The sequence below is a fragment of the Neopsephotus bourkii genome, unplaced genomic scaffold (genome assembly GCF_033783945.1).
Source record: "Neopsephotus bourkii isolate Nb327-2 ecotype Australia unplaced genomic scaffold, CSIRO-AGI_Nbou_v1 NB_941, whole genome shotgun sequence".
Lineage (NCBI taxonomy): Eukaryota > Metazoa > Chordata > Aves > Psittaciformes > Psittacidae > Neopsephotus > Neopsephotus bourkii.
Genome location: NW_026901435.1, coordinates 2,406,776 through 2,527,974, shown reverse-complemented (window position 1 = coordinate 2,527,974; position 121,199 = coordinate 2,406,776). Strand labels below are relative to the sequence as shown.

At 38.3% G+C, this 121,199-nt stretch overlaps 1 protein-coding gene and 1 long non-coding RNA gene across 4 annotated transcripts; one reads left to right on the top strand and one right to left on the bottom strand.

Moving 5' to 3' along the window:
• Positions 1-10,294: 10,294 nt before the first annotated feature.
• PHIP (pleckstrin homology domain interacting protein) lies at positions 10,295-116,156 on the bottom strand. 3 transcript variants are annotated; one of them, XM_061358376.1, is made up of 40 exons: positions 115,861-116,156; positions 115,671-115,729; positions 115,461-115,490; positions 115,238-115,297; positions 104,591-104,741; positions 104,375-104,473; positions 96,438-96,598; positions 86,418-86,639; positions 85,728-85,828; positions 78,777-78,847; positions 77,909-78,009; positions 77,754-77,794; positions 77,269-77,367; positions 75,142-75,295; positions 74,044-74,178; positions 58,344-58,472; positions 53,268-53,493; positions 50,188-50,325; positions 48,919-49,102; positions 48,131-48,254; positions 39,845-39,988; positions 38,917-38,993; positions 37,961-38,192; positions 36,762-36,881; positions 33,720-33,827; positions 33,194-33,318; positions 32,898-32,980; positions 28,130-28,241; positions 27,794-27,855; positions 26,779-26,934; positions 24,855-24,975; positions 22,829-22,954; positions 20,573-20,645; positions 20,146-20,196; positions 19,698-19,847; positions 17,908-18,060; positions 16,422-16,585; positions 15,694-15,974; positions 15,187-15,348; positions 10,295-13,303 (listed from the first exon to the last, which is right to left on the bottom strand). In XM_061358376.1, the coding sequence occupies exons 1-40, from the start codon at positions 115,904-115,906 to the stop codon at positions 12,660-12,662; spliced, it is 5,475 nt and encodes a 1,824-aa protein (XP_061214360.1). In that variant the 5' UTR covers positions 115,907-116,156; the 3' UTR covers positions 10,295-12,659. The 3 variants fall into 3 exon arrangements, 1 of the variants encoding a protein (XP_061214360.1); XR_009726269.1 differs by lacking the exon at positions 10,295-13,303 and having other exon boundaries at positions 15,251-15,413; positions 15,511-15,974; XR_009726270.1 differs by lacking the exon at positions 10,295-13,303 and having other exon boundaries at positions 15,251-15,413; positions 15,511-15,974; positions 48,131-48,251.
• A 193-nt stretch (positions 116,157-116,349) lies between these two features.
• LOC133214925 (uncharacterized) lies at positions 116,350-118,443 on the top strand. The gene is made up of 2 exons (XR_009726268.1): positions 116,350-116,557; positions 117,206-118,443. It is a non-coding gene; the product is annotated as an uncharacterized LOC133214925 (long non-coding RNA).
• Positions 118,444-121,199: the final 2,756 nt, after the last annotated feature.

Sequence of the window (121,199 nt, the reverse complement as noted above, 5' to 3'; positions counted from 1 at the left end):
GCTTACTTTTCATTGTTTCTTCAGTAACACATCGATAGTTACACACTTTTCAAATGGAAAACTTCAGAAAGTACTTTTTCCTTTAGGCATATGCTAAAAGCAAAAACAGTCTCAGAAATAGTCTGAATAATAAAGAAACTACACCATGTGATGGTATAGAATGAAATAGGCCCTGCTGTCTGTTGTGGCAAAATCAACAATGTATAGTACAAATAGTGCTACCAATAGTTGCCCAGTATACAATGTTATTAGACACCTAACAAGTCATTATATTTCATCTTCATTAACAGGGCCTGTAGTGACAGGACAAGGGATAATAGTTTTAAACTAAAAGAGTATAGAGTCAGACTACATATAAGGAAGACATTGCTGCATGGAGACCTCATAGCAGCCTTCCAGTATCTGAAGGGGGCCTATAGGGATGCTGGGAAGGCACTCTTCATTAGGGACTGTAGTGATGGGACAAGGAGTAATGGGTTAAAACTGAAACAGGGGAAGTTTAGATTGGATATAAGGAGGAAATTCTTTCCTGGGAGGGTGGTGAGGCACTGGAATGGGTTGCCCAGGGAGGTTGTGAATGCTCCATCCCTGGCGGTGTTCAAGGCCAGGTTGGACAGAGCCTTGGGTGACATGGTTTAGTGTCATGGCATGGTTTAGTGTCATGGCAGGGGGGTTGGAACTATATGATCTTAAGGTCCTTTCAAACCCTAATTGTTCTATGATTCTATGATTTGTTATGATGAGGCTAGTGAAACAGTGGCACAGGTTGCCCAGAGAGGTGGTAGATGTCCCATTCCTGGAAACATTCAAAGCCAGGTTAGATGGGGCTCTGAGCAACCTGGAGTTGAAGATGCCCCTGCTCATTGCAGGGAGGTTGCACTAGATGACCTTTGAAGGTCTCTTTGAACCCAAACCATTCTATGATTTCATAGATGGGGAAAATCATGTACCATCTCCTACACCATGTCAGACAGGGCAGAGGTGGTAGCTTTTAAGCAGAGCACACTGTTGTCTGCACCACTTTGACACAGGCAGCTGTCTCAGGCACTGGTTTTGAGCCTGAGGCCCACGAAATATATTTGAAAAAAGCAAGCATAGTTTCAGGAAGCTTAGATGCAGCACCCTGGGGCAGGCAGTCAAACAAGGATAATCCATTTTTCTAGTGCATAAAGTGCTTTGAATTCCTGTGTCTTGGCTAGACAGGAAGCTAAGGAAAATAAGAATCAGGATTTGGCACTGCTGCTTTCCCTTTTCCATTGCTTGTGTTGCCACTTGTTCTTCCTTTCCCCTGCCGACTCAGGGTCTCCTCAGAGACCTTCTTGCTTTGGGGACTGTCTCAGTTTTAAGGTTGTACAAAGATAATGAGGGATTGGCAAAAATTACAACAGTGATTTCAAGAGAACGCATTTGTAGAAAATACGTTATGTGGCCATGCTTCTGATTTCATTTGCTGATGGATTTAAACCTGTGCAAGATGGCAGTTGTGCCCAGTTGAAAACTCAAATACTACCAGACTAGAAATACAAATTTAACCTAAGAAAAATTTGTTTTTAAAACATACCAACCAGGTTGTTACTCTACAGATAAAATACAGCAGAAATAGCTTCAGTTTGATAATTTTAACTATTATTCTTCAACCCAATTGAAATTTCATTATAGAGGTGTCCTCTGTTCAGCAGTAGCAGTCATTTTTTTCCTTCTTAGTAGCTGGTGCAGTGCTGCATTTTTCACTTTCAGCCTCGGAACAGCGTTGATAACACCGATGTTTTTAATTGCTTCTCGGTAATGTTTACTCTGACCAAGGACTTTGTGAGTCTCATGCTCTGCCAGGGAGGAGGGGAAGCCGGGAGGAAGCAGAGACAGGACACCTGACCCAAACTAACCAAAGAGGTATTCCACACCACAGCACATCATGCCCAGGATGTAAACTGGGGGCAGTTACCTGGAAGGGCTAGATCACTGCTTGGTCAGGCTGGGTGTCAGTCGGCGGGTGGTGAGCGGTTGTATTCTCTTCCCTTGTTATTTCCCTTATCATTATTATTATTATTGGTAGCAGCAGCGGTTTGTGTTATACCGTAGTTACTGGGCTGTTCTTATCTCAGCCCATGGGAGTTACATTCTTTTGATTCTCCCCATCCCTCTGGGAGCTGGGGGGAGGAAGGGAGGTAGTGAGCAAGTGAGCTGTGTGGCTGACTGGGCTTAAACCACAACAAGGGGGAACATAACAGCTTAAGTTTTCTGAGGGTGTTTAGGAATAGCTTATCACAAAGCTGTCACAAACCATGGCCACATCAGCACAAGAGAAGATGTGTGTTTACCCCCTACGTTGCCATGGCAGTAACAGAAGAACGAATTTAGGACCTCTTTTAGGAGCTCCACTTCCCTTACAGCCCAGTCAGCATCAAAAGGCAAAGCAACTTGGGATAATAGGAAGGAAGAAAAATAGGGACAGAAAAGCACACTTAGCATCTGGACTGCTGTGAATGCAGTTTCTAGCATTTAAATGGGCTAGCTAGATTTGAAGGTAACAACTGTTTGAGAGAGCAGTGATAGAGAGGTTGAGGAGGCACTTATGCTATTACTTGAACAGAGACAATTTCCTGCAAGATAGGAAAATATTCCTACCTAGTGATAGAAAGGTTGTCTGTGCAGTGGGAAAGACTCTCCATACATTCATGACATAAAAAATCTAAAGTTATCAGTGATCTGGTGTGGAAGCTCCAAAAAAAAAAAAGGAGCTTTTACAATCTTTTGCATGTCTCTGGATTTTGTTAGAGTTCTCTGCAGTCATCTTCCAGGCAGTAAGAGCATGACCATCAGGGAGAAGGAGAAAGGCTTCCACTGTAACTATGTTAAGACTATTCATATGCTTATATATGTTTTCATGTAAGGAACAGGCACATAATCAGTGGGGTGTCAAGTGATTGGAAAGCAATCTAAATCCAGACACTTTTTTGTGACTGATACATGAAGCGGTGCACAAACTAGGTTTTTTCTCTCTCTCATTTTTTTCTGTTCTTGGCAACAGTATGATTTCAAGTTAAGATTGCTAAAGTCAACCTTTTTATTGTCCTGAACTAAACAAGTACCTTTTCGAAAATTAGATAACATTTTCTTCCTGTAATGTTGTAAAGATCATTTGGGTTTTGTACATAGAGAGTAGAAAAACTGTGGAAAACAAAAGGGAGCTGCAGTGGTTAAATATGAAATGTCTCTCCTTTTCCCTGGAAATGATCTTTCCTACAAAGTCAAGGTGAGAACTCTGAACAGTACAGTCTGTATTAAATCTTCCCCAAAAGAAATAAATACTGGACATTTTTTGAGCCCAGGGTTTTCACTATCAGTACCTCCATGAAGGACTTTAAGTTCTGTACAGCTGAATTTCGTGCAAGTTCAACCAGATATGTTTTCATACAATAGCAGCAGCTATTTTGTAGTTACTTAACAGACTCCTCTCTCCCCCAGACTGGAGGCACACACAACACACCCACTGCAAGGAAAGGAAGGCATCAGTGGTCAGAACTGCTTTTGGCATGAGCAGAGTCAAACCGAGCTCGTTTTCAATGGAAGACCACAGAAGCGAGGCTGTAAGGGCCTTAAAGCAAGGGCAGCTTCAGTCTCTGCCAAAGCAGGCTGTGTCAGGGGCATAAGAAACAATTATAAAATCAGTTGTGCCCTATTGCCTATTGGCATTTTGGCTCCCGGAATCCCGGACTTGGATGGCACCAGCTGCAACACCCCTGTACTGCAATTTCTTCTAGGAAGTCAAATTAATTGAAGGAGCTTTAGTTCCTAAAGGTTTTGATTTATTAGAATACCACAGGGAGGGAATCAGAAAAGTTTTCCTGATGTGTAAGGGGAACCTCACACAGAATGCTCAGAAATGCTCAGTTGTTTCCAACTGTCCTTTTCCTCTATGCAGAAGCAAGAACTTCCAGATGTGCAAAAGAACCAAATTTCCCTTAATGAATAAGATACAGAGCTGTGAAACAGCAGTGATTACCAAGCTGTAGAAAACCAGGAAAACTGTTTTGTGTCCTGTAAAAATTCCAAACAGCCTCTTTCATGAAGACCGAGTTCTCCATAAACCCAACAGAATCAAATCGCATGCACAGAAGGAAACTGGAATTCTCAACCGGTCTGTGAAACCTGGGATAAGGAAACTGTTACTCAGCAAACTGCAGTTCTGCTAGGAGTCTTCCGCAGCAGTAACAACCTGCTGAAGAGAGAGGAGGTTTAACAGGGAGCCAAAGGCACCAAGACAAGTGCAAAAATAAGGTCCAAACCTCAAAGAAGTTTTATAAGACTGTAGGTTTTGTAGAAAGGCTAGAGATGATGCTACACAGCCTGAAGCATTTCCTTGGGACATTTCCAAGGCCAGAGGAAAATTACTACTTGATAAATCAGCATGCAAGAAAGAAACCCCTGTCCAGAAGATAATTTCAGATGATCTACCTTTCTTAACACAAAGCTTGTATGAATTTTTAATATATTTTCCTAAATAATTTAGTCTCATTTCCTTAATAACTTTCTCAGAAGAGTTTAATATTAACTCACATTTTACAACCAACCTCAAACCCTTTACAACTATGGGAGGTTTTTGACAGCTGAACCGCATTTCTTAGCAGGTCATGGAAGCTTACACCACCCTCCTTAGTTACAAGGAGAATTCAAATTGTGAACTAGGGTGCTCAAATGTGATAAAAAATAACCCCACTAGATTTCTCTATTGTAGAATTTATATAAAGTCTTTCTATAGTGTTAGTTGTATTCAAACTAGCTTTGCATTTTAAGTTACAGTCTTCATTATTCTGAATATCCTTGTTCAAAGTCAAATTCAGAGAGCTGAGACAAAGCACAAATTCACAGATAAGGCTTCTCTGGGCTTGGAATACCAACAAACATCTAGTTTGAACTTGGTATCTTCAGGAATATGGCTCTGAAGAAACTGGATGCTGAATGAATTGACTACCTGCCTCTGCTCTTGTCTCCTCTTTTTCACTGATGTGCATGCAAGCTAAAGTAAAATTAGGGATCAAGTTTAGGTGAAGCCTCCCCATTTCTGAGACGAGAAAGGGAAGCATGATGGAAATTTGTATGGCTGTTACCAGATCAGAACAGTATTCCCAAATTCTTTACCCTGTCCTCCCTTCAACGCACACACAGGTTTCAGACTATGAGAGGGGATTCATAACCCTCCCTACACTCCTCTAAAAGAGTTTGTTAAGCCTGTGGTGAAGGTGTCTAACACAATATTTCTCTGAGCTAGAAAAACAACCTGACATTTTGAGCCGTTTCCCATCCACATTAGCAAAAGCCCACAAGAACTGTATTTTGCGTGCAAACTTTCTGTACAGAACCTCAGTTAAAAGACAGTTAAATTCCAGTCACCTTCTACATTGCTTGCTGGTTTTAGTTCTCTGGCACTTGCTTTATTTTCATCATGTGCTTCAAGTAGAAACATCGATTAATTTTTAAGGCCATTACACTTTGCTCATTTGTCTTTGGGAAAATGACAAACCCACTCTTAATGAAGCTCACATTGATTGCTAGAGCAGGAAAGAGCACAGGTTTTGGTACAAGAACTTTTCACTTTGGAAACAAAATGGTCAAATTCAATGATCATACATAATTTCCTTCATTTAATGAGCATTATGATCCACCTAAACAGGAATAAATGGTATTAGCAATGAAGCATTAGTACTGGCACAGTCAGCGTCTGGCTGTCAGACACCAGCATTTCAGTTAATCCTAAACAAAGTCTTCATTCCCACCTAAAGTAAAATAACCGTTGGTAGGTTTCAAAAAGACACCTATCACACCACTGAGAACTGGGATACAACTGTATTTTAAGGATTCTGTACAAAGTTATGCAGAAAAAGATCTTTTCAAAACAATAAATATCAACTTCTTAAAACTCTCCACAGTAACAGAACAGTGGCTTGTTTTCAGAAGAGCATATCACTATTGTAATACTGTAATATTGAAGACACATATGCAATAGAGCTACTGCCTCCAGTACTGAATAGGAACATGGAGACATACTGCATTTTCAGTATTCGAAAATAATTTATCTCCAAGCAGAACATGCCAATTACTAATACTCAGATACTTGAGACAACGGAGATTTTTCCTCATATGCTAAAAAAAGAAGTCCTGCTTTTGCCAGACTCCATATTGGACATGTCTGGAAAGCTACAGGGAACTCAATTGGTTCTGACCATTTTCTGACTCTTGCTCAGCAGCACACATACCTGCATCTGTGGGGTAAGGGTTCTCCTATCACTTCCTTGCGATTTCAGGTAAGGTACATATGGAGGAAAAGATGATCTAATAAAGCAAGTAACATGAGATGAAACAATCCACATGGTGCAGTATTTGAAATACCAAGCATTTCTTTAGTCCTGTATCTGCTGAGCAGACACATGTAGATGTAAACAAAGAAACCCAACAGCATTGTGAAAACACACCCTATATTGACTTTTCTGTGCATTACCCATTCAGGGCAACTAGTCTGGACACCAGTACTCTTATGTGCAGGGAGGCAGGAGACCTCTCTGCTTAGTTTTTGCTGTTTTTAGGGTTGTTGGGAAGCAGAGATTTCCACTGGGCTTGGACAGAGCTCTGGTGCAAACAGCTGTCACCTGAACAGGAATGGCTTCTTGTAGGCAAAGGGTACCCTGCTGTACATGTGGAAGTGAGCTAAGAGGACTGGCATCATGGCATCTTCAGTGCGACACCAGTGCCTTTACAGTGCCTCTAGAACTGCAAGGTTTAGCAAAAAACCTACAAAACAGCAAACTTGGTTGTAGTTTTGCCTGCTCCCACATAGAACACTAGACCATACCACCATACACTGCTATACCATATTCTGTGAGGAATCCCAGGCCAATTTTAGGCTGTTTTGAAGAACACATAAGCAATTGTCCCTTAACAGTAAATTACTAGCTAGAAACACACACAATTGGGACAGCTTAGAAAAACATGTTTTCTATTTATTTAAAAATAAGTTTGTAGTTACTACATTGCAGTGACAGTAATTCTTACACATACATTCTAGTTTGTATAAAAGGATTCCAAGTATTATGCATCAAAACTAACATAGAAAGTGTCACATAACAGTAAAGAAATTTCCAATCCATATGTACAAAAAGAAAGGGCACTGTTTTATCCTGGTGAGATACTTCAGGTTATAACATGATAATCTAGACTTCTGGAAGGAGGGGAAAAAAAACCTTGATAAAGCTAAAGAATTATAGTTTTCAAAACTGTTACTCATTACATACAACAGATTTGTGTTTTACATAATTCTGTACAAAATAAGTGTAATTTTTAATCTGAAAATGTGTCAGTTTCAAAATTAACCTTTCTAGGTCATTTCCTTGAAGTCGAGCTCCATTCTATACATATTTAAACATTATGACAGAATTTAATTCATGCGAGATCATTATCCAGTTGTCCACCACACTTCTGCAGTTTTAGTATGGTCCAAAAATGTAACTTCTGTAGGGTCTCAATGTATCAGCAAATCAACACACGCAGTAGTAAGCTAAAAATAGTACATGTACATCATACAGGCATGTGTACATGATCAGTACCTGTATTTCCTTCTACTCCTAATTTGTATGACCTCATTCTTTGTTCTTTCAGGGTAGAAAGTCAGTACAGCACTACCTTCCCTCCCTAAAATGTACTCTTTGCATTATTTGAAGTGCATTTCCTGATGTATTTATCTGCATTAAAAAGAATCCAAATGACTATTTGTCTCACTACCTATCTCCTAAAAGCTAAATTTATTCACCTTTATCTTATTGCAGCATATAGGGTTTCTCTCTCGAGCGCCTCGAGGTTGTTATAACCTTGTGGGGGGGGGGGGGAGGGAGGGGGGGAACTAATTGCCATTTCCTGCTATTTAAGATGTCTTTTAATCTGGCGTGTTTCCTCCTCTAACACACTGTAAAAATGACACAGCAAATCCCCACATTGGAATTGTGCTAGCACAAGTGCAAGAGCACCTAGAGGTTAGCTCTAGTTTAAAAGCTACCTGTCATTTCTCCCAGACACAGTAGAAAGCATACTAGCTATATTCCTGATTCAAAACCAGGAAACTACGTAACCTGTCAGTACCAGATTGCTATTGGAAACACAGTGTCAAGCCCTGGCTGATTTTATGAAATTCAATACACCTTCCTCTGCATATGAACAAGCCTGTATACATAATAATTCACAGCAGAAAACTAACAGCCCTTCCATCAGTTGAATATCCAGATCCCCTTGGAAACCAATCTGCTACAAGAACTTCAGGGATAAGAGAAAATATATTATATAGCAATTTTACACAGTTAACTTGCCTTCATTAGGTAGTAAGCAGAAAATGAGCTTTCATTGTTTCTAGGTGAGGTTTTAAAGCCCTCTACCTTCTGGATCACAGCACTGTGGCTGAGGTGTATTTAAATTCCTGTTAAACAGTCAACTGCCCCAAAAAAGAAACCCCAACATAGAAAACAAGCAAAAAGAAAAAGCTTTGAAGAAGGGGGACTAGGACACACTGTAATTATTGTGGTATGGCGGTACCTTGATTGACCAGCAATATGCTAAAATCACCTCTGCAAGATTTGCATGCTTCAGATTAGATGTGAATGCTGATGAAAGTGAGCTTAAACAGCTGCAATCTCCAATCTACTCTAAGTATGGGGTGAAAGGGTCTCATCCAGTTAAGCCTACTGCTTTTATAGAACCAGTCAACCATTTAATATGTGCCTGAATCCAAATTACATGCTAAAGCATTTACCTGCAATCCTCGACACAACAAATATGAGCAAAAGACTGAACAATGTGGCGTCAAAATTGTAACAAGCCTGAAGTTACTGAATGGGCAGACTATTTTTTGTGTTGTATGTTGTCTTTTTTTTGGTCAGACAAAAGCCTCTGGCACAGAATCAGAACTGGTACAGCAGTACAGAAAGTTGTCTCTATGCTACATTTATTTTTTATAGATATTAATATATCCTACGTGCTGCATTAGGGTCCTTTATCAATTAATAGTTTTACAAATATTAAGCCATAGTAATATTTAACTCAACCAACTCAATCTTACAAGTCTATCAACAAACTGATCACATGTACAAACGGGACACTGTACAAATAAACATCTGTAATCTATACCACAGCAGGTTAATCACCGGAGGAAGACATTTTTCTGTAAAACTGAATGACCCATCAGTGCCAAGTGACAAAGAGCTCTAGTTCCATATTGACAGTAATGAACACTACAGTGATAAATTTAAGTTCAGTCCCCAGAGAACACACTAACAACCGAAACAAAATGGCTAAAGAGTTGTTAAGTATGCAGGCACAGGTACAATGATTTCTGTTAAACATTTAGAGCACACCAGCTTCACAGCAACAGAAGTTATTTCCTCATTGGTAGTTAGAGAACACACTGTTATTAAGATATCACTCAGCAATAAATACCAATTTTTAACACTTCCCAGTATAGAGTACAAATACCAGAACAGTATCCTCATACCCATGTCAAGTATAAATTAATTTAATGAATAAAACTGCGTTAATTGCTGCCAGGCCTGTAAGATCGTTTGCATGTGTATGACTATGAACCAATTTACAATGCAAATGTGAAACAAGCACATGAGATTCTGATACTCCATCTTCTGAGCCAGTTGTTAGGTACTTACTTAAAGATGGCATTATAAAACATGCATTTAACTATAATTCTTAAATTATGTCAGAACACTGACCAATAGTTCATTGCTCACATTAAAAAACTTAAGACTTTGTAATCAAAAGCTCTTTTTCTGTGTTGATACAGTATGTCACAACAACCTCAAGTAAGACATTTTTCCTAGACCAAAATGCAGTCTGGTGGTGTCTGAAGTCTCATAAATAAGTCTGCAACCTCATGAAATTAAATTATAAAAATACAACTTTTAAATAATCTGGTATTAATTCCTAATAAATTCTTAGTATTGCTGCCATAAAAAATGACCCTAATTATCCACAATTTATTTTAAAAGGAACAATGTTAATGTGTCCAATATGAGTTTAAAAATTACTGGCTAAAGTCACCGATACCACTGGGTGGGAAGCAGTACCCAGTCCTGCAAGTAATGCCTTCTATTATCATAGAATTATGATGTACACTTGTCTACCTACTGTTAAGGGAATGCATATTATTTCAGTCTCTGAAACTTACATACAAGATATTTCTGATACATAAATATACACATAAACATGCCATAACAAGCATTATTACAAATGGAGTAAATACAGAAGCTGAATTTTAGATATAATCTATTTGATATATTACAATGCAGATAACATCAGGAAATTACACATTTTCAAATGATTGCCTTCAGTGAGATTTGACAAAATTAACAAGTAGAGTCAGTCAGCTGTGAACTGTGAAGCTGTATTGCAACTGTACAACCATAGCTTGTTATCTTACCACACGTTTTGTGACTCCATTTTAAGTGGATCATAGAGAAATACTTGTCAGACAAAATAAATATCCCAACAAATGAAATGCAAACTAATCCTTGCTCCCCACAGTCAGACCCCGAACAATTCAAAGAGGATCTGGAAAACATTTTAGTCATTCCTTGTAGCTAAATGCATGGTGAACAATGTAAAACTAGGTACGGTGGATAATAATTTGCTGTCCACATTAGCTTGCGTCTATTCCTCTCAGTGTCAAATACCAGTGTTGTTTAAGCTTTTATTTATTTTTTTTGTATGTAATAGAAAATAAAAGAGTGAACAATCAGGCCCCAAATGAATACAGAATCTGTGCAAATTTAAGGTCTTAATTCTGTATGCCCTCCCTGCCAGCTATTGCAGATGATGTTCGTAAAAAGAATTATTTTTCAGCAAGGGTGTACAGAATTGAGGTTTCATTTCAGGTTTATTTTCTTCAACTAAGTTAGGGTCACACATACACACACAGACAAAAAAAACCCTTTCACACTACCCAAGCTTCCAAAGTGATGTATAACCAGGCAATTTTGGTTACATTTTTGTACCATACCGGATCTCAGAAAATATGACTGCTTCTGTATTTGTTTTTTTCCTTAAAACTGGACAATACTTTTTAAGTGATAGAAAATGGTATTAAAGTTTGTTTGCAAAGGTATAAAATAAGTAGATGTACCATAAACAAATAAATAACTGCTTTTCTTTTCCAGAGCAGTACATATAACAATACATTCCCCTAAGTCATATAGTTATCATTTACAATAGACAACTTAATTTTACTAAGGATGCAAGAAATAATAGAATACAAGGCACAATCATTAAATGGAATTTTTCTTTAGGGTGTATGTTGACTTATGTCAGCGTGATATACCATAAAAAGTGCAGAAAAACAATGTGCAATGAGACCACTGTATAAAACATGATTGCATAAAAAGTGATTTGGCCTTTTAACCTTAATAATTGAAAATAACCAATCTTCCCCTTAAAATTAAACTATAAAGTATGACATTTTAAAATTTATTTTCAGTTCTAGTGCTATCTAAAAAATCCTGAAAAAAATTTATACCTGGGTAATATTCTATATGTATGTGTTCATGTATATATTAATATATACACATACACTCTTCTTTGTAGGTCATTTTAGCCTCTTCAGCACGTCTAAAGTTGTAGAAACAACAATCAATCTGGATCAGAAAGTAAACATCTTCATTCCATACCTTTCCTGTAATTTCCTTGAATCCTTTAACCAATTACATGTTTTGTCTAAAACATCTCTGTCAAAGGACCCCACCAGTGCATTATTTTCTACCAAAAGTACCAAAAAGGATACATTTCAGAACAATGTTAACCACTTACTATTTAAAACACACAGCTTTTATCACTGCAAATGGTATGCTCTACTGACACCTGGAAAGAAAAAAAGGCTCTCCACTGCACTGATTTTCAGTCTTTGGCACAATAAACAGAAATTTAGTGATTGATACAAGAATCAAGGTCTGAAAAATTAGACATTAGTCAAACTTTTTCCAATGTGGATATATATATATATATTTGTGATTACATTTTTGCTATGTTTGGCAGAGCTTGGATAAACCCACAGCCTGTGCTAGGCTTCCTTTGCAGCTGAACATTCCATCCCAACTGAAATTAAGCATTTTTAGATTAGCAAAGTTTGATATTTTTGTATTTAGTATAAATGTAAGTGAATTTACTGCCACTTTTTGCCAAAACCTGCATTCTGAGGCAACTTGACTTTACAATCAAGGTGCACCTTGCTTGGTTAAAAATAGACTTCTGCTTTCAGTTTGCGGCATTACAAGTTCTACCACCTGTTTCTTTATTGGTGTAAGGATACTATGCACTACTTGAGCAGAGTCGCTCTCAACAATGTGCGTCAGCCAGAAATTGCTTTCATTATTCTCAACTGTGAACAAAATGACTGTTGAAATGCATAACCTATCTGGAGGGCAATAAATAGCAAAAGTTTAAAATATATATTTCTTTCAAAGACTGCTCTTTCAGTTCTTTTTTTTTTTTGCTAATTTTTTCTCCTCAAGCCAGAACACACTCTTCCAACCCATAATAGCAGCAGGGAAGCAGAAGTCTGTTCTGCCATTCCTTAACTGTACCTGCTTCATAGCATTCTGAAGTAAAACCCCTGGTAAAAATTACCAACCAATTAAATTAGCTTTTGCTTTTTCAGTCAACTTTCGGACTCTGCCTCTGCTAGACGTTCCAAAAGTTAAGGAGGTGTCCTCAAACAATAGCTGCCTTTGCTCTTCCTCAGAGTCATCTTCATTGTAAAAGGCTGTCCTCCTACCCTGGTTTCTAGTTCTCATGTGAGGTTCAGAATCTTTAAGCTCTTCAGATCCCTCCTCCATAGGCTCATCTATCTTTTTCCTCCTGCTTCTTGTCTGCATTTTAACATTCGCAGGAACTAGGAGGTCCGAGCCTGGCTGATGGGTCTTTATCTTCCTTTTTGGCTTTCTACCCCCACGGCCTTTTTTTTGTAACAAGTCTTCCTTCATATTATTTTCAGAGAGAGAATTGCATGCAGTAGAAGCAGAGGCTTCTTCTGGTACATCCTGTGTGGTCTGGATTGCATTCTGCTCCGCAGCCTTCTGCTGTTCAACAATTTGCAGCTTTTTTGGTTTTCTGCCTCTCTTCTTGTGCACCACCTCACATGTACTGTTATTAGTCTCCACTTTCGGCTTCCGTCCGGGACCTCTTTTAACTGGAGGTTTTGAAGGCTGTCCACTGTGTCCATTTACCTGGATGCTTCCTGATGCCAAAGCATTATTCTTGCAATCTACTGTAAACAAACGAGAGTACGTGTCATGGAACAGATGTGGATTTACATTCACTTGCAAGCTGCCTTAATAAAATTCTTACTAAAATATCTGAATGGATTCGCAGTGATTGACAATCTGCAAAAATCTAAGAAACCCAAAGTAGAGCTCAAATAGCTTCATTCCAGTATACAGCGAGGACTAACTTCTAGCTGGGTTTACCTCAAGGTAGCCTGAAGAAAGAAAACAAACCAAGCCCCTACCCTGAAAAAAAACCCAAAAAAACAAACAAATAAAAAACCTCAGAAAAAACCTGGGGGATGGGGAGGAGAGAAAAGGAAAAGGCTCAAGTGTTCTTGGCTGACACACCACCAGTGGACTAAAACTTGTATTTGGTACCTGCAACAACGGTAAGCTGCTCAAGAAGCATTGCTGTAAGGATCAAGAATGCTTCCCAGCAGGTCGTTTCTGGAGAATGCTACCTCTTTCAGCTTGAGGTAGGATCCTTCACGGTCAGTTCATTAGGCTAGGGTTATTTCAGCAATAAGCCAGGAAAAGGGTAGAAACACGGGAGACACATACACGCACACATACAAAAGTATGCAAATTGGACAGATTTCTCATGTTTACAGACACGTGGCAGAAGGTATTTGCTTGGAGACTTTCATGGGCTATGAGATTTTCTTAGGTGAGTGGTACCTAACTTCCTTGTGGGGCATGTCACATGACCTATTACAGGTGTTCCGATAGCACAACCCTTGCCTAAAACGAGGCCAGGAATAGATTCATAGCCAGCATGACAGCTCATCCAGTTCTTTGATGGAAACGTTCATGCACAGCTCCTGCTCTGTTCAAATGTCCTCCATCACACACTAAAAGCATAGGCCTCTACTGTCATATGGGTGGTTGTGCAGGAGAGACGGGATCATGTCAACAACGTTCAAGTACCTCTGACATAACCAAACATCCAATCTCATAATGGGTGCATAGTTAGTCACATAATATGCTGAGGCCTTTGTGAGAAAGCTTGCAAGGAATGGACAATTTATCAGACCACAAGCTGCTTTTTCAGAAGCACGTAAGAGTAAGAAAGAAAGGAAAATCCTCAGGGAGAGGAGGACCACAAGGATTAACCCGATTAATTAGGCAGGGCCCAATCTGCAGACCACTGTTTCTTCATCTTCAGAGAAAAGACGCTTAGTGGATCTAGCTGCTTCACAGAAGCTTCACAACAGTTCAAAGCTCCTTCATTAACAGGAGAGATTTTATGACTAAGAGATCTTACTTCAGTCTCCACAGATGCTTTGAGTTTTAAGGTACCCAGACTCAAAAAGACCAAGCATGTTCAGTTAGAAGACTACATAAAACTAGATTCAATCAATCCTGTGCTATAGGACTGATCCACTAAACAGAAGCAGTAAACACTATATAGCTCCATTTTGCTGTGGTAAAAAGTGAAAGAACAAAGTTGCAGCTGTGATAATCTGATTTTATGCTTGTGGTTGTGCAGCGTCATCAAACTCAGCGTTACTGACCCAAACATAAGCCATACAAATTTTACTAGGTAAAAGCCACAGGCTATGGAGTGTGACCCTGCAAAAATCTGCTTTGGAATCTGAGAACTCATAATATGACCCTTGTCATAACTGAAATGAAAGTGCAGATACAAAAATTGGCTAGACAACAGTTATCAAATCATGGAAATGGTGTTAAAGAGTAGTCAAAACTGTGCTGATTTATCAAGAAGGAACTAAGTGTGACTCAGTTGTTCTATCAGACTTCCCTATTCTGCTAAATCATAACGCATACTGATTTCTACACCCACAAATTGTCACAATTAAAGTGCACCACTACAGCCACTACATCAGTAACTAGAAGGGAGAAATGTTCCAAAGAAACTCCATACCTTGTTGATTAACAGTGGCAGATTTTACTTTGCGCTTGACTTGCTTCTCTTTCTCAGGATTTTCTCTTGTGGAGTTATTCCTAGTGTGATGACTGTAATCAGACTGAGAAGGGACTGACACACTATTCTGGTTCTTGGAATGTTTGGTTGAATTCTCCAGTACTAGAAGGACAAAAAGAAAAAAATAAATGTTCTAGTCAAGTAGTTTATATCACATTCATTCTGATCTGCCTCAAAAGGAACCCATGTTCTACTATAAACAAACCATTTTGAATAGTGATCTAGAGGTAAGAAAGCTTCCTGGATAAAACAACACAGAGTAACTTGCTGAGTTTTCCTCTGAAGAACCTCAAAGGCCCTGCATCTTGAAAACAGAACCAGTCTTAACTGAGACAAATACACTGGGTTTCCAAAAAGTAAGTTTTATATTTATAAACATTCACATTTTAAAAGACCCCATCAAAACCCAACAAGAAAACCCTGAAACAGTGAAAAGCCCCAACTTGCCTGACTTTCCTGACCCTGCAGTAATATTAGACTTTGTAATTAAAGGCTTTATTGTTAAAGGCTTTGCTCCTGAAGAAGTAGATGGTTGCTCTGTAACAGCGACTTCTGTTGTTCCCCTATTGCTTCTAGTCCGCACAAGGGATGAGGTTTCAGCTGCTTTTCCATTCATCTGAGGTGGAGCATGTCTCAGTGCTGTTGACCGCACAGGTGCAGAAGACGAAGAGGTGGCAGCAGTTTCTGCCTTCAGCTGAGGTTTTATTAATCTCCTCTTCCTTTCAGGGCTGCAAAAGGAGTAACAATTTGGATCCTGGATGACCACTTTCTTACTCCTACGTCTGAGACTGTGGGAGTAAACCAACCATCTCTGTATAAAGCATGTTCAAAATACGACATTTACTGTGGAAATTCATGTAGTCGTGAGCCTCCAAAGAGTGAATCTTTACAATAAATGCTACAGTTACATGACAAAGCACGATGCCATCACTACCCTAACAATGCTGTTTTACTGTACACGTTTAGCAGTTATTCAAATTTTAAGGACTTACACTAGGATAGCACTAAGTAAAGTTTTAAACTCTTCCACATCATAAGGACTTGCATGTCAAAGCTACCATTCTGCAATAGGGAACAGTAAAGGAACTATTAAGAAAAAAACAATCCACACTAAGTTCTGCTGTACTGTCAAACTGGCACAGCATTTCATGAATACTTTACAGGAATTAACGTACCTGGATGCAACACTACTGGAAACTGAGCTGCTTCTACTTCTTTTTTTCCTTCTTTTCTTTATTGTATTTCTTTTATGAAAGCGTAGGGCAGACTTATAATCCGATAAAATAGAACTTATGTGTTCTTCAAAGAAAGCAGACAGCCGCAAACTCATGCTGTAAATCTAAAAAAGAAAAGCCAATAAACAAGCAAGTTGTATACTTTTCCGAAGCATCACTGTACTTATTTACCACTGAGCAATAGCTACAAAAGTAAACTGACTGATATGGAAATGTTTAAAGGAAATGTACAGTCTGTCCAAACAAATTTACACTAATCCATGAGTAGGTTTAATTATTTTCATGTCTTTGACAAGTGTGTTACAACTGAAGATTACACAAAAGTTAAAATTAGAAAAGCCACCTTTTCAACTGTCCCATTCCATCTGCCTTTCCAGAAAGCATCCCTTTCTAGCTTCAGCGGAAACTACAAAGAATTTTACTGTATCATACCAAGGGTGAAGAATCTGATTTTCGTCTGTATTAAGTTGCATCCTTATATCCTGTATTTGAGCATCAGTCTATTCCTTTGAAACAGGTTCAAGGCATGTATTAGAATTATGTAGGTGCTGATTCTTAGGCAGCCCCGACAGCGAGTGGGAGTGTCTATTACTGACTGAAGAGAGATCAATCACTGATCAGTCCTTCTTGCTAGTCACCTACCTACAAAGGAAATTTGTCCCTAGATTTTAAGACAATGAAGTCCTGATGATTAATTTGCTATTCAGAACAGCCAAACATAAAAGCTGCTAATAATTCCAGTTTAAGTAATGCATGTTACCAGAAGAAAAGCTACACAGAAGCCTTGAACATGTGTACACATTTATAACTTTCACTGCTTACAGTTACTGTACCTACAAGTCAATTTTAGAGAAAAGCATTATTAACTCCACCATTGGCAGGGTATTTCAGTATTAGGAAGAATGTAAACAGCTTTGTTTCCCAGAATTTCTAAGTATTTCATTACAATCTCATCACTGCATACTGATGAACAGCACAGAATTTCGTTATCCCTGCCATTCTCAATACCTGTGTGTTTCAGTCTGGGGCAACCTCCAGAGCAAGGGAGTTTGTGGTTCCATGTGTGTTTTCAAAACCTAGTTTCTTCACAAAAACACCACTTAAATTCCACTATTGTACCTACGCTCATGTTTCTACAGATCTGTCTTTCAATGTGGCTCTCCCTTAGCATCCCCTTTCAAGTATTTATTTTTGAACCATACTTGCAGAGCATCAGAACTTCAGGCATTTAAATAGCACACATTTCTCTAAAACCCAAAACTATACTACTTTCTCAGAAATATTCTCGTTTGAAGGTCAGAAATAATGAAGCTTGTTTTTAAAGTAATATCTCTGTTAACAGTGTCTCTCTTTGGGGGGGGGGGTGTCCAGTAGTTTTCAGATATAAGTATTGTTTCAAACAACAAAAAGAAAGAAAAAGACTTACCCTTGATCTTTTACTTGGTGTATAGGCCTTGGAATTGCTGAAAATAAGTCTCACATCTTTACATAACTCTGTTGGTGACTCATAGTTGCCAGCTTCCAGTGTTTCTCTAACAGTAGAAAAATCCATAGGAGTGTCGATAATATCTCTGTAATCCTGTTAAGAAATAGCAAAGCCATGTATTACAAGCTTTTCATACCCACCACGAGTCTTAATGGAACATTTTCATTAGGATGCATTTGACAAACCTGTTCAAAGCAAATGTCTTCTTTAAACAGATATGGAGGGCAGTTTGCTCCTTCCACTCATACACAATGAAACTCCTCAACAGGATCGAGGACAGAAGTTAACTGATATAAGACTTAATTAATTTTAAAAAAGGATTTACTGAAATACAGAGCTCAAAATTTGCATCCTAAGGGCTGTATGACTGACACACACTCATGAAGATAACTGTGATATAAAAGTGTGACTACAAGCTTTCTGGATGGCTTAACAGCTCAGACTTGGTACTAAGCCTAACATTGTTTTTACAAATTAACTTTAAAATATAAGTCTGGCTATACGAACCTCATCAGAGTTGTAGTACATCCCTACTGAAAACCAGAGCAGTTTCCCAAATGGAGACCTGACAATTTAGGGAAGTAGTATTAGAATAATGAAAACTCCACAGGCTTAAATAGGACTGTGTTCAAGCCAATGACATAACCTTTCCTAGGCTATGGGAGAAACAGAAGAATATCTGTGTGAAAAAAAAGCTTAAATACCAAAACGAAGTAAAAAAGTTAATCCACGAGAGCAAAGAGAACTTGTGTGAGTGCCTCTGAACGTTAAGCAGGTGTGTGACATCAGGAGCAGGGTGTTTCATACTTAAGCCTAAATAAGGTGCTCTCTTCTCTCAGACCACTTAAAGATCTCAAAACACAAAGGACCACTTGTAGTTAGGCCATGGAATAAAGCTTAGTTACTTAAAAAATGACTGTTCCCACTGACCGCAGAAGTGTCAAGACAGACATATCAGTGACGTCTGAAAGAGAAGCATTTCTTTTCTCTAATCGGGAAGATTATAATTTCCCCCATGTTAATCACTTTAGAGTGGTATTTTAAACAAAACCTTCAGATATGCTAGAAGGAAAGCATGCAAACCCTTTGACTTTGTTACCTAAACTAGACTAAAAGGCTAAACCAAATCCAAGGCAACAAGACTTTAATGTTAAAATATTCTGAAGTTACAAACTAGCTCATGGCTATCTGAATCCAGTGCAATCACCCAAGCAGAAAGCAAAACTGGGGAAAGTCATCATTACTACAGTTAATGGCTCACTACAGTTCTTCAGTGGGTACTTTTTCTGAATCAAGCCCAGATGACTGATATGAAAATTAGTTTTTGTACTTCTGGAAACAAAAAATGACTCATGACAACAATGCTCACACACAACAACCAAACACATGTACTTCACATATGACCATTTTTCGCTCAGAAAAGGGAAGACGTCTTAATTGTAAAAGCTGTAACTTACTTAACACGGGCATCCCTGAATACAAACCAGTTTGCAACTAAAGTACAGGAGAGTTTTCTGTAGAAACAGTACAGCAGAAATTTCAATTTCTTTTGCAATGACTTTAAAAACACACTAAACATTAATACAAGGCAACAACCAAGCACTGAAAAAAACTTCTGTCAACAGAGGTGCCTGAAGTTACGAGTTGGAAACATGGTCACAGTTTAAAGAATAGGAACCAACCACCTAACAACTGGATTATAACTAGCCTTCCTGTTCCAAAATACTCACTGGATATTCAAGGAGATCCACTGGTTGTCGAAACGGTTCAGAATCTTCACACTGAAAAATGAGATTCAGCAGCTCCTGGCATTGCTTCTTCCATGACTGAATATCATATGACTGAGCTCTATTACGTAGCCGCCGCTTTGGCTGATGATCCTGAAATGACAATGTTGTCTGGTATATATTAAATAAACTAGCTGTTCTTACACAATCTAATGGAAAAGATACCCTGCAGGATATAAATTCTAACTGATGAATTCATGACATGCAGCAGCACAGACAAAAATGCTTTTGCATTGAACAGATCACTAGAACAACACATCACTTTTAAGTTCAAAGCTTTCCAAAAGCTGACATTAGATGATAATAAAAACACTTTCAGTTTTGCATTCCTTTGTTTAACCAATGCTTGTCTAATTATTTGTAGCACTGTAAATCATGAAATAAGATTTACCTTTCTTTTTCTAGTGGAAGTTCCTGGCACATTTGTATCTTTCTCTTCTTCCTTTGAGCAAGATAATGAGTCGCATAAAAAGGTTAAAAAAATATAAGCATGTATGAGTAGGTGAATTCTTTTATACTTCATTTATAATTTGATTTTTTATAGTTCTATCCCTGTCCCTCTGGGAAGCATTTCATGTGACTGCCAGTTTTGAGAACCTCTCAAAATTCTCCAGCAAGCTGCTAAAGCATTAAAGGAGAGGAGCCTGAATTTTTACCCAGTTTCCCACCTGACAAACAAGAAACATTTAATTGACAGAGAAGTACACCCCACTCCCTGACAGCGACTGAAATTGGTACTTTTGTACCCAGCAGGACAGAGACAGCAGTCCTGTTTCTCCAGTTAATCAATGCCAACATCTTAAGACACAACCACTTACCTCCTCAGAGTCAGACAATACTTTCTTCTTCATTGCATTGTATAATGGAATTATGTCATAGCAACTCTGGTCTCTGTGTAAAAAGAAATACATGCTAACATTTATTTTCTATCTACACCTACGGGATCAACTATATTATGCCTATGATAAGAAAAATGTTTACAAAGCCATTCCCAAATGAAACGATAGTGTTTAGTGATGTATGAATACTAAGAGGACTGCAGTAATGAGAAAAGCTTGTCTTCAGCTCAAAAAGCTGTAAAATATTTCTGTACTCTGTAAAATACAGACCATTTAACAGTGTCAATGTTTTAAAATTGAAAGCCGTAATCTTTTACCATGAATGCATTAGCATTAGAAACATCTAACACTATACCACATAAAGGGCTCTGGGGCCCATCTAGCCTTCTAAGAAACAGTACAGAGGATTTAGTGTACGAAAGTGCAATTCAATACATTAGTACCCATAATGCAAGACAGCTGAAATGTAATTTTTATTTGTGTAAGGACTAACACTGTTATTGTATAAACCTGCATAATTAAATCAGCAAAACAAACACTGATTTTCAATTCTTGTATAATGCAGCAAAAGAAAGCCCAAAGGTGTTCTACTATGTAGCCATACAAACCACCGGAAAACCAGGAGTAAATACTCAGCAACTCTACCCTGGAATTGCAATCCATAATACAGGCTACTGTATTTAACTATAATTATCACTAGAAGAGCCTGGGGAGAAGGTGAGAAAAAGATCAAGCAACACCCCCTTCCCTATTTTCTGCTTTTTAAAAGACTTGGGTAATCCAAGGTCTAAGCCTTGGATTCTCAGAGGCATCTAGATAATTCACTCTCATTAGAACCAAGGGATTTGCCTTCCATGGTGGTCTAGGTCTTCTGCTCCAAACTAAAAATACAATTCTGGGCTTTATGCGCATTGTTAGTTCATTTACATGGGTATACTAATAAACACAAGCTATAGGCCATTATTATCATAGAATCATAGAATAGTTTGGGTTGGAAAGGATCTTAAGATTATCAAGTTCCAACCCCCCTGCCATGGGCAGGGACACCTCGCTCTAAACCATATTACCCAAGGCCTCATCCAGCCTGGCCTTGAACACTGCCAGGGATGAAGCATTCACAACCTCCCTGGACAACTTATTCCAGTGCCTCACCACCCTAACAGGAAAGAATTTCCTCCTTATATCCAATCTAATTATTAAGGAAGAATATCCAGATGTTCCACTAATTTAGCTTAGCCAATCAAAAAACACACTTGACAAACCTTGAGCTGCTTAATTAGTCACAAGGAAACCCCCATGTAGGCCGAAAATGTTAAAGAACAAACACAGTAGTAGAGAAGCCCTTTAGAAACACGTGTGTTTCTAATGGTGCATTTCACTGAAACTTGTCAGTTAAGTATTTTTTATTCTCCAGCCAATATCAGAAATCATAAGCACTGAAGATACAAAAAAGTTTGTGTACAGAGTCAAAGTCCTACATTTCCAAATATATAATGCAATTCTAATGCTTCAAGAGCACACAAAATAAAAAATAACAGGATTCAATTTAACACGGAGAAACTAAGTTACTAAAAATACCGTGATTTTTGTCACACTAACGAAGTATCTTCTTGTTTTTACAAGGCAGGAACAGGAGCATTCACAGTGTACAAGCAAATACAAGCAGTGGACACACTCAGTAAGCTCTTCTTACAAACTTCAGGCCCACTGATGTATCAAGTGACTGAGAAATCTGAAATATTTCCCATTCAGTTTTTCTACAGACAATAATAAAACATTTGACAGACAACTACTATCTGTCGACCTCAAAGCTTCCAATTTTTATTTTGCATAACACATTTTCAATCACACTAGAAATTGTAAAGACTTCAGAATTAAATGCCCACGATTACATTAACATAGGAGTTCTAATTTTGAGTTTGAATACTGCCTAACTTACCTCTAAATGTATCTATCACTCCAGGAAGTTAGTCAGACCCATTTTTATCATTTAGCAGAAAGTCTCTTCAAATAAAATGCCACGTCAATCTATGCCAATCAATGTATTACAAAACTTTATGTTGTTTTGCAAACGTAGGCATTCTTTGTCAAGATGAGCTTTATTCTTTTCTGCCCCAACAGCAGACAACAGGCTTATTCAAGCTGCAGTACTATTTCACTTTAAAATTCAGATCTGAAAAGGCTGAATACCTTGGGAAGAGATAGGAACAACAACAGAGCTACTAAGCAACTCACTTTATGAAGTGCAGCAGAAGATCTGTGACAAATTTGGCAGATTTGACAATAGGACTTCCAGGTTCATTAAATGTGCGAGTATTATGTTCTATGTACCGGACTTCCCACATTAATGAAGAAAGGCGCCTGTATATGAGGAGGGAAAAGGGGAGAGGAATTAAAAAAACATGCTTCCAGCAATATATATGAAACAGGAGAAAAAGCCTTACATCCTTCTTCCAATGTATTATCACATTCACCTTTTTGTTTTACACTAGATCAGAAAACATGCACGCTCTGAGATGTTGCCCTATGTGACCAGCAGAAGGCACCTTCCTCAGGTTTCCTGTTCTCATGTTATGTCCTGCAGTAATCTATACAAATGGCTTTGAGAATATACAGCTGACATTCCTTGGGATAATTCAGCTGTGATGCTTCAGCTTTCATACATAACCCAGCCCCTATCACCTCATAAGTCACAGCTGAGGATTACCAAAATAGTAATAAAGAATTTATTAAAAGTATATATTTTTCTGACAGAAAGACAATGGTAAGAGTTTCCTCCCATAGCTCCGATTTAATGATGTAACTATATGATAGCCACATTATGAAAAATGATGCACAAAAGCAAAAATAACTGAAAAAATAGACCCAAATCTAGAAAAAAACCCAAACAAATTAAACATTTGTGATTAAAAAAAAAAATTATATTATTTCAAATTAAAACTCTTACAGCATAGAAGTTACAAATACTAGTATGAAAGTAGAAGGTTATATGTAAAACCTGATGAAAAGCATAAGCACTTAAATGCAATTTAATAATGTTTATGGGTCCAGCATTTAATGCTATGTGATGCCAGTAGTGACTAAGAAAGTTTGTAACTATTCTGTTTGGTTTTGCATTTTTCAAAACCATACACACATGCCAAGACTCCTAGTTCAGAGAAGAGAAAGTGTGTTTTAAGGTAAGCCTCATGAAAAGCTACCAAAGTCACAAGTGATCTGAACAATCCCGCCTTCAGAAGGTGAAGAAAAAAATGTTACTGGAAAGCACAACAAAAGGTGTTGCTTATTACCTAACCAGGCTTTGGCAATAATAGAAACTAACAACAGAGGCTTAACTGAAGAAGGTATGCTGACTGCCAAAAATATCTTACTCTTTTGACAAGAGAAACAAAATACAGCAAAAAAAAAAATCCTCTCCACCTCCAATTGCAAAGTAGTACATTACAGAAGTGAAAGCTCAATTACCTTATAAACATGGAACAATAAATTTGCATTACTGAATTACAACATATTAAAAAAGAGGTGGCTTTTTTTCCTGAAAATTAAAAAGTGATTTTAATTTAGAATTCAATCTGCAGTTAGGATTCAAAATATTATGAATTAGCTTTGAAATTTGGCCCAAACCAAAACACTATCCATGGTTTACTCAAAACAAGTATTAGAAGGACACTGATCTTCAACCCAGAAATATCCCAAGAATGAAAAGAAAGTAATTTAATGGAGCACTCTTCTTCATAGATAATACTTACTGCAAAATAATACAGCACTTTCAATCCCTGGTTAGGAAAACATCAAAACTGTGTCAAAAAGTTAACTTCTGTTGCTGTCTAGCAACTGAGAATTTCAAATCTAGTAATTTGAGAAGCTATTTTCTGTGTAGCTTCTTAAGTGACATTACAAGATTATTTTTTTTAAGCACATTAGGACAAACACACTTGACATGTTTCTAAGATTTTGCTTATTAAAAAACAGGGTTTTGTTTTTTAAATTATAAAGTGGAAACTTAATCCTTCTGACTAAGTTTGAATCTTATTTGCATAAGCAGGAATCTGAATGTCACGTAACACTGAAATACATTTTGGAGAAGAGATGTACAATCCTTTTTAAAGTTTTATAAAAGGAAATCTTACCAAGGATAGAAGATGAGAGAAACAGAAAGCACACACCTGTACCTATCTCTTACTTGGGTATTATAAGACAAAGATCTACCAAAAATATGGTTGGCAGTGTTTCACAGCAGGAACCAAGACTTGGATCTAACCTGTAAAATCTGCTTTCCAGTCTTTGTTTAATGGTACTGAGGTCGGTGGGATATGCCACAACAGTGCAATACATTGGGTAAGCTTGGAGATCCACAGGTGCCACAAATGCAGAAGCAATATCTAGACAGAATGAAAAATAAATAAAAATAAGATATATTCCACAAACGTCCCTTGGCAGCTTCAAGATTCACATCCTCCCACAACATATGCCATTTCTTAATGTCTGAAACACTCTTTCCTTAGTACGTTTATAAAATAGCAACAATAACTACACTCTGAAAATTTGTGACATTCTCCATATAAAAGTGCTTGCTGGTATGTATGCTCTAAGTAGAACCACTGCAGTCACTACCCATTCAGTTGTGCATGAAGCACCAATGCTCCTCAGAGACAATGCAAATGCATGTAAGACACAAACATTTGAAAAGTAGATTTAAATGTATAAATTATATATATATGAAAAGATACAGCTCAGTATTGTTATTTACAGTATAGGGAGATTTCATTTGGTTTGATATTGCCACTCTCCCACCTTCAAAGCAAGCAATGCATTGAATTCTTACCATAAAGTTACAGTACTATTTCAATCTCATTAAGACTGAAAACTACACTCAAAGTAAAACAGAAACACATCTGTCCCTACCTAACAGCAAAGACTTCTAAAACTAATCCATCATAATGCTAGCAGACTGCTGAGCAATTTAAGTCTATGCACCTATACAAACTTGGGTTATTTTATTCTTCCTGTGTTTAGGAGCATCATGGGTGCTTACACACATGCTAACATTTTATACCTCAAGGGAAAATACAATATAAAACCATAAAAAACCTTTAGCGTCTCTCAGGAAAGTCTTTAAGAACAGAAAGTACCTTGCTGCTAAACAGACTGTTCTTCTTCTGAAAGCTGTTTACTCACTCTGAAGAATGTTCTAGCAACTGCTACTTTGTACCGATACATACCACATATGCTACAGTTAAACCCCAAACTAAGCAGCATGCCGTGCAGGGTAATGCAAAACACATAACCATTACTCTTAGACAACAGAGTGAGAACAACTAGAATTTCATTTCCTCACAAGTTTTTTTTTTAATGTAATTCTGTAATTTGGATTACTACACTGTATGGCTATTAACTTCCTTCAAGTACTTAAAAGATCTGTTAAAAAAACAATTATCTGTGACAACTTATACATTTAATTAATGACCGTTGCTAGCCTGGTCATAAACCCAAGACTGCTGACTTAACACAGTTTTCTCATCAGAAAACATACAGAAGACTAATGATTTAGCCCCTATTTCACTGGTGGATCTCAAACCTCTGGCACCTACTTTTGATCATGTAAATGTTGCAGTGATGTGTTAAATGTTTTGTTACCTTTTCAGATGCAGCCTGTAAAGACGAATTGCAACTGTAACGACTAACTTAAAAGCCATTTGCTAGTCAGTTGCATAGAATTAATCAATTACTTTTTCCTCAATATTTTACATAACTATGAGGGAGAAAACAGGAGTTAGAAAAGCCTACTGAAAGGACAATCTACACATTCTCGCTTTAAGCATAAAAGAGTCCCCTGACCGCATCTGCTCGTAATATAGTTAATATTCTGTTCATCATTAAGTTTGCCATTTTAACCCCAAGAAGATTCTGCTAGCCAAAGTAAAAAAAATCTAGGACTTGTTTTTCTCCTGTAAAACCAAAACCCCTAGCCTATTTCAACAGAATAGTTACCTTTGAAAAAAGGAGAAAGTTTAGGTTTTATACCCACTACATGAAAAAATATGTGCAATGCTAAAGTTTTGTTCCAGTTAATCTAGAAGTAAAAGGTGTATTTTATCACATTCATTTTCGTAATTTCAGAGGTACACGTGAGCCTAGTCCAAAAACATAACACAAAAGCATCTCCCATATTATTCAGCCTTTACCTAAAGTCATGAGTTGGTTGATCCCTGCAATAACTCTGTCACACTCCTCATCTCGGGTCCTGGAACCCCATTCTCCATCCAGAGGTTTGTAGAGCAGTGTTCTACGTTCATCATCTGTTAAAGGAACACTAGTTCCCAGTTCTTCTGGAAATACAGCTGGAACGTAGTAAAATGAAAATGAAATAAAATACAAATCTTTGTATCTTGCACAATACATATACCTGCAATTCAAAGATATATAACATCATTTTACTAACCAATGCAAACACATACTACCCAATTTGCTCAAAGACATTTTGGACGCAACTAGTATCCTTTCTGTATATTGCTGTATAACTTAAAAAGAATTATTCATGGTTACTTCTATGCTTACTTATATGAGTGCCAGTATTATCAAACATTTCCTAGAAAACACAAGGAAATAATGTGATTGTACTTTGTTTTTTAACCATCTTTTTATGAAATTTAAAAAAACCCCAAAAAACTAAGTGAGGAAGGAAGAAACACAATATTCTTCCCTGGGAGCAGTGCCCGAGCTCTGCTGTCCACTCTGCAGCACACCTATTTGCCACACGTGCTGGGCCAAATAGGGAGCAAGTCCTCCTGTTAATCAAACTATCACAGAGGCATATGCTGAATCTTCAACACACTGAACATCTGCAGTCATGCTGACAGGTCTCAGAAAAGATGACACAGGGCACCAGTATATCTTTAATCCTCCCTAGCTATACAAAACTGTACCTTTAACTGTATGTCATCTATCACAATTTTTTAACATCTCTATTTCCAACATACACTTTGTCAAAGGATAGCTGTATTTTTCTTTTGCAGTTCATTTATCTTAACCCACTTTCAGTTTAATAATTCCTTTAAGGATGTTCTTGAAACACAACTGGTTTGTGGGCTTTTCCCCTACTCCCCAAGAGAAACAGCATTATTTAAGTAAAATCATACAACATTTTTTTCCTTCTTTAAACACACTCTTTAAGCAATTATGTTATTAATGCACCATTACCATTAGTTGGTATCAGCTCCATGTCCCAAGGGCTCATCTTCTCAGTATCACCATTGTCCCAGCTTAAAAACCAAACAAAACAAACCCCACATTTAAATTATCTACTAATACTGCTTCAACAGTGTAATTATTTAATGTTTGTAAAATAACTATATATATACCACAGACAATGTTAATTATTTAATGTTTGCAGCATAACTATATATACACCACAGAGTATTATAATAAACTGGTACAGTGAGATGCATGACTGAATTTAATGCAAGCAAGTCGTTCAGTCAATCCTTCAAATGAAATAACTAATTAAAATAAAAGATTGATAATAAATTTACTAACCAGACATTGTAGCACTGAAATAAGCTATCAGGATAATCAGGCTGAAGAGGTTCCTGGCTGTCAATTGTTCCAAACCACCACGCATCATCTATCACTGACCTGAAACGATCACCTAGGTGAGAACACAAAACAATTTAATCAATACAAGGAACCTTACACCTCCAAGTAAAAGCAGTTTTTAGATGCCTTTGGCTTGATGTTGAATACAGAAATCCTTCTCAACATTTGCAACATCAACAGGCAAAACATAAGTCACGTTCAGTTAAAATAAAAATTAAAAATTAAATTATTTCTGAAGGCTGCTTTTAAACAAAAATTAAAGTTAATATGGCATTAAAAATTATTAAAAAAAGGGCTATCTACATGGTCTTCATATATGCATTTTTTTTTTCTTTCATATAAATGTAAGACATTTCAATGCTGTAACTTTAAGACTCAAATCTACTTGTCTTAAAACACTACATGTTATCTTAAAGTAACTGAGTACTGCGATGCTTTTGTAGAGGGAATATTTTGAACATTGCTGAGCTCCCTCTCAGTTTCTGAAGTGCTTTTCCAGGTACCCAAATGCAATCCAGAGGTTCATTCTCTTTACTATGCAGGCAATATGACTGATAAAGAATAAAATTTATTAAAGCTTTTCCAAAAGGTTAGCAAAGTAATTTATTGTGATCGAAATGGTTTCACTACTGTAAAGCATTTGCCTAGCTGAGAAAAAAGGTCACAAGTGTTATTAAAAAAATTACACGAGAATCCATGTATTACTCAGCATCAAAAAGCCCATCATTTTCTGTAACGCATATCAGAGAATTTAGAAACATTTTTTAGTGGTGTATTCAGTTCGCTCAATACAAGAACAAATGTAATTTGAAGCGCACGATTCTAAAAACTGCAGTTTTGTGTTTTCACGGCATGGAACATACACACTCTTTCTCAACTGCTGCAGTATTTGTTCTATTCCAACACATCCACGCTCTGCCCAAATGCTTGCTGCAATTGTCTGAATCAGTAAGAAGAAAATATATTCTCAAATTGTTCTTTACTGCATTTTTTTTCATTTAATGGATTGCAAGTAATTCTGTGAGAATTACAAAGCTTCCGTTAATAGTCCTAATTGTGATTGATTGTAAGAGAATACCAGAAATATCTGAAATGGCAAGATCAAAAATATAAGAGGTGATGCTTTATTATAAAGGAATAAATTTTTCTAAAGAGCTCTTAAAGCACAGTCTCCTAACATGTCATTCCCTAGCAATCAGTTTTACAACAAAATGTGTGTAGGTACAACTGCAAGTGTCCTCACGGGGCTAAACATTAAGCAGATGAAAACCACTTAAAGGAGTGTATCCTTGCAGCAGTTCTGATTTTTCAAGAGCCATAGCATTCCTGTGGACAGAACGCTAAACCTGAAAACAATTTGTTTGAAAAAAACCCAGAGAACAATCTCCTGAATCATATTTTTTCCAGTGTCCTTTGTGCTGCTTCATCTATGTGGACAGCACATCAAAAATTCTTACTGGAAGGATTTAGCACAGTTTCCCAGGACTTTTTAATCACCAGATGTCAGCTTGATAAAAATATAAACTGTAGGTTGAACTTAAAGTGGCTGCTATGTAAGAGACACATGCACACTTGTCTAAGACATATAGCTAAAGCTGCACAAATCCTGCCAGAATGTAGCTTTTAACCATGTATTAATCTTGTAGTTAAGCTATAATAAAACAAAGATGTGCAATAAATACAATCTGAGTAGAAATAAGAACCTGTCATTTCTCAAACTTTGTTCTTTCTGAAAGGATGAATATATTAATATACATTTAATATTAAAAAACTCCATAAATACAAATATTCTTCCCTAAACAAAAAAAACCCAAAGCAACCAAAACAAAACAAAAAATATCACCCCCCCCCCCCCCAACCCAAATGATAAAAAAAACCCACCAAAAAACCTAGCAAAACCCCCCACCAAAGCACCCAGGATTGTTATTTGTTAAAGGATCAATGCTTTAATGACTTAAAGTTGAGGCAGAAAATTTAATATCCATCAACTCTCCAAATAGTAGCTATAAAAATATTGATTTGTAGGCTAAGTGCCAGAAATCTCAGAGGAGTAAGGAAGATAGTAACAGTAGTCCTGAGAAGACAAACCAGCAACTGCATGACATGAAAAAAATACCAGTTTGTTGATGAAAAGTGAAAGTTCAGAAGACTTGACCATGTCAGATAAATCTTGGAGATTTCAGATTCACGTGGTTGAAAAGTCAGGAACAGATTCATGTACAGTTCTAAGGCATTTCTCCTTATCTATGACCTACTCTCAAGGAACATTTTTATGCTGTGTTCCACACTGCAACAAAACAGTGCATGATTTGTCCCAGATACATAAGTATACATTAGTAAAATATCTGAGGTGTCAACAAAGAGAGCAGGGTAGCAATCTGGAAGGCCTGTGGAAGAGCTGTAGCAGTTTTAACTGCAGGGTCTTTGCTGCCTCTGCTTTAGCATTTCATATAGCCTCAAAGAAGGAAGCTATTTTATTGCTAGTTCTACCACCCAAAAGAAGAACTGAAGAATGAACTCTAATGCACACTTGTCAGAGTTATAAGCTGGTATTAGACACCACTGGCCTTAAACTCATATTTATTTACGCTGAAGTCTTTATAAAAGGTTCTGGCACTTTTGATACTTTTTGTGCAGCTCTGATTCTTTCTACAATGCAAGTTTCTCAAAATACAGTTGCCAGCCCAGGAAGGAGATGCTACCTGTGCTTGTTCTCTTCAGAGCAGCAAGAGCAACATTTCAAAGTCCCTAAAACTCCTGGATTTCTATAATGACAACTGACAGATGACATCTGGCTAGGCCATCCACATACAGGGTATAGCAGCCATTATTCTACCACTGCTTCGATCTTGTGGGAAAATATGTATGGCATGTCAGAGCAAGACAAGACCACAGATCCATAACCGTCAGGAAAGAGCAAAGCTTGGTGACATGTCAGTAGATGTTGACCAATCTTGTCTCTTAAAAAAATCTTTAAACCAAAATGATCTTTAAAGAAGAAATCAAGGTATACATTTCCTACTGCATCAGAGGCTGAGGGTCTTTGCCAAAACCCCTACAGAATCAAAGATAAGCTGTCTTTCCAGACAACAAAGCATACAGTATGAGATGATATGGAACTTATTAATATGGTCATATGTAATTTACACATCTACTGCTAAAGCACACATCCTAAGTAAGCATATCATGATGTGTAATCAAAGGACAGAAGATCAATTCATCTTTCCTGGCAAAGTCAGGTAAGAAATGATAAAAAAGTTTTTAATATCCATCTGTGCCACTTCTTCAGGTTACTTAGTTATGATGAACTTGAGAGGACAGCACTTTGAAAACTGCAAATACAGACTAAGGAGGCAGTGTATTTACAGAGATGTTGTATGTTGGATCAGTCATTTCTACACAGGCAGTCAGATACACCATCATGTTCTTGCATTAAAATCCACCATTCTCCTATATGATGCTTTGCCTGCAGTGGCAAGAAATGCTGGCAAGTCAGCTTTGTAAATATTAGCCACAGCTCCCGAATTAAAGAACCACAGGAACTGAGCTGGTACAGAAATCATTGCTACTTTACAGATGATGTGTTTTTAACATTAAGATCTGCTTAATAAACAAAACAAAACTCAAACCAACCAAACAAAAAAACCACCAAAACAAAACACAACAAAACCAACCCAACCAAAAAGGAAGGCTATCAATATTTCACTTTTAGAAACATGTCACTTCACAGAATATACAGAGATACTGGGAAAGACATTAACGCTGTCTGTAATTCTGTAAATATGATATCATATACAAATTCTCTCTTAGGGGAACAGTTTCATCCTGAACTCTGAAAAACCAGTAATACTTGCTTAATCTTTTAAGTTTCAGAGACAATCTAAGGCTGTTTTTATGAATGAGAACATATGTATTTCCTGACCTCCTGAACCCCCCCCCCGCCACCCTCAGATGTTCATATCATCATAATGCAACTTTCTCTCCCCCTAGGTTAGGTTTCACTGTTTAAAGGTATTCTTTATTATCATATGAAAAAGATGACTAGGAATTAGATGCGACTGAAGGACAAGCCTGCCACTGACTTCCTCCAGTATACAATACTTGGAAATAATTAATCACGGGCAAAGTAAAACGAATAAAAAAACGTTCCCATTCACACCGCAGTGAAGTATAATCATACACATTTCAATAAAGCTAAAGCATATGGGGTTTAGAACAGAATTCAAACAAATACTGAGATGGGAAAGGCATTCTCTTTGTACAGTCTAGAAGTCACGCATTTCCTATTTCCAGTAGAAACTCCAGAAATAGAACGCCCCCCCCCCTTCTAGTTAGCAATGCAGTTGTAAGAGGGCCTCAAATCAGAACAGAGACAAGCAATATATACGCTACAGTAAATTATCAGTTACCAATAAATACATTTCTAAAAAGTATTCTTCATTTCTCTCTGAAAACACACAACTGAGATTTTCTTTGCACCTTCTTTTACATATTACCTTCTGTATTTTGTTTGCTTGCTTCAGGCATCAGTCAAGGGCAAAACAGGACTCCACATCCAAACATACAGAGCCTATTCTCCAACTTCAGCAGAGCATTAGGATTTATTTTCTGTAAGCTACTTCTTAGTAAGTTATCATGAAAATAGGTAGACACTTAGAAAAACAAGGAAACAAAGCCACACCAAAAAAATCCTCACCACACAACTCACCTATATTCCATCGCCTGTGTTTTGCATCGTCAAACTGCTGCCTCAAAACTAGGAAATCTATGACATCTGGCATATCATGATACCTAATTAAAACAGAACACATAACTATTAAGCAATAAAACAGCAAAAGCATAATGTAAAGCACTTAGGAAAACAAACAAACAAACAGTTTCAATTCAATACTTCAAAAGCAAAAGTTCAAGTCACAACATTAATGTTACCTTTTAACTTTCAACCTCAGCCCCTTGTCCCCAAGATGAAATCCCCCAATTTGAATATAATATTGTTTTCCTTACTTCATGGTGAACGATCCTCCAGTTAGTTTACCCGTATCAGGGTCAAGAAAAGCCAGTTTAAGACAGCAGAGAGTAGGCAATCCCACTTCATACTTAATCCCAACTATTTTCATCAGCTCTTGCTCCTGGAATAAACAAACTGTTATGTACCACCACTGAAGTTAAGATAACTGTAGTAACTTTCTAAAACATGAAAATATGGGTATACTGAAAAGATCAGACTTCTGCCAGAACATGCCAAAATCAAGTGTCTGAGATTCAGTCTTTTGAAACAAGCTGTTATTTCCACAGTGTAACTTGTCTGAAAAACATTTTGCTATGAAGTGTAACCACCTCACCTGCTCAAGCAGAGGCAAAAGGAAGTACAGTTTAAGGTTTGATTTCATTTCAATATTTATTAGACTAACTTTTCTCCCTTAATACTTTAAAAGCACATTAGAAACATCCATATTAAGGATTAGTTTCAGTTAAGTTTCCAGATTTTCAAAAACATTAAAATACAAACAAAATAGAAAATAAGTCATACCCGTAATTCCATTTTATGCCATGGCTGCTTCTTGGGATTAATATTATATATTTTGTTCTTTTTTGCCATTATAACATATGCTTCATGACCTTGTCGGAAATAGTAGACCTATAAGTGAAATGTGACAGTTATCTATCAAAGACTTTGAGGAGCTGAAATGCTAGCATATCACTTCCATACAATGTGTGTACTTTCTATTTTGTTACCACTTTTTTTCCACCTGGTTTTCCTGAAAAAGTCATAGGTTCTCAAAAAAACAACAACAAAAAAAAAAGGCAGTGGGCAATTAAAGCAGGTATCGTAGAAACATTTATAGAAATATATGTTCTATAACCATATTTCCTATGAGCAAAATATCCTAAATTACACAAGACAAAACCAAAAATCAGTAATGGAACCATCTATTTATTACTGCACTACAGAACAATTCAAGCAACATCAATTCCACTAATCCACTCGTTTATTCATCACTGTTGGACAGCCCTAAGATGACAATCAAGCATTACTAAATTCACTGTCTGGCTAATCATATCCTTTTAGAATGAGAAATATATTTTAAGAGGAAAATTCTGCTGTTTCTTATTGTTCTTGTTAAGATTCTGGTATTTGCTTCACTGAACAAACAGCCCAACAAAGACATGAACGAACAGAATATTTGAATTTGCACATTTTAAATTGAATAAGCACATTTCAAATGCTTATTAATTTTTTTTAAATCCTCCCACTACAAATTTCCACGGTTCAGACATCCAGAGTCTATTAGTTTTACTTTGACACTGCTGTACATGGTATCATGTGGAAGAATGTTTCTGTTATAAACCATCACTGTAATGAAGTAGTATGCTGAAAACCTTAAGCATATATTCAAGAAACGCAAAACACAGGTTTTCCAAACTAATTAGAACAAAGATCTGACTAAACAGCTGTATTCCAGCTATGATGCATTCCAAATGCAATAATCTTCTGTTTACAGAAGTGAAAAACTTTTATTTTATAAATGGCTCTAAGCATTGCGTCTTCTGTCAAAGGAACAAATTCAGAAAATATCTGCAGAAAAAAGAACTTATGTTTTTTCCAGGAAATCATACTTTTAATCTTGATAAATTCCTGCTTCTGCACACTTGCTCTAGTACCCAGACAAAACTACTATTTATTGTGCTAATAGCAGAATACCCCAATGAGTAAGCATTGTAGCTCCATAATCGAGACAGGGGAATTGCAGTCACATCTCTCTGGTTCTTTCTCCTCACCCTCAAAACACATGACATAAGGTCTGTAAATTGGAGTATTTAGAAAGGGAAAAGGGATGATATGTGCTATTCTTATGCGCTGAGAACTAAATATAGCACTACTGGTTTCTCTTACTTGTTTGTACAGCTGTAAGAGAATGAATCTGAAATCTCTCTCCTCCCAAATCTTATAAAACACACCAACCATCCACCAAAATGTTCTAAGGCCACAGGAGACCTCTTCTCATCACCATCTCTAATTAAACTGATCTTCTATTCGTATGGATCTCAGAAGTAACTTACTAGATTAATAGCTTCTTTTCACATTTTATGCAAATCTGGGGAGTGCAAGCATCAGAGATGGAATTTTAGACAGAGCAGCTTGATTACAAACGTATGCTCTATTAGCGAAACTATTTCTACTTTCTAGGCACAGGACATGAAATTTCCTGTTCACCAATATAAAGCCTTTTCCAGCAAAAGGATGCAGCCTACTTAGATATTCCTAGTACATACGCTATTCAGCAGGTGCCAAACTAAACACACCAGTTTAGCTTACTAAATCAATATGATGTTAAAGTCTCCTGAGTAATATGATACAGATAAATCCTTGGCTGCCTCAATTTGTCCAGATGGTATCAGGCACCAAATATATTTATTTGGACTTGAACTTTTGAACAGCATAGTCTCCAAAACATGCTTGCTGGAGAGTATAAATCCATAAGCATTTTCTCCAGTTGCAATTCTCAACTTGAAGTGGTCCTTCCCTCCCTCATGAGCAACAGTGACGTAACTTTTGCATAGCTATGCTGTGAACTGCATCAGTGAAGTGAGCCAGTAAAAACAAAATAGCTTGCACATTCAACCTCTGGTCAGGTTCAGTATCTGAGGTGGTGCCTACAAACAGCTCTGGCTCAGGACCAAAGTTAATCAACTTTGCCAACACGTCAATTATTTCTCCAACTTCATTCTGAAGGTGTGAGCTCTACAAGCACTCTGTTTAGTACCTCCCAGAAGAGCCAAAAGACTACACATTACAGCATAAGGCAGCTATTTCCTCTTATTTTAACCTGAGGAGATTTTAGGAAAAATGCAGACTCTGGTTTTCAAGATTGCCTTCTATCTGATACTACTTATTCATACAATTCACTGTAATGTTCACATTTTCCAAACTAGAAACTAGTGGGTGTCCTTTTGCTACTGGGCTCTGTTCACAAGCTATTTACAGTCCAGTTCCTATAAAATACATGTATACATAACTTCCCTTATGATTTTCAGGGGATAAGAGACCAGCAGAAGCTTCTCAATATCAGAAACACAAGGGAAAACGACAGTATCAGTTTTTCTTCAGAATAAATAAATTTACAAACAAACAAAACAAAACACACACCCCACCCTCCTCTCAGAGGCTTAATTCCTGGGTTTTATTTCAAGTCCCAAACCGAAGTTTAATTAAACTTCAATTTGTATTTGATCTTTTACCTGTTATTCAGCATATAAGATACGCTATCACTAATAACTAGTTCCACTACATAAAGCACCTCACACAGCTTGCATGCATGTCGTAAGGGAACACAGCGAACGTAGTGCAAGAAGGAATGTTACCACAGTAGTATGGAATAAAAGTAAGCTAAAGCAACACTGGGAAAGACTAAAGGGACTGAAAAAATGTTTAGCCAGATAAAACAATATTTTGAAGAAAATCCCAAATATTCTGATAATAAATCTCTGGGGAAAAATGCAAAGATGAGAACAGAAGAAGGCAAAAATAAGCTGAAAGAAGCAAGAACATAGAGGACAAAAAATACAATACCTCATCCCCCATCTGTGGCACAAATGGGCACCGACGAGGAACAGTGTCTGTAATCCATGCTGAAGGCAGCCATTCTTCCAGTGTCAAACCATTTTCTGCCAGAACTCCTACAGCCAACCTCTGAAGAAAATACACACAGAAGATGAATATGAATTAAATAACATTTGAGGAAGCCCTGTATTTTGGGAAGTGTCTTATTAAAATCAACTGTCTTGGTCCATAAGACAAATACAGGTGCCAATTAAGGAGCCCCACGAAAGGAGGAGGGAGAGATTAACAAACAAACAGAGGTAAAGCATGTGGAAATGACCAAGATTGGGTATCTCCATGTTACTTAATGGTATATTTTATTATAATGTGCTGTGGGACTGCAGTTTCAAATTCTATGTGCTCATACCATGCATTTGTAAGTAACAAAGCTCACTGCAGTTGCTGGTCCTAAGCGTATACTGCACGTCTATATCTGATATGCCAGATAAAACAGGGTTTTATACAACCATTCAAGCAAGGTTGCTTTGAAATTAACAGAATCTTGTCCATGTACAGGAGGAAACCTTGGCCAGTTGTACAGAAATCTACACCATATAGCCACTGACAGAAGACTCTACCTGCAGACTGCAAACAAGATACTCCAAGGGTAACATATTCAAATGCAACAAAAGTAACTCAAAATTTCCATGTTTACTGATCTAAACTGGAATGACATGAATATATTTGAAAGCAAACAAAATACAAAACAGACAAACAGCAGAACTCTGATCAAGTGAAATTCCCCCCTGATAGAAGTATAGCAGCAAGCATAAAGCAAACATCATATATCATGGAACTGATAGAAAAACACGACATGATTGTGCAGACTAAGTGCAATTAAGCAGGAAGACAATCAGTACAGCTGGAAAAACACAAGCATATGTTATACTAATACTCAATATATCCATAGAAAGAAGTTTCTGGTCTGTGAAAAGACGGTATTAAGAACATTAAAACTGTTCCTTAAGCGAAGCGCCTCATACTTAGGAAGCGTATCATTACAACAATCTATCATTTGACTTACAAGAGTCAGTAATTATCATTTCTCACAAGTCACGATGTGTTTTCAAATTAGACAATATTAAGTAGCACATGTAACTGAATCATAGAACAAATTCTTTCTAAGACATCAAGAGTGAGCATCTTGCAATATAAAAAGATCATCTAACCTTTTGTTTTCTCTCTTTGGGTTTCCTCTTCTTTGGTGATGTTGACGGTCCATCTTTCTCCTCAATTCCTTTTTTCCTTTCCTTTTTAATTTGCTTCTTTTGTTTTTCAGGTCCTTCTTCATCTTCTGAACTACTTTCCGCTTTCTTTGTTTTAATTTTAGGGATTTTCTTTGGTGGTTGCAAATTGATTCCTGCATCTGCCGTCCAGTCAGAATAATCACTTGAGTAGTCACTATGTATCATACACCAAAATAAAAAAGAAATTAAGAAATGGAACTTAAAATGCAATTCAGAGTGCATTGGATTATAGGATATAACCCAACAGAAGATCATACTCAACATTCTAAGTAACTACAATATTTTAACAGTTACAACCAGTGCCTAAACTCCTATATTCTATCTACAATTTACATGTTAGTAAACTAAAAGCCTTGAGATCATTCAATCTTCCAAGAAACAGCTTCTAGCACCATAAGAAATAAACTGCTGTTCACTAGGTCAATTCAAGAATGATACATGTGAAAATCAGGACTTCTCAGGACTTCTGATTTTGAATAGTTTCAACAAAAGTTAGCAAAAAAAACAAACACAATTCAATCTGCTAAAGAAACCAAGGATGGTGTGAAGCTTCCTCAAGCTTTGCTCTCTAACTTCAAACCAAGGGTCAGCGAGGCATTCACACAGCACAGACTGACAGTCACAGGAAAAGGCTACAACATGCTTGAAGCATGCATGCTACCATCCTGCAAAACCAAATGGAAGCAATTCTTCTCACAAACAAGGATGAAACCTTTCCTAAAATTTAGTTAGTAATATAGCTAAAAATTAAACCTTGAAAGTTTTAAGTTCTTCTGCATCTTTTCTTCTAAATGTGCACAATTTTCATTATTACTCATTAACTGCTTACAGAGAAGATTATTTAAAATATATCAGCTGGACTTTATAGTGTCACTTACCTAGAGCTGCCATCACTGTGCCATGCTCTTTCATCATCTTCTGATGTTCCACCACTGGCAACAACTACTTCCCCTTCCTAACATTGCGGTGGCAAAGGGGAGGCAGAGAAAAAGAAAGCATTTTCTTTACACCTCAAAAAACTTTTAACACATGACAATATGACTAAAACTCTCTAGGCTTTATATGTGTTATAAATATTTAGCAGTACAAAAGCTTCATACAGGTAGAAAAGCATTTTAGTTTGCAAATAGTTATTTTACTTTAATGGATGTAATGAAATGAAAGAAAGAAAACAGTATCTATGCCTGGACAGATGCACAAGTGTAGGGCAAGATTTTTTTAACATATAGCCAGTGGAGTTCTGAGTGATTCTCAATTAAAGAGGCTAGCTTGCCTTTCTGAAAATCAGTTCTGGTCCTTTTAATGCAATTATTTCCACATCTTTTCAATTCATATCAAACAAAAACTCGATATGAACTTTATATACTCTTACTACTCCTTTCTCTATTAGAGCTACAGAAGCACAGAATGGTTGAGGCTGGAAGGGAAGATGTGTGGAGGTTGTATTATCCAACCTCACTGCTCAAGCAGGGCCACCTAGAGTTGGTGACCATACATGCTAGGCCATACGGGCAATACTGATTAGGCTTACAAATAGAGGGAAGACATAGCATTGCACACGTACACTTCCTAAAATGCCCTTACAAATAAGCATTTATCCCTTTCTGACAATTATTTTTAAGTAATATTAAATATACAACAACATGTAAAAACCTAATTATTTATAATTTTTAAAGAGGTAAAAGAAAACGCACAGTGGAAAACTCAACATGAGTTTCCACTAGAAACAATATTTAATTAGCTGGGGCAGGAGCTTAACAAGTAGAAATGGAATACGTAAGATTGCCTCATGAATAAGGATCTTACATCCGAGGAACTGTGTCCATTTTCTAACTCTTCTGCAGGCCTTGCAGTTTCTTCTACTGCGTATCTCGTACGGTAGTTGTGCTGATTAGCTTGCTGCTGTTTTTTTGAGTCGCTCATGTCTAGTAAATGATCATGAGAATGGTTCTGTGAAAACACAAATGTCAGAATACGTAATTTTTGTGTACACATTTTATTATTACATAGTATTTTAATAATAGGATTCCAGGAAGCAACTTTTGCAGGAGCAAGAAGATACAAGCTTCAACATCACAAAATGCAAACCAGGCCACGAGTCCAAAACTGAAGAGCTGCTGAAGAAAGCATTCCGTGTCCACAGCTGAATATAAGCAACAAGCAGTTCAGTACATTCTGGAAACAAAGAAAATTTCTTCACAGGAATAATAACAAGTTTTCACCTTTAATTACCAGAACTATTCATTCTTAAAAACTACTTATCAGTTAACTACTGAGGAAAGGGGACTCTTACAGAGAACTCCCAAGTGTGTTATTTGGCAGCTGAGTGGTCAGATCTGTCAGAAGAAGCACCCATATGGCAATACATCCCTTGCCATACAGTGATGACTGTTAGCAAGTAAAGGCCTTTAAATGGTATGATGATGCATGGAACAGTTCAAACAAATGAGTCAGTTGGAAAGAATCTAAATTCTTATGAATATTAGGAGAATGAAATAAGGCTGTAATTAAGAAACATTCCACATTCCAGCATTAAGAGATTTTGTTCATCCTGTAGAATATATATAATGCAAACACTTGCTCTCCCCACAAAGTGATTTATCTTGTCTTAGTCCCCAAGCCCTGGCAAAACCCCAGACAAACGAACAAAAAAACCCAAGAACCGACCCCCGACCCCCCCCCCCCCCCCCAAGAGCTACAATCTCAGTTTCAGGAGTTTTGTGCTCATTTTTTGGCATGAATATTCAAATTTAAGCCTAGCTCACACTCAACTGAATAGTTTTTGGACCCATTTCTAAAGGCCACAAAAGGTGGTATCACTTCCCCAGTGCTTTCTTCCATAAAGGAAACCTCAGAGATCTATTAGATGGTGATATGGTTGAAAACACAGTCACAGAGATGAAGAAAGCAGAACTGGAGCAAACCACAGAAAGATGCTAATATTAGCAGAGCCTTCTAGCAGGGCAGACTACTTGTACCTGTGCCTCCTGGTTTTCCTTTTGTCGGGAAGAGAGTATCTGTCCTGTCATGTATAAGAGTTGATTCATGAGGTTAAATTTTCTCATTGAGGAAAAAAACCCAACGCAACTGTTTTTTGGTGAAAACTGTACAATTGCATTACAGTTTCCACCAAAGCACATCAGACCAACACAAACTGCTCTGTGCTCTACTCAGTGAGCACTGTGCTTCGTTTTTCTGTCCAGTGAATTCAAGTTGGGTAACCTAGCACTGACAGCACAGCTACCAGAGACACTTTTAATGAGACTGCTCAGCAATCAGCGTTTTATCATTACCCAAAGTTTTGAGACCTAGGCCATTCCTTCTGGAGTCAAACTGGCAGCACTACCAGATCTCCCCAAGCTGCTCTGACTTGACCCAGAACAGCTCCAGAGGAACCCTAAGACTAGTGGCTGAGCCCATCATACAAGGGCTGAGCCCTTCTGTCCTTCACTCCTTGTCAAGCTTTCAAGATTCACTGCTGAAGCAGAGAGCTTACAAGAGCCAGTGTTACAGCAACTTGCTTCTGTCACTGAATTGCAACTTTTTTTATAAAGCCTGTCTGCCTTTTAGTATCATGAAACACAGTATGAAAAAGCACAGACAACAGAATGGAATCACAGAAACTCAAATAAATTAGTCAAGTATCCTTTACAATAATGAGGATGTATTTTACAGAAACTATATCACAGCCTAACAAAAATAATGTCTTCTTTCTAGAAACTAAAGTCCTAAAAATTTACATCCCCATTTCTATTCAGAGGTGAGATTTCTCAAATGGATGTTATAAATATAGCTTTTCCCTACTTATACTGAAACTATGGAACCTTGAGAAACTGAAGCGTTTTGCATTACTCTGGCTTTGGAAAGAGTTGTTCTTTTCTGGCAATTCAAAGCCTGAGGAAAAAGAATACCCCCTCACCCAAACTATTCCTTCCTGGAAGCAAGTAACACGACTGTATAAAATACTGGGCCAGAGTGATGCCAAAGGGTAACAAAATTGCTCTGGAAAGATTCAACAGCAAAACAAGAATGGGTAATAATAATAACAATAAACCCAAAATGAAAACCAAAAAACCCACAAACCCAAAACATCCAAACACACAAGTAGTTATCCATAAGCAACAGAATGACAGAATAATTGAAGTTGAAAGGGACCTCTGGATATCACCTTGTCCAACCCCACTGCTCAAGCAGGAACCTTAAAAGGTCTGCCATGTCTTGCTAAAAGAAATAAAATGTATTTAACATGACTCCTATTCCACACAGCTTTGCCAAACTGATGAAAAGCTGCAGACCAGGCAGACCTTTATTTGAGGGATGGGTGGATTCAGGTGTGAAGGTCTGACTAACAACAAAGTACTACAATCTTTTTCTGAGAAAATGGAACCTATCACCAACAGGTTCAACAATGACTGAAGAAACAGCTGATAGTCTCTACCTCCTGCCCCCCAAATATATATCCTAAATAGAGTCAGAAATTAGACTCTCAACTCTAACGCGAGGCTTGGAAACAAAGCCAAGATAACCTATGATCTGAGGTTCAATCAGCACTTTCTGTTCCTACACTTCGATGAACAGTCATATACGCCAAGTACTTTGTATCATATCCAAGGCTTCCAGTCAGTATCAGAGCACATCTACAGGTAAGCCAGATGTTACAGCTATTGTCAGAACAGCTTTTCTGCAAAATACAAATGATGACATTTCCTGTGTTTGAGCAGGACAGATACAAACATGTCATCTGGACACTGCTGAGCATCTTTGTAACACTATTTGTGAAATACACACTGGAAACTCAGCAGTGTTCTGACAACTAAAACGACCGCACTCTACTGTCCTTAAGACTGTGACTCCACCAGGAAGCACAGCTTTGCTGTGCCCTCGTACAGGGCTGCAGCTATTTTAGATAGCTTTGGCTGTAGCACTTTCATACTGTTTCTTCACCAGCAGTATCTATTCTTTATCTAAAAATAGGTCCTCCTTAAGAAACAGGAATTAGCCTCTACTAGAAAGTTTAACAGGGGCAGGGCACAAGCATATGTCAAGTATCAGAACCCTAACATTAAACAGATGCTTGCAGCCTCTTTGAGACAAAGAAAGGAAACTTCGGCTTTTTCGTCTGCATATGATTTTCACAACATTGCATTTGAAATGATATGCTGAAAGTCATTGTAGCCTACACAACTGTGTTCATTCTTGACTAGATATGCTATTTAAATTCTTCAATCCAACTTTTCTCTATGAACTTAAATATCCTCACCGAATTTAAGTTCTTATTTTTCTGGAGGGATACGTTTGCATTACCAAAGTCATTAGCACATACCTTTGCCCAAGTTTAACATTCTTTGATGACCATGAGCTGTGCCCAGACGATAAACAGAACAAATCCCCCAAGCTATTACAGGTAAAACAGTTTTTATTTCACAGAATGGTTGATGATGAAGGGACCTCTGGAGGTCACTGTTTCCAATCCCCCTGCTCAAGAAGGGCCACCTAAAGCCAGCTGCCCAGGATCACGTCCAGACAACTTCTGAGCATCTCCAAGGTCGGAGACTCTACAGCCTCTCTGAGCAGCCTGTGTCAGTGCTCAGTCACCCTTACAGTGAAGGGCTTCCTTATGTTCAGGCAAAACTGCTTTTTTTAGTAGATTGTGCCCCCTGCCTTTCATCCTGTCACTTTCTGACTAAAGAGCACCCTTCCATATTCTCAAATCTGGATCACTGCTTGCAATTACTTTGTTTTCACTCTTAACCACATCACGTATGTGTAAGACTTTAGTGAGAACTATTCCAAAGGCAGTGAAGATAATGGGCACTAAGCAGTAAGTGCTTAGTCTCTCAGGTTCTACATTATTTTGCTCTTAACATCTTGCAGATTTACCTGGTAGTAGTGTTTAAATAACATATAAATGGAGAAATTACTACTTTTGAGGAACACAACTAAACAAAATAATGCACACATTTCTCATCACTGGTTTCTGTTAGCTTACAATAGTCATTGCACCTGTCACAGAGGCCTATACTTGTGTCCATCCATAAAAAACTCAAATTTTAATTCCTTCAAATTTCTGCTTATAATTTCTGATTACCTTTAAGCTGATATATTTCATTTTTCTCATTTTTTACTAGAACACACACCACATCAACCCACTACTGTATAAAAATTTCACACTCTTCCAGTGTTTATTAAAATGCTCTGTAATCCCAGTAGATTGATAAGCTAATTACTTGGACTGGGAACATTTACCTAAACATGTTACTTCCCTCACTTCCCATCTTCGGCATGGTCTTGAAAAAAATAATCTGAAGTACAGTTCCACTCTGAAAATTAGGAGATTCCAATGTCACATTCTATCCTCTGTTCCTCTTTTAATAATAAAAACCAAAGAAAACCCTATTCCTTACCAACAACTTTGAAAGTCAAGCAGAGTTCTTTATTTAACATGCAGATCAGTGATACTAAACATTATTCAGGTCAAAACACCCAAGCTTTTAGGTTCTCTCACACAAGTCCATTAGTCCCTCAAACAATGACATACAACCGCTCCTCTATATGACCTGTGCCAAAGAAATGTGGGGTTTCTAACTTTAAAAATGAGAATGCTTACGTGACTTCCATCTAAGTTGGAGATATTGTTAAAGAAGAAAGACTAAGCTGTGATTCTGTGCTACTTTTAACACACCCTTATAATGACCCTGGACTAAAAAAAAAAAAAAAAAAAAAAAAAAAAGAGGTAATAGTACTTGGAATCTCCTCAAAAAGTAATTACAGTTGCTCTGTGTTCTCCTCTACTGACCTATGCTTTTAGCTTGTAATCCAAAATGCTAACATTTGTTCCTGCCCTCCTTTTCATTTTACTTCCATATTTTTCGCTCTTTTCAGTTAAGGGGAACAAAAGAAAATACATTTTTCTCACTACATGAACAGAACTGATAAATTTCACAAAAGCTGATATAAAAAAAGAGTATTTCCTACTGGTACAAATACAAATGAAGTTGCATATGAGAACAATGTTCTAATACAAGCTCTGTTTACTCTGTTCTCAGACCAGCTGACAGTACCGTAGAATGACAGACCTCCTAGAATTTTTGATGCTGTAATTTTTAAGTCTATGCATTACTAGGTGACAATGGTTTCCCCTATATTTCATGTAAGGTCTTGCCATCTCCTCTAGATCATAAATTCTCTCATTAAAGCCTTAAAAATTCATTATGCAATACAAAAGGATTGTAGTCTCACAACACCACTGTAATACAAATGACAAGGTATCAGTATCAAAACCTGCTGCACACGCTCAAGGAAAACGAAGATCTACACAATACTTTCCAGTTCTATCTTCAACTTAACACAGCTTGTATTTAAACCCAGACAGTTACTGTAAAGAACAGCAGCAGAAGAGCTCCTATAATTTACTAACTTCTATTTAAAAACCCTTAAAAATATCACGTAACAGCTTCTTGAGTGCAGTCAGTCTTGCTTCCCTTTCCAGTTTATTTGATATTATGGACACTGCAGAAGGTGACAATTCCAATTCACCATGCCTATTGTTCACTCCTGGGCAGAAGCGTTGATCATGCTAGCCATAAGCAACAACGCAAATAACTAAAATCTGAGTTTAATTTGGAGACTCAAATCACTTATGATCAAGCACCCTTTTCTTCTTGCAAATTTGCTTATTTAAAGCCCATTTGATATCTACTCATTTCTGAATCCCTCTGAGATTTATCTCAAGGGATTTTAATTACTGTACTTCTCAACCACCCAAGTTCTCCAAGGAGAGACACATTTCATGAAGAATAAACTACAAGGAATGTCAGGTTTTTTTGTCACGAGATGCAGTATCTTATAGGGCTTAAGAAGGATTTATTTAAATGTTCTGAAAGTGTTACTGAATTCAACAGTAATTTCTAAAAAAATTTACTGACATTCTCAGTTACAGAGACCATGACTATCTGTTTTTTGCTCTGTCTCCTCAGGACAAAGGTGGGAACTGACTAAAGAATTTACCAAGTTCTCTCCCTCGTATTCTGGGCATCACAATCCAGATCAGAGACCCTTCAAGAACTGAGATACATGAAGGACATAAGCTTCTCTGAGTAAGTATAGGAAGCTGAAGAAAGATTTTCCCATCCTAGCTGTAGTTCTGAAGGATTTTAAGGGCATAAATATCCACAATAAAATGTGGGGTTCAAAAGGATCCAGTGCTACCTTTAAAGTTTGGAGACTAAAAAATGTCTCCTCTGAGAACAGATTTCCAAAAGCATCCATATTAAGTTTCTTTGTTTCAAAGCTGCAAGAGAAATAATTGCTGAAACCAAAATGCTGGCCCAACTAGCCTACTCTGCTATGTTTGTGTTCTAGTGATATTTTAGGAAAACTGTAATCCAATGAGAAATTTAAGGGTAAATTGGTAGGAGTTCACATAACCAGGAAGGATCTCCTAACTAGGTTGTAGCTGCAGTAAAAAACAAACAAAACAAAAAGTGCAATTGTTTAATTAAAATGAAAGAAAGTCTATAATTCAGCACCAAAATATATCCCCTCAAGACAAGAAACAGCTTTGTTAAAATCTGAATTTGAGGCCTGCATTCCATTATTCCCAAGAGGAAAACAGGAGTTACCGAGATTTCTGGTGCCTTGGTATTTCATTAATAAGCCCTGCCATGTCAACCTTCAGAACCATAAGTGGCACAGCTTCTTCCCTCTATGTACAAAACCTGGACATAACACTGAAAAAAAAAAAACAAATGGTTGCTTGCTTTACCTCAGGCAAACACTACGTTCTGCCTGTGGCACTGAAATTAGTATGTCAGTACCACTTCTTAAGACAGCAATGCACACAGCTTTGATACACAAAAGAAACTGGAGAAAACCTGAAAAATATCAGGGGACTTTTGAGGGGAAGCATTAATCTCACTTCTTTCCAAAGCTTTACATCGGCTGAGTATAAAAACAGAAGCAAAACTGAAAACTCAAATTTAGTATCAAGCAGAAACTTGCCCATCTCAAATTTACACTTTCAACTACATACAAGTTTAATTCATCATTATTAAAAAACACAGAAGCATTGCTGGATATCTGAAATCTACTTATTTCCAGACAGCTTTCAATCTCAGTCCCTTCCTCCCCCAGACTGTGAGTAATAATTAGCACACACATTAACAATGGTACTTTGATAAAGTTAAGAGCTGCACAACCTTCTATATACTTGTTATTAATATTTATTCCACCTTGAACCCCGTAAGCCATCTTTACTTTTCACCGAACAATGTACAGGCATTCCCTAAGACCTGTATTTTACTAAGCTTTTGAGTAAAGTTGAAACAGTCTCATCTAGAATAAACACCCTACAAAATCCAAAACATGGGTTCTCCTTTACAGTTGTTTGAAATTTACTTCATAGATTACAAAATATAATTGTTTAGCTAGAAAAAGCACAAATAAGCATGTGAGATACACAGATAAAACTAATCTCTAACAAAAAAGTAAAATAATTTTTGTAAATGTAGAACATACATCCTTCACATTTTCTTACCTGCATAAATGTACCAGATTTTTTTGCAAGTTATGACTTTCATTTTTAATACAAGCCATTCCCTTCTATTTCATCTATCCCATTTTCCTCTTTTCTGAAAAATGTAGTCCAGCTCTAGCAAAAGCCACAACTTATAAACATCCCATCCAAAACTACCATATGGTTATTAGGAACCATAAGAGAAAATACCCAGTTCTGTATTTGGAGGCACATTTAAATATGTTAAAGTTAAGAATTGTGACTTCGAGTTTTAAACAAACCTTTCTGCAGAACAGTATGTCAAACAGTAGACAAAAGTAGCAGGGTATATTGATTAATAGTGACACACTCCCTACATCAAATCATGACCCAAACACCACATTCACATGGCTTCTCAGGGGGTTCTAAAAGCAATCCCCATTGTTTATCCAGAATATAGTGAAATACCAATAGAAATGTTTCTGTACAAATTCCTGTACCCCTGGTTTTTAAAACTGAGAAGTGTAAATTTCTGTAGCTTAAGTCGTTAAGTTATATTTTATGCTTCTTACTGCAATAATTTAAACGTGACTATTTACCTTAGAGAATGTGGGTATCTTATTCTCTCTTTGAATGTGACTTGTTATGTGTTTCCTTTTCTCTTCTGATCGATACACTCTTACTTCTTCTTCTCCCTTTGCTGTTCTCCATTCTTCCTGCCTACTGAAAAAAAAAATAAATTGAGATGTTAACTATAAAGCAAGTTAGTACTACAACCGAGACGATCTATTCCAAATCAAGGAACAGATGTTCAGCATTTACAACACTCTTTGAATACTAGTTCTTTTCTTTACAGTCAGAATATGACTTCAAAATTACACTTTCTGAACAAAGTAAGATTTCAATCTTACTTCAAAAAGCTAAAGCAGCTTATGTTTGGCTAGACAGGTTTTTTGACTTACTAAGCGTTCATCACAAGAGTTAATTAGTGAATTAACTAAAGTTCCAGTTTGGAAATCAAAATTCACCTCAGGCACCTAATGGTTCAGGTCAGTGTCCCAGCCATAAAATGTCATATAATGTCAGGTACAAATCGAGTAAAAATATACTGTAATTTTATGCTACAAGTCAGAATACACTGAGGCAGCTAGATCCAAATAACTCTGTCATTTGTTAAATGATTGTGATTTTTATTCACAATTAATATACAATTCCAAGATGTTTCAAGTGTTATGCAAGCAACTGATTTGAAACTAAACCCAATGTCGTAAGAAATACAAGACCACACAACAGATAAATACCACATAAATAGTTCTGTGACAATGTGAATTCCAAAACTGTTAAGTTCACCAAGCTAGTATTCACTGCATACTTGGCCTATGCTTACCTGGCCACACCAGAAGACAGTTCAGGCACTACAACCCTTCGACTCCAAGCCACAAGGTCTCTCTCAGTGGCTATTTCACTTCTTGGTGCATTGCTATGCATCTGACGCACACCTTCAATTTGTCCACTACGCCTTAATCCTATATTTGGTGGTGAATGTACTTCTGAGGTAGAACTTACAGATCCTAAAAAGTCAAAAAAATGATAGTTGTACTTGATCTGAAACTCTGAGGGAAGCATTTAAAAAGCAAACTCAAAGGGGAAAAAACAAAACAATCCAAAACAAGAAAAGCCCCAAAAACTTTTACTTATCTCTTCCTTCAAAAGAAACTAAATATGAGCTGAATATAACTATTTCATCAGTCTCTACAGTCATCAAACCACACATGTAAACAGCTACTGCGCTGTAGTATAGTATACTTAAAAAATTCACATAAAAAAGGAACAGCTGTTATCAACAACTGGAAGTGAAGTAAATGTTTCACTGGTTTGCTTTTCTTTAAAAATGTGAAGCTATTGCTACTGCACTCTAGATCCATGTTATAAAAAGGTGAGTTATCTCACTGAATCAGTGTCTTCTACACCTTCGAAAAAGAAGCCACAACTCTGAATTACTAAGAATTCAAGCTGTAAAATTTACAGACAAGGCAAAATGATCAAAAGGGTTAATACAAACAAACTCAACAACAAAAAAAAAAAACAAACCAAACCCACAAATGCTTGCCAAAACCTTCAAAACACCTACACTGTAGCAGAACTTCAGCATTTCTCTACACCTTTCCACACAGAAGCTACTCTTGCTTACTCAAGGTGGATTGCCAACCATGATGTTTTAAGTGTTGAAAACTACTACACAATCTAGTGCAAGACACTGAAGCGTGGAACAGCTGTACTGAAAAACAAGCAACTCCTTCCTCTTTTCTCTCTCCTGTTTTCTTACTTGAGACAATTCAGGTTTTAAGCAAGTAGATGGCCAATTGCAGATTAAACAGTAGGATAGTTACTTCTAAGGGAATGCAGTTGGTGCAAGTTCCCTGAGTAAGCATACACAATAACATTAAAGATAAATTTGTAATTGTAAAAACTCTGAGATTTTGCAAAAAGGTTAAAAAAAAAACAAACCAAAAAACACCAAAACAAAACAGGGAAGCTGCATCTTTTCCATGGCTCCAAACCTCCCGATAGTTCCAGAAAATTCGTAAATCATGCACCATAATGTAATTTATGTTTTCCAGCTCTCAGCCACAACACCCATCTCCCAGTAATCTACCTCTGTTTATCCGACTCGTACTACTGGTTCCTGCTTCCCCAGAGCGCCTCTGGTCCTGCTCTTGCTGAAGTCTTTGAATCATGCTATCCAACGGACTAACTTCTTGATTTGCTTGTTGACTAAGAACTTGATTCAATCCTGTGAAGTAAAACATACAAGAAAACAACATGCAAATGTTGAAGAACCGAATGCGTATACACATGTAAATATGGGCTAATGCATATTTTTGTAACAGACAGTTTTTAAACAGTACAACCTTTTTCTTAATATACCGAGAAAATCATATTTTCTAAAGGAGGGTCAGGATGATCACATGCCACTCCTAATAAATGCCTAAATTTCATCAAGAGTAAACAAGTCACAGAAGTTGAATACAACTGTTGTTTCTCAGTTAACATAAATTGTTCTAATTCATGCTTTATAATGCATTTTGGGTAGGCTAACCACTTCAGTATAAGCTTCAATAAAATAACTACTTCAAGAACTAACTGAATTAGAGAAGAATTATCTACACTGCAGAACACCAAACAGTAAAAATGTTGGACTGAGCTCCATATGGGCATAACGACGACACAGACTAAGTAATGCTAATGATCTTTGGTATATAAAACAGCCATGAAACCTCCTTTTGGGTAGGGCTCGAGTAAACGACAAGAAATAGTTCTCACGGAAGTGATTACGAGGTGATAATACTGTATCTGTGCAGCAAGCAAAATAAACAGCATCTAAGCATAAAACACACAAAACTTCTTTTCATACAATGGTCACAAAAAAATCAGAGTTATGGAGAAATAGGCAAGGGCTACAGTACTCATTCAAAAAGGAGGTCAGATACCTCCACACAGAATAGTCAGATAGTGGATTGGTGGGAAGCTCTGGACAAGAGAAGTAGAACTTGCAAAATTTTGTCCTGAAGAATGGCAATGTCCAAAGAAACAAGCTACAGAAATTATTTTCCCAGTATAATTCTGAAGTGATATCATACTATCAACTGCACTTTGCAAGATCAAAGACAAGATACTGCAGTAATTGTGCTACGAAATGAAGAACTTTGATTATGTGGTTAGACAGAAGCAGCTCTCTCTTAACAGATGATGGTATGCAGAAAGAACATAAATATTTAAGACAGTGCTTTCAGGGTTTCAAGGTTACTGTAGTTGAAGTCAACTTCCCTAAAGCAGCAGAAGCTTGGAATCATGGAATGAGCTCTGGTATAACCACAGCTGGATGTTTTCTGACTCATGTAGTGAGACAGATTTATTTGGCGATCTCATAATCCAACATACTGCCTGCTGAAAACAATGGGAAAAACAACTAGCAACCCAAGAATGTTCTTGAATAAGGAACAGCTACCTAAACAAAATGAATGCTTCTTTATGCATATAGCTTGCAGGACTTTGACTTCACAAGTTACAGCAAATTTTTTGAGGTTTTTTAAAGAAATAATGAGCACACTGGTATATATTTGATTTTTGAAAATATCTGGTTTAAAGGAGCTTCACGTATATCTAAGCAGTAAATCAAGCATCACTACCTAAATTCCCCCTGGTCTTATAAGCCCCTACAGAAAACTTGACACGAAACAAATGATCAGTGCTCCGAGGGAGATCTGTCAAATCCCACAATAAGGTTTCAGAAAGAAACCGAGCTTCCTTAGTGGAAGGTAACATGAAATACATGCACACACTTTAGCTCTGCTAAGAGTGCATATATTGTTGCTAAACTGTGAAGAGGCATACAAATGTCTTCTGTCTCTCCATCATCTGTCTGGTTTTGTGTCAGCTTAGTTGATAGCTTGCTGCTATTAAACAAATGGTATGGATACCATCTTGATATAGGCATTCATGTGTCATATGCAGCCACACCATTAGATTTAATGTTGCTGCGTCTGCATGCAGAGTCTGACTTGTTTCAAGATATTATATTGAAGAACATGCCCAGAACATTTTAAAATTTGGAGAATTTCAGGACATTGTGGATTAATGCTCTAACTGCAACAACAAAGTTTAAATCACATCCTTCCTTGGAAAGTGAATTTAGCTTCAAAACCGCCAGCTAAAAAGTTAAATAAAACACAGCATACATTCAGCCACAAGGGACTTTTTCCTTCTTACAGTTGCTTCTCTGGTAACATTTCTTCCTATAATTTTGGAGGAAATATGGAAATGCTCCTTAAAGATTATTACTCAAGTATTCAGTGGCTTATAATTCTCAGATCTACAAATGAGGATAAAGACATCTTTTGTTAACAACACTGTCAGTTAACTTTCCCAGAATGTGTGACACAACACAGGATTAAATGTGGTGTACATATAAGCCACTATTTGCAGACACAGTCAGTTTTCCCTGTATTTTCAAGAATATCCAAATACTTCGCAATGCTTATCTTGAAAACATTTAAATCTACTTTCACCAGTCACTGCTCATTCACGCTAATACCAAACTAGTGACACGTAACAAGTAGGCATCATTTTTACAGCCCCACCCATGTGGGCCACATTTGGCTGTTTCCAAACAGCCACCCACTGGCTCAGAATAGGCACGTTCCTCCCACGTTGTGTGTGTGGAGAATACAACTTTTCAGGAACTTCCTAGATTCTGTACCCTTATCAAGTCTTCAGAGTTCTCTAACCAAACCATCAAAGCTTAAGTTGAATGACTGCCTTCATCTGAAGGGGAAGGGGATTTTGCATGTTTAAGATGTCCTCTCATTTTTCTCCCCTTGTATGTGTTACCTACTCCAACTGATCTGTGGCAGAACAGTCTATTTCCCAGCTTTTCAAAAGCAGGGAAACTTACCCCAAAGAGATCAACTGAAAGCTCACTCAGCATCATACACCATTCCAATAATGAAATGAGCTCCAAGCTAACTGGCACTGTAACATCGACTAGCACTGACTTGATCAATGACAATACTGTAATTGTCACAAGCAATCAGTGCCATGGACACTGTAATTCTTCAACAATACATGAACTACTATGCCCAGAAATTAATAAAAAGGATGAAGTGAAAGGGAAAGTGTAGGACACCTAGAGGTAACTACATAGGCTACTGTGTAGTGAAGTGAAAGTTTCCATACCTGAAGATGTCACTCCCATCTGAGGAATAAGCTGTTCCTCCCTGCAGTTCTCACGACCAGGAACTAGTCTTTGATACCTTGCAGGATGAGGGTTGCCATCCACATCAACCAAAAATGGGGGAGGCATAAGGTGTGGAGCCTGCTGTGTCTGTTCATCCAGGACAAAGTTGTTGGCATCACGGATAAGGGGCCGATAATCACTATGAAAGAACATCTGATCTGCTATCTGTAAACAAAGTCATTTTGTAATTTTTTTAAAGAACCTATTAAAAAAGTCATACAGAAGATAACTGCCAAAAATATTTTTAACAATGTTACTCATGGTCACTTGCAAAACCAAGGTTATAAAATGATCTGTTTATCTTAGTTAAAGTGCAAAATTTAATGACTCCATGATTATTTTTTTTCCCCAGTACTCCTTGTCTATATTATAGTGCAAGGAGAATAATCCACATGTTTGAGGGTGGGGAGCATTCAAAGAACAGGGGAATGGGGCAACATTTAACTGCTGGAAGACACTTGACTGACCACAGCATGGACATATTAGTTTACAAATTTTCTTCTACACTCTGAATATATATTCTGCTAAAGAACTGTGTCACAGACTTAGGAGCTATGGTGTAGAAGAGGAGGAATAGGAAAATATTATCACATCATATCACTGCCAAATACTTTAACCAGCAGCCAAACATACATCCTGTTTTAATGCTAGATACGTGAAATAGTTCCAGTAGATAAAACAAAGCTGATCTAAATTTGAATTCTTCAGACTCAAAGCCTTCTTTATTTCAGTCCACCTGTTCATGATTTATTCTAGATGACTTTCCACAGACACTCAAGACTGAGGAACTCTATTGTCCAAAGAGCATGTAAAAAAGGCTTACATTCCATCCCCTGCTGGCACATCATCTCAATACAGTGCAGTCAGAAAGATACTGAACAGCAAGGAGAAAAGACAAGACAAGCTGACACACATCCCAACACTACCTACTGGCAAGCAAACCCCTTGGCAGCTAATACACTCAGTTTAACTATGAACAAGTAAAAATAAAATCATAATATCACCATCCACACAAATTAGACTGTGCAGTATAAAAATGATTCAATAATTGACTTAAGGCATGGAGATCTCCAGAAAGTCTTGCCTTACGTGAGGTATTTGAACATATACAGAGGAATGCCTAAGCTGTCATAGAACATACTCTGATTTCTGAAAAGAATACTCCACAATGAACAATCCATAACATAGTTTTCTGTTACTTGCTAAGTAGAAATCAGTAAGGCAGAGGTTACACCATCTGTGCAGAGATCTGGTCTCTCAATGACAAAGGTCTCCCATTCTTGATGTGAGACAACCAGGAATGAAAGACAACCATAAACTTATGTCAATTACAACACCAGCAAATGCCTACATGCATCCACAGGAAATGGGCAAGAAGAATTTAAAAAAATTATAGGAATTGCAGAATATGGATCCCATAGAAATTCAAAAAAGTAGTAACTGGAAGAAACTGGAAAGATGCATGGCAAAATGCAACAGCAGAGAACTTACTTCATGGATTCCAAAAGTTATCCTTACAAAGCAAGGATATGAACAACGTAAGTATGGACAAGGTGACATCTCACTGCAGTTAAGAAGTCCTGACTGGATGAAATCTTGCTGCCAGATTCTCTGTAACTTAACAGAGGCCGAACATACAAACAGACTGTGAGTCCTAATGTGCTGTGATTTGGCTGTACAGTGTTGTTCGCATCTCAGGCTTTATAAGAAAAGGGAACATCTGAAATTTCTTCCTTAGATTCAGTGACCTCTACCGGAATAGACTCTGATGCAAGATCATGAGGACTTCTTTGCAATCACCCTTCTTTGGACTCTGCAATGCAATGAGATGTGGTAAATAACGATTTTCTACTCCAAAAGATAATGGCATTTCATGAAGAACCCAGGTGCAGGCCAACTCTTAGATAGAATACTGGAATGTCCCTCCTGGAAACCCAGGGCAACAACTGCCCTCAGGCTACTCTAAGTCCAGAGAAAAATCAGACATTTCTGTGAATCTTAAATGGCTATGTTCAACAGACAACCAGTTGACAGTATCAGATGATAATTTTCAGGGCCGACCTCTATGATGGACCCATGAAGAGTATCAGAAGTCTGGAGCACCACAGTGCTCAAGGCCAGGTTGGAAGAGGCTTTGAGCAACCTGGTTTAATGGAAGGCGTCCCTGCCCATAGCAGGGGGGTTGGCTCTAGGGACCTAGAACTTTAAGGTCCTTTCTACCCAAAAATATTCTGTGATTCTATGTTACCCACAATCATACATATTTCTTGATACACTATTAAGAGATCATAACAATAAGAAGATGCTACACCGTTAGCACATATGAGTCATATGACTTCACAAACCTACTCTGTTTCAGAGCAAAAGCTTACCACAAGATCCGAGTTCTACAAAAGAGACTCTCCTCCAGTAACTGCACTACACATTCACAATGCTCTGTTCTTCCCAATTGGAAGACCTATGCAAATGCAGAGACTTTCCCCATTACTATGTCAATCCACCACACAGGTCTTCCGACAAAGAATTGTGGTTTGGGCAGTCTAAAGGAAAAAAAGCCATAGAAAGCTCAGAGACCTAGTCCAATCTAAGATTTGAAATCAACACCTTATGGTTTAGAATCATTAGGCATTCCTGGACAAGTTTTCACCCAAGCGAGAACTTCTGAAGTGCACATGCCCTGTTGACAGGGAGCTCATCTCATCTCTGATGATCTTCGCACACCCAGAAATTCAGCTGATATTGGCTCAAGGTTCCTTTAATTGGGTCAAATAACAAAGGAGCCCCGAACAAGCAGCAAACGTATATTTTCTTTCCATCACTGAAAATTACTCCACTAAACCACATTATCATCAGGAGAACACCCCATCACCTTCATTGTGGCCAAGATCACATGCAGGACAAAAAACCAAAACGAGAACAGCAGTTCCAGTGAACTAGAAAACATGGGTGCTATCTGAACATCACAAGAAAAAATAAACACATGGAAAAACAAGAGCTTGCTCTCTCAGGAGAGATAACATTATCTTAGCTATAATTACTGTCCTGAGTATAACTGCACAAATGCACAGGTTACCCCACTCCTTTCTTCTGCAAAACTCATTACCTAAGATGGATGGAAAACACTTTAAAAAAGTCTGCAGGTCTGATCAAGAACATCTGATCTCCAGCACCTACCTATCTGTAGTTATATTTCTGCATAAATCAAGTCAAACAAAAATTAAAAGAGGAGAGGGACCCAGACAAGAAGGAGACCAGAAACTTCCAAGCTGAGTTTTCTGAGAGTCAAAGACTAAGATTAAAGAAGTAACAAATATAAGTCCTGTTTGCTTCCATTTCTTCTATGGTCAAGCATGACAAGATATCACCAGCAAAATAACAGCTGGAGAAAATAATTTTAGGTCACCCAATAGGTGAAAAAATTTAAACCATCTTTTTTTCAGAGGCTGCAGCAAAAGCACCAAGAGAACAAAGGTCTGCAGAATTCAAGAAATGAAAAGCAACTCTTTTCATTCTTCAAACAGATCTAATCCCTCACAAGATAAGTTCTTAAATGGAAGTCTAAAGGCAACTCCAGCAAATACAAAAAGGCTCTCAGTTCCAATTTCGTGTCCAACATATCTGAGAATCAGAGGACTATATGCTTCCAAAATGACTGGACAGAAAAAACATATCTGGAATGACCCGTGGATATGGTGAGAAAAATGTTTCTATTACAAGAAGCTCTGAAGTTTGGAACTCTTAAAAGAAAAAGACTTTGAAAATGATTTGATAATCCTAGTTTTCCTTGCTGTGGTGTCTCTCTGCTCATTTGCTTTCTTTGGAATGGAAAGGGAAATGCGTAACTAGCAATAGGTGAAGAACAGCCATAGCAGCCAAGTACCAAATGCTCTGAATCATAGTTGAGAGCCAAGGAGAAAAAAAAAAATCCCCAATATGCAAACGCTGCTGTAACTAGCATCAAATTGAGAGCTGGAAGACTACAGAAAGAATTGCAGTGGCTTACAAGACAAAGATTAAAATTCCTTTTGCTATTCCTCCTTCAGGCCTTTCTGTGCTACTCTTTGCCAAAAAGCCTTCAAGGCCAGCATACATCCAAAGATCCAAAGCTAGAAGCGAGATCCAGAAGCCAGCACTTCACAACCAACCTTCAAGTACCAGCTACCAGAAGCAGAGATGAAAATCCTGGAGCAGACATGCTTGTTTAAGTCTTGGAAAGAGGGAGAAGAGATCCACCTCAGCTCTTCCCTGTATGGTAAAAGAACAACTAGGACTGTGTGGGCACTCCAGATTAGGTAACCTGTATGGGTTTGATGGGGCATGTGCATCCGCAGAGGAAAAAAACCACCACACATCTTTACAGTCATGAGGGTCTGTGGCAAGACATCCACACTTAGAATACTCAATGTAGGCATTAGAATAAAGACGTAGTATTTTAATCGCACAGTAATGGTGAAACGTTACAGTGTAAGCACCAAGGCATCCACGACACAACTTCATTAGCAGACATATGCCACACAGCATATTTACTGTAAAAAACTGTATCGCAGGCTATGCAATATTTAAATACATATAGCGGGAATTAATTCTATTACCTGTCCCCCTTTCTCACCCTCCCCCCCCCCACCCACTCCTATTTTTGTCTTAGCTAAGAACCAAAAAAGATATTTAAAGCAAAATGTTTAACCATTATCAACTTCACTTCAGTTCATTCACATGATCCATGTGGATCTATTAGCAGACACTTGTAGCCTCGTCATTTAAGAGAGTCAACAGAAAGTGACTGGTTTGTTTTCTTTTTAACTTTTAACTTCCCACATAAACAGTAGCTTCATAGCATGTTTCCATAGTTTAAAAACCAAAGACAGTGAAAGAAAGCTCAGGGTCAACAACAGGAATCTGAAACATGAGCAATTAATGGCTCAAACTTATGTTACAATACAATGAAGCTCTGAAGGAAAGTTTGCACGAATGCATTCAACACAGACAAACATTTTGATTTTCATCTTGCACTGTACCTTGTCGTACTTGCTACTGGAACCAAAGCCAAAAATCAGAAGGTGACCATGAGAATCAGTACATGCAAAATGCTGTCCATCAGGAGAGCACTTGCAGTCAAAGACTGCACCATGTCCTTGTCCTTCAATCTGAAATACATCAACATACAAAATAATTAAGTTACCAGAAATAAATCTTTTTCAATTATGATTCTCAAAACTGTGGTGCTGATGTTGAAATTTATTATAAAATCCGTAAGACAGTATACTGCTAGATGGAAGTTACTTTAAAACATAGTTTGCTTTTTAGCTATTCACTTTTCAGTGAATTTTGTAATAATGCTCATGAAAGATGCCAAATTGATAGTAGTAGAAACTGACAGACTTTATCCACAAAGCAGGCACAGTATAGGAAGTGAAAATAAAAGCTTCCCCTTGAATGTCCTGCTAATGAGCCTAACCAGAGATCTGGGTCCAGTTCAGGGCTTAGTCACTACACCCTTTCAATCCTCTGCCTTCTTGCTAAGCTAGCCCAGTAGCATTGGCTGCTGTGGTGTTTCACAACACCTGCCTGCCAGGAACACACGGACATAGACAACCCACATTACACAACTTATCAACTGCCTGCTTCTGTAATTCCTACTCCTAATTTATTGGAGTGGGTGAGGTGTAGATTTGTGTAAAAACTCCACTTTTTAAAGGAGAACTGCAAAGATTTTAAAAAAGGAATTTTTACCTGATACTCATTTTCTGTTTTCCAGTTCCATTAAGCCAGAACAAATGGGTTTTTGTTTTTCCCTGCAACCTGTCAATCAAGCAGAGGTGACCAATCACCACTCTGAATTTTCATGTCTTCAGCACCTCTTCAGAAAGCCCCTTTCTATTCTCCCCAGCAAAGCACTTTCGCATTTTCTTTAAAGAGACACCAAACAAAATTCTTTCCCTAACTATGGCAGGCATTGCCAGAAAACACAGCCTGCAGGCAGTAACACTATGCACTTCTGTAGCACCTCTCACAGGCCATCAGTTTTACTTTAAAAAGTTAAGGAACCAAGCCTCCAAAAACCTGTGTAGTAGGTAATGTTCTCACTGTCTTACAGGCTGAGAGAAAGGCAAGAAGTCTACATCTTTTGCCCAGGGTCCTACAACACACCCACACCCCTGTACACCCCCCCACCCCAGTGGTAGAGGCTGCTGCACCTATTGCCAGTGCTTGCAGGTAGGTGATGATAAAGGTCTTTCTTACTCTAAGTACTTTCCATAAAAGTCAAATCAGTTTCTGGATTAGCAAAAGAGGACCATAAACCAGTGCTAGTTTTATGTTCTATTCTGACCATTATTCCAGAAGAAATGAAGTATCCTATAGAAAGAGATGAAAAATAAAAACAGAGGTTCAAGTGAGTGACACTAACATCACAATAGCTAGGAATGAAGAATTAATTTATACTAAGCAAATCCAACAACCAAGGCAAAGCTACAACTTTGTGCTGCTTTTTCTACATAGAAAGCTCACAGCGTTCAAGGGAGACAGTCTGGGGAAGCAGGTGGAAAGGGGAAAGAATAAGCTTTGCAGATGTACAGTAAAAACCTGGAAAAGGAGTACTTTGAAACAGATTTCTGTTCCCTTTCCCTTCCTCCAACAAAGGAAACATCAAATAATCAAGCTTCTTAACATTCAAGCCCTTCATAAATAGAATTCCAAGGCTCTGTTAAAGCCTAAGATTTTAAGACCTTTTGTCTTACAAGGAAAACAAGGCATGTTGTATGAACTATTTGCTAATCACAGTGAGGGGGAAAAAAGTCAGAAACAGAAGGAAAAATCAGATTATTAAAATGATGGGATTTTTAATCCTTCACAGTAAAAAATGGTTTGGATGGAACAGTTTCAAGAAATCCCTGGAATGTAGAATGTTAGTTGGAAGACATTCCCTTCTTACACAAAAGAAAAGAATAGTAAGCTATTATTCTGGTGTCCTCAACATAAAAAGGACATGGATCTGTTGGAACAAGTCCAGAGGAGGGCCACGAGAATCATCAGGGGACTGGAGCACCTCCCATATGAAGATGGGCTGAGAAAGTTGGGATTGTTCAGCCTGGAGAAGAGAAGGCTGCGTGGAGACCTCATATCAGCCTTCCAGTATCTGAAGAGGGCATACAGGGGTGCTGGGGAAGAACTCTTCATTAGGGACTGCAGTGGTAGGACAAGGGGTAATGGGTTAAAACTTAAACAGGGGAAGTTTAGATTGGATATAAGGAGGAAAATCTTTCCTGTTAGGGTGGTGAGGCACTGGAATGGGTTGCCCAGGGAGGCTGTGAATGCTACACCCCTGGCAGTGTTCAAGGCCATGTCGGACGAGGCCTTGGGTGATATGGTTTAGAGCGAGGTGTCCCTGCCCACGGCAGGGGGGTTGGAACTTGATGATCTTAAGATCCTTTCCAACCCTAACTATTCTATGATTCTATGATTAAGTGACTAGCGCAGTGCAAATAGTTTTACCCTACATGTGGCCAGAATCTGGTTTAAAAAGTCCTTTTGGAAAGGAAACCAGTAAGACCTTTTAGTACAGCCCCTCAAGTCTGATGTACTATTACTAGGAAATAAAGATTCTTAATATTATAAGAAGAAAAACTACTGCTGAAGATAAGCTTCAAAGATATAATTACTATCACAAATTAAAGAGCAAAGCCTGCCAGAGTGTGCTACCCAATAAAATTTTTAAACGGAAGTATTTTTAGATTAATAAATCACACGTTGCAATGGAATTTCTCCAACAATAAAGCTAACAGGGAGGAGTTGGTTATTTGGAATAGAAACTAAATGTTAAGTTGCATAAGGGGGAGCTGTACTAAATCACTGAGTTGTAACTTCAGCAAACTAGATAAAGGACTTGAGCAAGAAGGAAACTTCCTTCCCCTCTCCAGATCTTTTAAATCAAAGATGCAAGAACTGTAAGAAGACTGTATTCCACAGAAGGTTGACTGTGTATTCTGTCTAGAACCTTCACCTGAATAAAAGGATGGTGAAGGGAAGAGAGCACTTATAAGAAAAGAAAAAGCACTGGTCAATGAAGAGCTGTCCCAACATACGGCTGTGAAGAGTGGACATCTTAAGACACTGCTGGCAGCAAAGCAAGTAGCAAGGATTCTTCACCTATGAACAGGGAAGGACCAGTGATGCTATACAATGAGGACTAATTTAAGATTACTTTTAGTCTCAACCCCAAGAATTAAGCTATTTGCCTATATTTTCACTAGCAAGGAAGCAGGTGGACACTGATACATCACGAAGGGAGGAAAGCTGATGAAATCAGAGAATGAAAAAGGGAAGCTACTCTTTCCCTCTAAGTTTTGAAGTGAACTTATTGCTCTCCCCAAGCCAAACTCTGAAACTAGTACAAGAAGTAACATGTCTTAGATCCATAAAAATAATTTCTTAAAAAAATAAAAATAAAAATAATTTATTATGTGAACACAAGTAGTACCACTTACAGAAAGACAGAAATAAATAATAAGCCTTTATGACCTGTCATCAATAGATAGTATGAAAGACTTTAAACCTAGTTTTTAAGAAAAGTAAAAGACATGGGAGTAAAACAAAATAAATAATCAAGATTAGAGAGTACTAGATAAACATAGCAGACTTTCTTCAGTAAAGTAATTGATTTTTTTTTTTGTACCAAGAAAATATAATTCATTCAACCTAGGCAGATTTCACAGACATGATATGGCACTGATAACTTAGTTTAAATGGAAGAGATTGTAATTATTAAGAGAAATGCAGAGCAGGCAAACTTGCCAAGGAAAAGATGACAGTAACTGGTTTTGGAAAAGACATACAGAACTAAAGGAGGCTAAACTGATCCGTGAAGTTCCTCAAGCCAGGCCTTTCTGTAGTGACTACAGAAAAAAAATAAGAGCCCAATGATGAAATGAACATTAGGAAACCATCCACTGAGAGCAGATTTAGGACAGAGCACAAACGATATTGACTAAAGCAATTAAAAGCCAACACGACAAAATGCAATAGGTCATGAACCTAATAAGATCATTAGAAATAACTTACTAACACACTGCCAGAAAAAATGAAGGAACACAGTATACATACAGCAATACTATGCATTTCTACCACACTTGCCAACAGAGGCAGCATTGCTTAGAAAATCAGTGAACTAAGCCTCTACTAGCCTTAGGTAGATAATGTTCTCTCCTGTCCTTCACACCAACAGACTGAGGCAATTAGTTGGAAACACAGGGAGATAGGTCACCATGTATTCACTGCAATGCATCACATGCAATGCAACGTCAACAAGAAATCTATAATCCTAAACTATACCAGAAGTATATCCAGAAGAGAAAGCACATACATGCTAGGCAGACAATGTTAAGAACAGTCTTCCAAAGTGATACATAATCTTTACTTCTGATGTTCGAAGCAGGTAAATTCTAAGCAGAACAGCTACAGAGAAATGCTTCCATTTGTCATGCTAATGGAAAACTGAAGAGCTCAGCTTCTTCACATGGACACAGAAAGAGGACTATTTTGTGTGCCTATACAGAAAGACCTTTAGCAGAAAGAGAACTACTGAAATGCACAGGAAGAAACAGAAATCAGTTACAAGTAAAATTCAACTTGAAACCTGGTATTTCTATGCTAACAATCACAATGATAGCACGCTAGACCAACTTTCTAGAACTATCAAAACCCTCCAAATCTGTTATTAAAACATGTAACTTCATTCATAAGTGATGAAACTATATCACAGCTGCTCGAGTCAACCCAGTCTCCAAGTATTTTGAAGCTGCTTTGAACAATCTCAGATCACAGCATGCTTCCATGATAAGCCAAAGATATGTACAGCCGTTCTGCAAAGTTAGAAGAGGCTGATGCAGCTCTGGAGGACTCAAAAACACAATTTTTAAGTTTAAAAAAAAAAAAAAAAAAAAAAGAAAACCCAAGAAAAAAACAGGGTTTCTACACTGCTTCCACAACAGGAGCAAAGCATCAAAAGTAGGAAGATGTCAGGAATTAATTAGGAGTAAAATGTTTACTAATAGTATTTCTCTATTCCTACCACACAAGTCAGTTATCCATTCAGGAACACTGTATTTGTTTTGAAAGATAAATGTATCACAAAAAGATCTGACAGATCACCCACCCTATGGATGCCTGAAGTTACAGAAAGGCTATAAAAAAAGTATTTATGACTTTTACATTTTTAAGAGAAATTTACTCTTAGTAAACATCCTGCAAGGTCAGTACTGGCTTCTGCTTGGACTACTAGAGCCTCATGCTGGCTCTGCTCTTCAGGACCTGCTTTTATGTACCATTCAAAGGTGGAACCTCTTGAGAGTTTTCAAGAACATTTCAGTAGGACTATACACTGACTGATTAATAAATAATGCATCTATAACTTTATTCTAGTCAAAACCTCATCTAAAAATACAATCCCATATAATTCTAGCAAAAATAGCAATCTCTTCAGACTTTATGAAGGCCACAGCATAAGAAATATGTTTCTTATTAACATTTCTAATTAACATCTCCGTGTTCATTAGAGATTATTATGCATTATCCATACAAGCAAGAGGTATGCCTTTTAGACATTAGTCTAAAAATATCACCTCATGTGAGAAAAAAATCCATGCACAGAGCATTCTGCTGAGCTGTCCTAGTTGGAATCTGATCTTAGATGTTGACAGGGACTCCAGTTGTTTGGTATGTCACATAATCACAGAACAGTTGAGGATGGAAGCGACTACCAGAGGTCATCTAATCCAGCTTCTCTACTCAAGCAGGGTCACCTAGAGCATGTTGCTCAAGACTGTGCCCAGACAGCTCTTGAATATTTCTAGGGAAGGAGACTCCACAACCTCTCTGGGCAACCTATTCCAGTGCTCAGTCACCCTCACAGTAAAGAATTCTTCCTCATGTTATGGTAGAACTTTCTGTGGTTTAGTCTATACCTGTTGCATCTCATCCTATCACCTGGCACCACAGAGAAGAGTATGACCTAATCCTTTTGACACCCTTCCTTCAAACACTAGCTAGATTCCCTGTGATCCTTCCTTCTCTAGGCTGAACAGGCCTAGTTCCCCAGTCTTTCCTCCAGACCTATAATGATTCTAGTAGCCCTTTGGTGGAGTTCCCCCAGGAGTTCCATATCTTTTTCATACTGGGAAGCCTAGAACTGGACACAGGACTCCAGGTGACGCCTCACCAGGGTTAAACAGAGAGGAAGGATTACCTCCTACAACCTGCTGGCAACGCTCTTTCTGATGCAGCCCATTTAGCCTACAACTAGTCAAGTTGCCAACAAATACCTAGGTAGGCCATGCAGGTTTACTGATTAATGAAAAAGAAAGAATGTTGTGACATGATAATGCTTTTAGGGCTTCAGAGTTTATCAGCTTGCACTGACAGTAGAAGTAGCTTCAGAAACTAAAGAACAACACTGCACAGATCAGTGAAAGATCAGACCTCAGAAAATAGGTCAGGAAAAAAAATTAAGACAGATGAGGAGGCATAGCATAGGAATTGCCTGGAACGAAGTGTCCACTCAAAGCTACAGGACAACCAACCAGCTCTCTGAAGGAGGAGGAGCACACAGAAAAATCCTATTGCAACTTAGTAGCCTCTGCTTGATTGACAATTTGCAGGAAGAAACCCTTGACTCAAATCAGTTGTTGCCGTAATACCGACAGTAAATTCTGAGCAAAACAGGGATTAAGCTATACTAAGACATTTTAACAGTCATTAACAGGAGATGTGTGTGTCCAAATTCACAAAAAGTAGGTTATTGTTGCCATTATTAAACATATTACTACTATCACCTCCATGGGGGTTCCCAATTTTTTTCACTCATTTATATAAAAACCTAAGGTATGGGAATAGGGCAGAGAGACTGGACAGGGAAACCACCAACACATCTCTGCATCCAGATGGTGTTACTCTCCAACCGTAGTGCAGACTCTCCATTAGCTTCAAGAAGGTTCAAAATTACACCCTCGACAATTTCCTCTGTAGAAATCAGGAAAATTCCACAGGCTGCTTGAACCTGACTTTTTAATGGTCAAGTTTTGTATATGACAATTTCAGCCACTGCTTATGCCAGTAGCTTCAAATAAACCTATAATATACACAAAGCTAAGCGTTTCTATTAAATTTTTCAAAAGATAAATTGTCAGAAAGTTGGGGAGAATGTGTAAGCTTGTAAAAGGACTGTGCAATGCAATTGCCATAAATCCTATAGAAGTAATTAAGGACCCATTTGGAAAAGAAACACATGGAGCCAGGAACAGTACCAGACAACTTTACATTAACTAGATAGCCAGCTAGCTACAGACTTGGGGCCAAAAACTTGGACATAAGCTTCAGCAATCTTCTTCTGATTTCTTAATGTCTATGCAGCCAGAACTTTTCAGCCTTAACATCAATGTGGGGTTGGTTTGTTTGTGGTGCGTTTCATTTCGTATAAAACATTTATCTGCATTTGCGCAGAATAACTGCTATGAAAAGGCATACATTAACTGTTGCAACTTCACACAGAGAATGTAAAGCAAAACTAGTATGATTGCATCCACTTGCTTCAAGCTTTCTCACTGGATGTGTGACAGCGCAGTTTCAATTTCAAAGAGCTTAATGTTATTGCTTTATCATAATACACATCACTACATTTCCCAATTTTCTGCTAGCATTTCTAAGAAGCATATGTGTTTCATCAAGACACCATTTGAAACAGCAGCAGTATTTCAGAGCTATACAAGTTTAATCATCCTGTGACCAGAAAAGGCTGACCTTACACGGTAGGATAGTATCTGCTTGCTGATTCTATTAATCCATTTGTTTTCAAAACAATCAAATGAAATAAACGAATTTCAGAGATCACCTTCAAAACAAGCACATCAAAGCCACTTTTTGTTTCCTCACAGCCCAAGGGTTCTCAACAAGCAACCTGATTAAGAAAGCCAAGGACCGAAGAGAGTCACTTTTTTTTTTTCTGTACTATAGCTCAGTCCTGAGAGCTTGAGTCTAAACTTTAAGACAGATCAGGAAACAAAGGACCTAAAAATTCATTTGTATTTGATCATATGAAAGCATTATACGCTTCACTGCATAAAAAGTTAGAATGTAGTCTAATGAAACCTACTGCAGCAAAGTAAATAGTTTTATGAGTAGTCCTGCAGCATCACGAGCTCCTTCCTACACACATTTTCTTTTGCCTAACTTTTCTAGTGCTAACTATTAGAAATATGGTCATGTTGTAATCTTTTAAATGTGGAAAGCAGATGCTGGAGCCTTGTCTTCTAAATTACAGAGTAAAAGATCTCTTAGTGAAACAAAACATTTGTTCTTCACAACTTCTACCTCAGGAATACCCAGACATAACCCCCACAGCGCTTAAAAAATTTCTATTGAGCTTTACTTACATTGCTTCACTTCATGACGGATGTATAGAAGAAAATTTAAAATTAACTGATAATGAACTTTAAAGTAACAATATATAGTCCTTTCTCCAAAAAGTTAAGTAATGCTGAGAAAGGTATTATGCATTTGCTTGAAAACTACATAAACAAGCTGTGGTATTTTTTCTTTTTTCAGGTATTTTCCCTTTAATTTGTGGTAACAAAAATCCCACCAAAACAAACACAAACCACCCCCCTCCACTGAAAATTCAAAAGCCAGTAACATTAAGTTGGTCAGGCTAAGTAGCTCATCTTAAAACTTCCTTAGAAATCCTGACCAGCTTTCTGAAGTACAGCTGTAAGATGTCCTTCAATCTCTGAACTCCAAAACCAGAAAGTTTTGTGCTCGTTTTTCTTTTAGCTGTCACAAATTTTCTTTAGAAGAAAAAAGGAGAACAAAAAAGGAAATACAACTTTTTCTACAGTTAAATCCAGACTTTATCCTAAAATCTCAAGTAATTTGCTTCTATGCTGGAAATTTTACATGAAGTTGGTCAAAAATCACGTATTACTAAACTTTTGTTAAAATAGCAACTGCAAAACATTAACTTGTTGGAAAATTTACACTTTTCAGTTCAGCTGCTTACACTGTACCTGTTTTAATATATGGGTTTTAATACAGATGGAAGAAACCATGCTCATCACACTACCCAAATCTTTAAATAAGCTATTTAACATAATGTGAAATAAACAAAGTGTGCCTTTACTTGTTTAAAATGCGTTCACATTTAAGGTTTATATTTCATAATCTGTTGCTAATTATTAAGAATACGGGAAACAACACATGCAAGTCTTGAGCTTCCTAGTTATGGGTATCTTGCCCATTTACATAAAATTTAAGTCATGCATTCTATATGGAAGTGTGGGACTATTCATCATGAACTTCCACCAGAAAAGTGCCCAGAATGGAAGCAAACAGCCAGGATTCTGGTACAGAGATCTAGACAAAAATATGCCCCAGTTAAAAAGAAAAAAATCCTGGTTTTTTTCTAGGACACCTGAAGACCTGTAAGAAGGCTCATTGTACCTTACAGCAACTACAGCTATCAAAGACATCATGCTCTTCTAGATCTTAATGAAAAAACATGTTTTAACCTGATCAGAGATTTTCAGAAACAGCCAAGAAATGCAAGTATACCCTGTATCTTCTCCAATACTAATACAACAGGAAGGTCAGCCTCCCCATCTGGCCTTGCAACTTTAAAGTTTCCTTGTCTGTCCCCCTACTTTTTCCTGATGGTTCCCATAAAAGTGGGACAGAGAGTGTAAGAACAACAAACGCTAATTCAAGCAGTTAAGTTACACTGCCTTAAGAAATTATCCACTATTCTTGAAGTACCAGTCTGGTTTCCTGGGCAAACAACATTTAGCGACACAGAGAAGAACAGTGGTGTTTCTGGGAAAGATTAAAGCTCTTCTTTCGTAAATGTAACAGAGTTTGTTGTCATTTCAAAGGAAGCTGAAGGTGGGTAAGGGGAGAACAGGTTCTGTGAGGAACTTCTATTTATTTTCTCCTCCTCAAAAGAACCTGAAGGTTGCTTCAAATCACCACTTCACAAATCTTGAGCTGTAATGCATTTCTGAAATATACGCATGATATTTCTATATGCTCTGATGAAATGTGCTTTAGGCATTTAGAAAATGACTCATCATCAAATTCACAACAGCTGGAGATACACAGTGTGACCTTTTAAGGGTCAAAGGCTAAGGTGGCTTATCCTTCCAGCAAGTCAGGTAACATCGCAAAGGTAGGAGGATTTTGAAGCATTCAGATCTGTGAATTTGACACAAGATCGTAAAAGCATTCTTTTTGTATGGGTATTTCAATGCATTCTTCAGAATACGATGAAAGGACTACGGCCACTTTTGCACTGAGTTCAAAGTGGGTTCCAGAACTATCACCCACTTAGAGCATGTTGCAAAGAACACTGTAATACTTGCCAGTGCTCAGAAAGACTGTCTTAGTGCTAAGGTAACGTAACATAAATGAACTCTTCACAGCCACTAGAAGCACACTAAGATTACAGGTAAGCACAAGTCTGACCTTAACCTAAGGCACACAGGCTCCCCTGAGGTACGTGAATCATGTCAGACACGAGACCTCCTGCTACTGGCTACAGCAAAGCCCAACTTTTCATAGAAGCATCTCCCAAGAAGCATCAATCCAGTAAAACAGAAGAGCAACACCCAGCCATGAAATATGTTTTGTTGCTTGGTTTTTGTTTGGTTTGTGTTTGGTTGGTTTTTTGGGGGGCTGAGGTGGGTTGGGTTGGTTTTGGGTTTTTTAATTTGTTGGCCAGGAAAATCTTTTTTTTAATTTAAAGGCATCCGTATTCCTACTAAATTTCTACTTAATGAAAGGATTTCTGAAAACACCATAAGGCTTGCCCTTATCAACTAATACAAAAGCTTCCTGGTGCAGTAATTGCAATGCCTACTTACAAAATCTGCTAAGTCAGGTATCAGATTCAGTCAAAGCAATTACACCCAAAGACAGTACAAAAAAATCCAATATTCTTCAGTGACAAAGACTGTAAAAAAGCCTGTTCTCACCTTGTCTTTCATTCTTTGCTACTGTAGTAGTTTTCATACTTCCAATGGCACACTTCTAAAGTAACTGCAGTCACCATATGTCCCTGCAACTGTTCATAAACTGTTCATAAAGCTATGCTGTAAACTGAATTATTAAAAAAAGAACCAAAAAGAAAAGAGCTACAGGCCTGTACATACCCTAACATTTTTCAGACTACTCTTTTCAATATCCTTCTACAAGGCACCCCACTCACATGACAACTATCAGCTTTACCACAGGAGAAACCTGCACTCACAGGCTGCAGACAGACAGCCTTTCGCAAGCATCCTCAATCAGCAAAGCTCATCCCCCAAGGGGTACCGCATAAAGGAAAGCATGCTTAAAGAAAACATTCTGAGTCCAAAAAATAAAAATCAAGGGCAGCACTAACACTACAGATGTATTTGAAGTCAGACCTGAGGAACTCCAGTACTTAATATCCAAATTGCAACACCAACAAAAACCCAATCACCAAACCAGTGCATCCACCTGACATTACTAGGTACCTTTTTTTTGTTTGATCTGGAAGCCCCTTGAGTACCTGTAGTTTTCTTTCCCCCCCTTGTACATTCTCAGAATTGAGAAACTTCTGCTTAAAGCCTACAGGAGCTACAAGCCTTAGGCTAAGCTGCAGCACACACTATACAAGTGCCAACCCCAGCATTCCTAACAAACCAATAGTGTTGGGTCTATTAAGTAACTTTGTGAGAACACCAGAAAGAAAACAGATGCTATGACATAAGAGAGCACTAACCCTTCGAGTTCAAAAGCTTGCCTGAAGCTTGAAGCCAAAGGCCATTTCTATCACTTTCCAATTTACCTCAAACATGATTTCCATACATGATTTCCAAAACAAGCCTAGCAGAAGTGTCTAAACCCACAGGCTACACATTCACTCCCCTCCACAGTGGCACAACTTCAAGAGAAAGTTGGGAAAAAGTCCTGTCTAGAACATCTATAGCTGAAATACCCTCTTCAGTAAGTGACAGATACTGAATTGAACACCTTCCCATCGAGGACAGAATTGAATCTAGGACTTCTATTTCCCAGCTCAGTAGCTTAACATGAGTTAAAGCAATCCCAAAAGATGAGTGCCACCTGCTCCTGCACACTCCTTTCAGGAGAGCAGGGACCTCCCTCAGTTACTGGAAAGATGCCTTACCACACAAGGGATCCATATGCCTCACGGAAGCTTTCAGTAAGAAACTGCATTTCAAATCTATCTCTATATAGATTATCACACAATGGCTTTCACTAGATAAACCACCACTCAGTGTATATTTTTTTTCCTGGAATGGGGACACCTACATCTCATATCCTGCTCAGTAAACTAAAGATTTGGTAGGATATTGCATTCCACTTTGGAGACTAAGGACCTTGGTCCCCAGTACTTAGGTACCACAACAGTCAGTCCCTTCAGTGAATCTAGGCCCTGGGTAATTTGTCACAATTTAAATATTTACAAGGTCTTGTGCTATCATTGTGTAGCAAACCCACTATTTTTGTGAAATATTTAAGCTCTGAAACAACTGGCTGCAGCAACCACTTCAGATTTTCATTATCCTGTTTCTTAAGAAGTCTGCTAAATGCTTATCTGTACCTGGGAAATACAGCATGTGAAACTGCCCTAATATTACAGCACCAAAGCCATGACTGCACTGATTCCTTGGGAAAATGAATGACAAAAAATACACTGACAACAAATTTTTCATTAGCAGCTGCAGTCAGTCAGGGCTGGCACGGATATTATACAGGGCACAAACCAGAAAGTACCTGTATTTGCCCATGCAATTTAAAACCATCTGAGGACTTACTTTCTGCATCTCAAAATCTCCTAGAAAGCTTTAACCCTCACACTCTTGATATTTCTGTGGCAAATTTCATTCTCTGGGATAAAGGATATACTCCCTGAGTCTAGCTGACTAAAGTCACTGAATTAAGCCAGTTCTGAATGCTCACAAAGTCCAGCACAGATTTATATAACACAGACCTAGATCAAATGAAGACTATAGGTGAAAACACAGAATATATAAAATATAGACATACTTACTGAGAGTAAACCCATGTATGTAGACAGTCACTTATGGGACTGAGTTTACTAGTAGCCATAAAGACTGACAAGTATATATCTGACAAATAGACTGAAGATTCTTCAAATAAACTGTGACTGTGCTAACTGATATAATAGCAAATCTTAAGCATAAAAACATGGGAGAAAATGATCTGTAGGACCACCAGAGTTTCATCGTGACACCTCTCTGTAACCATCAAAGCACAAATAAACTTGATTCCCCCAGTTAAGTTAAATACAAAACAAAAGTATATTTGGTTACTATGGCTTTACAATTTCACATTCCCTTACTGGATGAAAGACATTAAGTTTCAAATTAATTGATGCTGCTTGTGCTTTTTCTTTTTTTTTTTTTTTTTTTTTTTTTTTGCTGATGATGAAGGATTTTTGGGGTGGGTGGCACAAACAGAACTTAAAATTATCCAACTCAACTTTTGGGATTTGCCACAAAGCTTTAGATGTACCAAGCAGCCCATCTAGGATGGGAATACCTGACTGGATTAACATTAAGGTAACAGTCATCTTTCAACCAACACCCCACGGTCTGAATTTTTTTTTTAAGGAGCTCTTGTTATGACAAGGTCACCCAGTGGCAGTTCCAGTACCACAGACACTGTCTTATCAGGCATGACAATACAAAGTTCTTGAACTCTGTATCAGGATTCTTGTGTCATTCAACTCTCAGGTTTGATTCCTCCAGATTATTCCCTGTCTGATCCAAAAGAACTCAATCTGTAAAAACTTCCCATTCCCTAAATATGAATACTGTTTCTCAGAAGTATGAGATGACATACTGAGGAAGTCAATGAAGGTAACTGTGGTTATCAGGATAATTTAATATTGGCTAATCTGATGATGTTCCCACCTGATATGCCAGTAAGGAAACTGGGAGAAGACTGGCAGCAATGTATGTGTTCATGCACTTCCTTAGTAAAACAGAACACTTAACATTTGCAGCTCTACAAAGGTGACTATGCAATCTAGAAGCATTTCCCCCCTCCCAGCCATCTAAGAAAACCTCTAATTTCCACCTATGTCTTTTGAAGGCTGCTGAAATATTCAGAGACTGTAAAGAGATGCCTCTCTTGCATACCTGGCCCATAAGACTTATTTATTGGTTTGAGACAAACTGATTGCCAGATTTACAATTCTCACCTCACCCAGTAGGCAGATTTTCCCACATTCACTTCTAGCATGAAGCACAGATCGCTAGCTGTTGAGATCTTCTGACTGTCTACATATTTCTCTGATTCCAAAGATCTTAAAATGTATGTGATCTCTACCATTTTTAGGTGTTTGTGTTGCACTGCAGCCTTGAGATAATTATTTCACTCTTTCATGGGTTTGCCTTCTGTATAGCCATCTATAATTTAAATTCTGATAGCTCTTAAATAGGCTTGTCTTATAAAGAATAGATGAGCTCAGCCTCTTCTGACCTTAAATTCCATGAAAACTATCACATACATTTTGACTAGTACTAGAAAGGCAACCTAACCATGCAATGAGAACATACACCTCAACTGGTAACAGTGAATAGCAACGAGTAATGAAGACCTGTACTCATAGCTCCAAGACAATTGTCTCAGATCCTTCATAAGTCCAATTACAGAAATCAATGTAGAGGGAACACTACTGAACCTAGGTCAGTACTGAAGGAGTCTAGGCTCCTCTCTCCTCCATTAAACTTGGCAGAATTTCTTCAGAGACTTTCTGAACTGTACTGTACACTGTGAATCTCAGAATCTTTCTTTAGGCTCAGAATGACCTTCCTAGCTTGACTTCGTTTCTAAATGCTCCTTTCTTTGGCAAGTACATCTATGGCAGGTCTCTTCTTCAGATGACTTTCTTTGTGCTGGTCTCCAAGACTGCTATTCCACTATGGCTGAAGGCTGGATGAAGCCCATTTGCCTACTCTCAGCATTCTCAATGTTTCCTCATATTCTACAAAGACTTTTGTCACCTTCTCCAGGAGACAGCCTGAATTGCACAACACATCACTACCTTTCTGAGAAATAAAGGCATGTACAAAGACCCACTTAATATCAAGAAGCAGATGGAAATACCTGTTGTATCCATCTTCCAGAAGAATTAGTTTAGTGCAGAACAGACCAAATTTGAAACCTCCATGTGGAGAAGCTCTACACAGAAAGGCTGACAGCATTCTGTCCAATGGGCCCAGGCAGCACACAACAACATTGTACAAGATCAGGTGACTCCTGAAGAGCTTTAGCCAGATTAAGAATTAGTAATGCAAAAATAAACCAAGTTCCACCTTGGTTCCCCAGGCAGGAGACAGAGCACTGAGAAGCAGGGTCTCTGTCACCTTGTCTGTCTCCTACGCATGATCTCTGACAATGTAAGCTAGTATCTCAACATTACGTGAATGAAGCATATAGAAAGGTGACACTATGAAAAACAGAAAAAAAACAACTTTTTATGTTTTACAGATTTAATCTTTGCCCCATTAAACTGAATAGGAATCTATCTGGACTTCACTGGATGCAGGATCTTGCCCTGTACGCAAATGCATGCTTCAAGATGGCCTACGTAACATACTAAAAGCAAAAAGTTTAGGAAGGTTGATTTGGTGTATCTGCATAAAGCACAACAATTACCATATTGAAGTAAGACCGGACTTTGACCCCTCTTGCCAAATCCCAAACAATGACATTTCCATCATGTCCAGCAGAGAAGAGAACTCTTGGATCAAATGGATGAGGTTCAAGTACAAACACTTCATCTTCATGTCCCTAAAATTAAAAGATACAGCAAGATGAACAAGAGGATTGTCTTAAATACTTACCTAGGAATTCAATATAACAGCACTAGTAAAAGCAATATTAACCTAAAACAGTGCCCAGCAAATAAGTACTTTAAACATACTTTTTTTTTCCCCACTGCTATATTATACTCTTTTCTTTCCAGTTCCAATTTTACCTTCCTAAGAAGTATGTCAAGTATATCACCTTAACAAGTATGTCCTAATACTTTTGGTAGGATTTTAAAAGATTAGAGTCCATAACATTTGGTATTTTTGGTCTTAATGCTCTGCCTATTTCAAACTGTATAGCACAGTAGCAGTTAGAAATTTAATTTAGAACCATAAAGAATCAAATAGATACATAACTAAAAGCTAGAGAACAATATCTCCAAAATTAATACTGAATTTTAAAGCTTTCTATGAAATATTTCCATCTCTGGCTGAGCATCTAGTTACTTATTTTCTCAGTTACAAAAAAAGTATCAGACATAGATAAAAATGATGTTTGATTTAGTCTAGCTATAAGACTATTTTTTATACTCATTAAACAATTAAGTTGCAGAAATGACTTTGCTGAAACAGGGTAAATTTACCCATTAAAGGTATTTCAAAACATTTGTCAAATTAAATAAGGATAAAAAGAAACAACTGTTTCATTCTCTCCTTCAAGATCACACATTAGGGAGAAAAAGTCCAAAATTAGTTTCAGACATCTTGAACAGCAATGGTTATTTGAAACTTTAAAGCTTTATTTTCTAATAAGCAGCTGACAGACATCACTATTACCCTTCAGTTATCCAGAAACATTTGCTAAGGCAGTTTTCATACAGAAAAACAACCCCAAAACACCAGAAAAACCCAAACAAGCAAACAACAATAAAAACCACGTAAGGAGTAATTTTGATAATGCATTTTGCATTCAGGATTAAAACATCAAGATGGAACACCTTACCATGAGAATATGAATGAGTTGGCCAGTGAAAGAATTCCAAACTTTCAGAGTCATGTTATTTACTGCAGTTATAACAGAGTTGTCATGGCGGTCCCATGCTACCATGGTCACTTTCAGCTTTGTGATTTTATCTTCAACTCCTTGTAAACTTTGCCTAAAACAAAAGAGCAAAAAATTTTGAAGCAATCCTAGTTTGCCAAAACATTTTTATGTTCCTAACATGTGAAATACTTCTCTATTTTTCTTTATTATAAAGAGAAGCACTACTTCTTCAAGAAACCGAAGAAAAAAAGATGTTTTCTATCATGTAGCACATGCAAACACAAAACAATTCTAGCTTAAAAAATGACCAGAGTCCTCTTAGTATCTTAAAGAATATGTTGATCTGTTTTTCCAGAAAGTGCCCTCTGATACTTATGACCTAAGCCAATCCAATTTGACAGCTACAGTATTTGTTGTGACATGTGAAGAGTAAAAATTCAAACTACTCAACCAGTGAACAGTAATTTGTCCTGAGGATTATTTGTAACAAGTAGTTACAACTGTGGAGAGAACTATTCCTATATCTTTAAATGAGTTAAATTCTCAGCCTATATTTAGGTACTATACCACTACCCTTACATCACTTTACTATCAATAATAATGGTGCTTTACCTTGCATGTATTTTATTTTTATCCCTATGAAACCCCAACACTAGCCATCTGTAATACAATCTACCAGAATACTCCAAAATTCCATTTTTGTCACTGTGGTTTTAAGATGATTCAACACTGAATCCTCTAGTACATTAATTTCTGGGAAAACATCAACCAAATGCAACAACAGCATGTTACCACCAAGTAGGCAGACAACATACAGAATCTTCCATATAGTAAGCACTCCATTACACAGAAGTATATATTGAACAACTCAGTAACAGAAAATGCAGTTATAGCCAGATTCTCTTCTGGAGCCGTTGCAAAACCCAGGAGGCTTTACAAGCTGAATTCACTCTTTCCTTTCAGTGCAGTAATTTCATTTTCCTTGACAAAATTGTGCTTGTGCAGAAAACATCAAATTTGGAACTGCACTTAGCCTCTAGTGGAAAGGACAGAACAGCATTCAGTTAAAGGTGCTTTACTGAAATAAGCAGTTCAGTTCCTCAAAGAAGTTCACAGCATTTGTGACCATGATGAAGAATTCATTCCTATTTTTTACCAGGATTAGGTAAAACTAAGAATTCTTACATGCTGCACTTTAAGAAAGAGCAACTCAGTCTGTTCTCAGAGTACCAGTGTTTTATACGCTCCTGTCCAACAGTTTTATATCCTTGTTTTGTTGCATCTGCCCGTAACTGACGATACTCTAAGCTGTAATTTCATTAGACATTTTAATCAGATTTAGCCTTCACTTCCATCCCTCTCTCTCGGCCTCTCAGACATCCTTCCACAGGATTATACCTGAAGTAATTTTTTTTCCTTATTAAATATCATCCTTCAAATCACACAGAATTATTAGTAAGGGGAAAAAGGTTTACCCCTTAAAACTTTCTAATGTATTTTAGTTGGAAAAATCTCCTCCATGCCAAAATAAAACGGTGTAAGCCACAAGCCCTACTAAGTTATTCGCCATCTTCAAGGCCTCTTCTGTTGCTTGTTCCAGTGTACAGAAGTTTCCCATACCTACAAAGTCTTGTAAATTCTCAGCCTGTTTTAACAAATGAAAACCTGTGATTTATCTGCTCTGTCACATGGTACAAAAGAACCCAATACCGTTCTTCCAGGCATGCAGATTCCACGGTATGTTTAAGTATTACTAAAATGCAAGCAGTCTCAACAGATCCGAGCTGGTTTTCTCACTTCAGGAATAAATACCTATGTAAAAAGCCATATAAATTTGACCTTTAATGTGTTTTGAGTATCTTTTATTCTTTTAGTCTAACCAAAATACTAGTGGAGCTATTATGAGGACAAGCTACTTTCACAGCTGAATATATAGTCAAATATTTGTTTTCATTGGACTTCAAGAGCTAGACAAGCATATTGTGCATTTAAACAGTAATACTGTGAGAAGGCATTTCCCCCTTCTTCCCCATATCAATGGCCTTTAAGTATCTACCTGATAGCAGAACATTTTACATCACTTACCCTGCTGGGCGAGTAGCCATATCTAATAAAATGCTTTTCCATTCCTTTCGCTTAAATTGCCAGATTCGTGCTGTTCCATCACGGCTTCCACTCACAAATCTAACAAAAGAAGAAAAAACTTACTTGGACATCAAAGGCAGATCTGTATAGAAAAGACACTTGAAAACTGAAGTCCCAAAATTTAGAACTTGGAAAGGAAGCTGTAAGTAAGTCCAAACAGCGTCAGAATACTGTACTACTGGTGCAAAGTGAAAACCACCTCCTATACCAGTAAAAAAATTGAAGATCTGCAAAAGTGAAATCCTGAGCCCGCTGTATTATTAAAATAGAACAGCAAGAATCCAGTAGATACAGATTATTTAACTGGATGAACCTTAAAGCAAAAACCAGGTTTTTTTTTTTTAAACAGCTACTTCCAGCTGAAACTGATATTTACAAATGTCCACCAGGTCAAAAAACTAGCTCTGAATAAACAAATTCCTTACCTGCTACTACTATTAGAAAACTGAATGCTGTCAACTTTGTCCTATACAAAAAAAGAGTAGAAAAAGAAAAAAGTCAACTATGAATACAAAATATCCAAATTTATCCAAAGTATTACTTTAATCAAATACATATGTAATTTTTTAAAAGTATTTACAGTATGAAACTCCAACTCTGATATCTTCTCTGGCTGACCTGATCCAAAGAAATAAACCCTTATGATGTGATCTGTACTTCCAGTGGCCAGAAACATTCCACCTGAGAAAAACAAATAAGACTTAAGCAAAAAGGGCCATCTAATGTTATTAGAATATCTTCATACAGCTGTAACATTAAATACTTAAATGTATTCCCTTTATAGCTGTATCTCATTTCACCTATGTAACTAATCTTTAAATAAAAACAAGATTTAGAAACTCTGAAGTTTAATTGGAGTTAAATTACCTCACATATGCTCTCAGATAAATACAAATCTGTAGATGTACATGAAAGATCAGCTAACAACAGTAATTTGTTTGCAACTAAGGCCTTAGAAGCTTAAATCTTAACAAAAACTGAATAAAATTTGAGCTTTAGCAAACTTCCTGAAAACAAGTTTGTCATTCTGATACTTTATCCAATTATTTAGGTTGTATTCTTCAATTGCCAACTCTGGAATCTCCTTGTCCCCGTAAATTCCACCTCAGATAAGGCTGAATCTCAGGATCACTCTGACAAAAAGGTATACATCATGTTTTAAAAGACTGGCAGTCACAAGAGACTTACTTTCAACATTACTTATTAAACTGTTTTCAAGAATTTCCATATTACCAAGCATTAATGCATAGATTCTGAATTTCTATTTTAAGTTTTTGGGGTTTTAATAGCTATTTTAACTCAACTGCATCTTATTAACAAGAAATATGATACAGTAAATGTATTATACTTTTATCATTATACTTTCCAAATGACTTGTTATATCAATATACGGGAGAAAAAGAAAAACAAACAGAAAAACCCATAAACAAAAAACAGAAGTCTTTTACCAGCACTAAAAGAGGAACAGATCATTTGGACCCCAGGACGAGGGCGCTCTGTAAACTTCGTTGGCCTTGGACTAGAAATAAGGAAATAAGTTAAACAATTTCCTAATAGTGCTTCAAAAAATAAGTCAGTATCTTAGAAATAAAGCACAGAAGGATAAAATTAAATATGAAGGAACAGATGGCTGCCCATCTATAAACAATTTTGTGTGACTATGCTTCATGATCTGATCTTTAGGAAACTAAGACATCCAGATGGACTAAGTAATCCATGTATCAAGGACAGTTGTCTCACAACTTAAATACCATTCCCCTCTCCACTCCTGCTATACAACACACTCTTCCTAAGTCACCAGCAAAGCAGAACGGAAGGCATTAGAGCCAGTTAGTTGCCCATGATGTTCAGTTTTAAACCACTAGGTGCACTGGAACTCAGGTTTTCTCCTGCAGCACATGACTGCTTTCACAAGAGACAAGCAGGGCTTGCCAATCTTTACAGATGAATACAAGAGAAATTTAAATAAATAAATATTTGAATAAATAAAATATGCTATTAGAATATACCAGTTTATTCAGAGGACATGTACTCTTTGTGGGCTAGCTCCAAATAGTGCCCAAAGAATGGCAGGACAGTGGTTAGAAGTTTGTAAGGATTTTTACTTTATGGCCTGTGTTTTCTTTTAGACACTTCAGAACCTGATGTGCAAACAGAACTAAAGCTTCAATAGATTTAGCACTTTAAGAGTGTATAAAACCAAAACAAATCAGATCTGGCTCTTCAATCATTACTTCAATTCTGCTCATGCACTGCAGCAACCTCAGAACAGTAGGTGGTCCTGCACAGTATACCATCTGCAATCTTCACTCAAAGAACAAACTTACTAGGGAACAGCAGCATTACACCCACAACTGTCATCACTAAAGATCTGTTTCAACATAAAAAGAATGCATATTCATATCTTATCCAAAATTTTATCTTTCAAAAGCAAAATGGTCTATATAATTTATTTCAGCTGAAGGCAGATGTATAAGAGACCTTTCTCCACTAACCATCTATTGCTATCTCAAAGAAAGTAGTAAGCATTAAACTTCAGTGGTGCCTGTGTATAAAACGAAGTAATAAACACAATGAACATCAGTTAAATCTTTCTCAAAACTGTCCATTCAGTATAGGCTGTTTTCTGTGAACTTTTCTCCAGGAGTTTTAAGTTAATTCCCTGCAGACTTATGACAAGGAAACTTCTCAACAAGATACACAAAACAAGACAAAAGTCTTTTCTACAGCAGTTGAAACCCTTCTTAACTGAGATACTAACAAAAGAACTATCAGACGATTCAATATGCAGCTTACTTAATTTGGAGCAAGTGTAAATACATAAATAGACTGCTGTTTTCTTCCACTGTGGTTTGTGAACTCTGCCTTTGGAGTTAGGACAGCTGTAAAATAGAGCAAGTATGCACTTACGTTCTAGTTTGAATAACCAAGTTAAATTCTCCAACCTATTCCTCTCTAATGTGTGCTACTGTAGGCATTAGGAAACAAAAGATCATGTCATTCTTTTACGACAGAGCAGACTGTGGTCTTTGCAACATAAGCCAGGCAATCAGTATTTTTGGGAAGCAAGGTAAGGGGATAAAAGCGTAATTTTTTTGCAACATGCAGAAACCAAGCTAATTGTCTTGCTTTAAAACATTCTCAATCCAACTATTAAGTGGCTGGAAGGCACCAGGATACCTTCACAAACACTTGATAGACAGGTCCAGAAAAGCCCTGGTCAGACATTTTCCTCTTGGAGAGGAAAAGCTCAACATGAATCCAGAAATGAGACGCTGCAGTTCAAAAATAACCTGCACTTAGAGCAGCAGACAAAGAAGCCATTTGGTCTATAGGCCTCAAGTAAGGGACACTATCAGCCATATAAATGCCTCAAAATTAGGAATAGTTACCTAATTCAGCTCTACAGACTAACCTCAACCTGGACATGTAGTAGCTCAAGCAAGACTTCCCAGGAAACACCTGTGTGATATAACCTCTCCAAAAGAAGTCTTTGCTCACAAGCTAACAACCAAGGTTCAACATGTCAGAATTCCGATGTATGACCAGCCCCTTTAACATCAAATGCCTTCTGATTAAGAAAGGCAGATGGGAAGTATAACATCACACTGATGACAACTAAATCAACATCTTGTCCAAAACAGGAACATCAAAATCATCAGCACGTTTTCCCTATCCATTTTTTTTCATCTTTTTAAAATTATGGGGGAAAAACCCCAGTACAGTAAGCTCCTCTACCCAAATTTGTGAGACTGTTCTGCTGCCTTGGTCCTAGGGTCTGCCAGTAACAGACTGATAATGGAAACATGATCCAAACAGGTGGCAGCAGAAAACTCACCATCTTTCTGAGAGAAGACACATGTGCAAATATTTTGCACTGCAATTAATTTAACTTTGATGCACTGATCAATTGTAATAATCCTCCCTAAATTTGAGGCAGATTATTCTTCATTTTCTGTCTCCTTACTGTAAACTGACACAGAATCCAGCTCTTGTGTTTCCTATCACCATCCAGAATAACAACAGGAGACTAAATACAGGAAAAATCTTGGTTGCCTAATTTTTTAATTGTTTTCCCATCTTGTTTGGACCACATTCCTTGACTTCCTTACCTGCAGTAACAACTAACCTTACCATTCCTCTATATGGAAACCAGAATCTACCTGGAATGTTACTCCTTTTAGACATACACGGTAACTGCTTGGTCAGAAATCTCTTCACTGAAAGAAGAGAAGCACACTGGAAGATCTATAGTACTGAAGAACATGCATCCACACTAGTCACAGAAGCACGTGAACAAGGCTGATCCTTCTCCTTTGAACAACATGAGAATTCTGTGGTTAGCCATGCCAGTGATTCATCATACAGCACCAAATCTACTGTAATGTGTCCTTTTGCAATTTAACAAAACAGAGCTCTGTCACCAAGCATCTCCTGTCTGGGCCATATGTGTGACCTAGATACTGAACATGCCTCAATTAACGACATTATCATAAAAATTGGGAAACCAACATAGGAAGTCTCTAATTTCAGAGATACTATTAATACTGCAGCAGAGCTGCCGGCAAAGCTGAATACAAGGATTTTTGAGAACTGAGAATGAAGCAAAATAAACATTTGCAGAGATTAAAAAAAAATCACCACCAACAAAACAACAAACTAAAATAAAACCAAACAGAAAACAGAACTGGCAGAACTGGGATAGGGCACTAGACACTAGGAGGCTTAAAAGATGTCAAAGTCCATTTTAATGGCAAATACTACAGTTTTCAAGGTAGTGAGTTTTCCAGTTTTTCATGATCTGTTGAGACAAATGATTGCTCCATCATATCTTGATCTTGCAAGTGCGGAATAAAGAACAAAAATTTCACGTTTCCTCATCTCCTGACGAAAAGGGAAAGAGTCCCTTCAAAGGGAGTTCTTCCCAGGAGGGAGTAAGTCCAATTTTCATTTAAAGTTGATAGAGTTGATCCAGTAGACTTAACCATAAAGCTGGTTTCCACTGAAACAGTTTTCAGTGTAGTTAAGAACAAAACTGGTAGCTTTTAATTCAAGAGCACTCAGAAGACAGTAGTGTATGCAAACGCTGCCTCTCCCATATTTCATGGGAAAAGTTCAGCAAAGTACTGCTGGCACTGCCAAAAATCTTGAAACTACAATCAACCACATGATCATCATGAGGCTGCGCAACAGCTCATAACCTTAATTTACTGCCAGATGATTCAAGTAGTGCTGAGTATAAAAAACAGGGGTGGAGTATAGGTAGATACAGAGTTTTTTTCTTTTAAACAGATGAAATTTCAAGACTTCACCACCAGTCCCCATTTAAAGTACTGGATGATTCAGTAACACTTTCATCACTGATAACAATTGTATTCTTGATGGACAGGCTGTAGTGACGCTCAGGAAGAACATGAAATCAAGTTCTGACTTAAGGCATGTGATAGCACCCTTCTTCACCTGTACAACTCAGATCTTTTGGTCTTGCTTGAAAGCTCCCATTTCCTAAGCTTCCTTGGGTGGGAGTGGTACTGCAACCATGAGACATGGCTGCAGGCTCAGAGCCTGAATAATTGTTGGAAGAGATCTTATTTTCTCTGCCAGCTTTCTTCTGTTTTAGAGATACTTAACAGAAACAAGTTTGGTTTTTTTTCTGTATAGATAAAAGGAAGAACAAACTTCCCACCCCACCAGTTTATTTTCTCCTCCAGATAGCCTACATGTCATGTTTTCTAAAAAAAATTACCTCACAATAGGCCTTTTGAAGAAAAGTAACTGGAACTCTATTTTTCTTGACACTCTTATATTGCTAGCACTTGTTTTCCCCCATTATTGAATGGATTGCATGTTGCTGCAGTTCTAGAAGCAGATCCAAATCTAAAGGTGTAAGGAAGTGCAATCACTTCACTGAAGACTGTTATGACACTGACCATCCACTGCAGCTTACTTGTGGAAAATTACACTGGACTCTTAGTTTCCAGGTATCACTTATTTTGGTTTACTGGAATATGCGTGGCAACCACAGCTAGAAAAGTTTATAGTTTAGCTGTAAGTAAAGCTGTAAGTGAAACTTCCCATAACAAATTCTCCTGAACTAGTATACTGTTCAGTTCAGGAAAAGATACATGAAGACTTTGCTGTGTGTCCATCTATTTTGATATTGTATGTGACAATCTGCTTTTCCCAGTCCAAAAGGACGTATCTGTTTCTTATTTAGACTTTACCATATTTTTATCAAGTCTTAATCATATAACCATAAATTCTTCTAGTCTTATGTTGGAACAAAAAGTGTTGGATCAAAAAGTGTCAATTACTTCAAATACTTAACAGGTTTACCAAGTCCAAACAAAGATTCAAGACCAGCATCCTGCCTCCAAAGTAGCCAAAACTGAAAGTGTTAAGAGCAGAAAAAGCACAGAGTGATGCCTTTTAAACCTTCCTATAATGCTTAATATTCTGTGGCAAGGAGTTTCATAACTGTCTGCTTTGTAAAGAACCATCTCCTTACAATTTGGAATTGGCTACCCTCACTTGATATCCTCTAGTACAGTAAGGGCCAAAAAGCAGTTATATGCCCTCCTCAAGACACCCATGACTCTTCATGTTTCATCTTCATGCATTCATCTTTTTTCCACCCTGAAGAAACAGAGCTTAAAGGGTTCCTCTGTCTTCTCAAACGCAATGTACAAAATATTTCCAGAACAGAAGGTAGAGATGACACAAATTCCAGTCTCAAAACTTTATCTGCATTCTGTGGTTAATCACTGCCATGACTTTGTTTTCCAGACCACTTCCTTGCTGAACTGCACTTCCTTCAGCTGCACCAGACAGCTGAACTAATCTCTATGCCACTGCCTGATCACATCTGCTGTGACTACTCAGAAGTGAAAGCATTACTAAAAAATCCTTTATTCCTTTAATATTTTCTGAGTTCATCTGACTGTAAATTTTTATTCTCCATTTTATTCTCCATATCACCATGGAAAGGAATGAGTTGAGAATCCCCTACCATAACTGACGTCAGCTTTCTCACTCCGTAAGTTTTACCTCAAGTTAAACCCCATGCGACCCCATGATTCATCCAAAAATTCATGATTTCTAAACATTCAACTCCCAGCTCATATATTATAACCCACTTAACTCTCATGGACTCCGCTATTCTCCAATGACAGTATTTGTTTCAAAATTCAATTCCATAGACTCAAACTTTACTTAGGAAAAGGAGAAAAAATAAAGAAAGAATGTGAGAGAAACGTGGGCTCGAAGGTTTACAAATCAGGCAGATTAAGATTTCATCTTGTCAACAAGAGCTCAGACTTAAGAGACATTAAGAAAAATAACGTGGTGGCAACTCCTTCACACATTAAAAATAAGCATGTAAGCCATCTCCTCCTCTCAGTAAGAAAGAGTCTTAATTTGATTACAGCATGCACCAGTCAACAGAGGATTAACAGCCTGAGAAGCAGCTTCATCTACAGTATCAAGAGAGCCAAAATGCCCAGAGAATGACAAAATAGTTCAGGGCCAGACAACTAGAGAAGTATCTGAACAAACATATCTACAAGCCCTACATAAACCTGTTGCACTTCAGGAGAGTAATTCTAACAGCAATTATCAAACTACAAGAAAATGGGACCTACCTGCCAGGAGAAAACATCTGTAAGAACATATCCCATCCCCAAAGCTAAATCACTAATGATTACAAAAACAACTGTTTCTAATTTTAAGCTACAGGTATTTTGTGATAAAGGAAAAGAAGGAGAAAAAGCATGTGAAAGCCAATTAACAAGTTAATTTAAAACAAACTGTCTCTATTTGAGAGTCCTGACAACATCAAAAATGTTTTATGCTTTGAAAGCAGAAACTTCAGGCTCAGCTTCAGCCACCAAAACACAGCTGCCCAAGAATTCTGCCTCCTGCCATGCTACTGTAAAGAGCAACTAAGAAAAGGTAATACAGATAAGGAAAGAACAAACATCAAAAATACCCATTCCTACTAGGACATTACAGTCTCCTAAAATCCCTGGATTTTCAACTCTAAATTGCAATCATTTTATCAACGTAATTTTAATTTCATTTGGGCTTGAGGTCAGAACAGAACCAAAAAGTGCCAACTTTGACATTACAAAAAACCCCACAATACCTCATTAGACTTTTTTACAAAAGTGACAGAGATACAGCAAAAGAGTAAAAACAATACACATGCTTCACTCCACAAAATGTTGTATGATCAATTTAGTCCTTAAAACACAAGCAAGCAATAGCTACATCACACAGTGAACCAGCCAGTGACAAGTTTTGGTTTAGTCAATTTTTTATCTCAAACATTTGTACATTATTCTTAACTACAAAAAAAAAACAACAAACCCAAGAAAGCAACTAATAAAACAGCAACTAACTTTATTTTAAGGGTGCCAGCATCCCACAGCCAGAAGCATATTGTTCCATCTGCCCCAGTTGAAGACAAGTATCGCTTTGAGCCACTGCACAGTGGAGAGAACTGGCGGAAGAAATAAAAAGAAAAGGTCTCCTGTTAATCTGTTCCAGATGTTCTAAGAAGTTCCTCAAGTCATTGACTTCTGACACAAAACTGTACTTTGGGAAAGTAAATTATAACTCACACCAAAATAACATGCTGCTGCTCAGAGCTAATCTCTTCCTTCAGAATAACCCTTCTGGGTTACTTGCCAAAGCACTCTGGATTCTCCCTCCCCACAACCCATGTTGCGCAACAGTACGAAACTCTAAACAGAAACAAACCAAAGTATTCAGCAGTGACTGCAGTTCTTACTCAATGTACCTGCACTATGAATCACAGCCTACAAAGGAGCTATACTTCAAAACAGAACTGCCCACATGTGCCATTCAACTTTTTTTGAACAAGAATTATGCGAGGTATTTTTCAAGGGTCACGCATTTTGACAATAGTCACGTGTTATTTCACAATGTGTACCATGAAAATTCCTTCTCACTTCATGGCTCTGTTGCCAGCCATGCATTTTTATTACAAAGAACATTCTTGGGTGGTTCCTTTTGCAGTCAAATGATTCATTTTCTTGCTCAGGTGAATTTGCGAAGCAAAAACCTACCTGCAATGATGTTATAGATGCACTGTGGCCCTGCAGAACTGCTAAGGGTGCACAAGTTCGAAGGCACCAAACTCTGATCATTTTATCACAGCTTCCAGCAGCTATCATGGTGTTTTCATAGTTGACTGCCATATCAGATATTTCAGCTGCATGCCCTCTTAGGGTAGCCAACAATCTTCCATCATCTGTTGCCCAGATTTTTACAAGGCAATCATCTGATCCCTAGAAGGCAGAAATCATTTCAACCACACCATTAGTGATTTTGATGACACAGTTAACACAATTAACCAAAAAACAGAACTAGTGGCATACAGAGATAAACATTCCCCCCCCCGCCCAGCTTTCAACAATTTTCACATTGCATTCAAAACACAACATGAGATTACATTTTCAATAGTATATGCAAAGCATAAAGCATTTATAATACAGATCATAAATCCTGCAGCAAGTTGGATTTATGCTCTTCAGCAAGACACTTTTTGCAAAACTCCAGCCCAAATTGAAGAAGCTGTTGCAATACACTGAAATAAAAATTTACATTAAATGTGAAAGTGAATTACGAATTGGTGTAGCGTCTGCCTGTTAGCATTATACCCACTTACGTACCTTATCTTCCTAGCTTGATCTTCATGCCCTACCAGCATTAGTAGTATGCTTACCAAGTAACAGTGAGGTAAAGAGCCTGTTTTAACAGCTAAGCCATTATTAAGATGGAGTACCATAAATCAAAGTTGTCGTTCACATCAACGAACATCAAAATGACCACTTTTTGTCAACAAACTTTACAGGCTTCACTACCTATTCATATTTAACTCCTATACTGCTGATCTTCCCACATCATTGTAACATCTGCTTGGCTGCATACAACAAAGTCATGGCCCTAGCAAGAATTTCAGAACTCGGCCTTTCATTTTTTATTGCATCTGAAAGTGTTTTCACAGCTCACTCGACACAATGGCATTTGAACACTGCAAAGAGACACTGACAGGAGAATTGCTGTAAACGTTTCACTCATTTGCTTAGGTTCAGAAGCAATACAAAGCCAGGAGTTGGGTTTTAACATGCGGACCACTGATCTGCTACTGGACACAAACATGTGCCACAGCAAGCTACAATGTGACACCATTGTATTATTTCACCTGGGTTTTCCTCTTTTATCTGTGTACATAAATTCTATAGGATTTATTCTTTATGGACGTCAGAAGGCAAGGCAATAGTATCATCCACCTTTTATAAAAAAAGGTATCCAAAGTACAACAGCCACATTTTTAAAAGACTGGCAAGCATTCAGTAAATGCAAGCATCTAACAACCAGAAGTCTCATATTTAGAGGCTATTTTCAACATTACAGCTTTTACAAACAGGCAAATTATAGATATTTTCCTTATTTAGTACACTCTTAGACTACATTCATGCAGCTACAGAAATTCCACACTGCCATAGCCCAATTTTGCTACTGTTCTGGGCAGCCCAATTCCAGAACACCAATACCCAGCTTGGCAGGGTCTCACTGATGCAGCTACTACATGTGGAGTAGAGGCAAACACTCCAAGGCAATGCTCTCAGGAAGGAACCCAGGTACATCCTGAAGCTACTGGAATGCAGAAAAGAATTTAGAAAGCTTTCTTCTTCCCTTTTCTAAATAAATACTGACTAGCCTGTTTACATTAATGCTGATGAACAGGCAATTTACTTTCCCTTATTTCTTTAACTTTGTATTACTACTATATTTCAGAAAAGTCAGTTCTCCACCTGAAAAAGCAGCTAAATTTTACTCCTTAGTTCAGATTCAAAACTACGATTTGGGAGAAGAAGAATACCATGCATGCAGTTACTTAACAATTATATACCCAATTCTCATTTGTAGCAACACCCTGCAAACCAGGCAACTTCCTCAGGCTTACATTTTGTTCAGTGAACAAGAAGTTGTTTCTGGCTCACAGGCAATTATCCACAGCAGTTTCTCTCTTCCTTATTTATATCAATTTGGACAAAACACACACACCTCTCAACACAAGGAGATACAGCTACAGCCCCAGTTTGTGAAACAGTTGAAAGCAAGCTGATTGTATTTAGGTACACTGAGAGCACACATTTTTCTACAGTTCATAAATACAGGTTACTCTCTACAGGTCTTCAGTATTAGCAAAAAGGCTACTTTGGAGCACTGGTGACATTTTAACCCCACAGAATATCTTGCAGGGGGGCTCCAGACACATGAAATCAAGGTAGTTTAAAGGTATAGCCTACACTATTTCTACTTATGCATAAAACTTCCACACTGAAATTGTGGTAAACATCTGCCTTATTTAACTGCTAGACTGCTGCAGTGACAGCCCAGGGAAAATAACCAGACTCTGCAGATTGGAACAGCAACGGACAGACAGAACCACTGAAGTTTAGGCTGAGAAAGTTGGGGCTAGGCTGAGAAAGTTGGGGCTGTTCAGCCTGGAGAAGGCTGCGTGGAGACCTCATAGCAGCCTTCCAGTATCTGAAGGGGGCCTATAGGGATGCTGGGGAGGCACTCTTCATTAGGGACTGTAGTGACAGGACAAGGGGTAATGGGTTAAAACTTAAACAGGGGAAGTTTAGATTGGATATAAGGAAGAAATTCTTTCCTGTTAGGGTGGTGAGGCACTGGAATGGGTTGCCCAGGGAGGTTGTGAATGCTCCATCCCTGGCAGTGTTCAAGGCCAGGTTGGAGGAGGCCTTGGGTGATACGGTTTAGTGCGAGGTGTCCCTGCCCATGGCAGGGGGGTCGGAACTTGATGATCTTAAGGTCCTTTCCAACCCTAACTATTCTATGATTCTATATTTTAAGCGGAAACCGACCTCTGGAGAACATCTAGCCCAACCCCCTGCTCAAGTACAGCCAGCTAAGCAGGTCACATAGGACCATGTATCAATCATTTCAATTCTGTTACCTTCTGCACACTTACTGAGGATACCCTCTGTCCCATCACCCAGGTCCTTAAAGAATGTGTTAAAACATACTGGCCATACTACCAAACCCTGTGGTACACCCCTGGTGACTGGCCTCCAACTGGACTTTATACTGTTAACCACAACCCTTCAAACCTGGCAGTTCAGGCTATTTTCAATCTCACTGTACTCCCCTAGCCTGTACTTCATCAGTTTGTCAGTAATGATGCTACGGGAGACAGCGCTGACAGCTTTGCTAGTCAGGAAAAACTAGCCATCCACTACTATCCCTCATCCAACTTAAGTCATTTAATTGTGTAAGGCTATCAAGTTGGACAGGAATAATTTCCTCTTCATAGATCTATGCTGATCACCTTCTTGTTTCGTTTGGTAGCGGCTTTCAGGAGGATTTGCTCCATCAGCTTCCTAGGTGATTGACATGAAGGATTTTTAATTTCCTAGAATAACTTGCCCTTCCTGAAGGCAAGAGGGACAGTTGCTCTATTCCATTCCTCACGAATCTGTTATCATCATGGCCTTTCAAGGACAATCAAGAATGGCCTCACAGTGTCACTGGCCAGTTCCCTCAGCTCTCCTAGACCCATCTCTGTTAATGCAGTTATACAATCCAAGGAAAAAGAAAGTAATCTATAGGCAAAACTGCACAATAACCAGTGAACCCCTCTGTTTTACACCAAAAGTCCTAAACTTCAAGCATGCTAGAGCACCCTACTAACAAGCACCATTTTGGACAGTGCCACAACTGTTTTCTGAGCATTAATCTTCAATTTTTCTATTATCCTTCAGCATTATCATTAGAAAATAAGTAAATAAATATAAGGATCAGAGCAGCCTAGAAGCAAGTACAATACAAATTCTGTGTTTTTTCTTAATTTCATCTAAACTAGGACTCTGATAGTCATATTAATCACAACTCAGCAACCCAAGTATATATTAATTCAATTACTTGGTGTGAACCTCAAAAGTCCTTCTGAGATATCAGAACTTCTTCAAATTGTACCCTCACAAACTGTAACAAGTGCTTGCAGTCTCTGCTCTTTGCCCCACCATGTCAGACTGCACGAATATGAAAACAAAGTGCTCAGTACTCTAGCTTGTTCTCTTTCTCTCTCAAAATCTTAAGCCCTTGAAAAAAACATTTCCTTCTAGATCATTGACCTTGTTTTGATTCAGACCCACCGAACTAAGATTCAGTAAATGAACCTACTGTGCACCTTATTCTACCTTTATTGCTACTTCCCTTCAGAAACAGGTCTTAATAGGTAGAACTTAGGACCTCCAAAAAGATGCTCACCTATACATGACTTCTACAAGAAAAAAGGAAGATTCAAGGACATTCTGAACTGCCAGTTGTTGAACTGCATTTAAACGTAGTTGTTAATCTTACTCCTATAGAATACCTTGAAAGAAACACACAATGTTATTTGTTAAAAAAAAAACAAAAAAACAAACCAAAACCAAACAGAACTGATTAGCTCAACCACAGAATGTTTTTGACAACCATATATACACAGGCTAATTTCACTTGTAGCTTGATTTATTCACTTGTAAGTTGCTAAGAAGCTAAAGAGAAGGAAAAAGGTTGGTAAACAAGCTCAGTAATGCACTCTTTCACATGAATTCTAATGAACAAGTTAACACAGGTTTACAACGGAACTAGCAAACTTGCTGTTTAGAGCTTTATAAGCAGTTTAGAGGAAAAATGGGGCCCTTTATCTCTAAACTCTGTTTATAAAGCTCTAAGCAGATTCAGTTTTAATCCCTTTGCTTCCTTAAAAACAAACACAAGAGCACTCTATAAAGCTGTCAGATTTGGATTTTTTTACCCATGCTCACAAAGTTCCTGCAACTCTTCCTATATTCTAGATTCCAATTTGCATTTCTGCATCTAAAGCTTCAGAAAGTTTGAAACTCTTCATAATTATCTGAATAACAGTATCAGCTCATTCTGTTCTACTGTTATCATGATGTTAGACTTAACAACATGAAAAAGCTTGTGCATTCTTCTCAAAACTGCAGTCAGCACCAGAACACCCCAAGAAGCAGAGAAGACAACAAGGGTGTGCATGCACATGTGTATGCGTAAAACTGATGCTGACAAATAACAGCTTCACTGCTCAGAAGAGAGACGTGAAAGCAGAAGGGAATGCAGAACCCCAAGCTTCCAAAACACTATAAAAGGTGAAAATAATTCACATGTGGATTTACCTCCTTCTCAAAGCAGTACACGCATGAGAACAGAACCAAGCCATTAACATTAACTGCATCATAGTCCAGAAACCTCAAACCACTGGTCCTGTTTTTCTTGGGGCTGCACAAATTAATTAAAAAATACGCCACTGACAGAACTATGCATATTACATCAAACACGCTTCTGCAATTCTCACATTGTACAGATCAATATTATGAATAAGCTGCTGACTTTACAGCAAAATTACAGCCTGCAGACATTTTACCAGATGAACAGATTGTTCAAAGCACAGGAAAAAAAGAAATAAAAGAGAGAGAAGTCAACCGATAATCAAAACCCCGCATTATGAGAGCCCTAAAATGCTGCCTGCAAAGCGTAACTGATGGGCAGCAACCTGCACATAGACAACCTGAATATGTAAAAGGGTCAGCAAGAAAAGCAAAGCTAGTTCTGGGACACAATGTCACCTGGAGGGTCCTCAGAGCTCTACTTAATAACAGCAAACCAAGGAAAGAACATCAGCATAAAACAAGCCTGCTCCCTACCAGCTGACTATAGTATAGCTATAGAGGAATGTGTGTATGTCTCCACGGCAGAGGAAAATAAAATTACTGTTAGCAAGTCTTAACAAGAAAAAAAGAAAGGGGAAAAAAAAGGGAAGAAGAAAAAAAAACATGACCTCAAATAAAGCTGTAAATTCTGTAGCATCTTGGCAAGATTCAATATTATAATCCCATAAATTTATTTGAACTCTATCTGAATTGAATGGGACAATTCGCTACTAGCAAAGGCACTGGCTTACACCACAGCTCAGGTTTCCAAGGTTATATCTGCAACTGCTATGAATTATGTGCCTATTAAAAAGCATTTGTCAAAAGTGAATCCTAGAACAAGTTCAGCACCAAGAGAACTAATGACAGCATTGCTAAGGTATGGAGTAAAACTGGTTCACTTTCCTACTACTACACACACTTGTGGGCTGAAATGAAACTGCCAAGAAACATCCGAATTAATCTTGGATTGGAAATCTTACACAGGCTATTACACAATGCTGTTTATTATTCCTTAGAAAGAATAACCTCAAAGGAGACAGGATGATAAAGGTGGGGAAAATGGAGACAGCCGTCTTTCTCTGCAGTCAGAAAGTTAAGTAGCTCAGGAACCAGAAAGACAATGCTTGTTTCTATTACGCTGCATGAGTTCTGCAAGTCATGCTTTTCAAGATAGACAGAATACAAAGTCTCATGTATCATTTTCTTCACTGATGGCTGATAGGTCTTTTACCCGAGTCTTTGCAAGTAAAGATACCTTAATTATAGTTAATTAAAAAAAACCCTAAATTACCATAGTTTGTGTATTATGAATATTTTTGTATATTAAAAAAAAAAAAGAAAAAAGAAAACAATTTAAAAACCAGTGTGTAAAAGGTTGATCTTCAGAAACACCTAGTGAAAACCATACAAGAATATAAACAGAAACAATCATTGCATGAGTTTGTGGTGGGCTGACCCTGGTTGGACACCAGGTACCCACCAAAGCCACTCTGTCATCGCCTTCCTCACCTGGACAAGGGGGAGAAAATGTAACAAAAGGCTCATGGGTGAAGGTAAGGACAGGGAGAGATTGTTCACCAAATCATAAGAATGCTTCCCCCACAACCTTTCCCTTCTTCCTGGGCTTGACTTTACTCCTGATCTTCTCTACCTTCCCCCCAGCAGCACAGAGGCATGGGGAACTAGGGTTGTGGTCAGTTCACCGCACGTTGTCTCTGCTACTCCTTCCTTCTCAGGAGGAAGAACAGAGTGGGGGTCACCCCATGGGAGACAGTCCTCCACAGACTTCTCCAATGTGAGTGCTTCCCACAGGTGGCAGTTCTTCATTAACTCATCCAGCATGGGTCTCCCATGGGATCACAGTCCTGCCAGCAAACCTACTCCAGCGTGGGCTCCTCCCTCCACACTGACACAGGTCCTGCCTGTAGTCTGCTCCAGTGTGGGCTTCCCACAGTGTCACAGCTTCCTTTGGGCATCTCCCTGCCCTGGTGTGGGGTCCTCCATGAGCTGCAGATGGATACCTGCTTCACCATAAACCTCCATGGGCTGCAGGGGATAGCCTGCCTCACCATGGTCTGCACCATGGTCTGCAGGGGAATCTCCGCTCTGGTGCCTGTAGCACCTCCTCCCTTCCTTCTGCACTGACTTTGGGGTCTGCAGAGCTGATTCTCTTACATATTCTCATTCCTACCTTTCAACTGCTGTTGACCAGGTTTGCCATCCCCTTTATTCAATATGTTACCCCAGAGGCACTACCACCATCCCTGTTGGCTCAGCCTTGACTAGCAGCAGGTCAGTCCTGGAACCAGCTGGCACTTGCTCCATCAGATACAGAAGAGGCTTATAGCAACTTCTCATGCCACCCTTGTACCCCTACCTTTTCTCCCTGACATAAAAACCCAATACAGACCTAATAGCTAGTAGAACTGCATAATGCCCTGTTTTCATCGCCTTTAGGCAAACTAAGAGCATTATCTTCCTAGCAAGCATCTCCCAGAAGAGTATGACTCAGAAGTGTGCTGAGATCACTTCATTTTCCTTTTAATTTGAAGCAGAACATAAAAAGAACTTGAATTTAGAGGCTTTCAATCCTCAGAGGCCAGGAGGAAAAGGAAACAGTTATGATGCATCTTCTAGAACCAATTATAAATCTAAACCAACCTCTCCTCTAGCTCATGTCACACTGAATCCTGGGGTTTAGAGTAAAAAAGCAGAGTAAGAACGATTCCCTGTTGATGCACGCAAATCTACATTCCGGCAACAGACGTGTCTGGAATGAAGTTTGGCGTACTTTTTATTATCAATTCCTGTTTCTCCTTATTGCACTAGAGACTTTAGTAATGGTAGTGGTCTAGACTGAAAAGAACTGGCACCATTTCATTACACAGATGCAATTACGAGAAGACAGTGCGTGACTGTTTATCCACTGACTACATCACGTCAGCTACAACAACTTGGATTTTACTGGAAAATGGAATCCAACCCACTGGTCTTCCATTTGCCAACAACCACTTAAACATCTACACAAAAAACCCTGGACCTATCTCAGAACACAAACGTAAGAAGTTCTGAGGCTCTCCAAAATGAATATTCACCAGCCACTACTGATTTCTATGGACACTTTGTTTAAGCACTAGATTTAAGTCATGATGATTTAAACTGGGATTTTTTTCAAGCAATCATACCAGGACACCAGTATATCTGTCAGCAAATGACTGATAGCAAAGCTATGGGATTACAGCAGAAGCAGTACTGCTCCCCCCATTTTATTTCAGGTTCCTCTACTTTTCTTTTGGAAAGAAATTGTTCTTACAGTCAGGAGAATTCTCTCATCTTAATCACTTTTAAATAAGACTGCAGAAAACAAGGAAATGTGCAACAAGGAATGATCACTGCAGATGCACACCAGAGGAAGTATAGTACACCTCTGGAAGAAGAAAGATTTAGGGAAGTTTTAGAAAAATTAAGAATTGAAGACCTTAACAAGGAATTTTATGCACTTCAATAAAAAATTCTGTTTGTGCTTCTTAGATTAAAAGTGAACAGGGTAAGCACAGCCAACTTACACACGTCAAATCTCTAATCCATTCTGCCATGTCACATATACAATAAAGCTAGAACACAGAGCCCTTTTCTGATAGCTTAACCACACAAACTACAGGACGCAAGAATTTAATGCCTGTGACTGTTGAGCTTAGCAATGAAAGCTGAAGAAATATGAAGTTTCTGCGATGCCTGAAGTAAAAAGCGAACAAACAGATCTGTTCAAAACACTGCAAGTGTCCTGTTTCTGCAACCCCACATGCCTGCATGAAACAAAGCCAAATGTGTGTGGGCAAAAGGGCCAATTATATTAACGACTGCCTTGACAGAATATAAGAGGTTAAGAGTGCAGTAGACTAAGCAGAACTGAACTGTACTTCCACCTGCATTGCTGGTGTTATCTGCCATGAGGCTAGAAAGGACAGTCAAACTCCTGGATGCACAAAGGTATCAATTACATCCAGGGTTTGTGGGAACATAATAAAGGCAGCCAAAGTGTCCCAGACTGGCACAAGATGTGTGTGTGCATGAGATCTTTGGTTCTACTAAATTAACTGCTTACCACAAAACCCAACTCACACTGACACATATCTGTTTTTATAATTCCCATTCCTTGGGAAACTTGTAATTTCACAATTTCAGTACTGATTTTAGACATCCTTCCAATATTTACTTTAACAACAACAAAAAGCATATAGTTAAAACTGTTAAAACATTGGTACAAAATAAAAAAGTTCCTGGGATCTCATTGAGACAATTCCTTATGAACCAACATTTGTCAGAACACACCACATGAATTTTCAGCTTTCTAGTTTCCTTCAACAAGCTGTATCAAACTTAAGTGCACAACCAAACTGTTAATATTCATGCTTTTAAATATAAGAAAAGTTACAGGAAAAAGTCAAAACAACCTTTAATTACACATTGGTTGTCCTCCCTAACTTCCTATCAAATTCTGCAGTGGTGGTCCATCCTTTTGCTTATGTTTTTGCTACAGAAAACAAGTCTCAAGAAAGAATCTACTTAGCATAATTCCTTTCTACTGAAAAAAAAAAGAGTTTGCTTATCTGCGTAGTTCAGTCAGAAATCATCTAGCCTTAAGACGTGTGATAAAACTGTTTTAACATGCAAACCAGCATGGTTATTAAAAAGCATATATGACAGCAATAGTAGTAAAGCATATATCTCCTCTTTATATACATTATCAATATATTTAAGTTTTGGAAACAATCAGGTGATGCTATCTGTACTTAAAAAAAAAAATTAATCTGCACAAGATTTTGTACTTACAGTAAATATTCGCCTGCCAGTCCGATCAAAAGTTACACAGTATACAGAGGATAAGTGTCCTAAAATTCGTTTGTGCATCTTCATATGTTGATAGACTGCAGTTGGAACGAGGCGTTCAAGTCTGTATTTTCCATTTAGTTTTCTTGAAAAGAGGGTATCCACTACCAAATGAGGGAAGAAAAAAGAAGAGACAGCATTTACAAAGGATTCATAAGCTGAAATACATCTCCAGGATAGAAAGCTTGTTTCAACGCTGGACCACTTGCCCCATGAACAGGTCACTATAGTAATTCTCTCATTTTGCCCTAGTTAAGGGAAAAATATACACAAAAGTAGCCTATGACACAGACTGTCAAAAAAGTATCAAAATGCAAGACAGAGCATAAAGATGCAATACATCTTTTAACTGTCAATGCTCAAACTTTCTACCTAGAGTGAGAAATTCAGGCGAACTGAGACAGCTTCCACAGTGGAGTTAAGTAAATTTAAGAGCTTCCACACAGCTACTAACTGAATACGTCTAAACATTCAAATCTTCTCCAAGACAACCTGATTTTTGATTTCTAAGCAATCAAATATTTATCTACCACTTACAAGTCAATAATTATTACTGCTACCCACTATAGCTAAACAAAACAAAAAAAACCACCAAACAAATTTACATACAAAGCTGTAAGACCTTAACAGAACACTCTGATTTTGTTTAACAGAACCTTATTCAAAGAGCGTGGGATTTACTGTTAAAGTTAAGCAGGTTCAGGAGCAGGAATCTACTTCATTTGAACAAAACAGAAATCTTCCATCAAGAGCTTCAGTAAAGAAAATAAAGCTCGGTGTTACTAATTTTAAACTGCTACTCATCCAGTGACAAAGCAACAGAGTATAATGCTTATATGCATGGATACACACATAGACATTAGTCTAATAGCTCCCAGTATCATCACCAGAGCACAGAATGGCAATGGCGATACATTTTATACTCCACAGAATGGTGATAAAGCAGGCGATACAACATTCCTCCCTAGCATCAACTGCAGAACAGCTACACACCTCTTGCATCGCTTGGTTTTAGCCCAGACCAACCAGACACTGGCTCATGAGTCAGCACAGGTCAAACTACATTAAATATGCAAACTGGATTGTAGCTACTCTATAAGGAGCAAAAGCACTTAGTGGTATGGACAACTGCCAAGCCCGTTGGCCCCAGGCCATAAGAACAGCCCTGAAACATTTTGGTTAACTGCCTGTGCAGTCCAAGGATTCAAGGAAGTTTTCACAGTTCAAGATGCTTTGTGAAGGAGCAGGATCATTAGCTGTGGAGAGGAGGCATTTTTAGTCAATGTGCCACTACTGCCTTAAGGTTCTACTATATCCTCTTCACCTTCCCTGTTCGCAAGAAAAAGATGCAGTTGCATTTGCTTTATGTCAAAGTTCTTCCTTGCCAAGAGTCTACTTTGGAACAGCAGCAAACCAGGATTAGTTCAGGCACAAGATAAATCTAGTTTTGGTTTCTGACAAATCATCCTATGGTTAAAAACAAAACCAAAACCGCCCACACCAACAAAAAATAACATGCACCCCCAGAAGAACAACCAAACAAAAAAAAGCAAACACACACGTACACATGCACGTACAAAGAGAATAAGGAAGGTGTTTGTCACAGTAATAAAACAAACTTACACAATAACCTACTCAGAAGCTACATTCTGCTTGTTTTTAATGTCAGATGGAGATGGCTGTTGGAAATCAGCTTCTACCAATGCCTTCAAATGAAAGCATAGCTTACAAAAAAGGAGACAAGCTGAACTAAAAGTTTAATTTGAAGAGATGTTCTGTCAATAAATCAAAACTGTAAGCAGACTCTTTAGGATAAAAGAACCAATGACTTCATCACACCCTCCCATTTAGGTATTTATGGCCATTGACAGCACTACCCCCATGTTTTCTCTTCTCTAGGCTAAACAATTCCAGCTCTCGTCTTCTCCTTGTTATGACAGATTCCTCAAGTCCTTCATCATCTGCCTAGTCCGTTTCTAGATTATCCACAGTCTGTCCATAACTTTCTTGTTCTGAGGAGCTGAACCCAACACTCTAGGTATGATCTTGCCTGAGCTGAGCAGAGAGAAAGGAACACCCTTAACCTAATGGCAATGCACTGCATCCAACAGCCCAGGATGCTGCTTCATTTGCATGTGGCAAGGGCATGTTGCAGACTCAACGTCTCACATGTTCAGTACCATGACAGCCAGCTTGTTTTCTGCAAAGCTGCTTTTCAGCCTGTTGGCCCCCAGTGTCTGCTGATTAATGAGGTTATTACTCCCATGACTTTTGCACTTCCCTTTGTGGAACTTCATTAGATTCCTTTTGACTCATTTCTCCAGCCTGCTGAGGTCCCCTGAATGGCAGCACAGACCATTTGATCCATCAATCACTCCTATTTTTGCATCGTCTGCAAAACATGGTGTTTCACCATCTAAGTTATTAATGAATATGTTGAACAATACTGGCTCTATCAGTATCAACCCCCAGAGTACACCATGAGCGACAGGCCCTCACGCCAGTCACTAGAATTCATTCTGCTGATCACAACCCTTGGAGTCCAGCATTTCTACCTTATCTTATCAGCTGGTCAGTGAGAATGTTATGGGAGCCTATTTAGACAGTCTTGCTGAGGCCATAAACAACATTCACTGCTGTTCCCTTATCTTCCAAAGTACTCATCTTGTTCAAAAGGCTACCAGGCTAGTCAGGCACCACTTCTGCACAGATCAATGTCAACTACTCAGCCACGTTCCTGATCTTAGTATTCTGGCTTCCAGAGTATTTTTCTTCATCACTTGCCCCAGGACTGAGGCACGAAGGACTCTCCTTTAGTTCTGCAGTCTCAATCTTGCCATACTTCAAGACAGGAGTGACATTTGTGCTCATTCAGTCCTCAGGAAGCTCCCCTCACCACCATGAACATTTCAACAATAATCAAGAGTAAAAGAAAAAAAGAAAACGGGGTGGGGTGAGAAACAAGCCTCTGTGCTTAAACAGTAAAGCTAAGAATTTAAATTCCCTTTTTATAAGGGCCACTTAGGACCCTAAACTGTGAATGGACAGGGGGCTCTGCAAACAACTTCATAAAATGGAACTTAGGTTTTTATAATCTCACTTTGACTGTTACCACTGCTGCCAACAACCTCCATCTGAAACCCACACATCTCAAACAGTCAAGATGACTTTCTTTGTTTGGTTTCCCTCAGAACAATCTATCTAAAACTCAAACATAAAGCTGCTGAAGGTAAAGTGGTGGCAGTTTTCAGAGAGACTTACAAAACAGTATAGATTTTCTCACACTCAAAAGGTATGCCACAGGCACCAACTGAATACCTTCAAAGTTTTAGAAAGTCTCTAACTCACTCCCTACCCACAACAGAACAAGCAGATCAGAAAAAAACAGTGATCTCTAGAAGGAAAATAAATCTGGGGGTCTGAAAGATATGGCAGTATTAGTTGTGCTGATTCCCCCCCCCCTTGGCTTTCTTATCTCAATTTTATCAAAGTGACTGATTCCATCAGCTTATCTACATGATCTTATCCCAGGTGTGAAATATGCCTTAAAGTTGAGAGACAGTAATCTGCTTTATCCACTAGTTAGTGATAAAGCAAATTTAATTTGTACCAAGTGTAAGTTACATTAAAAAAAAGTATACACAAAAATCATTGTAACTTTTCTTTCATTTTCTTCCTTTCTGGAGTTGTATTTAACTAATGAAAGTCCTATTCTGAGGAACAGAATCCACCTGCATTCCCCTTCCAGTCACACAAAAACAGAACCAAATTCAGAAGAAACCTGGAAGGACACCTAAAGAATATACTTCACTTACAACTCCTAACCATATTGAATCAAGTTTCCTTAATTTGAGAGCCTAGACAAGCCTCTAATGAATACCAATGCATTCAGAGCTGTTAATAACATATATATGTGTGTGTGTATATATATATGTGTGTGTGTGTGTATATATATGTAAGGAGACACCTGGATTCCTTTCACTCTCCAGGCTAGTAAGACTAACTGGATCAAACACTCAATTTTGGGTTGTTGGTGCTCCCCCCCCCGCTTCTGTAAAGATGTCCAAGGTTAAAAAAAACAGCTTAAATTGACTTCTACCTTCCTGCTGTTTTTCTCTTCAACTTCTAAACTGTATGCAGTACTCTAAGGTCTCCTGGCTTATACATCGTCAACCAATGAAAGTGGGCAAGCCACCAATCTGATGAAGCCAGAACCTCTCTCTGGGCATTTCACGGAAGTATACTGACTTTTCACTGGAGCATTTATGAAAATAAAAAAGTTCTCTACACATCTAAAACTTTATATATACAGTATTAATTCACCCAATAGAAGTAACTGCCAACCTTTCTAATTCATACAGGCAGAATCTGAGGTGTTTCAAAAGGCGTAAGGTAAAAACAAATGAAAGTTATACGATCAAAACCATTTCCAAACTGTTCCCTGACTTCAATGCAACCTCCTTTGCTTTCACGATATATTTTTTCAACTCATATTTTACTCAAAGTGTAAATTCCGTAAGACTTCTATAGCTCATTCATTCTTGCACAAAAACCAAAAGTAATTTAGTATAATTTACTTTAGACTTGAATAAATGCATAAGAAAATGTCACTTTTACATAGATCCTTTAACACAAGATGGTCTTTTAGGTTTTTTTTATTTAATTAACAGAGTAATAAAGTTACACGAAGTACTCTTAGGTTAGCTTTTAGGCTTGAAGTATTTACTATATTTCTAGAAACAGAGATCTGCACCACTTCCAGAACCTCTCATTCTCTCTACAGCCAAAACAGCAGAATCATTTAAGAAGAAACTGAGAAAAGTACAAAATGTCTCAGAACTTTTCTTGAGGTGGGCTATTCAGAAAGACCATGATATACTATTTTTGATGGTCAGGAACAACATTCTTCAATGTCTGGGGTGAACAGCCAGTCTCATGCAAGTCTTCACACTTGAGTGGCCAGCTTCCCCAAGAGCTTTAAGCTGGAAACTCTTTAAGCTTTGTGCTTTGGTTCTGTGCTTTCTCAGCAGTTCCTGAAAAATACTGAGTTAGTTTTTCCTTTCTGCATCAAAGATGATTTTTTTCATTAAAAAAAAAAAAAAATCACCAAAATTTAGCATATGACATAGCTCTTTTTTTCTTAATTCAGCAATTTTTTAGATTATGTTGCACAAGTAATAGCAACTGGACAAAGATTATTCCACATTGAAGCTTTGTTTCTCTTCATTATGCTCTACAGATATTGTGTAGTTTCCTGGAGAATAACATATTTGTATTTTAATTGCATATAAACCAGCTACAAGGTCGCTGGCACAACATACACAAGAATTTAATTCTACAGACTATCCTAATAGCATCATAATTGCACGGATTCATCACACTAGCAAACAAACAAGTATTTCAGTATGTTTGCTGAAATCAAATCAAGTTTTCCTGCCCAAGACAAAGACTTCAGTATGTTTTCTATTCCTCAACCACTAGCAGGTTCACCACCTGAAACACATACAGCCTGAAGAATAATAGGTTTCTTTTTGTTGTTGTTGTTGGACAGACATGTAAAATACAGGCTTCCATGGGGAAAACAGGAGAAGTGTCACTGCAGTTCATGATTTCATTGAGAGGATCAGACTAGGATAGGATACATCAAAAACAAATGCTTTAACACAGAGTTCTGAACCAGACATCCAAAAAATTAGAATGTACTTCACAGCTGAAAACATTCAGTTACCAGCACTTATCTCCATGTTTGGAAAAGGAAATAACTGGTCATGAAAAAAGTGGTATGCTGAAATAACTGTAATTTTGCAAATATTCAATGTTTTGCAGAAGGTTCAATAACAGTAACATTTATTTAGAAAGCCTTAGCTGTTCTTCCTCAAAGAGAGTCTGGACATTCTTCTTCTTAACATTTAATTCTATTACCACAGCGGCTCTACAACCTTTTTTGAACTCCAGCTGCCATGGATTTCATACACTGATCTTTTTCCCTTTAAAAACTATATACCATGGAGCAAGCTACAGTACAATGCTAAACACTCCTCCTCTTCCATTCTGATTTCTCCAAAATATTTTAAAATGTTGGAGTAAAACATAAGCATAGGAGGCATGCTGGAGGCATAGGGTAAGGCAACCACTACAGAAATCTCAACTATTAGAAAGCGCAGGCCTCCAGGCACCTTGCAGAAATAGCCACTAATCTAGCTCAAGATTTTCCAAGTTTGCAATTGGTCAGCTTACAATTCAGGTCAATGTACAACCACTCAAAAGGGGAATTCTTCTATTTAGTAACAAGCATTTTCTCCCCCACACCTAGAGCATGACACAGAAACTCTCTACATAAACACCAAAACAGCAGCTCTGAACAAAACCACACTGGATGGATGCAGGTGCTATATGAGCATGTAAGTGAACTGCCTCTGACCAATACACATACTAGCTGGTAAGATTCTGAAACCTCAGCTCTCAACACCCAGCAAAACCATCTTTTCTTCCTATATTCCCAGCATCTGCAGAAATACCACTGAAAGCATCCAACTTGTGCTTTAGAATGAAAGAGCTCCTAAGACAACCAATTACTTTTGACACCTGACCAAGTCAAAGCTTCTCAGCTGTTATCATGTTTTTGAACTAATTCTCTGGGTAAATTGTAATGGTTGCATTTTGAGATTTGAGTTCATTAAAAATAACATAAACAGCAAAAATTAAGCTCAGTCATATAGTTTATGTATTTATATATATGCCCCAATTAATGGAAAACTTACAGGCTACCAACAGCCTCTGAAAGGAGTTCAGAGATTGAAAAAATGTAATGGCAAGTTACCACTTTAAATATGCTTCTACTCCAAAAAGCACTTAGCTATATATCTGTACACTGTTACTCATAGTTTTCCAATATATACTCAGCCTTCTCTTTCTTTCCAAGACTGAAATCTTTGTCTTTGTAGCACCTGCACCTGATCAGGAACCAGTCAATTAGATAGCTTTTGCCCACTGTCATCCACACTGCACATCTATCTGTAACTACTGGTTTGGTATAAATCACTACTGCTTTTGTATAATCCACACTGGTAATACGGTCTTAGTCATTCCCCCTTCCCTGGACATTAGCAGAAAAAGATGAAAAGACAAAAGTAGTTTTGCACATTTTCCTATTCATGACAAAATTGAAAGGATGACAATTTCCTAAAATATCACAACTCAATTCTTCTAGCAACTGAAAAAAAACCCTAACCCATGTATCTTTCTGTTAAGAGGTTGAAAACTAAAACATGTTTTAGTGACCATGTGAAAGCTTAAAAATAGTTAAGAAAGAAACAAAACAAAACAAAACACATCTGACCCCCAGCTTCTCAGTTTTTCAGCTGTGCAGCCAGCACATGCATGCTCCATGATACATGAAACTAAACCACAGCTACAAAATTACTGAATGGACCAAAGAGTAGAAAGAATAACTTCTACAAGACACAGCTTTCCAAAGAAAAGCATCACCAGTCTACATTACTCATTCTCCCCAACAACGGGTGCAAAACACACTCTCCTGGTTTTAAGTCGTTATATATTAATTATTTATCTACTGACAGCTTTCCTACATCTTTAAGAAAAAGTTTTATTTGCATGCATTCACTGCTGAAATGTATTTTATTCCACTTCATACTTCAAAGACAAAATTAGCTTCAGAGCAGAACTAGTGTATTAACTTACAATACCTATTTTTTTCCCCACATACAAACTGGCAAATATGACAACACATCTTAACAAAAAGGATACTAAATGTAAGGTATATAACACAAACAAGGTCAAATACACATAGCACTACTACTTAGCAATAATCAATCAACCTGGAGTTAGGTAATGGCAATGCCAGAATAAAAGTGACTTACCTATACTAGGTGGACTGCCATAATTTACAGGTGACTCTGGAGGCCTCCCACAATGTAGTGCAGCAAGAGCAGATCCCTTCCATACAACATGTTTGCAACCTGTTTTTAAAAAAAAAAATTACACAAACAAAATATAGGCGAGCACTTTTTCATGCAAAAACTCAGAAGAGGCACGAAATATCAAGAACTCGCAAAATTCTCGTAAATTTTTCATACTTTTGTTTGTACGAAGCAAAGACTGTCTGCCAGCTCCTAATAATGTCTGCACTCCAGGGACACTCTGGGGAATTTCTTGCTCTAGAAGAGGTCCAAGTCGATGGCATATTTGAAGCAAGTGGTCAGGTGCCAAGTGTCTGTAATATTTCACCTATTTATGAAAGAGCAAACAAAACAGCTGCTAAAGAACCCAGTATTTGTTAAGAATTACTGATTTTTTTCCAGATTGTTACACAAATTCACACACACACACAAAAATAATAAATCACAGTATATTAAGGATAAAAACAAATAATGACCTTTAAGTGCATTAATTCATTCCAGCTGGTCCTAATTACTTCTATTCAACACATGCCACTTTGCACAGAGAACTTTTGGTATTTTCTACTTTTTGACTTTAATGCACAGTTGGTCATAGACTAATAAGCACCTTTATAATCACAGTACAACAAATGTAAAGCATATACATTCAATATTATATTTAATATAGTGATCTGGTCAATTATACTCTAAGATAAAGATGAGACAAAGACTGTAAGGACAGCAACACCATTTTATGGTTCTATTTACAGAATTCTTGGAAGATCCACAAGGAAGATCCACAAATAACACTGCTTTGTAGAAGAAAATTCAAAAACATCTTCCTTCAACCTACCGAAGTTACAAGATTTTGTTGAAGCTTCACAACTGGATTTTAATTTTTTCATCTTGAAAATGTTGGCTAAGGAATTTAATTTTAAAATTGGTATGCATGATCCTCTATTAGGCCACAAACATGACCAGTTTGGCAACTGCTCATTGTTTTCAACTGCACAGTATCAAAACAAGCTCTTCTTATCAGCAAAAGAGTTTCTCTTATACCAGTGTTGAATGAGTATTAATGACTGACCAGAAAAAAACAGTTCATTCTTTTGAACTACTATAATACTAGAGCAGAAGACCATCTTACATAGGAAGGGGAAAAAGCCTCAAATGCATCAACAGTACAATCCTATTATAAAGCTCTTGGTTAAGAAACAGCATTTTTGAAATGGATAAGCTATTGTCAGCTTAGACAATAACAAAGCAAATTTAAAATAATAAAATTAGCAGGGAGGGTAGGAACTCAGTTTTCTTCAGTTCTTGTACAGGGTCTAGTGTGTAGCAGTTTTATCCTTCACACAGCCTGAAATACATCTTCACAGCTTTACTTTGCAGAAACAAGGGAAAAAAAAAAAAAAGGCACTGCAGTAAAAGCTTGTGATGTTTTGTTACTCTGCAACTAGAGAAGGCCTTGACTGACATTTTAGGCAGAATGATGTTTCTATATTACACCTAATTAACAGGAATTCACCTCATTCTCAACAAATGTGCTCCTATCTTGCTGACACGCTACAATCGCTTCATGTACTCCAGCAGTTTGTTAACATAAAGAGTGCTGATGTCTGAAAACGAGACTCTGGAAAAGCCTTGCTTACACCAGTAATTACCACCACCACCACCAACACAACCTTCTAGTGAAGGAAGTTCCTCTTCTGCTCCTGCCATGGTTCAACCCAGCTGGCAGCTCAGCCCCACACAGCTGCTTGTTCTCTCCCCCTCAAGTGTGGTGGGGGAGAAAAATCGTAAGGGTAAAAGAAAGAAAACCGGTGGGTTGAGATAAAGACAGTTTAACAGGTAAAGGAAAAGATGCAGGACAAGCAAAGCAAAGCAAAACAAGGAACTCATTCACTACTTCCCATCAGCAGGCAAATGTTTAGCTGCTTCCAGAAAGCAGGGCTTCCCTTCTGTGAATTATGTTACATTTGTAGAAGGCCTTGCAAGCTGCTGGAATTTGACTTCCTAAAGGTTAGCCTGCATGAATCTTGTAAGTCATTTAAAAAAAAGAGAAAGCCTCTTATTACAAAAAAAAATAATAATTTTTTAAATCAAGTTACAGTAGATTGTACAGATCAACTGTTCAAAATGCCTAAATTCAACATCATTAGAAGGGTGGCAAAAAATTATCTACTCATTTCAGAACTTGCTATTCCAATTCATTTTTATCAGTAAAATGTAAAGAGAACCTGAAGTTTTTTCCTAGTTACATGAGGAATCAGTCAAAACACATGCTTGAGAGCCCTAAAATATTATAACAGCTGTGACAAAACTATGTACCTTTCTGCCACCAACAGCCCTGATTAATTTCCTTCACTCTTCTCCTCCTCTACTACCAAAAAGAGCACAAAAACTTAAATACTGCCCTTTGTAGAATTCTACCTGAAAACAGGCTTCACATCTGCAGAACCTGAACTTGTCTCTCCAAGATTAACAATCATTGAATTACTTTTTGTTTCACCACAAGTATTAGAACTACATATGCAATTCGATTTGTCACTGTATCCTGCTCAAAAACCTTCCATTTTACAGATCCTCACAAATACACAAAATCTAAAGTAAGTTAAGCAAATTGGCTTAGACGCATTCCAAAACTACGGCTAGCTGACATCTTGAGTCATACTTCTCATGATTTGTCATAAGCCATGTGTTCATTTTTTATTTTAACAAAAACGAGGTAGGCTCAATTCCTCGTGCAGTTTTTAAAGGAAATGTTTTGGAAAGGGAGATCTATTTGCCTTACTCTTGATCATGCTTATTAAAGATCTTAATCTATACCTTACACCCACACTATAGTCTCTCCTCATGTAAGTCCATTTGTGTCAAAACAGCTATTTATACCAAATTACGCAGCAGTTTTATGATGCTTCTGTGCAGCATTTTCCAAATACTGCTACTATGCAGCATCTGCAACCAGCTCATTAACAAACTGATTCAATAATACTGAGTTGTACCCTTAAAGAAAACCAGAGTGACGCTGTCCATCTAAACACTTCTCAGTTGCAGAAAATGTATACAATTTTATTTTAATAATAAAAATATAAGCTTAATTTTACTGTAAAATCCACTAATGAAAACTCCTCTTATTTTGTTATGTTATCTTCTTTCCTGTTTTCTCATTTATAAAGAAATAAACAGTGGAAATTAAATATTAATTAAAAACAGACTATTAAGCAAGTTTTCTCCAGTGTAGTACTTTCTTCTTCATCAGAAAAACAAAAATAAAACAATAACAAAGTAGAGTATTTCCAGTTGAAAAAGACCTACAGCAATCATCTAGTCCAACTGCCTACCTCAGGACTCACTAAAACCTAAAGCATGGTATTAAGCACATTGTCCAAATGCCTCCAACACTGATAGGCTTGGAGCAGCAACCACCTCTCTAGGAAGCCTCTTGCAAGTGACAATTTGTATGTGTGACTATCAGCATTACAGTAGAAATCACAAATAAAGAAAGTGTATAACATGAATTCACCTTAATCCTGATTCCTCCCTTTTGAGGACGGGAAAACAATAAAAAAAATTGCACAAGAGAACCACACTGCTACAGCAACAACTCAAGAGACAAGGTAAGGAAGTCTTTTATTTAATACATTAAACAGAGGGGCTTGAAAGCTAAAATTATCTGCATTTTTCTAAAGTACAGCCTATCAGGAGACAATTCTTGCACTGACAAACTGTAAAAAGAAGCTAGAACCAACGTAAAATATACACACCTCCCTGAGTCCTTTTCCTAAAACAAATAACAAGGAAAAACAACCCTTGTCAAGAATGCTTTCAAGTCAGATTTCAGTGACAAAAGAAATAATTTTTTTTTTTTAAAAGACACTTTACAAGCCTTGTCAGAAACAGGAAAGCTTATGAAAACGCAACAGAATGATGGAAATTTGCCTCTATATCAATCTCTAATACCAAGAGGAGAAAGTAAAAGCAAAAGGAAAAAAAAGCAGCAGATGTACAAGTATTTAAAATTCAAACAGCTCTAAAGAAAAAGCAAGAACTGGACTCTACAAACAGGAATTTTAAATTTTTATGCCAAAACTGTGATGTTAAACAGCACCAGGGCTGTTGTTTGGTTTTGGGTTTTTTTCCCCTCTGCCAATCCCACTTAGGCTAATAGGAGGAGGAAAGAAATCAGCTAGAATTTCAGCTATCTGCAACATCTAGTTCTGCCCTTTCTTCCAACGGAAATGCACAGAAGACATGCCTTTGTAAGTATAATAAGGAGCTGGTTTTGTTTGAATAGATTTTTTGCATAAGACAAGTAACATTTCTTAAACATTAATAAAGAACAGAACTCAGTAAGTACAAAAAAAATACAGATCTCAAGCATAAATAATATTTTCTAGAAAACAAACAGAAGCATTATCTTCAACTTCACCCACTACCCCAACTTTACTTATTCCAAACAAACAACATGGGAATACACAAAATGCAGCTCCACAGCTATTCCGACAAACATTCAAATCTTTATTATCTTTGAAACAGACCTAAGTGCTTGTATTTTCATTCTGTATGACTATGCAGAATAATTCAGCATCAGAATCACAATGCATGAACAGAATCATGATCTGACCTAGACTCTAGTTAAATTTGTTATACATAATGCAGTTATTTTTTAGGCATCAAGTTAAAAATGACCCTATTCTGGATTCTGCTCTAAGCACAAGGCATACAGAAACATTCTCCGATGTACTGTTGTTGGGGGTTTCCCCCCTCCCCATGCTAATGATTAACATGCTTTACTACAAGTCAGACTGTAAATATGTTTCAGAAAAACACATTTCCACACAAGGACATTTAATAACAAAATCCAGAGTCAGCTACCTATGTTTCAAGATGCAAGAACTCTATCTTGCCAATATCAGCAGCTATCCTGGCTTAACTATTCTGCTATGTAACATATTACCCAAAACAAGCTCCAATTGAATTACAGTAATTGTTGTACTATATCAAACCATCAATCTAATAGGGTACCCTGTACCACTAGCAAGTGCCTTATCACTTTAAAATTAGGAATTGCAATGAAGTGCAATTACTTTTCCCTGAAGGATTCTCTTTTTTTTTTTTTTTCCTCTGGGGGGCTGTAGGGGCAGAGCAACAAACAGGGAGAGGAGAATTGGAGAATTAACCATTTCCCTCAAAGTATATTTATTTATCTGGTACTTTCTAATTATCTTTCAGCTAAAAGTATATGGATACTTCACCTCTATTTCCTATGGGAACGCCTATTATTTTAATGTGAGATTCCTTTTTCCTCTAATTAAATAACAGTTTACCAATACCTAAACAGGGTCTACAAGAAAGCAGAAGAAGGACTTTTTACAAGGGCATGTAGTGACAGGACAAGAGGGAATCTCCCCCTGAAGGAGGTGAGATTTAGGTTACATATTAGGAAGAAACTCTTTCCTGTGAGGGTGGTGAGGCACTGCACAGGTTGCCCAGAGAAGCTGTGGCTGTCCCACCCCTGGCAGTGCTCAAGGCCAGGTTGGATGGGGCTTTGATCAAACTGGTCAAGTGGAAGGTGTCCCTGCCCATGGGACGGGGTTGGAACTGGATGATCTTTAAGGTCCCATCCAACCCAAACCATTCTGTGATTCTATATGAAAGAGACTTGTATGAAACCAGCTATCCCAAGAACATACAATTTTTTCCAACTATTTAAGACTTTTAATAGATGTGAGGCCAGAGCAGATAAAAAACCTTAGTAAAAATACACTGCAGCAAGCTTGCTATTTACCATATGAGAAGGTATGAACAATAGCAGCATTTTCAGCCTTATGAACTAAGACATTCACCTACGCTTATTACTGTTAGATTATGTGCACCTTTTGCCCATCTTAAACTCATGCATTTGTGGGGGTTTGTGTGGTTTTTGCTGTTTTGTTTTTTTAATAAAAGTTACACCTTAGAAACTTGATATACCTCTTTATCTCATCTCTCATCAATGTTCCTTAGTTTCAGTTTGAAAGAACTAGCACAAAGCAGGTCACTTAGCTAATCCTCTCAGTTATCTGTGGAACAAACAAATGTGTGGTATTTTGCACAGTGAACAGTTCCTCCTCATCAAAATGTAACAGTTTGAACAGAGAGGTTCTAGCATTACCTAAATTTCCCAGGTAAGGGAATAATCTTAGAACAGAAATGTTTGTCTTTTAGAACTAAAAGGAAATCATTTAAGTTGATGTATGTCCAACAGAAGCACTGACAATGAGACCAAAAACACAGCCATAGATCACAATAATTTCAGATGTTTCCTTACCTCCAGTATCTCAGACCACCTTCCAAAGCACTGTATATACTCTCCTCAAATTACTAACACAAACTAGATGATGACACAGCTGTCTGATTCAATGTAAGTTTTATTTTTGCTCCCCATGTCTTTGAACACCTTTACTGCACATTTCCTGAAGAAAAAAACCCACTTGTTATCTGGTTACTTATTAAGAAGCAGAATTATTAAACAGTAACCAAAATGCTGCTTAAAAGGCTTTTACTATGTTGGTAAAAGTGGTTTAGGCTCTGTATTTCACTGTTTGTGTAAGGGACTTAGTGTCCCAGTCCCACAGATACTTTGTAACTTCACGTACCTTTGCATAACCAAAGAGAAGGAACAGTGGAATGGTCTGAAAATAGCCATTTTATCATTTCTACTTTGAGTCACATTTAATAATTGTGGGCAGGGGAAGAGAAAAGGACAAACGTGAGCAAAATAGTAATAAACTGTACTGTTCCTGAGAACAAGGCATACTACCTCCTAAGCCTGTCACACCGCCTTCCTGTTTCTTTCTTCTCAACCACCACCAACATGAACAAAATTCTAATTCAACAATGAAAATGACAGTTACATTTATATTTTGGATAAGAAAAAGTGAACTCATGAACAGTATGATGCTTATAACCTAGAAGATATTTAAAATAATAATATATAAAAAACACAACCCACAGCAACCCTCCCTCCCAAAAAAAAATAAAAATCCAGTCACCCTCTATGGTAGCTCTAAATTGTTGCTGTGAATCTTAATGTTCACCCATCTAAAGTCCACTCTGCTCCTAAAAAGAGCAACACCAACATACTGCCAAAGCCCTCCAGGCACAGCCCTATCACATCCCTCAATGTGCTGGTAGGATGCTCATTGCTGCATGCAAGAGGAGAGCTGAACCACCCAAAACCTATTTTTTTTACTGTGCATTTTTCAGACAGCTCAGCTCCCTTATCTGACTAACCGCAAGCTGAGATGAGCACTCATGTCCACACAAAGGATGCAGCAGAGATGCACAGCTTTGATCTGCAGTGTACAATTAGAGCAGCTACACGCACATTGAAACTGCAACATGAAAAAACAATTACCCTAGAGTCAAATGATGATGCACGGCCCGTGCATGTGTCAAGGCCCTAGAAAAGGTGCTTTAAAGCCTAACCACACAACACTTTAACAACATCTTTAACCACAATCTATAAACAATTCGAAGGGCTGCCTTGCTCTATAGAAGTGCGCTGTTAACTCTTAAAACCCCTTGATTTTTGTCCCTCATCATGAGAAATCCTCAGTCGTTCAAAAAGAAGACAAAAATAGCTGGCTTACCATTAAAAAGTCTCAACTAATGCAAGAGAATGCAAAACATCCTGAGATCTGTTGCTGGAGAGTCCCACCAACCTTGGTACACACAGACTGAGACTGACCTGTGTACTCAGTTCTCAAAAAGTGTTTGGTTATCACACAAACAGAAATCTTCATACTGACACACAAAAATGAGACTGGCACTCTGAACTGAGACCACACTCCCAAAGCGAGACTCAAGTGGTTTATATATATGACAAATGATGGCTGTAGAAAAGTGTATTAGAGAAACAGTATACTTCTGAATTCAAGAAAGATCACTTCAGAACATAAACTGCATTATAATAGCATTTCTGAACACCTTTATTTTCCTGTAGCATTACAAGGCCGCACAGCATGGTGTTAGCTTATAAGATGATAAAACATTTACTTTCACTGACCAAACAGAAAAATGGAAGTAATTTGCAAGATGAAAATTACATGGGATTTAACATTATTTGCATAAATTAAGTGACAGAAATAAAGTATCTAAGACTGTGAATTTTAGTCTAATAACAGAAAGTTCTAATAAGAATTCCTAAGTAAATGTTTTCAAAACACAGACAGAACCAGGAACAACATCATCCTTTTAAAAGATATGCACCTTAATAGATGTATAATAAAAGACATGATTTTGCAAGCAACAAGACAGAGTCTGGGATTAAATTCCACCAGTGTTACACAGAGCCTTTATTCCCTTCAAGAGCAAAAGTCAGACATCCAACACTACACTTACTGGTATTTTTATTTCTTAGCTTTTCTCCCTTCAGCTCCTTCTATGAAGTTTAGTGAAAGCTCAAGGCTTTCACGTCTGAGAAGCAGTACCAAAACATGACAAAAATTCTGTCTCCAGAAAAAAGAGGCAGCATCTTAAAGCTGGGAAAAACGATTTAAATAATAATAAAAAGATAATAAAAATGTAGAAACAGAAGATTTACCTATCATCACCCTCTACCTTAACAGATTCCTTGGTTTGAATTAAGCAAATTTTTTGTTTAATGAAACAAGATATTGTGAAAAACATTTCTTTTGTATGAAATGCAACTGCCACACTCCAAATACACTTCAGTGGCAGCTTTCGCAAGCCTAAAACCTAAAGTAATACAAAGTTAATGTATCTTTGACAACTGAGGCAACAGCAGAGAGAGGATGGAGAAAAGCATCAAGAACAAAGTAACCAGTTTCTTCCCCCACCCTCCCAACATGTAGGTAGGGACAAAGTGAGAAAGGGCATATAAATATTTATCTGGAAGTGTAAGGAAACTTTGTTAGGAACTGAAGACTGTGAAAACAGAAAGGTGCTTGTCAGTATCACACCGCCTGATATCTGTACCCAGGATCAAATCCAAATTTTGAAGAAGAATATCTTATCTCATTACGTATCTATTACAACTAAATACCAACATTCCAGCAAACATGACATGTTTCTTAGAAATAAGGGTCTGAATGAACTTATTTCTCATCAAGTCTTATTACTTCAAACTTCAAAATCCCTTTTTCCTCACTTTCTCTTTTGTCACATCATTTCATGTTCTGACTATACAGAAGAAACCCAAATCCATTCTACACTAAGAGTGCACCTGCAATTCTTCATAGTTTATTGGAAAAAAACAGGAAGAATCGTGGGAAGTTTTGCCAACCAACTTCTGACTATTACCTGAAATAAATAATAAGACCTTACAAAGAGATAGGTAAAGCACAATACATAATGCAAAAGTACCAGCACTCTGAAATTCACAGCTGAATTTCTTGATGGTTGATCTCAGGAAAATTGAGGATCAGTGGTATGTATGAATCAGTTTTCAACAAGTCAGCTGCTATCAATTCTTTCACAACACATGCATTAAAGTGCGCCTGGGCCAATCTACCTCTTTTTCCAGAGAAAACTAATGCAGTAAATAAACCTGTTCCAACTATAATAAATACCTGAATCATACTGTAACATTAATAATATAACTAAGATAATGTATATGCCAGTAGTATTTACTGGATGCATTACAGATGGGAACTGCTCTGTCTCCTTTTGTGCGAGCTCAAAAGTTGTCTGGTCTAAGTCTCAAAAGTACTGGAGCTCAGAACTGCCATAACCAACCAGAAAACCCAAAGGGAAATCTTGCTTCGACATGTATTACAAGGAAGGCTCAATTTTCTTCTGAAATCTTATTCAGAAATCCAGATACTAAATTACACAACAGCGCACCTATAACAAAAACAATACCAGCAACAAGTTGCTAACAGACACAATCCAGACATCTTAATTGCTGTTTCTCCAACTACTGCAGTTCACAGTATATTAAAGAAAAAAAAACCAGGCCCCTCTCAGCTAGCAAGAGCTGTACCACTCACACAGACAACACTTTCAAATCACTGATGTGCACCAGAGATGAAAAGCACACACAGGGAATTAGGAACAATTAAAAAAAACAAAAACAAGGGGGAGGTGTGGGGTGGACGACGACACCACTTAAGTCACTTAAGCTTGTGATGTGAACCTGTGAACCAGTTATTCCTACACACCAGGTACACTGTATAAAAACTTAAAACTGATACAACACACGGACACACACCCCACCAGAAAGGGCACACCAAACCCAAACCGCCGTGTCGATCCCAACCCGAGAACAGCAGGGCGAAGGGGAATAAAGCCCTCCTCAGCACAGTCGCCCGGGTCCCAACCTCTTCCGCTCCCTCATCACGGGGCCGGTGCGCGGCAGCGGCGGCAGCGCGGAGCCATTGTGCGTGCGGGCGGACGGCGCGGCGCTGTGCTATGCGGAGGAGAGCGCCCCCTCCTGCCGGCTGCGCAGCCTCGGCCACCCGCCCGCTGCCCGCGCTGGCCCCGCCCCGCGCCGCTCGCTCTCGCCCGCCCGCGCCGCGTCCATGACGTACCTCTATTTGCAGCCGGCGAGGCCGCGCCGGGGCTTGGGTGCTTGTTATTATTTACCCAGGGCAGGCGGCACCGGCGGGACCCCCGCGGCTGCCCCCGGGATAGGGGAGGGGAAAGGGAAGGACGAGAATGAGCTTATGTTAAAAAAATAAAATTTAAAAAAATCTCTCAAGTTTGTTTTTTGCGGGTTTTTTTTAAGTTGTAATTTTCTTTTTGCGGGAAATTCAATTTTTTCCTAGAGCTGCTCAGGGAGAGTGAGGGGAAAAGCAAATCCACCCAACTTTGCCCGCCGCGCCGGCCGCTTACCAGGTTCTCGTAGCTACGGGGATGCTCCTTGCCCGTCCAGTCGGTCCGCTTGGGCAGCAGCTAGGGGAGGGCAGACAGGACGCCCCGTGAGCGGCTCCCCTCCCCCGAGCAGCCCCCCGGCAGCGGCAGGGCCCCGGGATGGGGCGGGGGAAGAGGGAAAGAGAGAGGGAAGGGGGAGGGAGGCCGCAGGCGGGGCGAGAGCCGGGTGCGCGGCGCCGCTTACCTCTTTCTCAGCCACTTCTCGGATCAGGACCTGCAGCAACAAAAGGGATGAGGGAATGTACTGAGAAAAGGGAGGTGGATTTTAAAACGAAGAAAATACGGAAAAAGAAGAGCCCGATCCGCCGCCCTGCCCGGCCGCCCCCTCCCCGCCAGGCCCGGCGGCGCCATCCCTGCCTCCCTCCATCCCTCCTCTCCATCCCTTCATCCCTACCTGAGCCGCTTGCTGGCAGGGTCCGTCCTCCAAAAATCGAGCGATGAGGAAGTAGAGCTCTGCGGATAGAGGACAGGCGGTGAAGGCTGCAGCTCGCCCCTTCCCCGCGGGCTTTTCTTTCTTCCCCCTCCCCGCCGACCCTCTCAGGCTCCCGCCGCCCTGCACGGTGGCTCCCGCTGCACTCACTCACCCGCTCGCAGCTCCGCCGTGTGCCTGCTGCCGCCGTCCCCGGACATGGCGAGGCGAAAACCGGGGAGGGGAGGGGGGGGTATAAGGGGGGAGGGAGGTTCGGGCCGCGCTCCCGCGGCAGCGTCGGGTCCCAGCGAAACGCGCCCGCCCGCCCGGTAGCTGTCACTGTTCGTTCACTAGGAAGAGTGTCGGCTCCACCATTCAACCCACGGGCAGGAGGAGGAAACAACTCACACCGACCCGCCACCAACGCCACCGCCGCTGCTGCTGCTGCCGCCGCTGCCGCCAGCCAGCGCGAGCGAGCGCTAGCGAGCGCGATCCCTCCGCACAGGAAAAGAGTCCCCTCCTCCTCTGCGCCCCCCGCCTCAGCCTTCCCGGCCCCTCTCTCCTCTCTTCTCCGCTCCGCGCCGCTCGCGCAGCCCCTCCTCCCCCAGCTTCTTGCACCCTTCAGTCCCCAGCGCCCGGCGAGGGCCAGGCGGGGAAAGGGGAAGGGACGGGGGGAGCCGCGTTCTTCTACCCCCGCTCCTGCCCCGCCGCCGCGGCGGCCTCCGCCGCTGCCTGGCTGAGGGGAGAAGGGGCGAGGGCAAAGCTCTACGTGTTTATTAGCGGGCGGGCTGAGGCAGAAGATGTCGGAACGGCAGAGGCGGGGCGGGCGGGAAGGCGGCAGGCTGGCGGCTGAAAGGCGCTTTCTCTGCGAGGTGCGGACGGCCGGAGCGCGGAGGGATACGACGCACGGGGAGGAGGAGCTGAGAAGGGGCAGCGGCGATTCGCGGCGGCGGCGGGGCTGGAAGTTACCGAGTTGCAGTGTTGCAGAAAAGGGAAGCGAACGAAGCCAAAATGCCCCCGGGGAGTGCGGCCCCGCTGGGGAGGCGGGCTGAGGAAGCTTGGCCCTCCCATCAGTCCCCCTCCTCCACCCGCTGAGGCTCCCCCAGCCCCCGTAGCCAGGCCCCTCCCGGGCGCGGGGCTCCGGCAGCCCCGGGCTCTTTTGGCGGCCGGCGGGGCCTTGGGGCGCGGCGGGTTTGGCATCTGCGTTTAAGTGCCAATGTCACGCGTTGTTGAGTCTTGTTCTTGCAACGTCGTGCCCGGGTCCGGGTTCCTGCCTTACGTTTGGGGGGAGTGGGAGCCCCAGCAAGCCCCAGACAACCTGAAACGTGGTTGTTCGTCAGGCGTCAGCTCTGTCTGGGGCCATATCTCGGCCAAGGAGGGTGAAGAGCTCGCTGGGTGCTCCCTTTCAGAACTTTCGTTAAAAAAAACCTCAAACTCAAATAGCTAATAACCGGTTTATTCGTTGTTCTTGCCGCCAACCACATCAGACACGCCGGACTGACGAATCTTGCGGCTTCTAGGAGCGATGGCAAGAGGAGTGTTGTCAACGCGAGGACAAGCGAGGGATGATGATGCCTGCAACCTATGGCTGAACTGGAGGTAATTCACTAGTGGATCAATAACGTACCGAAGGTTCCTGAAAGGCTGCAACATTGTACAGAGCCTGATTAGAGGTTAAAACATTGGTTTATTTAATGCTTGGTAGCTTGACGATACCGAATAAACGTTCTGATTCGTGCTGTAACTATTTGCTGCTTGCAGTCATAAAGGAAAAGAAAATAAAAACAAGCAAGTAATTTTTGCTTTGTTTAAAGGTAACTATCGTTACCACTGATAACTACTTTTAAAAAACAAATCCGTGTCCGACAAGGAAAGGGGTATAAAGGAGTATAATTACTTTATGGTTTGCAATGCATCTATGCTTTTTCAGGTCGAGTTTGGGCCTTGCCAGAACAAACATGTTTGTGGACAGTAAGAGTGATTGTATCAGGGATCGGTGTAAACAGGGGAAGCTGTTATTTTTTAGTATTATTGTGCCCCATTTACTAACTAATGTGACTCGTGAGGCAAAGCCGAAAATATGTTTGAAATTATACAGGAATTAGACAAAGAATGCTGTGTATGTAGAGACCCTAAAGCTCCCAATTGCGTAACTTTTAACAAAATTCGATTTAAAGCATGTTTCTGTGCAGCTGAGGAGAGGCTGAGTTGAGCATTTTCACATGTATGTTTCCAAGGCTCTGAGGTTGCCGTACAAGCCTGCTGCTTGAGCTTTGTGCTTGGCACGGTGAGAAAGCTGCTGCGACCACGCTTCAGCTTTATTGCACAAACATACCCGTGGAAGGTTAGAGAAGGGAGGCTGAAATGTCAGGTATTTCCGTGAAGTCCTCTTATAAAAAGTGAAAAAAATCAGATTGATGTAGCAGATGCGGTGTTGCTGTGCATTTTGACGTACTGTTATCAAATGTTCTAAAAATCATTAAAATCATAATCCAGCATGTCGGTTGTAATCATCAGGGTAAATGTGTTTTGTAGGACAATTTTTTTTTAAGATGTAAACTCTTGTATGCTGGGTTTGATCGCTTTATCTGTAGCCAGGCTCGCGTTATATATTTAAAAATGTATGTGTGTGTCCCTTTTCCCAGTTTTTTCGAACAATAACTGCTCCATGTTTCAGCTGTATTTTAAATCCACACATCACATAATTGAAGTGGCAATGAAATAATATTTACCATCTAATAAAGATTTAAAACATAAAGTGGCTTGTCTTTTATTAGCTATGTAAAATACATATTGTAGTATCTCTCCTAGGTGGTTCTCACAACAAAGGGCTACATGAATAATGTGATTAACATTTTAATTTCCCTTGATGTTTACATAAATATACTTCTCTATGGCATCACTAAAACAGTAAACTGAGGAATACAGAAATTGCAATAGTTAAAAGAGTCTGAAAATAGAGGAAAACTACCTGAGTATACTGACCTTCCCTATTCTTTTGGCAACTCAACTTTTCCTGATGCAGTTTAAAATACAGCCCACAGAGTCAAAATGTTAGTGGTGTTTTGACTGTAAAATAAAGATTGTCTTTTATTTAACTACTGTAAGGCACTGAGCAAAAGGGAACCCCAGTGCCTGACCTGAGCTTGAGCACCGCAGTACTAAAATAATATTTAATAAACAGGTTTTGCAAACATACATTCCACCTCCCCTGACAGGTGAAACCTAGTGGGGTATTTTGTTTATTTGTGGTTAAATGTGGAAATCCTACAGGTCACTGGAGAAGATGCAGAATTATTGTTTGGTAGTGTGCATTAGAATGAGTTTAAGAATTCCTGCAGCAATAACAAATATTCCATTATTTTTTCAGAGATGTTTTAAATGCTGTTGATATTTTTGTTGTTTTGTTGTGTTTTTCTTGTCCCTGTTGCAGTCAAATTGAGGATATTTGTTATGTACACAAGTGAAGAAAAATAGCCTCATCTCTGAATTTTTACTACCTTGGTTGTTTTGCTTTCAGATAATTCCTTTTCTTTCATGTGATCTTGTCCCCTCCCATTATCCTTAAGTAAAACTACATTGACTGCTTTGTCAGTGAGATTTAGTACTTTTTTAGGAGGTGTTTCTACTCTGAAAGGTTTGCATTAAAGGAAAAAAAAAGTTATAGTAGTAATGGAATTATTTTCCTTTTTTCAGCTATAATGATTGAGTTCAAAAGAAAACCTAATAATTTTAATCTAATCATTTAATTGGTTTAACATCTGATAGTTTTACATATTCTTTTTGCAGATGTTGCGTCCTGTTACTGTGACTTCTAAATATGAATATTCACATGTGTTCACAAAAATAATTTTACAAAAAATCAAGAATAAAGTTTACTATGTTTTTCTGTAAATAAAGCTGATACATAAAATTTACAGTCAGTTATGGACTCATCCCAAGGGTTGGTTGGTTGGTGGGTTTTTTCCCTACCTTGGCCTATATATTTTATTATTCTCCTTCCCCTTTCCCAAAAATTGCATGAACACTGTAAGTATCCAAATACAGATATGCATTTGGATTCTCTTGAATTACTAGTTACTTTTGATATAGTATTTTGGTTTCTTCTTGATTTTTCTGTATCTTGATAATTTTGGGGGGGTTAAATTGACATTTCTTCCCCTCATAATTGTTTACATCAGTTTTATGGTTTTAATAGCTTGCAATCAGCAAGTGTCTTACTTGAAACTTAATGGTAGCAGTTTTCACGAAGGAAATACTTTGGTTCTTGTGAAATTTGCTCTTTATAGACAAAGGAAAGTATTTAGGGTTTGTAAATTCTCAAGCTGAACAATGTAGCTAAATATTTGAAGCATGATATTGGTGGGGGGTGGAGGGGGAGACGGATGGTTGAGAGCAACATAAAGGAATGACTAAGCTTCCTTCAGGTTTCATTGGTGGTTTGTTTGGGGGGTTTTGGTGGGGTTTTTTTCACCTCACATGAGAATTATCGGTACCGGATGCTTCCCTTTTTGTGGCTGTCAATTCTTACACTTGAAACCAACCAATAATCAAGAAGTGAGTAATGGAACTTAGGAGGGCCAGTCAACTTTTTTATTATTCTCACATATATTAAACATCTGCAGAAAGAACCAAATACGCCAAAATAAAATACCAGTATGAGTAAACTAATCCTGTAGTCTTAAACAATGACCTACAATTTAACTGTCTTCACATCAAGATTATTTTAGCCTACAATTTAACTAAGCATCTTTACAGCAAAACTCTTTCAAATACTCACTTGTTTGTGGTTCAGGCCAACAATACATCCTGTCTGCACCTTGCAGTGGTAACCTGAATTTTCAACTATGGAGTTCTTTACAGAGTGCTTAGCCACTGTGTATGCTGCCCATATCAGATATTAAATAGTGAACTGTATGCTTCTGCTCTTTACCTTTCTTTCCTTTTTCAGTGCACCTATTACTGTAGACTGTGGATGCCTTCCCACTGCAACCAAAACATTTGTTTACCTTGCTTCTCCTTATTTGTGAAAAGTAGCATAGAATTGGGTATCTGTGTTACCCAAACCACCATCAGAATTGACAAATTAACGTCTTCCAAAAGCATATGCAAACATTAGCTTCTGACAGGCAGGTTTCTAGGTGACCTCCTCATGTGCAGGTTGAAGACTAAAGCAAAATCAAGTCACTGAGGATGACATCATTTGTTTATTGTCAGGCATCTGAAAGTAGATCTAGATGTCATTTATATTTTGAGCAGTAAATGGGTCTAGTTGAATTTCATCCAATAACCCTAAAAATCTCTTTAGTATGTTGTTACCCAAATAAACATGAATTGAACCAGCCATGGTGCTCTTTCAGTTTCACTATTATATCTTTCAGTACAAAAAACTTCCCTTACAAAGAGAAACTGAAAATTAGGCCTACGTAATTCCTACTGAATAAAGGAATTCTACTGGTTTATGGCGGGATTTTGTTTGGGATTTGCTTTGTTTTGTTTTAAATTGAATTTGTG

Bases quoted from the DNA above. Each gene is read 5' to 3' on its own strand.
- PHIP (XM_061358376.1), bottom strand. From the start codon at position 115,906: ATGTCCGGGGACGGCGGCAGCAGGCACACGGCGGAGCTGCGAGCGG. The intron at 48,255-48,918 runs GTAAGCATAGGC...TTTTTTTTTCAG, and splicing joins CTGTCTTCTGGTGTGGCCAG to TAGGCAGGAAGAATGGAGAA. The intron at 36,882-37,960 runs GTTAGATGATCT...TATTTTCTTCAG, and splicing joins CCAAAGAGAGAAAACAAAAG to AGGTTGGCTGTAGGAGTTCT.